The 144,179-nt window shown below is 39.9% G+C and overlaps 4 protein-coding genes and 2 pseudogenes across 12 annotated transcripts; 2 read left to right on the forward strand and 4 right to left on the reverse strand.

Annotated features, from left to right (window-relative positions):
• Positions 1-22,211: 22,211 nt before the first annotated feature.
• On the reverse strand, positions 22,212-24,429 carry LOC148852324 (ornithine decarboxylase pseudogene; annotated as a pseudogene). 4 transcript variants are annotated; one of them, XR_016098705.1, is made up of 2 exons: positions 24,281-24,429; positions 22,212-23,636 (listed from the first exon to the last, which is right to left on the reverse strand). The product of XR_016098705.1 is annotated as an ornithine decarboxylase pseudogene, transcript variant X2 (transcript). The 4 variants fall into 4 exon arrangements; XR_016098706.1 differs by having other exon boundaries at positions 24,239-24,427; XR_016098707.1 differs by lacking the exon at positions 24,281-24,429 and adding an exon at positions 24,144-24,201.
• A 19,451-nt stretch (positions 24,430-43,880) lies between these two features.
• LOC148852325 (putative acetyltransferase At3g50280) lies at positions 43,881-45,539 on the forward strand. Its single transcript, XM_088946317.1, has one exon. The coding sequence runs from the start codon at positions 43,936-43,938 to the stop codon at positions 45,346-45,348; it is 1,413 nt and encodes a 470-aa protein (XP_088802443.1). The 5' UTR covers positions 43,881-43,935; the 3' UTR covers positions 45,349-45,539.
• An 18,729-nt stretch (positions 45,540-64,268) lies between these two features.
• Positions 64,269-88,203, reverse strand: LOC148852326 (uncharacterized). Of its 2 annotated transcripts, XM_088947754.1 has the most exons (8): positions 88,053-88,203; positions 87,861-87,927; positions 80,547-80,938; positions 79,742-80,218; positions 79,267-79,401; positions 65,851-65,898; positions 65,161-65,600; positions 64,269-64,988 (listed from the first exon to the last, which is right to left on the reverse strand). In XM_088947754.1, the coding sequence occupies exons 3-8, from the start codon at positions 80,908-80,910 to the stop codon at positions 64,527-64,529; spliced, it is 1,926 nt and encodes a 641-aa protein (XP_088803880.1). In that variant the 5' UTR covers positions 80,911-80,938; positions 87,861-87,927; positions 88,053-88,203; the 3' UTR covers positions 64,269-64,526. The 2 variants fall into 2 exon arrangements, with proteins under 2 accessions (XP_088803880.1, XP_088803881.1); XM_088947755.1 differs by lacking the exon at positions 87,861-87,927.
• A 6,230-nt stretch (positions 88,204-94,433) lies between these two features.
• Positions 94,434-103,157, forward strand: LOC148852327 (uncharacterized). 4 transcript variants are annotated; one of them, XM_088947428.1, is made up of 9 exons: positions 94,434-94,496; positions 94,813-94,908; positions 95,982-96,352; positions 98,362-98,868; positions 99,662-99,808; positions 101,465-101,503; positions 101,590-101,625; positions 101,937-102,373; positions 102,538-103,157. In XM_088947428.1, exons 3-9 carry the CDS (start codon positions 96,007-96,009, stop codon positions 103,123-103,125), a joined length of 2,100 nt encoding a protein of 699 aa, XP_088803554.1. In that variant the 5' UTR covers positions 94,434-94,496; positions 94,813-94,908; positions 95,982-96,006; the 3' UTR covers positions 103,126-103,157. The 4 variants fall into 4 exon arrangements, with proteins under 4 accessions (XP_088803554.1, XP_088803555.1, XP_088803557.1 ...); XM_088947429.1 differs by having other exon boundaries at positions 98,371-98,868; XM_088947431.1 differs by lacking the exon at positions 98,362-98,868.
• A 4,009-nt stretch (positions 103,158-107,166) lies between these two features.
• On the reverse strand, positions 107,167-109,776 carry LOC148852328 (wall-associated receptor kinase 4 pseudogene; annotated as a pseudogene).
• A 10,220-nt stretch (positions 109,777-119,996) lies between these two features.
• Positions 119,997-121,080, reverse strand: LOC148852329 (wall-associated receptor kinase 2-like). Its single transcript, XM_088945781.1, has 2 exons — positions 120,495-121,080; positions 119,997-120,208 (listed from the first exon to the last, which is right to left on the reverse strand). The coding sequence occupies exons 1-2, from the start codon at positions 121,078-121,080 to the stop codon at positions 119,997-119,999; spliced, it is 798 nt and encodes a 265-aa protein (XP_088801907.1).
• Positions 121,081-144,179: the final 23,099 nt, after the last annotated feature.

Raw genomic sequence — 144,179 nt, forward strand, 5'->3', positions numbered from 1 at the left:
AGAATAGGGAACTGATGTTTTGGGGCAACTTGTTGTAAGAGAATAATAAGTGTAGGGTGAGGAATTGCCTCATTGGAGTTCTAGACAACTTATATCTTGGGGATTCTCAGCATTTTGTAAGTATTCATTCTTTCACTTAATCATTAAAATTTTCACAATTACGTACAAATTAGAAAAAAGGCACAGTTTAGACTAGAAGAGGGTGTTCAATGTTCTATGTGTTCAATGTTCAATGATCTAAAAAATGTCAGAGTTGATGCATGACCTATGGTTTTGTCATAGAGTCATTGGCATGGTTTTGTGATAGATTAGCATATGAAACCAAAAATTTTAAGGACGTCGGAGATCCTTTGGGATGGCTGTGTTAGACAGTTTTCGTATGCCCTTAACTTCAATCAAAATGATGTACTTTATGAGTTTATTGTAAATGAATAAAAGTGCATATTCGATTCATGTTCCCTTGGTATGTTTTTGTGTAATACCCTTAAACTGGACACTTAATGAGACTCATGTTAGTTTGGAATTTTCATAGCCAGTGGGTCGGTCTGGGGAGACCTATCGTGACAAATCTGACAATGTGGTGCCACCAAGTCGGTTGGGGTGGCTTCTCTCAGCTACCAAGGTGAGACTCTAGGCACATACAGTGTGGGATTAATTCAATCTTTGAACTGGACCAGGTTTTCAGTATTGCCCTAGACCTTGGAGATTGATAGGCAAAACTGAAAAGTTACACCCGACCCCTAGACTCGATTATGATACTGGACTAGGTGTCGGATTGGGCTGTCTTTGATGTACCAATTAGTGAGATCCTTAGCAGGGGTCAAAACCAGGGTATGTTGGGACAGTCTGAGAATTCATCTGAGTGGGTGATCATAGTGACAGGATCAGCCCCTTTGTCAGACAAAGGTAATGATCGGGGATGCACTCTCACTGATGGAAACCAAGACTGCCGGTAGCCGATTTCAATCGTTGAAATTTGTTTTGCAAAATATATTTTATATGAGATATAAAAGTATATAAATTATGGTTTCAAAATGATTTGCAAAAGGTTTTAATTCCCGGGATCCATACATGAGAGAGTGCAACACTGTTCCTTGCAGCCGAGGGAGAGGTCCTCTCTTGTGGGGCAGTGTATGATCATTATGGATTGAGAGGTTAAGTGTAAAGCCATTAAGGATAATACCTGATGGGCTAATCTTGCATCTGCCCACAGTCCCTGGGTGTTACAAGGTGGTTTGGCCCAAGGACCACTTAGGGTAAGTGTTGGGCCCATAGAGCCCATATGATGGGTTTCAGGAGTGCACTGTCCATAACAGTGTATTCGGCCAGGCCTTGTAACAAAGGCTAGGCTGGACCCATGTGGCTGATGTGTAGATCAATGTTTGGGTCCGACACCATACAAGAAAGCCCAACTAGGTAGTAGTTTGGCAGGCTTAATGAATACATAACCCTAAATGGGCCTTAAGCCCATTTTGAACTGGGCTAATTTGATTAGTCTTTAAGGGGCGAATTCTGAGATAAGATCAGCTAATAGGATTGGGCCCACACCCTATCCACTCAGATAGTCCAAGATCTAATTTGATTAGTCTTAAAGGGACTTCTAATCCAGATATGATTTGGGTTAGCAACTCCTAATGGGATTAGGAGCTGATCCCTTCAAGTCTATAAAAGGAAGAGGGGGCAGCAACCTTTAGACATCCAACAATCACTGGCAACAGTCTTGTCTTCAGAGCTGAGATCACAAAAGAGAGAATTCTGCACCCTGCAAATACTCTCTAGTCGCCTCCTTCCTGCAGCCGCCACCTACATCAGTTCGATCTCCATTCTTGGGAGAAATCAAGATTGGATCTTGATTCCAATCTTTTTGAGAAAAGATTGGTAGGAGTTGTATTCACAAGCCGTACAGGTGATTCTTGGGAAGAATCAAGTTCTTAGGAAGAAGACTGCTGATTCTGCTCCACCCTGCACTGCGCCATCTTCAGTGGGAGCAGTTTGGTTTCTAACTTGGGCGTGAACACCTCTATTGAGAGATATTATTTCTCTGTATCAGGTATTATCACTCTCTCCTCCTTTTGGTTTAGATCTGGTTCAGTTTATGGTTCAAGAAGGATCATTGAAAATATGATTTTCTAAATAGTGAATTCGATTCCCAATTGAAGGGAAAGAAAATTTTTTGAAATTCGCCCCCTTTATTCCGCAATATTGGGCGTCCATATCATGGATTTCCTATCCCTTCAGGGGTATCAGAGCCATGGTTCAAATCTTAAACCATTCTATTTCAGATCTGAACCTGTGCAAATAGGGAGAAGGTGTTCTACCCAATTTGCGCAGATATGGGTTTTGGGAAATTTTTCCCAAAACAAATGGGCAAATAATCTAAAATTAATTTTAAATAAATCTTATTATTATTTAGAATAGTTCTTTATAATTTTCTTGATTTATGGGTTGTTCGTACAAGAGGAGATCGAAATCTTGGTTTGCGTAGGGAGAACTACAAGATTTGCAATTTATTGAATTTATTTATTACATTTGGTCTGTAAATAATTTTTTTGTATTTTTAGACTCAATGTATAGGCATTTGATCTGATGTAATAATTAATGGAAATAGGATTTCTATTTATTTTAATTTTGGATCGAAGATGGCGGCGCAGAGAAGGCGATTTCGCAGATGGGAGATTCGATATCAGTGATTTGTAGTTTGAGAAACTGCAATCTGTGATCTAACCTCTGTTTTGCAGGATGGAGTGTGCGAGCAGCCTTGATTAACTAATTATTGATTTTCTTTTATCAGTTATTTAATTTCAGATTATTTTCTTGAATTAAGGATTTAATTAAAAATCAAACCCTAGAACCATTCGAACCAAGATTGGTTCAAACTGTTTGGACCATATCTAGGGTTTAATCAAGGCTAAAAGTCAGCTCTAATTTTCCCACTAATGGGCCTGAGGATTGATATTTAATTAAATGGTTAATTCGGCCCAGCTTGTAAAGGCCCAGTTTTAAATAGTTAAAACTACAAAAGCCCATTTTAAAGGATAAAGCTATATGGGTCGAACTGGGTAACCCTAATTCAGCCCATATACCTAGATAATATTAATGGTTAATATTATGGAATTTTAACGGGCTTCCAACGGGCCTTACAGATATTTAATTGATTGTATCAATTTATCCCTGCATGAGATGTATGGATGTGTGATGTGCTGCGTACATGGGCCATAAGTGCTTGGCCCATGCTCATTTGACAGTGGCTCTTGCGCACACCATGACTGAATGCACATCATTGCCATGGTGTCCCTTTAGGTCATTGGATGACCTCACTCAGTGGTGGGCCCCACACTTCATCAAGAGGTTACGTGTGGAACCCTAGCCGATTTAAGGCCCATCGAAATCTGGCTTTATGAAAGTCAGTGGGAGCCACATTGGTTTGACATAAATCAAACTAGGGCGTAATTATTTGTTCCCTCTAGCTAATATGAGTGCAAGTGATAGGGAGATTCATATGATGAACTCTCTAAAGGCTTTCCATCATTAGTATGAGGATGGATCCTTCAGTAATGAGGAAACGCACCAGAAAATGGGCTTTCCATTTGCTGTTGGGCTTGTTTGAGTGTTTCATAAGATGATAGGGGCGTCATAGACCGATGTGGGAGGGGCTTCACCAGAAAATGGGAACTCTCACAGTACCTTGGCGTTCACGAATATGATGGGTAAGCACTCACTAGACAGAAAGGTTTACCTGAAAATGGTTCTGAACCTTGTCTGACAGAGGCCAAAGGGAAAATTCATTATGCAGCTGAAATAGTTGGCTCCATGCACCCTATGTGATTTCCCACATTTCTAGAGACAACCCATAGTCTCCGTCACTGAGAAAGGAGGAAAATCTCAGAGATGAATAAATGGAAATGGATCATAGATTAAAAGCCATATCTATGAAATGAACATGAATCAAATTAGGTTGTGGACTGATGTTTGCTCTTTTATCAGAAAATGGCAATCGGATCATTTGCAAAGCTTCTTGACGACAACAAGCTTAAGGGCCCAAACTATGCCGACTGGTACCAGGAACCTTATGCTGGTCCTAGCTTCAGAAAAGTTGGACAAAGTGGCAAAGAATCCTGCCACGGAGCGTCCGGAAGACAGGGCTTCCGAGGCCCGAAGGAGAGACTATCAGGAATGGGAGGAGAAAAACTCCCTAGCCCAGTGTTACATCATTGCCTCCTTGGACAACCCAATACAGAGGTAGTTCGATTAGATCGAACTTGCCAAGGATATATTGGACAGCCTAAGGACGATGGATTAAGAGCAGAATCATTCTACTCGGCAAAAGGTTGTGAAGCAGTTCATGACCACTCAAATGTCCAAGGGCCAACAAGTTCACGACCATTGTCTTTGGATGATGGGTTACATCAATGAACTGGAGGCTCTTGGATTCAGGCTGGACCTCGCAACCCAGATAGACGGTATCCTTAATTCTTTGCCTCCTTCCTTTAATCTGTTCATCATGAACTATAACATGAACAAGCTGAATGTCAGCTTGCAAGAGCTCAGCAATATGTTGCAAAGAGCTGAAGAACTAATTAAAAAGGATGAGCCTGTAGCTATGCTTGTTGAAGCTAGCAAAATGGGCAAGAGAAAGAGGAAGGCAAAGAAGCCTCAGAAGAAAGCCACCAAGGGCAAAAGGCATAAGAAAGACAAAGCATCGGATGCCTATCACTTCTGCAAGAAGACCGGTCACTTCTCATGCACTCAAAGTGACCCACATCCTTTTGGGGTTACACAATAGAGACTGCGATTTACGTGCTAAATCGGGTTCCAATGAAATTGGTTTCGATCACTCCATATGAACTTTGGACCAGAAAGAAACCAAGTGTCAGACACTTAAAGATTTGGGGTTATCCAGCACACGTTAAAAGAACGAGTGCAGACAAGTTGGAATCCAAGACCAGTCGTTGCCTATTTGTAGGCTACCCGAAAGGCTCTATAGGTTACCTTTTCTATGACCTAAGTGAGCAGAAAGTGTTCTGCAATCGAAATGTCCAGGTAGTGACCAACCTAGAAGATCCACTCGGGTATCCAGGCCACCAGTCCTTTATGGTTATGACCAGGATAGTTACCTGGTGGAAACCTTGACTAGTGAGGGGGATCCCGTGATTTACGCGGAAGCTATGTTGGACATAGATTCCTAGAAGTGGGTGGAGGCCATGAGAGCAGAGATGGACTCGATGGAGACCAATGGAGTCTGGACTCCAGTAAATCCGCCCTCCAGGGTAAAAGCAATTAGTTCCGAATGGATTTACAGGAGGAAGAAGGGCCCCGATGGTTGGATTGAGACCTTCAAAGCTCGTCTGGTGGCGAAGGGATACACTCAGAAAGAGGGCATCGATTATTAGGAAATTTTTTCGCCTATGGCAATGCTTAAATCCATTAGGATCCTACTAGATGTAGCAGAATACCATGATTATGAGATTTGGCAAATGGATGTCAAAACTGCATTCTTGAATGGAGATCTTACTGAAGATATCTATATGCAGCAATTGCAAAGCTTCATAGCTATGGGTCAGGAAAACATGGTATGTAAACTTAATAGATCCATTTATGGACTTAAGCAAGCTTCTAGAAGTTGGAACATCTGTTTTGACTCTACTGTCAAATCGTTTGACTTCAAGCAGAATTCGGATGAACCCTGTGTTTACAGGAAGTACAGTGAAGATAAGGTTACCTTCTTGGTTCTGTATGTAGATGACATTCTACTCATTGGGAATGATGTAGGAATGTTGATTATGGTGAAAGAATGGTTTTCACAGCAATTCTCCATGAAAGATCTTGGACAAGCCTCCTATATACTGGGTCTTCAACTCTATAGAGATAGATCGAAGCGGATAATAAGATTATCCCAATCTGCCTACATTGACAAAATAGTCAAAAGATATAGCATGAAAAACTCCAAGAAAGGAAATGTTCCTTTCTGGCACGGAGTCACTCTCTCCAAGAAGATGTCTCCCAAGACTTCTAAGGAGATTGATGGCATGAAGGACGTTCCCTATGCCTCTGCCGTAGGGAGCATCATGTATGCCATACTGTGCACTCACCCTGACATTGCTCAGGCAATGAGTGTAGTAAGTAGATTTCAGGCCAACCCAGGGCAGGAGCACTGGACTGCTGTGAAAAACATACATAAGTACCTTCGAAGTACAAAAGAATTTTGTCTAGTATTCGGTGGTAGCTCATTACAGATCCAAGGGTATACAGATGCCGATTTCCAGCTGGATCCAGATGATAGAAAATCTACATCTAGATATGTTTTCATGATAGGATCGTGTGTTGTTTCCTAAATTCAGCAAACAGGGGTCCTGAGTAGCAAATTAATAGTCCACAACCCAAGCCGAGCGCATTGCCGTAAGTGAGGCTGCCTTTTGAATGAAGGTGTTCATTCCTAAATTTGGAATTCAGTACATCACCCATTCCATTGTTATATGACAACACTAGACCTACGGAAGGATGATATTAAGAGGTAATATCAGCGGAGAATGTGGTAGACCCATTGACTAAGCCACTTTCATAGAAAGTGTTTGAGAAACACGTGGAAAGCATGGGACTTTGGCTAGTACCTGATTGGACCTAAGTGCAAGTGGGAGCTGTTAGACAGTTTTTGTTTGCCCTTAGCTTCAATCAAAATGATGTACTTTATGAGTTTATTGTAAATGAATAAAAGTGCATATTTGATTCATGTTCCCTTAATATGTTTCTGTGTAATACCCTTAAACTGGACACTTAATGAGACTCGTGTTAGTTTAGAATATTCACAGCCAGTGGGTCGGTCTGGGGAGACCTATCCTAACAAGGCTAACACTGTGGTGCCACCAAATCGGTTGGGGTGGCTTGTCTCAGCTACCAAGGTGAGACCCTAGGCACATACAGTGTGGGATTAATTGAATCTTTGAACTGGACCAGATTTTCAGTATTGCCTTGGACCTTGGAGATTGATAGGAAAAACTGGAAAATTACACCCGACCCCTAGACTCGATTATGATACTAAACTAGGTATCGGATTGGGCTGTCTTTGATGTACCAATCAGTGAGATCCTTAGCGGGGGCCAAAACCTAGGTATGTTGGGATAGTCTGGGAATTCATCTGAGTGGGTAATCATAGTGATAGGATCAGCCCCTTTGTCGGACAAAGGTAATGATCGGGGATGCACTCTCACTGATGGAAACCAAGCTGCCGGCAGCCGATTTCAATTGTTGAAATTTGTTTTGCAAAATATATTTTATTTGAGATATAAAAGTATATAAATTATGGTTTCGAAATGATTTGCAAAAGGTTTTAATTCCTAGGATCTATATATGAGAGAGTGCAACACTGATCCTTGCAGCCGAGGGAGAGGTCCTCTCTTGTCGGGTAGTGTATGATCATTATGGGTTGAGAGGTTAAGTGTAAGGTCATTGAGGATAATGCCTGATGAGCTAATCTTGCGTCTGCCCACAGTCCCTGGGTGTTACAAGGTGGCTTGGCCCAGGGACCACTTAGGGTAAGTGTTGGGCTCATAGAGCCCATCTGATGGGTTTTAGGGGTGCACTGTCCATAACAGTGTATTCGGCCAGGCCTTGTAACAAAGGCTGTGCTGGACCCATGTGGCTGATGTGTAGATCAATGTTTGAGTCCCACACCATACAAAGAAGCCCAACTGGGCAGCAGTTTGGAAGGCTTAATGAATATATAACCCCTAAATGGGCCTTAAGCTCATTTCGAACTGGGCTAATTTGATTAGTCTTTAAGGGGTGAATTCTGAGATAAGATCAGCTGATAGGATTGTGCCCACACCTTATCCACTCGGAGAGTCCAAGATCTAAATGAGATTTAGATTTGGAAACTTCCTAATTAGATTAGGAGTTGGCTAATCTAATCTGTAAATAAGATAAGGATTATCCCTTATCTTAATGGGACTTCTAATCCATATATGATTTGGGTTAGCAACTCTTAATGGGATTAGGAGTTAGTCCCTTTAAGTCTATAAAAGTAAGAGGGGGCGGCAACCTTTAGACATCCAACAATCATTGGCAACAGTCTTGTCTTCAGAGCTGAGATCACAAAAGAGAGAATTCTGCACCCTGCAAATACTCTCTAGCCGCCTCCTTTCTGCAGCCGCCACCTACATCAGTTCGATCTCCATTCTTGGGAGAAATCAAGATTGGATCTTGATTCCAATCTTTTGGAGAAAAGATTGGTAGGAGTTGTAATCACAAGCCGTCCAGGTGATTCATGGGAAGAATCAAGTTCTTAGGAAGAACACTACTGATTCTGCTTCACCCTACACTACGCCATCTTCAGTGGGAGTAGTTTTTGGTTTCTACCTTGGGCGTGAACACCTCCATTGAGAGATATTGTTTCTCTATATCAGGTATTATCTCTCTCTCCTCCTTTTGGTTTAGATCTGGTTCAGTTTATGGTTCAAGAGTGATCATTGAAAATATGATTTTCTAAATAGGGAATTCGATTCCCAGTTGAAGGGAAAGAATAATTTTTGAAATTTGCCCCCTTTATTCCACAATCTTGGGCGTCCATATGATGGATTTCCTATCCCTTTAGGCTGTATAGATGCAAGCAGCTCTTCCGCCACCAACGGACAGTGGACAGCGACAAGTTAAGATTGGCCGCATTCCACATGAAGGAGGAGGCGCAACTCTGATTTATAAATTGGAGCAGGAGGAACCCGTGCTCAATTGAACCGAATACCAGTGCCAATTCCAGATCCTCCTTGCCAGAGCAGCTTCGGTACGACCGGACCAGTAGGTAGACATGTTCACTACAGGGTTAGCAGAACCCTTGAGGGTGGATGGGGAGATGCAACACCCCCCCAACCTGGTTACAGCCATGAATCTAGCTCGCGCCTTTGAACGAAAGATGCAGCTCAGCCGCGGAACCTTTAGTATGGGGCGACCTCCATCTGCGTGGGCACCCCCGGAACCACTCAGAATGGATCCATCTTCAATAGCCAGCCAAGAAAGGAAACCATAGATGAGCCAAAATTCCATATCAGCATCCAGTGAGGGGAGCAGTATTGTTGCACCCCCTATAAGCACTTGTCCAGGACTAAGATGGCAGAGCACAGGGCGAGGGGACAGTGTTTTAATTGTGACGAACCCTACTCAGCAGGGCACAAGTGCAAGAGACTTTTCTGCCTCCTGGTGGAGCAAGAGGATGATGAAGATGAACCCCCTTCATTGGAACCCGATCCAAGAGGGCTAAATCATTCCACCTATCCTGGATTCCCTTGACTGAACTCCAAGACACATATCCAAATTTCGAGCTTGAGGACAAGCTCGTAGTCCAGGAGGAGAGTAATGATGTGGACGCGTATTGGGAGCAGCAACAGCAATGACCCGATGTTTGAATCCTATCCAATTCGGCAGTAACAATCTTATCCATTCAGCAGATAAGATTAGACTATCTTGTTATTCTTATCTTATTAAGTTAGAAGATTAGATTATCTTATCTCATTAGATTAGGATTAAGAGAGACTTATCTTATTAGATTAGGATTAAGAGAGATTAACTTATCTTATTAGATTAGGATCAAGAGAGACTTATCTTATCTTATCAGTCTTATCTTATCAAGATAGAGTTGGAGGTCTCCCTATTCAGCAAGGAGTCTCCCTAAGAGCAAGACTCTTGTAATCTCCTATTTAAGGAGCTGAAATTATTGAATAAAGATATCAAATTTCCACACAAGAAAGAGAGTAAAAGGAGAGTTCGGTGATCTCTTGGAGAAATCACCTCTAGGACGCCAAGATAGGTTCAACTAGGAAGGGGAGGAAGAAGGGAAAACAGGAGCTTTTCCCCATGGACCGACCCATTACGAGATCCTACGCCCGAGCCCATAACAGCTCCGCCTTCCTCTGCATCTCTTGATTGTTCAAGTATTAAACCACTTCAATGTAACCATAGACCAACTCCACCCAAACTCCATTCAGAATGTGGTCGGGACAATCTCCCTCTATTCTGACTATGCCTTTCCACTTGACCTCGATATTTTTTCTTCAAACCTGTTGATAAAGAAGAAAGTGTCTAGCGTTCTCCCCGAGCACAGGCGGACTTATTACCTATCCCCCCACCCGAGCTTCAACCTGCTACACAACCTCCCTAACAAAATCCCAGCTTGGAAATGCGATTACTTCATAGTTCGAAACCCACAGGGGTGGCCATTCCCTACACATTGGAGGGTGGCCATTCAAGACTCCGGCATTACGCTGGACAAGGACACAAGGGAGACACTCCAGTCATGGGTGGAGCTCAGCTTCGACTACAAGGACTTCATTGCCTAGAAGAAACATATTGAGGCCGGCCTGAGTCCCGTTTGTTAGACAGTTTTTGTATGCCCATAGCTTCAATCAAAATGATGTACTTTATGAGCTTATTGTAAATGAATAAAAGTGCATATTTGATTCATGTTCCCTAGGTATGTTTCTGTGTTATACCCTTAAACTGGACACTTAATGAGACTCGTGTTAGTTTAGAATCTTCATAGCCAGTTGTCGGTCTGGGGAGGCCTATCCTAACAAGGCTGACACTGTGGTGCCACCAAGTCGGTTGGGGTGGCTTGTCTCAGCTACCAGGGTGAGACCTTAGGCACACACAATGTGGGATTAATTGAATCTTTGAACTAGACCAGATTTCCAGCATTGCCTTGGACCTTGGAGATTGATGGGCAAAACTGGAAAATTACACCCGACCCCTAGACTCGATTATGATACTGCACTAGGTGTCAGATTGGGTTGTCTTTGATGTACCAATCAGTGAGATCCTTAACGAGGTTCAGAACCTGGGTATGTTGGGACAGTCTGAGAATTCATCTGAGTGGGTGATCATAGTGACTGGATCAGCCCCTTTGTTAGACAAAGGTAATGATTGGGGATGCACTCTCACTGATGGAAACCAAGACTGCCGGCAACCGATTTCAATCGTTGAAATTTGTTTTGCAAAATATATTTTATATGAGATATAAAAGTATATAAATTATGGTTTTGAAATTATTTGCAAAAGGTTTTAATTCCTGGGATCCATACTTGAGAGAGTGCAACACTGTTCCTTGCAGCCGAGGGAGAGGTCCTCTCTTGTCGGGCAGTGCATGATCATTATGGGCTGAGAGGTTAAGTGTAAGGCCATTGAGAATAATACCTGATGGGCTAATCTTGCATCTGCCCATAGTCCCTGGGTGTTAAAAGGTGGCTTGGCCCAGGAACCACTTAGGGTAAGTGTTGGGCCCATAGAGCCCATCTGATGGTTTTCAGGGGGTGCACTGTCCATAACAGTGTATTCGGCTAGGCCTTGTAACATAGGCTGGGTTGAACCCATGTGGCTGATGTGTAGATCAATGTTTGGGTCCCACGCCATACAAGGAAGCCCAACTGGGCAGCAGTTTGGAAGGCTTAATTTATACATAACCCTAAATGGGCCTTAAGCCCATTTGGAACTGGGCTAATTTGATTAGTCTTTAAGGGGCAAATTCTGAGATAAGATCAGCTGATAGGATTGGGCCCACACCCTATCCACTTAGAGAGTCCAAGATCTAAATGAGATTTAGATTTGGAAACTTCCTAATTAGATTAGAAACTAGCTTATCTAATATGTAGATAAGATAAGGATTATCCCTTATCTTAAAGGGACTTCTAATCCAGATATGATTTGGGATAGCAACTCTTAATGAGATTAGGAGTTGATCCCTTTAAGTCTATAAAAGGAAGAGGGGACGGCAGCCTTTAGACACAACATTCAACAGATTCAAATCTTGTCTTCAGAGCTAAGATCACAGAAGAGAGAATTCAGCACCCTGCAAATTCTCTTTAGCCGCCTCCTTCCTGCAGCCACCACCTATAGCAGTTCGATCTCCATTCCTTGGGAGAAATCAAGATTGGATCTTGATTCCAATCTTTTGGAGAAAAGATTGGTAGGAGTTGTATTCACAAGCCGTCCAGGTGATTCATGGGAAGAATCAGGTTCTTAGGAAAGACACTGTTGATTCTGCTCCACCTTGCACTGCGCCATCTTCAATGGAAGCAGATTTTGGTTTCTACCTTAGGCGTGAACACCTCCATTGAGAGATATTATTTCTCTGTATCAGGTATTATCTCTCTCTCCTCCTTTTGGTTCAGATCTGGTTCAGTTTATGCTTCAAGAATGATCCTTGAAAATATGATTTTCTAAATAGGGAATTCGATTCCCAGTTGAAGGGAAAGAAAAAAAATTTGAAATTTGCCCCCTTTATTCTACAATCTTGGGAGTCCATTTGATGGATTTCTTATCCCTTCAGTGGTATCAGAGCCATGGTTCAAATCTTGAACCATTCTGTTTCAGATCTGAACCTGCGCAAATAGGGAGAAGGCGTTCTACCCAATTTGCGCAGATATGGGTTTTGGGAAATTTGTTCCCAAAACAGATGGTCAAATAATCTGAAATTAATTTTAAATAAATTTGATTATTATTTAGAATAGTTCTTTATAATTTTCTTGAAAATGGGATGTTCGTACAAGAGGAGATCGAAATCTTGGTTTGTGCAGGGAGAATTGCAAGATTTGCAATTTATTGAATTTATTCATTACATTTGGTCTATAAATAATTTTTTTTTTTATTTTTAGACTCAATGTATAGGCATTCAATCTGTTGTAATGATTAATAGAAATAGAATTTCTATTTATTTTAATTTTTTGGATCGAAGATGGCGGCGTAGAGAAGGAGATTTCACAGATGGGAGATTCACTATCTGCGATTTGTAGTTTAAGAAACTGCAATCTGTGATCTAACCTATGTTTTGCAGGATGGAGTGTCCGAACAACCCTGATTAACTGATTTTTGTTTTTCTTTTATCAATTATTTAATTTTAGATTATTTTCTTGAATTAAGGATTTAATTAAAAATCAAACCCTATACCCATTTGAACCAAGATTGGTTCAAACTATTTGGACCAATTCAAGGGTTTAATCAAGGCTGAAAGTCAGCCCTAATTTTCCCACTAATGGGCCTGAGGATTGATATTTAATTAAATGGTTAATTTGGCCCAGCCTGTAAAGCCCCAGTTTTAAATAGTTAAAACTTCAAAAAGCCCACTTTAAAGGATAAAGGTATAAGGGCCGAGTTGGGTAACCCTAATTCAGCCCATATACCTAGATAATAATAATGGTTAATATTATGGAATTTTAACGGGCTTCCAACGGGCCTTACAGATATTTAATTGATTGGATCAATTTATCCCTGCATGAGATGTATGGATGTGTGATGTGCTGCGTACATGGGCCATAAGTGTTTGGCCCATGCCCATTCGACAGTGGCTCTTGCGCACACCATGGCTGAATGCACATCATTGCCATGGTGTCCTTTTTGGTCTTTGGATGACTTCCCTCAGTGGTGGGCCCCACACCTCATCAAGAGGTTACATGTAGAACCCTAGCCGATTTAAGGCCCACCAAAATCTGACTTTATGAAAGTCAGTGGGAGCCACTTTGGTTTGACCTAAATCAAACTAGGGCGTAATTATTTGTTCCCTCCAGCTAATATTAGTGCAAGTGATAGGGAGATTCATATGATGAACTCTCTAAAGGCCTTCCATCATTAGCATGAGGATGGGCCCTTCAGTAAAGAGGAAACACACTAGAAAATGGGCTATCCATTTGCTGTTGGGCTTGTTTGAGTGTTTCATAAGATGATAGGGGCGTCATAGACCGATGTTGGAGGGGCTTCACTAGAAAATGGGAACTCTCTCACGGTACCTTGGCATTCATGAATATGATGGGTAAGCACTCACTGAACAGAAAAGTTTACCTGAAAACGGCTCTAAAACTTGTCTGATAGAGGCCAAAGGGAAAACTCATATGAAGAGTGGATATGATCCTTCATAGAAATGTGGTGGGGTTATGCAGATGAAACTGTTGGCCCCATGCACCCTATGTGATTTCCCACATTTCCAGAGACAACCCGTAGTCTCCGTCACTGAGAAAGGAGTGAAATCTCAGAGATGAACAAATGAAAATGGATCATAGATTAAAAGCCATATCTATGAAATGAACATGAATCAAATTAGGTTGTGGACTGATGTTTGCTCTTTTATCAGAAAATGGCAAATGGATCTTTTGCAAAGCTTCTTGATGACAACAAGCTTAAGGGCACAAACTGTGCCGACTGGTACAGGAACCTTATGCTGGTCCTAGCTTCAGAAAAGCTGGACAAAGTGGCAAAGAATCCTGTCCCAGAGTGTCCGGGAGACAGGGATTCTAAGGCCCGAAGGAGAGATAATCTGGAATGGGAGGAGAAAAACTCCCTAGCCCGGTGTTACATCATCGCCTCTCTGGACAACCTAATACATAGGCAGTTCGATCAGATCGGACTTGCCAAGGACATATTGGACAGCCTAAGGACGATGTATGAAGAGCAGAATCGTTCTACTCAGCAAAAGGTCTTGAAGCAGTTCATGAGCACTCAAATGTCCAAGGGCCAACAAGTTCACGACCATTGTCTTCGGATGATGGGTTACATCAACGAACTGGTAGCTCTTGGATCCGGGCTGGACTTTGCAACCCAGATAGACGGTATCCTTAATTCTTTGCCTCCTTCCTTTAATCCGTTTATCATGAACTATAACATGAACAAGCTGAATGTCAGATTGCAAGAGCTCAGCAATATGTTGCAAAGAGCTGAAGAACTGATTAAAAAGGATGAGCCTGTAGCTATGCTTGTTGAAGCTAGCAAAACGAGCAAGAGAAAGAGGAAGGCAAAGAAGCCTCAGAAGAAAGTCACTAAGAGCAAAAGGCAGAAGAAAGACTAAGCATCGGATGCTTGTCACTTCTACAAGAAGACCGGCCACTAGAAAAGGAATTGTCCTACCTACCTGAAATCCAAGAAAGGTAATTTCAAAACTTGTGTTATAGAAACCAATTTATTGGTCGCTTTTGCGTCCTGGTGTATTGACTCTGGGGCTTCAACTCATGCGTGTAACTCACTGTAGGGGTTCAAGGTAAGCAGAAGGCTGAGTGAAGGAGAAGTCAATCTCTACTTGGGGACTACTGCAACTGTTGCAGCCGCAACAATAGGAATTGTGGAGTTGATTTTTAGAGAAGGAAAAGTTGCACTAAAAGATTGTCTTTAGTAATACGATTACTATTAAAAGAAATAACAGATTCATCGCATACGGAGAACTGGAGAACGGTCTCTATGTTCTACATCCTTCTCTAGAAACTAACATAATCGAAACTACGTCGGCTGAAATCCCCAAGAAGAGAGCCCGTGATACAGTTAATCCCAGGTGTCTGTGGCATTACCGACTTGGCCACATCGGTGTTGACCGAATCACAAGGTTGGTAAATGATGGTCCTTTGGATTTTCTAACTGTAGAAGATCTTCCCACTTGTGAGCCTTGCCTACAAGGCAAGATGACGAAACGGCCATTTAACGGTAAGCCCGAAAGATGTACAGGCACACTTGACTTAATACATACTGATGTATGTGGTCCCCTGAGTGTTAGGACACGGAATCAACACGTGTATTTCATCACCTTCATAGATGATTTCTCATGATATGGTTACGTGTACCTAATGAGACACAAGTCTGAATCCTTTGAAAATTTCAAAGAGTTTAGACAAGAGGTCGAGAAATAGTTAGGGAGAGAAATTAAAGCCCTTTGATCTGATCGAGGTGGCGAGTATCTCTCTGATGAATTCAGGGACTACTTAAAAGAACAATGGGATAGTATCAAAATTAGCTCCTCCTGCTACACCACAACTTAATGGTGTTACAGAGAGGAGGAATAGGACCTTATTGGATATGGTCCGGTCACTTCTCATACACTCAGAGTTACCCACATCCTTTTGGGGTTACGCATTAGAGACTGTGATCTACGTGCTGAATTGGGTTCCAACCAAATCGGTTCCGAACACTCCATACGAACTTTGGACCAAAAAGAAACCAAGTGTCAGACACTTGAAGATTTGGGATTGTCCAGCACGCGTTAAAAGAATGAGTGCAGACAAGTTGGAATCCAAGACCAGTTGTTGCCTATTTGTAGGCTACCCAAAAAGCTCTGTAGGTTACCTTTTCTATGACCCAAATGAGCAGAAAGTGTTCTGCAGTCGAAATGCCCAGTTCTGGGAGACCGATTTTATCCTGGACACCCATCGTCAGGAAATTGTTCTTGATGAGGAGAGCTCAAGAGCAGTGGGAGATGTCCCACAAGTTCCAGGTAGTGACCAACCTAGAAAATCCACTCGGGTATCCAGGCCACCAGTTCGTTATGGTTATGACCAGGATAGTTACTTGGTGGAAACCTTAACTAGTGAGGAGGATCTCATGACTAACGCGGAAGCTATATTGGACAAAGATTCCTAGAAGTTGGTGGAGGCCATGAGAGCAAAGATGGACTCAATGGATACCAATGGAGTCTGGACTCTCGTATATCCGCCCTCTGGGGTAAAAGCAATCAGTTGCAAATGGATTTACAAGAGGAAGAAGGGCACCGATGGTAGGGTTGAAACCTTCAAAGCTCGTTTGGTGGTGAAAGGGTACACTCAGAAAGAGGGCATCGATTATGAGGAAACCTTTTCGCTTGTGGCCATGCTTAAAACTATTAGGATCCTGCTAGCTGTAGCAGCATACCATGATTATGAGATTTGGCAAATGGATGTCAAAACTGCATTCTTGAATGGAGATCTTACTGAAGATATCTATATGCAGCAGCCGCAAGGCTTCATAGCTACGGGTCTGAAAAACATGGTATGTAAACTTAATAGATCCATTTATGGACTTAAGCAAGCTTCTAGAAGTTGGAACAGCCGTTTTGACTCTGCCATCAAATCATTTGACTTCGAGCAGAATCCGGATGAACCCTATGTTTACAGGAAGTACAGTGGAGATAAGGTTACCTTCTTGGTTCTGTAAGTAGATGACATTCTACTCATTGGGAATGATGTAGGAATGCTGACTACGGTGAAAGTATGGTTTTCACAGTAATTCTCCATGAAAGATCTTGGACAAGCCTCCTATATACTGGGTCTTCGACTCTATAGAGATAGATCGAAGCAGATAATAGGATTATCCCAATCTGCCTACATTGACAAAATAGTCAAAAGATACAGCATGGAAAACTCCAAGAAAGGAAATGTTCCTTTCTGGCACGGAGTCACTCTCTCCAAGAAGATGTCTCCCAAGACTTCTGAGGAGATTGATGGCATGAAGGATGTTCCCTATGCCTCTGCCGTATGGAGCATCATGTATGCCATGCTGTGCACTCACCCTGACATTGCTCAGGCAATGAGTGTAGTAATTAGATTTTAGGCCAACCCAGGGCAGGAGCATTGGACTACTGTGAAAAACATACTTAAGTACCTTCGAAGGACAAAAGAGTTTTGTCTAATATTCAATGGTAGCTCACTACAGATCCAAGGGTATACAGATGCCAATTTCCAGTCAGATCCAGATGATAGAAAGTCTACATCTGGATATGTTTTCACAATAGGATCGTGTGCTGTTTGCTGGAAAAGCAGTAAACAGGGGTCCACTACAAACTCCACGACCGAGGCCGAGTACATTGCTGCAAGTGAGGCTACCAAAGAAGCCGTGTGGATGAAGAAGTTCATTCACGAGTTAGGAGTAGTTCCATCTAGCACATCACCCATCCCATTGTTGTGTGACAACAATGGAGCCATTGCTCAGGCTAAGGAGCCACGAGCTCACTCGAAGTTGAAACACATCGAGAGAAAGTACCATGTACTGAGGAGATTGTTGGTAGAGGGGACGTCCTGATTCAAAAGGTAGCGTCAGCAGAAAATGTAGCAGACCCATTGGCAAAGCCACTATCATAGAAAGTGTTTGAGAAACATGTGGAAAGCATGGGACTCCAGCTAGCACCTGATTGGACCTAAGTGCAAGTGCAAGTGCAACCTAAGTGCAAGTGGGACTCTAGCTAGTACCTGATTGGTAGGAGTTGTATTCACAAGCCATCCAGGTGATTCTTGGGAAGAATCAGGTTCTTAGGAAGGACACTGCTGATTTTGCTCCACCTTGCATTGCGCCATCTTCAGTGGGAGTAGATTTTGGTTTCTACCTTGGGCGTGAACACCTCCATTGAGAGATATTAATTCTCTGTATCAGGTATTATCTCTCTCTCCTCCTGTTGGTTCAGATCTGGTTCAGTTTATGGTTCAAGAATGATCCTTGAAAATATGATTTTTTAAATAGGGAATTCGATTCACAGTTGAAGAGAAAGAAAAAAATTTTGAAATTCAACCTCTTTATTCCGCAATCTTGGGCATCCATATGATGGATTTCCTATCCCTTCACCATTAGGTTGCCTTGTCTTAGAGTTAGTATTTTTCTTTGGTAGTCGGTACTTCTTTCTTAGTAGCATCACTGATGTCAAACTCTATTGTAGGTCCTATGGAGCGTCTTAGTGCCGAGAAGCTGTTTGGAAAAATGAAGAGGAGATAGAAGCAAGCTTCTAAGAGAGCTCGTATTGAGTCCCCGCGAGCTCCTACTCCCGAGCCCACATAGCCCACTCAAGCTCCTCCGATGATTAACTTGGAAGAGTCGGAGATCCCCCCTCGAGAGATGAAACCACTATGGAGCCTACAACTACAGAACCTGCTTACTATGGAGCCCATTCCCGAGATGGCCGTTACCACGTCGGGGAGCGGAGAGGCAACCCGAAGCATCCTGAACCCCAAGTACAGCCTCCGAAAGAGCAAGGGGGCAGTTTGTGCCGAGGAGGTATCTGACTGGGCCGAGCTAATGCCTACTCAACTCGGAGTTCAGGCAGCTACTCATTCCATGGTGGTAAGTCCCATTGCACTTATAATTCTTTGCAATTTGTTACCATACTAGTTCTAACTAGCACTTTCTTGGCAGGTGAACTCCGCCGTGCATGCCCTTACTCTCCAATCCGAGAGGCATTTGAAGCGAGCTTTGGCTGCCAAGGACTCAGCCCGCGAGGCTCACAATGACCTGAAGTTAGCTCGTAGTCAGATTCATCGATTGGAGAGCGACGCCATTTCTCAAAAGAATTACATTCAAGTATTGATGTCGGAGAAAGAGGAGTTACAGCATGAGAAGGAGTAGTTCTTGCACGAGACGGAGGAGTTGCTGCTCCGGGTGAAAAACCTTGAGTCGGACAACGTGACCCTGAAGCGTCAAGTAGAGAGCGTGGAGGCCGATGTCAAGGAGTGGATTGAAATCCTTATTGGTGCCATGGACGAGGCTAAGACTAAGGCCATTTAGGATTATGTCCAATCAGAGGAGTTTGATGCGATGATGGTGGAGGCCTACTGTAAAGGCTTCAAGCTTAGTAGGTGATTGATAAAGCACAAGTTCCCACAACTTGATGTGTGCACGATCACCACCTTGCAGATCACAGGAGAGGTAGCCAATCTAGCCGCCGAAGACCCGAACTCCGAACCAGGGGTGATGATGACGAGGATACCACCACCGACCAGGCTTTGTACAAGAAGGATGAACCCCTCGAGTAGTCTTTGTACTTTGGGCTTGCCAGCTCAATTTTTCTTCTCTTTCTTTTGTAATGAACTCCACATTTTGTAATGAAGTCAATGTAGGGAAGTATGTTTTGCAATGAAAAATACTTTTGCTAAGTGTTTTTGTAATTTACCTTTGCCAAAATGATTGTCTTACCCTGAGCTGTTAAGCTATCGAGTTAAATTCCCGAAGTGGGTGTTCCTTAAATACTATTAGGCCTGTTCATGGGCCGGGTAGCCTGACGGGTCGGCCCGGCCTGGCCCGGCCCTGCCACCGGATGGGCTTGGACATGTTTATAGGCCCGCGGGCTTAAACTCGGGCCAAAAAGCCCGGCTCACAATAAATTCGAGCCGGGCTCGGGTTTTGTCAAAATAGCCCGTCCCGAGCCTGACCCGGCCCGACCTAAAATTAGACTTAAAATGGGTTATGTGATTATGTCCATTTGAATAAATTTTTTGATTTAAGAATGTAAAACTGTGTTTTAAAACGTAAAAGAAAGGGAAAAAAACCATCTTGTAGGCCCATTGTTCATTTAAATAGGAAAAAAAATCATCTGAATTTTTAATTCTAATTTGAATAGGGAAAATTGTAATTTTTTTTATTAAGTTAGGCTTCGGGCTCGGGCTCAGGCTTTGGGCTTTTTATCAGGGCCAGGCTTGGGCCCAAGTTATAGGCCCGTTGATCGGGCTTCCATTAATGATGAGTAAAAGCCTGGCCCGAGCGTCATTGATTGCTGCAGACATTAGGTGGTGGTCCTAATAGTGACTCAAAACCAGCAAGAAGTTGGAAGCATCTTCATTGATTGATTGAAATGAAATTGTGGGGAGATTATAGTCTTTTATAATAATCACATACAAACAAGCACATGCAACTGCAAACAAACAAATGAACCCCTAGTGGTTCAAAGTTAATATATTTCAATATAATTAATTAGGTCATGTTTGATATCATTCCCTTCGATGATGTCTTAGAATTATATAAAGTAATTTAATGGTTTTATACATATTTTATATTTTTATTTGATGTCAATTAAATGCTATTAGACAAAAACGAGTTAGTTTCGTTTCTATTGCATAAAACATCAAAATGACATTTTTATTTTTTGGGCTAGGCTCTATCCCTAGGTCGCTCGAACCCGGTTAGACCCAACCTGATTATATACATACATATATATTTACATATATACATACATATTTGCATACATATTTACATATACATACATATATGCATACATATTTGCATAAAATGTATATAAACATGTATAATTTTAGAATGGGTTCATCGACTAAACTGAATTCAACCTAAGTGTTGGGAAGATCAGGCTTGGTCAGGGCTTTGGTCTTCAGCCCAAATCTTAGGGTTAGGCGTAGGCAGCCACTTCTCATGTTGCAAGGTATTCTCCACACAGAAAGGTGTGAAACCATGTTCAGTGAAAAACCCAAAAATTCAAAAATACATTTATATGAGTCACAAAACTAACTTTCAAGTGGTTCCCTAAATGCAATTGAATCAATGCTAAGATCCTACCAAACAAGCTCTAAGATAACATGCAAAAGAATGGCAAAGTGTTTTTAGTGGAGAAGGAAAGGGAAGCAAGGTATAATTGATAGCGTAGAGCGTCAGGTAAAAGAAGGTCAATAGTAGAGGGCCCTGATTCAGGCCAGATCCCTGGGAGTCAAAGAGCGAGGAGTGGACCCAAAGCGGCTACCGACGTCGAATCAACGCCACCCTTTGACATCTCGGGAAGATGAAATGACACCTCCACTCTTCACACGTGTGTAGCCTCGGGGAAACAAAACGATGCACCTACCAACTTGTCTTAGAAATGGCATGAGCGTTGAACCGGCTGGTTCACCTAGCAGACCGGTTTCACCCCGGGTTGCTCAACTTGGAAAAGCAAAATCAAGTGAAGTCAAAGTTCCTCAACTGAGGACCTTAGATCTCTTCCACACCAAATCGCGAACGAACACTTCACTCATTGACTTCGGAATTGGGAGAGTGGTGTTTGGGTTATGGTTGAACTGGCCACGAACACTACGTGGCAGCCTCCGTGGCCATCTTATCTTTAAATCCACGCTGACACTACACGGAATAGATAAGCGCAACCAAGAAGGAGAGTCCCGTATGGCCAAAGAAGACAACTCCACCGGGGAAGAGGACTCATCTCGAAGACCTCGATGGATAACCTCATTCCGACAACCCCAGAAGCTTCATTCGAATTGGACACAGATCTTCGGCTATAAATAGATAACCTCCACTCAAGGTAAGGGACTTTTGGATCCTCAGACTTTTATCTTGCTTCTTCTGCTCAGAACCAACGTTATTCTCATCCGCTCGACCCGACCATTCACCCTTTGTTTTATTGACTTGAGCCTAAATCTTGGTGTACAACTCCTCGGGCCTCTGAACTTTTTCTTGATTCTAAATCTTGGTGTACAACTTCATCCTTCTACCTCGATTTCACTAGTTGGTAGAATTATCTAACTGCGGTATTGATTCGAAACACATTGGATCTGACAACATCAAAGAGAAATCAAGAATAGTAAAGAAATAAATAAACTAGAAATGCACAAGATTTATGGGGTTTTTGGCGTATTGGGTCATTTATGTCTATAGAGAATCCCTGCAAAAACCTGTTCTATTTTTCAGTCATGTCTTACAATCCTAACGAAAACATTAGCATTCATACCATAGAACAGAACGCAACATCATCATAATCACAATTTTTATTTCTCAAAGCGAGTATTACAAGATGCAGTAACATTCAGAATAGAAGACATGCATGGTCCTTCCATTGGTCCAGGAACTTCTTTCATACGCTGGATTACATAGATAGAGAAGAGAGAGGTAGGGCGGGGGGGTTGAAGATGTAATGCTTAGATCTGATCTGAGAAGGCAAGGAAGGTGGAGATGGATGATATTTTAAAGCCATTGAAGTTGGATCCAGAGCTGGTTGTGTAAGCACCCATATTAGGAAAAACAAGCCAATCGTTCAGTTGTAGCTCTGGTAGAAGATGGCATTTAAAGATTGTGTCACCTGAGTCACACGTTGGCCCAAACACGGTCGATGGGTATGTGTCCTCTCGACATGCTGCTAATTTGCCAGTGCCCCAATTCGAAGTGACCACAATTGGTGCACTCAGAATTGCATTACCAGTGCGCAAGCAATTCATAGACCCATATATTCCATCATTGATCCAGTATTCCTTCAGATTACCTCTCACACGCTTCCCTATGATGCGGGTTGCTAGGGTGATCGGCTTCTCAGCAAAGAATCGCCCTGGTTCAGCAATCACAGTCAAGCTTGGTTCATTGGAGAAGTAAGTCTTAAGGGCTTCTTCTATAATAACAGCAATTTCTTCAAATTTTGGCCCAACTGTAAAGCCACCACCAAGATCGAGAATGCTCATTCTAGGCATGTCAAGCTTCACGGCAGTATCAAACACCTCCTTAGCAGCTGCTACTGCATCATTGTAGATTCGTGGATTAGCAACCTTGCTGCCTACATGGAATGAGACTCCGACAACATCTAGCCGAGCTTTATGTGCAGCTTGAAGAAGAGGCGTCACCTCTTCGGGCAATGCCCCATACTTAGCTCCCAAAGTACGCAGCGCACCACTGTCCTCTGGGACCTTAAGTCGAATCAACAACGAGCATTTTGGGTGACACCTTTGTATCTTTTCTATTTCATCCAGGGAGTCAAAGGTGGTAAGATTAACTCCGACTTGAGCAGCATACTTGATATGGGACTCCGCCTTGCACGGGTTAGCATAGACAATGCGCTCCGCCGAGACCCCAAGCTCTAGGATAGCCTCAATCTCCTCCTGGCTTGCGCAGTCAAAGTTTGCTCCCAGTGCTGCGAGGGCACCAAGCAATGCTGGATGGGGATTACATTTAACAGCATAGAAAGGATGGGCAATGGGGAGGCATTGTCTCCACTTGTCCATGAGACTGACCACCAACCCAAGGTCCAGGACGTAGAACGGATCCTTCATATCTTGGTTGTTTGATAATATAGATTGGATCAAATCCATTAGAGCATCGGTTGCAATGTTGCTCACATGCTTACCTTTGATCCCAGGAGCAATTAGCATCGATTGTAGCATCCTACGATTCGATGCAGTAGCAAGGATCTGCAAGTGGCCCATGAAATTAAAACACAGAGACTAAGAGTGAAAACGGAATATGTGAGAGAAGAATAAGAAAAAAAACGCCTTAAGAAATTAAGAACTTGTTTTGTATCTCTTTTACTTGAGACTCCACAGATATATAGGTAGTGAATGCTAACAACACGTTTTATTAATGACGCAGAAGCCTTTTTATTTGAAAAAAATAAAATAAAAACCCACATGATGTACGAGTGTGCAAATAAAAACCCACAAGAAAAAACTTTTGAATTTGTTTTGTATCCCTTTTGCTTCAGATTTCATATATTCAGGGAATGCTTCAAGATTCCATATGTTCAACACGTACGCGAAATTAAAAGAATATATATCTATATTACTTATAAATTACAGTGTGAATAGGGTGTCTTGGCTTATGGAATTTTCATTAAGCAGCTTTAACCCTATATCTCAAGGTGCATACATGTAATTATAACTTGATAAAAAGCTTCACATTAAATCACACAAAGGTGTTACCTAACAACAGATTGGCTCACCTACTCCCCAATCCTGATAAAATGACACAAGGCGTTACCTAACAACAGATTGATTAAATGACACAAAGGCGTTACCTAATAAAATCTCAAAGTATCTACATGGTCACATTGGCTAACCTATTCCCCAGTCCTGACGATGACAGCCAATCATTCCGAAGCATTATCTAACAACAGATAGCCGCTGCAGAGATTTGGGATCAGCCCCTCCAAACCTGCCAGAATGTTAGTACATAAAGATTGCAAACCACCAGGGGCCAAGGTATCGCATATTCACCACTCTCTAGCTTCCTCATCTTCTTGCAAACTTATTCTCTTTCAGCTCACAACCGAGTACTATTTAAGCATCGGAGTGTTCCTGCCAGGTCAGCAACCCCGGGTCCCTTCATCTCTTCATGCAGGTATCTCTATCCCGATGCCAGCTAGGAGCACAGTCACTTCCAGCTAGGAGTGACAGGATTGCGCATCATCAATTGGCGCCGTTTGTGGGAAACGTTTTGAAAAGCTTTCTATACCAAACTTTCACCAGCATCAATGGCATCTTCTAGCAATGCCAGGCAGAACACTCCCGAGGGGCACCTTCAGGCTCCCACTGTGCATATCAGTCAGTATAGTGTACCTCTTAGCACCTTCGGGATCCCCACGCTCGACCTACCCCAGGTTGCCGAGGCGGTGAACACCCCATTCCCTCCTATGGCGAACACCACCTTCACTGAACCCTCCACGGTCCCTCCTGCTGTGGGGAAAAACCAGTTGGGTGACCTAGTGCAGTGCGTGCGGACCATTCAAGCCCAGATGCAGCAAGTCCAACAGCTCCAGCACTACCAACAACAAGTCCTGTGTCACTTCTACTAGCAGCAATTCCCGACGCTGTAGCAAAGCCGACAGCTGGCCACGCCGCGGTGCCCGATAACGCCATAGAACCAGTAGCCGCTCAACCACCACCGAAGTAGCCGCCCTCCCCGCATAGAAGGAACCTCCCAAGCCTCATCCCGCAGCATGAGAGAGCCGGTAGCTCCCACCGCCTTGCGGCAACAAGGCGGATCGGAAGACACTCGCCCCTCCAAGGCCGGTCCGTCCCAGCGTGCACGACTAGAAGCCTCACTGATGGGCAACTGGTTCGAAGTCCTAGCGGCAAACTCAGAATGAGAATCTTCGGTTCACGAAAGCCAGTATCAGCCAGATTCTCACCGGGCCAAGACCTGGCCTGACATCACCGAAGCGCCCAGCACCAACACGGATTCCGCCAAGAAGCAGCAGAGGCAGCGTCCCAGGGCACGCCGTGCCATAATCCCTGAATAGCTCACGGAGCCCAGCCAACGTGAGCAACCCAAGGGTAAGACGGGAGTGAGCTCGGGAGTCACAAAGACCGCGGCTCTCCTCTTGGTACCATCTCCTCTCTCTCCCAACCTCCTACCAGCTCCTATGACAAAAGACTTTAAAGTACATCCTCTGGACAAGTATGACGGGTCGTTCGACCCAAATGACCATGTGGACTCCTTCCACTCTCAGATGCACCTTGCTGGGGTGAGTGAAGCCTGCATGTGTGTCTCCTTCTCCACAACCTTCAGAGGGGTAGCACGCACGTGGTATAGAAATCTCCCATCTGGAGTCATCCAGGGCTAGGCGCAGTTCGTGCAAGCATTCACCTCGCAATTCGTCACTAGCAATAAGTGTCTGAGGTCGCAGGAAAGCCTTCTTGGCATAGTCCAGAAAGAAGGAGAGTCTATCCAGAGTTACATTAAGTTTTTCAACACCTGCCTCTTGATCCCGAACTTGGACCCCATAGTGAGACTCGCTGCAGCCAAGAGAGGAGTCATTCACCAGGAGTTCAAGTGGCACGTAGTGGTGAACAAGCCCAAGGACATCACCACTTTCCTCAAGCTCGTTGACCAATTCATTGAGACTGAAGAGGAAATGAACCAAAAGGCCGGGGCTCCAGTAGAAATGAGGAGAGATGATGACAAGATGCACCATGGAAGCGGTAAGAGGAAGAAGAGCAAGTCCCCGACTAGGGGAGACAGCAAGTCAGGTTGGCACCCCCGAACTCCTCTAGTTGAAAGGACGAATTACACCCCTCTCAATGCGAGGCAAGGGGAAATTTTAGTGACGACTGACGATTAAAGACGCTCCGTTTGTAAGGTGGCCACCCCGGATGAAGGGAGACCTCGCCACCAGGAATAAGAATGTATATTGTCATTTCCATAAAGATAATGGTCACAGTACTGAGAATTGTAAAAGCCGCCGCGACGAGATTGAGGAACTCATCCGTCGTGGATACTTGAAAAATTTTGTACAAAAAAGTAATAAAAATCAGGCAGGTCAACAGGGGTAGCAGAGGAGAGATGCTCCCGAATCCAGTAACAGACAAGCTGAGTAGGGAACAGCACCCGGGGAAAGACCAGTCTGCGGGGTGATCAACACGATTACCGGTGGGTCCATCGTCGCAGGCTGCACCTCGACAGCAGAGAGGACCTCGGTCCACGAACTGGAGCATGAAGGACAGAACCTGCCAAAGCGCCCACAGTTTGCGGACCCCATATCTTTTATCGAGGATGATACACGAGGAGTCCAGTAACCCCACAATGACGCGCTAGTCATAAGGATGAAGATCAACGACTTTGAAGTCAGGCGCATCTTGGTGGTTTCGGGAAGTTCCACTAACATCCTATTCAGGAGCACCTTCGACAAGCTACAGCTTCGAGAGAGTGACCTCCAGCCTGCAACTAACCCTCTAGTGGGATTCAGTGGAGAAGAAGTTAGGCCCCTTGGTCGGATCTTGTTGCCTGTAGAGGTTGAAACGTGGCCTAGTATAGGAAAGCTTGAGCACGCCTTCCTAGTGGATGCAACGCCTTTCCCATACAATGCCATAATAGGGCAGCCCATCACCCACGCGCTTCATGCGGTAGTGTCCACCTAATACCTGATGATGAAGTTCCCTACGGACTTCGGGATAGGAGTAGCCCGGGGTGATTAGCTCAAGTCCCAGAACTGTTACGTTGCAGCCCTCAAGGGGAAAGCCAAGCTAGCAGAGAGCGTTGAACTCGAACGGCCCATAGAATACCCAGAAGAGTGAGCTACACCGACCAAGGGAACGACCCTCATCCCGACTTTGGAAGAAGACCCAACCAGGACCCTCCAGATCGGGGTAACAGTCGGAGAACCTCTTCAAATCCAACTGGTAAGTTTCTTACTAAAAAATTTAGATATATTTGCATGGTCCGCGGCAGAAATGCCCGGCATAAACTCAAAAATAATAACTCACAGATAAACACTGATCCCATAGTCATGCCTGTTAGACAAAAGAAATGCAACCTCACCCCGGAACGTTGGAGGATAGTCGACAAGGATGTCGGGAAACTTCTCACGGCCAATTTCATCAAGGAGGTCCACTACCCGAGCTGGGTAGCCAACCCCGTTCTGGTAAAGAAGGCCAACGGTAAATGGCGCGTGTGCGTCAACTATACTGACCTGAATCGAGCTTGCCCGAAGGACTATTTCTCGCTCCCCAAAATTGACCGTCTGGTGGACGCGACTTCGGGCCACGAGTTGCTAAGCTTCCTGGATGCGTATTCGGGCTACAACCAAATCAGTATGGATCCCGCCGATGAAGAAAAAATGACCTTCATTACCGAACTGGGCCTGTAATGTTATAAGGTCATGCTTTTTGGGCTAAAAAATGCCAGGGCAACTTACTAAAGACTTGTGAATCGAATTTTTGAGCTGCTGATTGGCGACAAAGTTGAATGTTATGTAGATGACATGGTCGTCAAGACCCGACTTTCGGGCTGTCTGATAAATGATTTGCAATGTGTATTCAAAGTCCTACGCAAGCATAATACGAAACTAAACCCTAACAAGTGCGTCTTTGGTGCCACCTCGGGAAAATTTTTGGGTTACATAGTTAGCCGATGTGGCATCGAAGCTAACCCCAAAAAAATAAAGGCTATCTTGGACATTAAGCCCCCTCGCAAGTTGAAAGAGGTTCAGAGTTTGAATGGTCGTATGGCTGCCCTGAGCCGCTTCATGTTCAGGTTAGTAGACCGTTGCCTACCCTTTTTCAAGGCAATTAAGAAGAGAAAAGACTTTGAATGGACTGAAGAATGTTAGTTCGCCTTTGACGAACTAAAAAGGTATCTAACTAGCATCCCAGTTTTGACCCGACCCGAGGAGGGTGATGTTTTGAAGTTGTACCTCTCCTCGAGTGACGAGGTAGTCAGCTCAGTACTAATAAAAGAAGTAGATCGGGTCCAACGACCTATCTACTACGTGAGCAAAGTTTTGTAGGGAGCCGAAACTAGGTACCCAGAGATCGAGAAGTTGACGTATGCGCTGATCACAGTAGCTTGAGGCAAGTTCTGCTCAAGACTGAAGTATCCGGAAGACTGACGAAGTGGGCTATAGAGCTCAAACTGAACGAAGTCGACCTGGAACGAGGTGCCCTAGATCCTTCACATAGATGGATCATCGAACCAACAAGGAAGCAGAGCCGGAGTCATCCTATATGGCCCAAGCGGAGCGAAACTGGAGTACGCACTTCGGTTTGAGTTCGCAGCATCCAACAACGAGGCAGAATATGAAGCGCTGGTAGATGGGCTCATGTTAGCAAATGAAGTACAAGTGAAGCACCTCGTCATCTGCAACGACTCACAGCTCGTGGTCAACCAGGTAACCGGCGATTACGAAGCTCGCGACCCCACCATGGCCATCTATCTAGCCAAGGCCAGGGAAGCCCTATGCGGCTTCCAATCGTACTTCATCAAGCAAATTTCAAGATCTGAGAACGCTGAGGCCGACACATTATCCAGGTTATCTAGCACAAGTAGAAACTCCATGAGGACCGTGTTTATAGAGAACTTGCCTCGGCCTAGCATTCTCAGGGGGGTAGAGGAGGTAGCTCCCGTTGCACGAGCAGAGCCGAGCTAGTTTGACCCACCCTCGAGCTACCTGCTACATGGGACCCTCCCCACAGATCGCAACGCAAATAGAAGGATAGAGCGACAGGTAGCCAAGTACGTCATTATAGACGGATGGCTATACCAAAGATCCTACACGCTCCCTTACTTGTGCTGCTTACAACCCTTAGCGGCTGAGCTCATTCTCTGCAACACTCAAGAAGGGCTGTGCGGCAGACACTTCGGGGGCAGGGCTCTCGCACAAAAAGCATTACGGCAAGGATATTACTAGCCCACGTTGAAAGCAGACGCACTCAAGCTCGTCAAGAAATGTGATAAATGCTAGAGGCCCGCCAATATACATCATCAACCCACTGCCGACCTGAAGTACCTCACCAGCCCATGGCCCTTTTCACAATGGGGAATCGACATTCTTGGACCATTCCCACCAGCGACAAGACAGAGGAAATTCCTAGTAGTAGCAGTGGATTACTTCACAAAATGGGTCGAGGCGGAACCCCTAGCGACAATCACAGCTCAAATGGTACAGAACTTTTTCTGAAAGAACGTAGTATGCCGCTTCGGACTACCTCGAGTGCTCATCTCCGATAATGGCAAGCAATTCGAAGATATCAAGTTTCAAGACTGGTGCGCCGAGATGGGGATATAGTAGAACTTTACCTCGGTGGCACACCCTCAAGCAAACGGGCAAGCAGAAATCACGAACAGAGCTATACTCCGTGGACTGAAGACCCACTTAGCCCGAGCTAAAGAGTTATGGGTGGACGAACTGCCCAGCGTACTTTGGGCCTACCGAACTACTACCAAGATTGCCACGGGTGAAACCCCCTTTAACCTCACCTACGGCATGGAGGCAGTAATCCCAGCTGAAATTGAAGTACCTACATTACGCTTAGAAGCATACGACAAAGAGGCCAACGATGATGAGCTCTGCACCAACCTCGACCTAATAGAAGAGGTAAGGGACCTCGCTTATATCCGGACCGTAGCATACCAACAAAAGGTGGCTCGGTACTATAACAACTGGGTCAGGAAGCGGCACTTCTATGTCGGCGACCTAGTCCTATGAAAAGTTATGGTGCCTGCACCCAGTGTGGGTAAGCTCGGACCGAACTTGGAAGGCCCCTATAGAGTAAAATGAATACTCGGGGAAGGTACTACGAGCTCCAAACATCGAAAGGTAGGCAAGTACCTCAAGCTTAGAACATCAGCAATCTAAGGCAATACTACCTGTGACCATCAACAAAGCTTTGGAGTGGACTCTGAGTCGCTCCTAGAGCCTAAAGGCCAAGATGCCGAACTGATAAGGACCTCGCCACCAAATAAGTCCCAGTCGCCTCTATAGAATGGGCATAGCTTAGGAGTGGACTCTGAGTCGCTCCCAGAGCCTTAGGGCCAAGATGCCGAACTGATAAGGACCTCGGCACGGAATAAGTCCCAGTTGCCTCTACAGCATGGGCAAAGCTTAGTTGTGGACTCTGAGTCACTCCTAGAGCCTAAGGTCCAAGATAAAGAACTGATAAGGACCTTGGCACCGAATAAGTCCCAGTCGTCTCTACAGCATGGGAAAAATTTAGGAGTGGACTCAGAGTCGCTCCCCGAGCCTAAGGGCTACAAAACCAAACTAACGGAGACTCCGAACATTGCATAAGACCTTGTTGCCTCACCTAGTAGAATCGAAAGAGTAGACAACTCGGGCACGAACCCTACGATGCCTACACCACCTCAGCAAAAATAATAGTTCGGGCCCATTAGGGGACCAACGTTCAAATGGCTTCTATGCGGATAGCTCAAGGTAAGAAACTTAGAAAAATTTTACTAAGGTTACCCTTACTCATTACCAAGCTCGATAGCCTGATAGTTCAGGGTAACTCGTGTAATTCGGAACAACGAACCCCTCAGTTACCCTCGCTTGTTGCCAGCTCGGAAGCTCGACAGCTCGGGTAACCTATATACGTGTAACATAGATCGGAAAAGAATCATTCTGAGCAAAAACAATATTTCATTAAGTACCGAGATTTTCTACAAAAAACCAAGCCCAACAGCCTAGGAAAGTGCATCAAAAGTTTAAGAGAAAAAAAAAAGAACACATCACACAGAGGGATCCACCACTTCTATCTCGCCGTCACTCTCCTCTTCCGACGAGTTAGACTCCTCATTTTCTACATCCGCCACCTCAAGAGCCAGGCCCTTCATTGTAATAGCCCTGAGGTCGAGATTAGGGAACTCTTTCCGATCCAGGTGTCTGTAGAGTTTAAACCCAGAGCGGTAGGAGCTCGCACCGTATTCGACCTGGAGGTCATAAAATTCCGAGGACTCCTTGAAGCTATCTACAGCCTTAGTCCTCTCCTCCTCGACAACAGCATCAAAGGCCCGAGCCCGCTCCTGGATCATGGCCTCGAGGCTTCAAATCCTTTGTTGAAGTTGTGTCCTCTCTTCGACCTGCTCCTCCTCCTTCGTAGCCATAGCAGAAACCTGCTCCCTAAGCCTGGCATTCTCCTCGGTCAGCAAGGAGATTCGCCCCTCCTAGTCTTGGACCAGCAATTCCCGGGCTTTGCTCTCCTTCGCCCGAAGAGCCTCCTCCCGAGCCGAATCTAACTCACGGTAGAGCTTTCGTGCCTCCACCTTGGCGTCAAGGGCCCGACTGGACTGGATCGCGGACTGACACGCCAGCGCGTGAAGAGCAGAGTTCACCTGTCAAAAGAAAATTGAGGTTAAAAAAAAGGAAAATAGAAAAGGAGAGAGAAAAGGAAAGAAAGGAGAGGGAAGGAAGAAAAGAACGAAGTACTTACGATCATACAGTGGGTGGTGGCCAATCCCTGAAGCCGCCTTGGGTTTATATCAGCCCACCGAGCAACCTCATCTTCAACCTTTCTTATTTGGCTTGGTTTTAATCCAAGTTTGTTCATAATTTCTGTTCCTTTGATACTTTTATTTTATTCCTGTTCCTTTGAGTGGGTTTTAACAAAACCAACGGTCTTTGACAAAATAGTAGGTTTTAGGAAACCTTGAGGCTTTGTTTTGTTTGAAGGAAAAGGTAGGGAAAGGAAAGGAAAGGTAGGAAAACTTTTGCAAACCTTGTATGAGTTTTCCTTCCTTTCCCTAACCTTTCCTTCAAACCAAACATAGTCTAAAGGTTAAGATGATTTAATCATATGCATAAAAAACCATTAACAACATAAGTAAAAAGAAATGATGAATCATCACAGATTGAAGGTGATAAAAAAGATTAGGGACAGACTAAAAAGAAAATAAGTTGAAGTAATAAAAAATAATTTAAGCATAATTAATTTAACAACGATATGGCACCATATATAATAGAATGGCACTAAAAGACATAAGTCCATGTAGACTACCCCATATTAGAGTTGGGATAAGGTTTATTTGAAATATGATAATGATATATCATCATTTTAACCCACTTAATACCAAGCTATAAGATTAAATAGATTGTTGAGTTATGATTAATAATTACAGTTAAGCCTGTAAGGCTATAACAATGGTGAGGTGAGAGGAAATTTGAATAAGGCTTCTGGAATGACATTGATAGCTCACGAAAGGTGGAATTAAATGAACAATGATATTAAATGTGTAGAGAGCTTGGATCATGGGCTGCCGTGGAGTCAATTATTTTGTTTTCAAATAGGACCAAGAATTGATGAGTTGGAAAAATTAGATCCACAAACAGCTTAAGGACGAGTCAATAAAAATAATAAATTCCAGCTAGCTGCCGAATACAATGAACCATGTGTTATAATTATTTTTGTACTTTTGTTAAATTTCTTAAAGTTACTATATAATTTTGGTATTTAATCTATTTATTTGTTTTTAAATAATATTTAAAATATGATTTAGTTATTAAATTTTTTATATTTAATTGAGATTTATTGCAAAGAGTCCTATTCAAATGCAATTATAGAGCTCTGGACCATGGACTGTGGGTGAAATGGGTGTAAAACCATATGAATTGGCAATGGCATCACTGAATTATTTCAATTCTATTAATAACACCCATATTCATTGCACATATTGTCATTTGGTCCCACCAAATGCTGAACTTTCAGCTCAAGCAGATTAGACTTATTCACAGGCTGGGTTCAGACATGTTCACATGTCTGACCAAATTCTTTTGAATCATGTTCAATTTGAATGAATGTTTCATTGATGATTAGACCTTTTCACAAGATGGGTTTAGACCGGGTTTGGGATGGACATTACCACTTAGTAACAGAAAATGTCTAGGCCCAAGCTCAAGAAACCCAGTATATATGATGCAATATCATAGTTTTATCTTAATTCAAGTTTCAATATGCATGGTAGCTTTTACACATGACAAAATAATAATTCAAGTTATTTTGAATATAACATTTTCAGTGATCTATTGAACCACAACACTGAAAACACTCTTTTGGTTATAGTTTTTGGCATTAAGAAACAAATATGATAGGAGAAAACTAAAGCCCCTAAAGGACTGTCTAAAAACAGATGAAGTGCCTGAACTTTTAGAAGGAATCTCTATTGTTGGATTGGTCAATTACATGAGAGATTGCACCTGCACACTTGATTGAAAAATTAGCTTTTCTCTTACAAAACCCAATTTTGAACTTGTCTCACATTGGAAAATTATAAGCTTTGTTTTTAGTATTTTAATAAGAGCTGATTTACACTCCTTAGAAATAGTAGAGGAGAGTATGGGGGTTTGATACCACGCAACGCACGCCCACGCGTGTGCGGCATAATGACGCGCTTTAAAGGCACACTTTGCTCGCACCCGCGTGGCTCCCGAAGGGTGGCTTTGGATTTGGTGCGATGCTGACTTTTGATCACCATTGATGAGATCAAAGGTCACGATTCAATCGGGTGTGATCAAGAGACACAATTCAAAGTTAACAGTCATTAACTGTTAACTACATTTTAAACTGTCACAATGTTTGAAATTGTGATTATTCAAGGTGCCTTCTCTGAACCAGCACCTACCTTTTCTTCGTACCTCTTCATAAACTATTTAAGGAGCATGAATCAGACTTCAAAAAACACACTTTTTTCGAAATCCACTTTCTCTTTCTCTCTTAGTTCGGTCTGCTATAGTCTCACAAAAGGTTTCTCTGGAGATTCTTCAACTTTGCTGGTTGTAGATTCTCACCCAAGGCTCTGTTGTATCCCGGGAATGGATTTGCCTGTAACCCAACAACAAACTTAGTGAAACTGAGTGGGGGCAAATAACGTTCTAAAGATAGTGTCTTCAGACGCGCCTCAGAGTTTCTCCTCCAAATTTACAGTGACCCCATTTTCCAACAATCTTAGAACGTTCTTCTGCAATGGAGGTGGAAGCAAGCATGACTTTGATCAAGATGATGAACCAAGATCTTGTTCGATTAGACCAGTTCGATGGAGCAAATTTCAGTCGATGGCAAGACAAGATGATCTTCTTTCTGACCACACTGAAACTATACTATCTGCTAGACCCGAATCTATAATCACTACCTGAACCCACTGACAAAGACTTAGAAAAACTAAAGAAGGAAAGAGCAAAATGAGAAGAGGACTCACTTCTGTGCCTAGGACACATACCGAATGCCTTATCAAACTGACTCTACAACTTCTACAATGAACTTACATCTCCAAAAGAAATCTGGAGGCCCTTGAATTCAAATACAAGGTGCAAGAAGCAAACTTTTTACTTGAGACTCCACATATATATAGGCAGTGAATGCTAACAACACGTTTTATTAATGACGCAGCAGCCTTTTTATTTGAAAAAAATAAAATAAAAACCCACATGATGTACGAGTGTGCAAATAAAAACCCACAAGAAAAAACTTTTGAATTTGTTTTGTATCCCTTTTGCTTCAGATTTCATATATTCAGGGAATGCTTCAAGATTCCATATGTTCAACACCTACGCGAAATTAAAAGAATATATATCTATATTACTTATAAATTACAGTGTGAATAGGGTGTCTTGGCTTATGGAATTTTCATTAAGCAGCTTTAACCCTATATCTCAAGGTATCTACAAGGCATACATGTAATTATAACTTGATAAAATGCTTCACATTAAATGACACAAGGCGTTACCTAACAACAGATTGATTAAATGATACAGAGGGGTTACCTGATAAAATCTCAACGTATCTACATGGTCACATTGGCTCACCTACTCCCTAGTCCTGACGATAACAGCCAATCATTCCGAAGTGTTACCTAACAATAGATAGCCGCTGCAGAGATTTGGGATCAGCCCCTCCAAACCTGCCAGAATGTTAGTACATAAAGATTGCAACCCCCCAGGGGCCAAGGGATCGCATATTCACCACTCTCTAGTTTCCCCATCTTCTTGCAAATTTATTCTCTTTCAGCTCACAACCGAGTACTAACTTAAGCATCGAAGTGTTCCTGCCAGGTGAGCAACCCCGGGTTCCTTCATCTCTTCACGCAGGTATCTCTATCCTGACACTAGCTAGGAGCACAGTCACTTCCAGCTAAGAGTGATAGGATTGCACATCATCAATTGGCGCCATCTATGGAAAACGTTTTGAAAAGCTTTCTATACCAAACTCTAACCAGCATCAATGGTGTCTTCTAGCAACGCCAGGCAGGACAACGGAACAAACACTCCCGGGGGGCATCTTTAGGCTCCCACCGTATGTATTAGTCAGTTTGTTGTACCTCTTAGCACCTTCGGGGTCCCCACGCTAGACCTACCCCAGGTCGCCGAGGCGGTGAACCCCCGATTCCCTCCTATGGCGAACACCACCATCGCTGAACCCTCCACGGTCCCTCCTGCCGTGGGGTAAAACCAGTTGGGTGACCTAGTGCAGTGCGTGCGGACCATTCAAGCCCAGATGCAGCAAGTCCAACAACTCCAGCACTACCAACAGCAAGTCCTGTGTCACTTCTATTAGCTGCAATTCCCGACGTTGTAGCAAAGCCGACAGCTGGCCCCGCCATGGTGCCCGATAACGCTGTAGAACCAGCAGCCGATCAACCACCACCGAAGTAGCCGCCCTCCCCGCATAGAAGGAACCTCCCAAGCGTCATCCCGTAGCATGAGAGAGCCGGTAGCTCCCACCGCCTTGCGGCAACAAGGCGGATCGGAAGACACTCACCCCTCCAAGGCCGGTCTGTCCCAGCGCGCACGACCAGAAGCCTCACTGACGAGCAACTGGTTCGAAGTCCTGGCAGCAAATTCAGAATGAGACTCTTCGGTTCGCGAAAGCCAGTATTAGCCAGATTCTCACTGGGCCAAGACGTGGCCTGACAGCACCGAAGCAACCAGCACCAACATGGATTCTGCCAAGAAGCAATGGAGGCAGCGTCCTAGGGCATGTCGTGCCATAATCCCTGAATAGCTCACGGAGCCCAACCAACCTGAGAGGGTAAGACGGAAGCGAGCTTGGGAGTCACAAAGACCGCGCCTCTCCTCTTGGTACCATCTCCTCTCTCTCCCGACCTCCTAGCAGCACCTATGCCAGAAGACATTAAAGTACATCCTTTGGACAAGTATGACATGTCGTTCGACCCAAATGACCATGTGGGCTCCTTCCACTCTCAGATGCACTTGTTGGGGCGAGTGAAGCCTGCATGTGTGTCTCCTTCTCCATGACCTTCAGAGGGGTAGCGTGCTGTGGTATAGAAATCTCCCATCCGGAGTCATCTAGGGCTACGCGAAGTTCGTGCAAGCATTCACCTCGCACTTCGTCACCAGCAATAAGTGTCCGAGGTCGCAGGAAAGCCTTCTTGGCATAGTCCAGAAAGAAGGAGAGTCTATCCAGAGCTACATCAAGCTTTTCAACGACACCTGCCTCTTGATCCCGAAATTGGACCCCATAGTGAGACTCACCGCAGCCAAGAGAGGAGTCATTCACCGGGAGTTCAAGTGGCACGTAGTGGTGAACAAGCCCAAGGACATCACCGCTTTCCTCAAGCTCGCTGACCAATTCATCGAGACTGAAGAGGAAATGAACCAAAAGGCCAGGGCTCCAGCAGAAATGAGGAGAGATGATGACAAGATGCACCATGGAAGCGGTAAGAGGAAGAAGAGCAAGTCCCCGATTAGGGGAGATAGCAAGTCAGGTTGGCACCCCCGAACTCCTCTAGTTGAAAGGATGAATTACACCCCTCTCAATGTGAGGCAAGGGGAAATTTTAGTGACGACTGACGATTAAAGACGCTCCGTTTTTAGGGTGGCCACCCCGGAGGAAAGGAGACCTCGCCACCAGGAATAAGAATGTATATTGTCATTTCCATAAAGATCACGGTCACAGTATCGAGAATTGTAAAAGCCTCCACGACGAGATTGAGGAACTCATCTGTCGCGGATACTTGAAAAATTTTATACAAAAAAGTAATAAAAATCAGATAGGCCAACAAGGGGAGAAGAGGAGAGATGCTCCCGAATCCAGTAACAGACAAGCTGAGCAGGAAAGAGCACCCGAGGAAAGTCCACTCTGCGGGCTGATCAACACGATTACCGGCGGGTCCATCGTCGCAGGCTGCACCTCGGCAGCAGAGAGGACCTCGGTCCACAAACTGGAGCATGAAGGACAGAACCCGCCAAAGCGCCCACAGTTTGCGGACCCCATATCTTTTATCGAGGACGATGCACGAGGAGTCCAATACCCCCACAATGACATGCTAGTCATAAGGATGAAGATCAACGACTTTGAAGTCAGGCGCATCTTGGTGGATTCGGGAAGTTTGGCTAATATCCTATTCAGGAGCACCTTCGACAAGCTACAGCTCTGGGAGAGTGACCTCCAGCCCGCAACTACCCCTCTAGTGGGCTTCAGTGAAGAAGAAGTTAGGCCCCTTGGCCGGATCTTGTTGCCTGTAGAGGTTGAGACGTGGCCTAGTATAGCAAAGCTTGAGTACACCTTCCTAGTGGATGCAACGCCTTCCCAATACAATGCCATCATAGGGCGGCCCATCACCCACGCGCTTCGTGCGGTGGTGTCCACTTAATACCTAACGATGAAGTTCTCTACGGACTTCGGGATAGGAGTAGCCCGGGGTGATTAGCTCAAGTCCCAGAAGTGTTACGTTGTGGCCCTCAAGGGGAAAGCCAAGCTAGCAGAGAGCGTTGAACTCGAACGGCCCGTAGAATACCCAGAAGAGCGAGCTACACTGACCAAGGGAATGGCCCTCATCCCGATTTTGGAAGAAGACCCGACCAGGACCCTCCAGATCAGGGTAACAGTTGGGGAACCTCTTCAAACCCAACTGGTAAGCTTCTTACTCAAAAATTTAGATATATTTGCATGGTCCACGGCAGAAATGCCCGGCATAAACTCAAAAATAATAACTCACGGTTAAACACTGATCCCATAGTCAGGCCCGTTAGACAAAAGAAACGCAACCTCGCCCCAGAACGTTGGAGGATAGTCGACGAGGAGGTCGGGAAACTACTCACGGCCAATTTCATCAGGGAGGTCCACTACCCGAGCTGGGTAGCCAACCCCATTCTGGTAAAGAAGGCCAACGGTAAATGGTGCATGTGCATCAACTATATTGACTTGAATCGAGCTTGCCCGAAGGACTGTTTCTCGCTCCCCAAAATTGACCGTCTGGTGGATGCGACTTCGGGGCATGAGTTGCTAAGCTTCCTGGATGTGTATTCGGGCTACAACCAAATCAAGATGGATCCCGTCGTTGAATAAAAAATGACCTTCACTACCGAACTGGGCCTGTAATGTTATAAGGTCATGCTTTTTGGGCTAAAAAACGCCAGGGCAACTTACTAAAGACTTTTGAATCGAATTTTTGAGCTGCTGATTGGCGACAAAATTGAATGTTATGTAGATGGCATGGTCGTCAAGACCCGACTTTCGGGCTGTCTGATAAATGATTTGCAATGTGTATTCAAAGTCCTACACAAGCGTAATACAAAACTAAACCCTAACAAGTGCGTCTTTGGTGCCACCTCGGGAAAATTTTTGGGTTACATAGTTAGCCGATGTGGCATCGAAGCTAACCCCGAAGAAATAAAGGCTATCTTGGACATGAAGCCCCCTCGCAAGTTGAAAGAGGTTCAGAGTTTGAATGGCCGTATGGCTGCCCTGAGCCGCTTCATGTCCAAGTCAGTAGACCGTTGCCCACCCTTTTTCAAGGCAATTAAGAAGAGAAAAGACTTCGAATGGACTGAAGAATGCTAGTTTGCCTTTGACGAACTAATAAAGTATCTAACTAGCATCCCGGCTTTGACCCGACCCGAGGAGGGTGATGTTTTGAAGTTGTACCTCTCTGCGAGCGACGAGGTAGTCAGCTCGGTACTAATAAAGGAAGTAGATCGGGTCCAAAAAGCTATCTACTACGTGAGCAAAGTTTTGTAGGGAGCCGAAACTAGGTACCCAAAGATCGAGAAGTTGGCGTATGCGCTGATCACAGTAGCTCAGAAACTTCGACCATACTTTCAAGCCCACACAGTCATTGTTCTTACCAACCAACCATTGAGGCAAGTTCTGCTCAAGCCTGAGGTATCCGGAAGACTAGCGAAGTGGGCTATAGAGCATAGACTGAACGAAGTCGACCTGGAATAGGGGCAAGGAAGCGGAGCCGGAGTCATCCTATACGGCCCAGGCGGAGCGAAACTGGAGTACGCACTTTGGTTTGAGTTCGCAGCATCCAACAACGAGGCCGAATACAAAGCATTGGTAGCTAGGCTCATGTTAGCAAATGAAGTACAAGTGAAGCACCTCATCATCTACAACGACTCACAACTCGTGGTCATCCAGGTAACCGGTGATTACGAAGCTCGTGACCCCACCATGGCCGCCTATCTATTCAAGGCCAGGGAAGCCCTACGCGGCTTCCAATCGTACTTCATCAAGCAAATTTCAAGATCTGAGAATGCTGAGGCCAACGCATTATCCAGGTTTTCCAGCATCAGTAGCAACTCCATGAGGACCGTGTTTATAGGGAACCTGCCTCGGCCTAGCATTCTCGGGGGGGTAGAGGAGGTAGCTCCCGTTGCGAGAGTAGAGCCGAGCTGGATTGACCCACTTGCGAGCTACCCGCTGCACGGAACCCTCCTCGCAGATCGCCACACAGATAGAAGGGTAGAGCAACAGTCAGCCATGTACGTCATTATAGATGAACGGCTATACCGAAGATCCTGCACGCTCCCCTACTTACGGCAAGGATATTACTAGCCCACGATGAAAGCAGACGCACTCAAGCTCGTCAAGAAATGTGATAAATGCTAGAGGCATGCCAATATCCATCATCAACCCGCTGCCGACCTGAAGTACCTCACCAGCCCATGGCCCTTTGCACAGTGGGGAATCGACATTCTTGGACCATTCCCACCAGCTACAAGACAGAGGAAATTCCTAATGGTGGCAGTGGATTACTTCACAAAATGGGTAGAGGCGGAACCCCTAGCGACAATCACAGCTCGAATGGTACAGAACATTTTCTAGAAGAACGTACTATGCCGCTTCAGACTACCTCGAGTGCTCATCTCCGATAATGGCAAGCAATTCGAAGATATCAAGTTTCAAGACTAGTGCGCCATAATGAGGATATAGCAGAACTTCACCTCGGTGGCACACCCTCAATCAAACGGGCAAGCATAAGTCACGAACAGAGCTATACTCCATGGATTGAAGACCCGCTTTGCCCGAACTAAAGGGTTATGGGTGGATGAACTGCCCAGTGTAGTATGGGCCTACCGAACTACTACCAAGACTGCCACGGGTGAAACCCCCTTTAACCTCACCTACGGCATGGAGGCATTAATCCCAGCTGAAATTGAAGTACCTACATTACGCTTAGAAGAATACAACAAAGAGGCCAATGATGACGAGCTCTGCACCAACCTCGACCTAATAGAAGAGGTTCGGGACCTCGCTTATATCCGGACCGCAGCATACCAACAAAAGGTGGCTCGGTACTATAACAACCGGGTCAGGAAGCGACACTTTTGTGTCGGCGACCTAGTCCTATGAAAAGTTATGGTGCCTGAGCCCGGTGTGGGTAAGCTCGGACCAAACTAGGAAGGTCCCTATCGAGTAAAACGAATACTCGGGGAAGGTACGATGAGCTCCAAACATCGAAAGGTAGGCAAGTACCTCAAGCTTTGAACATCAGCAATCTAAGGCAGTAGTACCTGTGACCATCAGCAAAGCTTTGGAGTGGACTCTGAGTCGCTCCTAGAGCCTAAGGGCCAAGATGCCGAATTGATAAGGACATCGGCACCGAATAAGTCCCAGTCGCCTCTATAGAATGGGCATAGCTTAGGAGTGGACTCTGAGCCGCTCCTAGAGCATTAGGGCCAAGATGCCAAACTGATAAGGACCTCGGCACCGAATAAGTCCCAGTCGCCTCTACAGCATGGGCAAAGCTTAGGAGTGGACTCTGAGTCGCTCCTAGAGCCTAAGGGCCAAGATAACGAATTGATAAGGACCTCGGCACCAAATAATTCCCAGTAGTCTCTACGGCATGGGCAAAACTTAGGAGTGGACTCCGAGTCGCTCCCCGAGCCTAAGGGCTACAAAATTGAACTAACGGAGACTCCGAACAATGCATAAGACCTCGCTACCTCGCCTAGTTGAATCGAAAGTGTAGACAGCTCGAGCACGAACCCTACGATGCCTACACCACCTCAGCAACAATAATAGTTCGGGCCCATTAGGGGACCAACGTTGAAACGGCTTCTATGCGGACAGCTCAAGGTAAGAAACTTAGAAAAATTTTACTAAGGTTACCCTAGCTCGTTACCAAGCTCGGTAGCCTGATAGTTCAGGGTAACTCGTGTAATTCGGAACAACGATCCCCTCGGTTACCCTCGCTTGTTGCCAGCTCGGAAGCTCGACAGCTCGGGCAACCTATATACGTGTAACATAGATCGAAAAAGAATCATTCTGAGCAAAAACAATATTTCATTAAGTACTGAAATTTTCTACAAAAAACCAGGCCCAATAGCCCAAGAAAGTGCATCAAAAGTTTAAGAGAAAAAAAAGGAACACATCACACAGAGGGATCCACCACTTCTATCTCGTCGTCACTCTCCTCTTCCGACGAGTTAGACTCCTCATTTTCTACATCCGCCACCTCAGGAGCCAGGCCCTTCATTGTAATAGCATGAGGTCGAGATCAGGGAACTCTTGCCGATCCAGGTGTCTGTAGAGTTTAAACCCAGAGCGGTAGGAGCTCGCGCTGTATTTGACCTGGAGGTCATGAAATTCCGAGGACTCCTTGAAGCTATCTACAACCTTAGTCCTCTCCTCCTCGACAGCAGCATCAAAGGCCCAAGCCTGCTCCTGGATCATGGCCTCGAGGCTTCGAATCCTTTGTTGAAGTTGCGTCCTCTCTTCGACCTGCTCCTCCTCCCTCGCAGCCATAGCAGAAACCTGCTCCCTGAGCCTGGCATTCTCCTCGGTCAGCAGGGAGATTCGCCCCTCCTGGTCCTGGACCAATAGTTCCCGGGCTTCGCTCTCTTTCGCCCGAAGAGCCTCCTCCCGAGCCGAATCTAGCTCGCGATAGAGCTTTCGTGCCTCCACCTTGGCGTCAAGGGCCCGACTGGACTGGATCGCGGACTGACACGCCAGCGCGTGAAGAGCAGAGTTCACCTGTCAAAAGAAAATTGAGGTTCAAAAAAAGAAAAAAAAAAGAGAGAGAGAGAAAAGGAAAGAAAGGAGAGAGGAAGAAAAGAACGAAATACTTACCATCATACGGTGGATGGTGGCCAATCCCTAAAGCCGCCTCGGGTTTATATCAGCCCACCGAGCAACCTCATCCGGGAACAGCGCATCCCGGCAATAGGGTTTATATCAGCCCACGAGATGTTGTAGATGAACCTAAATGTTCTAATATAGAGTAGAATTGAACATTGAAGAGATTAGTTGACAACAGTCAAAAGATGGGCGCCTAAATCCAATACAATAGGGGTCTATCAGTGCAGGTCAGCTGAACACCGTGATTGATGAGTGGGTACTGGGTATGTGGGTTAGGTGCCCCCACCCCCCCACCTGATTGAAGTAGTGGGGCCACCTCCCCGCGTATGCGCCTTTATTTAGATTTTTTCTATTTTTGAATTATTTATCCAATGGAGAATCTTTTTTAAAAAATCTCGCGGTTCTGTCGTACCACCACTTTAGAGTTAATTGAACCATTTCGGACCGGCCTTCAAGGGCAGCGGTTTTGACCTAACTCGGCAGAGATTTAGGGGGCAGATTAAAGACCGCTGCCTTAGATCAAAGACGGCAGTCTTAAGGCCGATCGTTGGCTTAGACCGATTTTCTTGTAGTATAGTATCTATTAGAACAAATAAGAGGGATTCAATGTTATAATCAAAATCTAATCAAATCATAAATCAGTCAAAGAAATAAGAAAAAGGTACTTTGAAGGGAACATTTATACCAAATGAAAGTTCAAGGGGCATTTTTCACTAACCCATGCATACAAGGGAGTGTTTGTAATTTACGAAAAGAACATGAACCTAGTTACCATTCACCATGTCTTTTAATAGGAATTCTAATTAATTGAATGCCATGGTTATTTGTGGAACCAGTGATCATGCCCGCTACTATGATATATATATAGTGCAGTCTATTTATCCGAGAATGACTAATCAGCTCAAGGTCAATTCACGCGGGCACTGGTGTATACAGTGGAATTTTGTCCTTTTGAATGTTTATAACTCTAGTCAGAAATCAGAAATCTACGTTGGACCTGTCGGTATTTTCTCCTCCCCCTATTTAGTTATATCAAAATAAAATTCGGGATTTCCAGCATCGGAAAATTGCATCTAATTAATTGCAAGGACACCTCTATATCTATAAATCTTGCAAGAGATTAAGCGGGATTAGTTCATTCCTCCACAAATTGGTCTCTGCCTGTTTTATCAAAAACTCATCCATGGCAACCCTTGCGACTATACGTCACATATCTAGATGTATCATCAAAACTCAATCCTTTCAACACGAATCAAAAAAGCAGATTTACCACTTAAACCCATGGGATCTCTCTCTGCTCTCTCTGCATTACATTCAAACTGGTCTTCTCTTCCCTAAACCTCGATTTTCTATCAACCAGGAAGACCGCTTCAGCATTCCCACTATCATTGGCCAGCTCAAGGAATCCCTTTCTTGCACCCTTGTTCACTTCATTCCCCTTACCGGCCGCTTCATCACACAGAAAAGCAACAATCCACATTCTTACTCAATTTCTGTGGACTGCAGAGACGCTCCAGGTGTTGAATTCATCCATTCTGTAGCAGACCTGAAGATAGCTGATGTCCTCTCTCCAATTGACGTGCCCCCTATCGTCCATTCCTTCTTTTCCCTCAATCGAGCTGTCAACCATGACGGCCACACCATGCCTTTACTAGCTGTTCAAGTCACAGAGTTACTAGATGGCATCTTTCTGGGTTGCTCCTTCAACCACGTCATTGGTGATGGCACTTCATTCTGGCATTTCATCAATACTTGGTCCGAAGTGTGTAGAAAAGAAATAAAAGATAAAGGTATCTCACACCCACCAATACTTGAGCGTTGGTTTCCCAATGGCCATGGTCCGATAGTAAACCTACCCTTTTCTGATCACCACAACGAGTTCATTGAGAGAAACAATCCACCCATGCTCAGAGAGAGGTTCTTCCATTTCTCAGCACACACCATGGCAAGACTCAAAGCAAAGGCCAATGCAGAGTGCAAGACGACCACCATCTCCTCATTGCAAGCGTTGTCTGCCTTGCTCTGGAGGGGCACGACACAGGCGCGACAGTTAAATGTCAGCCAGAAAACGAGTTGCATGTTGATCATCAACAACAGGCCAAGATTGAATCCACCATTATCTCCAAACTACTTTGGAAGTGCTATTCAGGCAGTGAGTGCGACAACAACAGTGGGAGAATTACTAAGCCATGGCCTTGGGTGGGCAGCACTGATGTTGCATCAAGCTGTGGCCGACCACACAGACGGTGTGGTGCGCAAGTATATAGAAGAAAAGATGATGGCACCCTCCGTTTACCAGCCAAGTGAGTTCTTCGATCCGAGTGGTGTGATGATTGCGGGCTCGCCAAGATTTGACATATATGGGAATGATTTTGGGTGGGGAGAACCCATGGCTGTTCGTAATGGCTTTGGTAACAAGTTTGGTGGGGTGGTGTTTGCACACCCAGGGAAAGAGGGGGGTGGGAGCGTGGATTTGGAAGTGTGCCTTGTGCCTGAGGAAATGGGTGCCCTTGAGTCCAATGAAGAGTTTATGGAGGCAGTCTCTCCATTCCACTACCACAAGGTTCATCCTTCAGTCCTTGACCTGGATGTATGAAGTCTCTTCCTCTTCAAAGATGCACTTATTTGCCTTGTGTTGATAAAATAAAAGAATAGAACATCACTATGTTCTTGTGTTGATGATTTTTTTTTTTTTTTTTGTGTGAAAGCAATTATTTGATGATAATCTTACGAATACTTGAATGAGGGGAGCTCTCCATTTTGGTAAATGTTTCAGTAAGGAACAAATTCCTCTCGTACCAAGAGCTAGCCGTATTTTGTAAATTAAAAAATATAGAGTTTATACAAAAGGAAGCTTACTAGTAGGACATGTATAAAACAATGGCAGAAGTACATCTCGTTCACTAGTTCCTTGAAAGTTGAAACAAATTAATGATCATTGGGGCACATTTAAATTTTATTATGTCCTAAACCAATTAAATCAAGGGTTTATCTTACAAAACTCTCCTTCACTTTTCCAGCTCTCTTAAAATTGTGAAAGCATGACCAAATAATTAACCTCAAAAAAGTATTGGTACAAGATATTATATGCATATATAAAAAATTACTAATTCACTTTCCTGCAGAAAATGACGAAATGCCTGTTGAGCTTTTCTTGAACTAACCCGGTTTGCAATGACAAAGAGACCTAGACCAAGTCATGGAATTCTGAAAATTAATATAGATGGTGGTTTTGTGACTGCCAAACAGTCTTCTTTTAGCTTTAATTTGCGTGATCATGAAGGTTTTTGTTGGGGAGCAGGCTTTTGGCCTACCCAAGCTTATGGTGAAACGAAAAGCTATCAAGCAAGTTGATTCCTTTGCTGATGTTTTGAACTATTCAGAAGTTTGTTTTGAGTAATAAGATGATAGTAATCATTCAAAGATTTCTTTCTGTTGGGACATTAAAGTAATTAAAAAGAGAAGAGGTTACAGCTTCTCGTACTGTCCAGGAAAAGCTAACAGGGCAGCTTATGAAGCATCGAAGGCTGGTTTAGTTTCTTCTTTCATGTCAAGTTTTTGTATTCCTTTGTGTCTGTCAAATGTTGTGAAGATGGACTTTCATTCTGTTTCAAAGTGTAGTTTATTTAAGGTTTCTTAGTGTTTCTTGTAGTGCTTAAGTTTCTTTTAGTTTGTAGTGTGTTAGCCTCTTTGTTGTGTTTTCTTGGTGGATATGAAATTATGTTTTCTTACAAAAAAAAGGGATAATTTTCACGGGTATCCTATATTTTGGCTCGAATGACAATTTGGTACCCGAACTTTAAAATGTGACAATTTAGTATCCGAACTTTCAAAATATGACAATTCAATAATCAAACTTTCAAAATATGACAATCTAGTACCTGTCGTTAACTAGTCCATTAATCAGCCGTTAAGTGACATTTGAAAAGTCAAAATTGCCTTTCAAATGCCATCTGATTCTCTTTAACAATCATCCAATCATTAACAAAAAAGTGCACAATCCTAAATCCTAGCCTATTCTATTAAAAAAAAAGTTGATGACTGTTTAGAAGAATCTAGAATTTGAATTGTTACATTTTAAAGTTGGGAGACCAAATTATCACTCGAGCCAAAGTACAAGTACTGGTCAGCTAAAAATTATAATATATAATATAATATATTATATAAATTATAATTATAATAGTATATAGTACATAATATATTAATAAAATAAATAATTATTTTCAATTTTATTATACTAATTTATTTAATTATTGTATATATAAGCAATTGCATACATCAAAATTGATACAAAATTAAAGTTTTAAGTTTTTTTTTCATTTTTTTAAATAAATAGGCAAAAATATGTTTGGCCCAATCCATGGCCCGAGTTGGGCCAAGGCTTGGCCCACGGGCCAGCCCGACCCACGACACAGCATAGGCCGCACGGGCTTGGGCCATGGGCCATGCTGGGCCAACCCCCAAACTTTTCACTTTGGAGAGCGGCATGGCCCACTTTACACCTCTAATTAAAATACATAAACACATGCAATTTGTAAGTAAGGGTGTCAATCGACCGGTTTTGATTTGGATCCAATCTAATCCAAGCCTTATCAAATCGGATTTGGATGGTCTATTATAATTATTAGATTGGGTCAATCCAAAATAAATTGGTCTATATTCTTATTGGTTTGAATTAAACCTAAACCAAATTTCCAATAACCCAATCATTAGGCCAAACCCTTGTCCAATTTGAAATCAATCAACACTGAAAACAGCATAAAATCACTTTTATGAAAGTACTTTTACGAAAGCACTTTTACGAAAACATTTTTATAAAAGCACTTTTGTAAAAGTACTTTTATGAAAAGTATTTTTATGAAAGCACTTTTATAAAAATACATTTACAAAAGCATTTTTACAGAAGTACTTTTATGAAAGCACTTTTACATAAGTAGTTTTATAAAAGCACTTTTAAAAAGTACTTTTACGAAAGCACTTTTACGAAAGCACTTTTATAAAAATCTATGGAAGAACTTTTTGAAAAGTGTTTTTACAAAAGTACTTTTATAAAAGTACTTTTGTGAAAATATTTTTATCAAAACTCTTACAAAAGTACTTTTTCAATGCTAAAAATGCTTTTATATAATTTTCGATATTTCAATCGGTTTTAATGGATTGGATTGGATTTGTTTTGTATTGGATTTGGACTGGATTGGGCCCAACCTATTTATAAGTGAACCCACATTGGACTAGATCGGATTGGACCAAATCCGTCCAATTGACACCTCTAAATTCATGAGTAGGGGTAATCATTTTAGCCCAACTTAGAAATTCCATGCTTGATCCTAAATTTTGTGTTCAAGCCCTTCTCAACTAGGTCCTACTTTAGGCTCATGAATGGGATTCTGTGCAAGGAAAAACTCTTCTCGCATTTAGAAAGAATGGGAATTCAGCCCCAAACCCAACTTGGGCTATAACTCTTATCATAGGTAGACCTGTTCATGGGCCGGGTGGCCCGACAGGCCGGCCCGGCCCCCTGATGGGCTTAAACATGTTTATAGGCCTGCGGGCTTAAACTTGGGCCAAAAAGCTCAGCTCGCAATAAATTTGAGCCAGGCTCAGGTTTTGTCAAAATAACCTGACCCGACTTAAAATTAGACTTAAAATGGGTTATGTGATTAATATCCATTTGAATAAATTTTTTGATTTAAGAATGTAAAACTGTGTTTTAAAACGTAAAAGAAAGGGAAAAAACCCATCTTGTAGGCCCATTGTTCATTTAAATAGGAAAAAAAACTATCTGAATTTTTAATTCTAATTTAAATAGAAAAATTTGTAATTTTTTTATTAGGTCGGGCTTCGGGCTTTTTATCAGAGTCGGGCTCGGGCCCAAATTATAGGCCCGTTGGTCGGGCCGGGCTTAGGCTCGGGCTCGGGCCTAACATATTTCCATTAATGATGAGTGAAATCCCGACCCGAACCCGACCCGGCCCAGTCCATAAACATGTCTAATCATAGGTGCTAAGCCCGATCTAACCTAGCCATAGCCATGATCACCCCGGAAGTGATGTGATCTAGATGCTAGAGAACCCTTTTGCTATTTTAGCATTTAATATCAATGGAATAGATAGAGGAATGTTGTTTTTGGATGGAGAAATTACAAAGACCACAAAGAATATTAAAGAATAGAAGAAGAAAACTTTGTAATTAAAATGGTAAATAGATAAAGGTAGTCACGGGTTTTAAAAATGTTAACCCTACTAGGGATGGAAATGAGTAGGATACTAGTGAATACTGCCCTTCTCATTTCCGAACATATCTAGTTATCCTTGATGTCAAACCCGTTTAATTTTTTCTCCCAAACCCCGTAAAACCATACCAAACCCGTTAAACCCATCTTGTCTCACCCAATTATCATTTGACATATCATTCAAATTCAGTTACTTTAATTAATGCCCATTAAGCTCACCATAATTGACTCTAATTAATAAACTATTTATCACAACTGACTCCATAACAAACCATATTTAACACACCATTATAACATTAGTTTCTTCCATTAATTATCTACATCTCGTAATTAATTCAATTAATTTCATTTAAGTATATTTAAAACTAGTTTTGTATAAATCAAAAATGTTAATTAAAAGGATTTAAAACTAGGTTGCTTACTTGAATCATAAGTATTTTAACTAGTAGACAATCTCATGCTATCTTCCTAAACTAGCATGGTTAATCAAACCAACTCTGAATGTGTTTGCTTCTATAATTTCAATTATCCATTTAAACGATTTTTTTTCTAGATGATTAATTTCATAAGAGAAGAGAATTTTTCTACTATGGCATATCACCATTATTTATTAAATTTTTGTTTACTTTAAATTTTGTAACTTTTTAATGATCCTTAATGAGACTTATAGTATTAGTTTGTTAAGCTATGCATATGTGTGTGTATGTATGTGTCATCATTTCCTTAGGATACCCAGTTTGGTCTCTTGTGAAGGCAAAAAATGTTATTTTAACTACTATATTTCTCTTCATTCAGTTCCCTCTCATTAAGTCTTATATTTATGGTATTAATTCTCATTCTTTTATTGAAAGTTATATTAATTAAACATATTAAAGAAGAATAAGTGTGACAAGGAATAATTATATTTATTGATGATAGAAATAAAATACAATCTTTTTGCTTGATTGACCTACACCCTAACACAACATGGGCATGTTGCATCTCGGCCCATACCTTAGGCTGTTTTGAGCTTGGGTTTTGAGGCCTGTGGGTCAGCATGACACGACATGATAAAGTGAGTCATTCTGACACAATCTTTAGTCTAGCACAAATAGCTTGACACAACCCATATATGTATGTATGTATGTATGTATATATATATTTATGTATATATATTTTTTTCAATTTTGTTATATTTTTTATTTTAATTTTATTGTAACATTTTTCATTTCCATTTTTATTATTTCATATATAAACAATTATATACACCAAAATTCATATAAAATAAAATTTTAAGACTTTTTTAATCTTTTATCTATCTTATTAATTTATTTTAACTTTTTTATTTTTCTAAAAGATTGTTCTACTCATGGCTGGACCCAGCATAGACTGGGCTCATGTTATTGGACGTGTCGTGCTTCCTTTTTAATGGTTCTGGGCCAAGTAGGAACAACCTGCTTAGGCCATCATGTTAGCATGACATGACCCACTACTTCATTGTGGTCCACCTTCAAAAGTGGGTTGTGCTAGTCTACCCATTACCCCAACCCTAGTGGTCATAGGAACTGATCTCAATTCTCAAATGGAATCAAATATGCTACTCATTAGTTGGTATAGAAGTTTAACACCATCATATTAAACAAAAATAAGTATGAATATAAGAATGAGTAGGAGAGAGAGGGACAGAATGCAACCTCGTTTCCTAGCCAATCATGGAAAACCAAACAACGAAAAAATGCAGGTGCAAAAGACCAGGTACAAAAGGACGAGACATTAATGCTTTCTAGCCAAGATATGTGCCACTTGGTTTCCTAATCATTTGATAAACCACATTTAATTGTGAGGGATACTATTCAAAAGAGCCCTGCAATCAGCAATGTGCTGTTTGATGTGCCACGGAATATCTTTTGAGACTTCCAACAAGGAGTTTATGACCATTAGAGCATCCCCTTCGAAAATAACATGATGGAAATGGATAGTTAGAATTAGTTTGATACCTTCCTTTAAAGCCAAAAAGCTCCAACCTCTATAGGTGAACAGAGAGGAAAGGCAATGGAACGGATCACGATAAGAGCACCACAATGATCCCTGGCAACCATAGTAATCCCAACTTTAATGGTAGAGGTAGTTATATCAAAATTGCTCTTAGGGAAACTTGCATATTAGTATCGTGTAATTTGGGCCTGGTCTCACTTTGGTCCCTAAACTTCAAAACATGCTAACAATCTAATACCTAAACTTCCAAAACATGCCAATTTAATACAAAACCATTAACCACCGTTAATTGTCAGTGAAAGGATGCAAATGCCCTTCAGGTGTGTCATCTAATTTTCTTTACCAACCATCCAAATGGCCAAATCTCTTAGAAACAAATAGAGAAATAATTTGTCAAAAACCAATATGTTGCTTTGGTTCAACTTTGATTCTTGAGGAAGAAGATAATGAACGGTGTCCAAAAGTAATTTTGACATTTTTAAAATTTTTAAATTGCACATGCCATCACGTGATAAATATAACTGATGGATCGCTAACAATAGGGACTAAACTGCCATGTTTTGGAAGTTTTGGTACTAGATTGGCACGTTTTGAAGTTCTCACAAGTTCTTTTAAACCCGAATAACCCACCAAACCTGACTAAGCCTAACTTGCTCTCTGACCTGAACCCAAACCAAGACGAAGTTATGTTGGGCTAAACTCAGATTGGGCTTGGATTGACAAACTCAGGCTTAATCTCAGGCTGGGCCAAGCCCAAGCCCAAGGTTTGCACATTTAGAATTGGGCTTGGGTTGATGTGGTCGGCTTCAGTCACTGCAAGGCTGGTTTGAATACTCTTCGAACAGCCTTTACAGCCTTGCATTGGGAACATCTCTGCATTTCTATGCAAGGCTATGATGATTGTTCGAACGGGCCTTGCATCAGTGAATCCCAATCAGATTACCGCATAAATATCTTAGGTGCCCCATTGTCTCATTATTATTAAAAACTTATAAAGTTAAAACCCCATACGGTTTGTTTATAACACTCTCACGGTGGTCTCGAGATAAGATGATATATGTAAGAGTAAGAATTTAATACTAACAACTAATCAAGATAGAAATTAGATGCAGGGTTCGGGCTTGGCTTATGCCAAAATTCTAATCGGCCTTAATCAAAGTTCAAGCTAGAGACAAAAGTGCAAGGTTGACCCCAAAACCCAGCCCATGAAGAGGTTTAGATAGTGGTTAGTAACTGTTGAAATCACTTGCTTTAATTAATGGTAGCTAAGCTAACTGGTTCTAAATCATGGACATTGTGCAAAGTCCTTGTAGCAGTGTTCAATTCCTTCAGGTCCATCAAACCATCTTGGTTCGCTTGCACTCCCGGTCACCCCTCAATCAAATGAAATCTGTTTGTCCGAACTCGATCAGATTAAATACGAACTGCCGGGTGGCGAACTGCCTAGTGGCGAATTGCCTGGTGGTGCTCCCTGGTGGCGAATTGCTTGGGGGCGAACTGCCTGGTGGCGAACTCCCTGGTGGCGAACTCCCTGGTGGCGAACTGCCTGGGGGCGAACGGCTTGGTGGCAAACTACCTGGTGGCGAACTGCCTGGGGACGAACTTCCTGGTGGCGAACTGCCTGGGGGCGAACTGCCTGGTGGCAAACTGCCTGGGGGCGAACTGCCTGATGGTGAACTGCCTGGTGGCGAACTGCCTGGTGGACTCGTCACTTGACTTGCTCCTAGGCGGCTTGCAACTCAGACGATGGTGGAGCTCCCTAGTGCAGCGCAACCCAACTACCCTCCGCGTGAGGTGATTTTCTCTCCTTTGTAGGCGGCGGGAGCTGAGGGACCTGCGAGAACTGAATCAGAGGACCCGGGGGTATTTTCCCGACGGGGACTCTCCGATGCCTAAGTTAGCATTCTGATTACAGAGGGCTTGGAGAAAAATGAGAGAGCTAGAGAGCGGAGGTTACCATCCTTTTTCCTCCCCTTTGGCTTTGGGGGTCGAAGTCCTTATATAGTGGTGCCCTCGCGGGTTAGGTGGGTGAAAAGCCTTCAAACGGTAAGACGTCATATCCCGTCAGAACCGGGGTACGGTGATGAACTCCTCGAGGTTGTCAGGCTGGCACTTGTGTCAGGCGGCCAGGTTGGCGCCTGTGGCAGGCTGATCCGGCCAGGCCGTGCCAAGTTGCGCGCAGACCGCGTGGGCCGCACCAGGCCGTGTGCAGGCCGCCTGTAGGCCACGTGCAGGTCGCACCAGGCCAGCCAAACTGGTGCCCGGGGGGGGGACACCAACTTGGTAAGTTGTTGCCTGGGTGTTTGCCTAGTTGTCACGAGGTGCCACGTGTCGCAATTTCACTAGAGGGCCAAATCTGCCCTCATCAATAATGCATGTGACATGTTATTAATTTCAATCTATCCTCTAAGAGGGAAACTTGCTTCTCAAAACATTCCATATAGTGATACTTGTTCTTTCAACTACTCCAAAACTTTGCTTTTTGCATCCAACCATCTTCCAAGCAGTAAATTTGTCTATCCACTTGATGCATATGCTAATTCAGACATGTCTTGAAAATTGTATTGGATGCACCAATCAAAAATTACATCTTCTACTGCTGATACAAAAGGCAAAAAAACATAATAATTAGGTATGAGATAGAATGCAATTAGCACGAAAATGAAAAGCATATTGAGGAGATTTTTTACTAGCCTTGTGTTGCATGTTCTTGTAATTTGTTCCTATAAGAGTTAAATAAATTCAAGAAAAAACTGCAAGGACAAATTCTCAACATCTTAATGTTATTGGTAGCAAAACAAGTTGATTCCAAAAAAAAAACAAGTTGCAAAAACCATATTCTAGGCTAATCATTCTCACTAGTCATCCCAATCAACTGTTTAAATTGTTTTGTTCAATCTATGGACATGTTTTAAAGTTGTTTGTAATTGAGCATTTAACCGGAAAGTGCTAGCTCTTGGAAATGGAAATGGATTCCAAGAGCTACTAGTTCTGCACCAACAACTAAGAAACAAACATAGCCCTTTTTAATGATTAACCAAGTGATATCCCAACTCAATTCTAATCCAAGTACACCTATATCCTACAATACAATTGAAGTTGCAAGGAAAAAATGCTGTACATAGAAAAAAGTTACAAAGAACAAAGATTTGTAACAATTATACAATGAATCATCACATCCAATAACTTGTATATTTTTCTGCTCTTTTCTAGTAATCATTTCTGTTTTCTTCAAAATGATGTAGTCGAGTATCTCTACTCCCAAACTGCAGTAGAAGCTGGCCTGGATTCATATTATTACTCAAATGCACTTCTTACTTGTTTGGTTAAGGTTATTGGCATGTATGGTATGATATCTGAACTAAATTCTTTAACTTTTATTGATTCCCTGAGGCTATGCTTAATTTCTATCTTTTTGTTTTATAGGAAAAGTTGTCAACAATAACACTTGTAAAATTCATTGAGAGCTTCCATTTTTATTTAAGAATTGGGAAAAGAAGAGGCTAGCCACGCCTAGCAAAAGGACAACCCCAGAAATCTGCCATTCCCTTAATTACCTGTCCACATGCTGAGCTCGAACCAGCATCTTGCAGAGCTCGAATCTCCTTCTACAGTGATTGAATGAACTGGATAATAAACAGCAAGTTTGTGGGCCTTGCCGCTTTGATCAAATTTCCCTTTTTACTGTTAATATTAGTTCTATTATATTTTTATTAGACTCTTAATAATCATTTAGCTGAACAGCTGCTCTTGGAATTATCTCAAAGGGACCAGAGCTTCTATTATTAAAAGATTATCATTTCTGATGATGAGCAAACAACATGCACCATGAGACTTGCGCCTAAATGTATTTTAGTCAATTTTTCTGTGTTTTATACAGATAAGGCTTCGCCAAACACCCATCGCCTCTGCCCAACTCTGCGTTTTATATACGTTTCCATATAAAAGATTATATGTTGAATTTAAAACAGTAATTAATACTCTTTTTCTAACAGCTTTAGCTCTGCATCTAATTGGTCGCTCCACCAATTTACATTTTTATTCCTATATATAGCTGCCTTCCGTGAATTAGCTAGAAGGCCTCGTGAATTTGAAAACGGAGCTACTTTTACAGGTCTTGAAAGATTAATCTTCCCATGTGCGTATTTCCTATCTTTTATGCATTTCTTTCTTTTATGTAAATCATTTATCTCATTATTTATGTTTTTAGGATTCAATTTTGTTTCTTTACTTACTTTTATTATTGGGAAAACCGAAGGATTTTAATACTAATAATGGAGTGAGATTTGCATCCTGAAACACAAAATCCGACCTCAACCTGGTGTCAAACGCAAGTTAAATCCAATCCCAGTTTTCTTGCTAATTCATTGTAGATGTATATTTCATTTAGAACATTGTAAGGTTCAATTAGAGAAAGAAAATGAATAAATAAATAAATAAGACAAATAAAATTTTCATTACGTACATAGTTTGTGTCTACATGCACAAGAGTGGACCGAGACCCAACCCAAACGCAATCTGCAGGTATACTAACTTAGCTTTTTAGGCCTAGCCCCAGCCCTCTACTATTTCAATAGCTGATGCTAGGGTGAGATTGACATACCCCATTTCGATTTGTTTGGTTGGGCGGAATCGGAATCCCATTTCTATTTCATTCTTGCTGGAATGATATTCCTTCATTTGAGGGAATGTTCATCCCCTGTCCTTCCCTTGGAATAAAAATCTCATTCCTGTTGATTCTAATTTCTATTTCCATTCTTGTCTGAACCAAATAGATTATGAGAATAAAACATTCCAATTCTGATTCCAACTGCAAATTAAATGGACCCTAAATGTTTTATTTGATAATTAGGTCTGACGATAATCACCGTAATTGTATGTCTTTTTGTATACGGGGAACTCCTGTTTTCTTCTTGTCCTTGTATTATTTTTAAAGTTTTGTACATTTGAAGGGAAATATATTAGGGCCTTTGATTGTAATCAGGGGATTTGAGCACAATATATAAAGTAAATGTAGCACCATCTCACGAAAATAAAAAAGGTGCTGTTCCCTCCTATGACTGCCCTTTAGGCTCAGTAAAGGAATATAAATACAAATATTGTAGATTGCAAAACTTGTGTTTTGTATGTACTTGCACTGTATATATTTGTTTTTGTACTCTTTTTCAAATTGAGCCTTAGGCTGTGTTTGATTGCAATGCAAACAAATTTGTACTGATGCAATGCAATGGTAGTGCAAATGATATGGGTGTAAATTCTGATTTATTTTTGTTTTAAATTTTCCTTATTTTCTTTGATTGCAGTATAAATAAGATAAAATAAGACCTGAATCAGAGAAAAAAGTAAAACCCGAAACAAAACGAAACCAAAATTTGCATCATTTTCATTTGTACTCCCATGCATGTGTACTAGTGCAAATAAAATTGTAATGCTACCAATCACAACCTTAGGTTCCATTTGTTTGCACCCCTAGTAAACTACGGGTGGGAGATGGGGAGTGGTCAGCATGCTAGTTAGTTCCACATTATAGTAGAATAAGGGAGTCATTTCATTTCAGCTAAGGGAGAATGGAATTCAAATCCAGCTCCAACACTATAGATTATACTATAATTTAAGGGTAAATAACAGATTACTATCCTATACTCGGGGCATAGAGACACATATATTCCCCTAAACTTTCATACTTTAACATTTTTCCCTCTCCATTAGTATCAGTTAACTTTAAAAAGGATTCTCATTTGATTTTTATGTTTTTGTTAAACATTTCTAAATCCCCAAACTATTCTATCCTTCATTTATGGGGCCCTTTTTTCCTTTCTTTTACATATTTATGTAAATCCTTTAGTTATGTTTTTTCTTTCCTTCTTTTTCATCCAAAGTGGGCAAAAAAGAGAATGTGATTTGCCATATCCTTTTTTATCATTCTGATGAAGTGTTGCCCTTCCACTCATACAAATTTTAAAAGGGCATTTTAGTAATATTATTCCATCAAACCAATTAATGGATAGGGGGCAAAGTGTTGGAATCTGAAAATTCTACGGGCTAAGTGTCACTACCCAAAAGTATAGGGTGGTAATGATTTAAAGCTGTGTTAAATTTGATAGAAAAAAAGAAAGACAAAAAAAAGTTGAGGGAAAATTCTTAAGAAATTTCACAAAAATTGTTAAGAACTTTTCTTCAATTTTCTATTTCCCACTTATTTTTCATCAAAAAAAGCAGCCTAAGCGCCACCACTAAAGCCCTCTTCCCACCGTGATTTATCTTTCTGCTTTGTTGTATGCCTAGTGCTGGCCTTTTCCTTTAATAAAAGCACTCTTTCGGTTTTACCATAAAACAACTTCTAAAACCTTGCAAAGCATAGAAGTAGAAGGTTATTTTAGTTGTTTAGAACCTTGGATAGTTGCCCAATGAGGTGTAATTTGGAGGGGTACGTAGCTATATTTGTTATTTATTGGTAGCCTTTTGAATTAGTAGAGAGCTAGAGAGAAGGGAAGGCTAGGGTATCCTTTCCCACAAACTTGTTGAAGGAGAGAGAGAGAGAGCTTTTAAATTTAAACTTTTGAAACTTATAATTGGTTTTTTAAAAGCAATATCACTCTCATTGGAGCTTGAAGAAATACAAATTTTAATTAATAATTAATTATTTAAATATTTATTTTCTTTTTCATTAATTAATTTTTTATAAATCTCATTTATACTAAAAGATAGTAAATTTTGTGATCAGATAATTATTTTTTCAAACTTTTTGGTTGATATAATACTAACAGGAGAATTTATAAAGGAAGAATTAAAAAGTTAATATATAAAACCATTTTTATTTTGAAATATTTTTGTAATATGGTGTCTTGAGTGGCAAGTATTCCTAATCATAAATTTTAACTAGCGGGGACCCATGCGTTTGCATGGGATTTGTTAAATTAAAGATAAACAATAGAAACATGTAAGAGCATACAATTGTTTTATATAATAAATAATAATCATTTATATTTTATATACTACTTTTAATAAGTTTATACGATACAAAAATAACAATAATTAATTTTATAGAGGGTTGTTTATGAAACTTAGGGATGGCAATTTTTCCCATTTCCCCAATCCCTATGGGGATCTTCCCCAAATGAGGCAGGGATGGAGATGGTTTTCCCCCTACGGAGATAGAGATGGAGAAATTTTCATCTCCACTGGCGGGGACAGTGCGGGTATGGGGAGAGCACTCCCTGCCTCCTGTGGACCCCGATCCCTGCCCATGGGATCCTAGCTAATATATATGTATATATATACATATATATGTACATATACGTCTATATGTTGATATTTTTTAAAATATGGTTGGATATGTTTGAACCTTTTCTAATAGTATTGTAAATTTTAATTATTTTTTTTAAAATAAAATAAAAAACAAAAATATAATGGTTGACATTATAAAGAATCATGGGGAGTGGGGATCCTCGTGGACAAAGGGATAGGGATAACTTTGTACCCATTAGCAAGGATGGGGACAGGGACATGGATGGGGATTGTAACGAGGATGGGGATGGGGAGAGGCTCCTCGTCCCTGCCCCACCCTATTTCCATTCCGAATCAAACTAATCAAACTGATCAACCTAATTTCTAGTATTTCCAATTGGCTTTAGATGGGGATTTTAATAATGCCATTTGTAATTTTTTCTAAATTTAAACTTAATTTTTATATTTAATTTTTTTAAGTTTAAATATTTTGAACCGACCAACCAAACAAAAAATTGACCCAAAATGATATAACTTGAGTGACCAACCCCCCAACCTGACCAGGTGATTTGGTTGGCCAAACAACCAACAATTGAACCGAACCAATCCATAAACAATAGTTTCATCTCCAATCATTATTAAAAATTTATAGCAAAAATACACAATAAATTAAATTTAAAAAGCTAAATAACAGTAGTTTAAACTCCAATAATTATTGAATATTCTCTATTAAATAACAAAACAAAAATAAATTTATACAAAATTTATAATAAATAAAGATTAAGTTTTGAAAATTATTATTAATAGACAATATTTTTTCGAAAGTTATTTTCTAGAATTATTAATTGGTATAAATGAAATTAGTTATTTGCAATATTTTTTATTTATTGAGATAATATAATTATTTAAATTTTAAAATATTAATTACTTGTTGAATTTAATAATTCATAAAATTATAGTAATATTAATACACAATTTTATTATTTTAACTATTTAAAATCTAGTTATGTTAAATATTTTGTTATTTAAAATATTTATTTATTTAACTAAATATTTAAAATCTTAATCTGTTTATTATAATTCAAAGTTATTTTGGTAACTATTTAAATTAAATTATTAATTTATTTAAAATATTAATTTTAACAATTTTTATTTAAGATATTTAGTTATTGAAATATTTGAATAATATTTCATTTTAATGTTAGTTTTTGATTATTTGAATAACATTTAGATTGAATAATCTAAAATATCATAATTTATATTGTTTGTACATAATTTCGTGATGAATTTTGTAAAAATATATTATTATTATTATTATTATTATTATTATTATGAATATTATTATATCAATTATAATTATTTATTGTATTTTAATAAATATTTTAAAGTTATTATATAATTTTTTAGAATATGTAAATAATTCTTAAATTTTTTAATTTTTTAATTTAAATTTTCTTTATATAGATGTATATGAAAGGTGGTGAAGAAGATAAATAAGAATTAGAGATAACTTAGGAAATAAATTTTCTACTAAATTAGAGATAACTTAGGAGAATGATGGGGAAAATGTGGAAGGTTGTTTAGGAGAAATTTTAGGATATTAGATGATTTAAGTTACTAGAACTTGTGGGAGAGAGAGAGAGAGAGAGAGAGAGAGAGAGAGAGATTTTAGGAAGATTCTTTGGGGAAACAAGAGTTTCTAATTGGTAGTTTTGAAAATGACATGGATTAAAAAATTAAAAAATGAGAAAAATGAGAAAATTTCTAAACTTCCTTGTTTTAATATGTATTAGTAAAAGTGCACGCATGTTGCACATGGAAATATCATATGATGATGATGGCAATAGTCATCAACCAAATGACCTTATTGGTTGAATCATTAACCTATTTAACTAGGAAAATGGGTTATGATTAAGACATTAATTCATTTTTTCTTTGTATTTTAGCAATTTCTTTCTTTACTAACAATAATTCTTATTTTTCAAACATATTCTTGTTTAATATGAAGAATATATAATATTAATGCATGTTCAAAATTTTCTATAAAATTTATAAAAAAAATTCAATATTTTTAATTTGTATTATTTAATTTATGAGATAATAAAAATTACTTATTTGCCAAGAGGAAATGCAATTCCAATACATTGTTTGAATATTGATTTTTAATATTATGGTCAAATCAATTAATTATATATATATATATTTACTTATATATAATATATGTTATTTATTATTTATTTATAAATATGTTATTAATATTGCATTTTTGTAAACTTATTATATGATGAAAATAACTAGTTGAAAAAATACTTATACTTTTTTGTTTTTCTTTATCTCAACTACTATATTTTCTTTTCCTTTTAATAATTTGTGATTTTAAAATTTTTAAATTAAATCGGATCGTATCAAATTCGAATATCCAACATCTTGATCAGATTCAAATTCAAATCAATATTTATGAGATCCGATATGATCTTCGAATCTAATTGAATTCAAATATACCCTAATTCAAATTTGACATGATCTGTTGGCATCCCTACCAAACCACTTGCCTACAATGACCTAGCTAATTAAATAATTGAACCATTTAACATGGTTAGTGGGGTCATGTGTTAGATATTAATGCTCTTTACATTTTATCCTAATTTTTATCCTATTTGTATCATTAGTGAAAATATTTCTCATTAATCACACATTTTTTATATGATGAATATATAATATTATAGAATGTACCCAAAATTATCTACAAATTTTTATATTTTCTATAATTTTATGTATTTTATTATTTAATAATAACATCATGTGTTGATCCATTTGGCATGGATAGTTGAACCACTAACCCACCACTTGGATGGAAAAACCATTTTTTTTCTTTTTCGGTTGATTTTAAATCATTCACTACTTTTTCATCATCAAAAGTAATTCTTATTTTCACATTTATTTTTGCACATGGCAGTATCAAATGATGATGATAATAATAGTCAACGACCAAATGACCTTACTATTTGAACCGTTAACCTATTTAACTAAGAAATTGGACTATGATCAAGATATTAATTCATTTTTTATTTGTATTTTACCCATTTCTATCTTTACTAACAATAATTCTTATTTTTTTTAAACAATTCTTTATTTAATATGAAGAATAATATTAATGTATGTTCAATTTTTTTTTTGTTATTTAATTTGTGAGATATTAAAAATTACTTATTTACCAAGAGGAAATGAAATTCCAATATATTGTTTGAACACTGGATTTTAATATTGTGGTCAAATCAATTATTTATATATAAAGTATTTATATATAATATATATGTTATTTATTATCTATTTATAAATATGCTAGTTATATTGCATTTTTGTAAACCTTTTATATGATGGAAACAGTTGAATAATATTTATATTTTTTTTGTTTTTTATTTCAACCGTTATATTTTCTTTTTCTTATAATAATTTATTATTTAAAAAAAATTAACTCAAATCTATCAAATTCATATATCTGACATCTTGACCGGATTTGGATTCGAATCAATATTTATGAGATCTGATCAAATCTTTAGATCAGATCAGATTTGAATATACCCATTTTCAAATATCATTTGATCTCTTTGCATCCCAACCAAACCACTTGCCTAGATGACCTAGCTAATTAAATTATTGAACCATTTGACATGGTTAGTCGGGTCATGTGTTAGACAGTAATGTTCTTTATTTTTTATCCTAATTTTTATCCCATTTTTATCATTAATGAAAATAATTCTCATTAATCACACTTTTTTATATGATGAATATATAATATCATAGAATGTACCCAAAATTATCGATAAATTTTTATATTTTCTAGAATTTTATGTATTTTATTATTTAATAATAACATCATGTGTTGATCCATTTGACATGGATAACCACTAACCCATCACTTGGATGGAAAAACCATTTTGCTTTTTTGGTTAATTTTAAATCATGTGTTCCATTTTCATCATCGAAAAAAGTAATTCTTATTTTTATATTTATTTTGTTTAATATGGTGAATATATAACAATAAAACTGTATAAAAATGCTTTATACAAATGGAGTATCTAGGGTTGTCAACAGGTCAAGTCTAAGTCAGGACCAACTAGAACCACAACTGACCCAACATGAAATATTGAGGACCCGGAACTAAACCGAACCCGATAATATATAATTTTAAGATACAAAATCGAGTCAATCCATTCTTAGAACAGTAAGGTTTAATGCAGTAAACCCGATTATGAATCAAACCAATAGATTCTTAAGATAATTGAATCAGGTTTGAATCGGTTCGGGACTAGATGGAACTGATTCTGATTATATCAGAATCCAGAACTGGCCCAATCCATTCGGATCCATCAAGTCAGACAGAACCCATTGACTGAATGACAACCCTATAAGTATCTTGTAGCCAAAAAACGCACTAATGGTTTTGGTTAATAAAAGCATTGGATCATCACTCCGCTTCTAATTCATTGGGTCATGTATATATAATCCAACAACATGATTTTAGACCGTATCTTTTAGCGATAAATTGAAAATTTTAAGTGTTGTCATTTGCCAATGGTAACAAAGATCGCTTAACTCAATATAAAGCAATTTTCTTGGCACCTTTTGAATAGGTTAAAACCAAGGTTCGAAACTTTGATACATATTGGATCGTATTGGTTGATATGTATCAGATCGAGGGCTTTCCAATACGCCCTTATCAAGAGTGTTTCAGGGTTTAATCTGTTTTAAGGGTATACATGCCTTAAACCAATCCCTCTGAACCATGTTTAAAATGAAAAAATAAAAAAGGGGAAATCAACTTTGATACAAGTTGATACAGCGTATCGACCATATCAATATTTTGAACCTTGGTTAAAACTTGTGCATGAAGTATTCTATAGAGAGAATATATATGGCACTAGCAAAAAGGAGCAAGGGGGAAAACTGTAAGATTGAAAATAAGGAATATAAAGCACAATAATGGTCAAAATCATAGATTTGTGGATTTAGTACTCACAAAACCGTATTCACACTGTACTCATAGCTACTTCGTATTAGAAATATCTCCCTCCTAGAGATATTCCCAATGCACAGCTGCAAGTTGCTGTGCAGATGGTGAGTGTAATCATCTGAGGACTGAATCCTAGTTCTCAATACCATCAAAACACATAACACATAGGGAAGAAGAAACATATTATTCATTTTTCAAAAGGACAAATGTCAATAGAAGAGAGCCTATGTTTATCTAGGCCGGCAAGGAGCAATAACTTGATTTCTAATGTCTGCAGCTACGGTAATCAGATCCTCTATTGTCTTCAACATTCTATCTTCTCTTTACCTGTGTATTTGTATTTATCTATGTTCTATTATTTCTCAAGTAAACAAAACAATGATCATTTTTGTCATAAAAATACATTATTAAAATTGACATTTTTATCCCATTCAAGTGTTAACTATTTTCTCTCTAAGTGGATAAATTATTTATCCATGGTGTCAAATTTTCCATAAATCTAAAAAAAAGGTAGGTACTTAAAAATTAAATATCTCATTGACCAAAACACAAGGGCCCTACAGCTACACCAATCAAATCTTCTACTGTCCTCTACATTCTATCTTAAAACTCTTTTGTTTCTCTAGAGACTTCCACGTGGTGTTTGCACACTCGACGATGCAATCAAAAAGAGAAGAGGCATGTTGCAGCATCCTTTTCTTGGCCAATATGAATCGATCGCTAAAACTTCACGAAGTATTACATCCACGGATTTGCCGTCATTTGTTGCCGGTCATAGATGGATTCAACCTTCTCTCAAGTACTTCCATTCTATTAAACATCCTAATAGCCCCGTCTCTCACATCAGCAATATATTGGTGTTGATTGCATGAAATAGTCCTATGGATCAGATGGATGTACCAGCGGTTAGAGGTGTCAATTGGATTGGATTTGATCTAACCTGTTTCAGTCCAATGTGGATTCATTTACAAATGAAATGGATTTAATTCAGTCTAAATCTAATACAAACCAAATCTAATCCAATTCATTAAAATATAAATAGATTGAAATGGATCCAATCCAAATCAAATGAAATATAAAAATAATATTTTATTGAAATCCAAACCTTATCAAATTGGATTTAAACGGTCCATGTAATTATTACATTCGATCAATCCAAAATAAATTAATCTATATATGCTTATTGGAATCATATTTGTCCTATTTATAAGAAACCTTATAATTATTTAAATGGATGTAACACCGAAATCCATTGATGATGCCGTGAAAACAGCGTTGCCTCCGGGACAGAAACAAGCGAGGCCAGTACAATGGACACCAAAGGAAATCAATCATGGAACATTATAACAATGGCAGCAATGAAGGCCAACATCATGGCAAACACAGAGATGAGGAGCGTAGTGAGCCGGGATATCATAGTGTCAGGCAGTAGCAAGAGAGCATCTTCTGTGCTGTTCAAAGTGAAAAATCTAAGGAATGATAGCAGTGAAGCCGTTGCACCAAAGAAGGCTACTGTATCAGATACCACAAATAACATGAAGGTATGATCAGATAGGAAAACAGGAATGCCTACATTGTCCTTGTTACCACCTGGTACAGTAAAAGCTGCAGCAAAAGATACCGTGATGATGAGGGCAGCAATGAATGAACACGACGATGCCATCTCCTTGGTCCATTTCTCTCCTTCAACAATCAGCTGTTTGTGCTCTTTATTAAATAAAGCTCTCGCTGTCTCACCCTCTAAGTTTGTTTGATTTCTATAGGAGGGGGAAACAAATTTTTCGACTCCCTATCACGATAACAAAAAGAGATAAACAAGTAATTAATAAAAGCTATGCCTGTGGCAATGACGGTGGAGGAATCTAACTTCTATGTACCAGTACTCAAATTCTTAGATCTCGAATCTAGCCAAAATCCATTAAGTTGTCATTACACGGCATTGAATGTAACAGAAATCTCACCTTAAACCATTGGAGTTCAGCTTGCAACCGGAAAATTGCTCCAGGAACAGTTGTTTTGATTTGATGAGAAGTTGGTACCCTTGCAGCCCAATGCAGAATTGTGTTTCTAGAATCATCCAAAAAGCCTCCTACCAAAGGTCTTCCAATAATTTTCTTACTTAACAGATCTAAAATCCTTAACCGTCGATTTATGACCACAATTTTAATCAAAGGAAGCCAACGAGGGCCAAAGTATCCTAAGATGCGACCAGATTTTTGAAAAGCCATGTCAAAGAACTCCACCACTCCAAACTCTGCAGCAAGGGTCAGTGATGTTGCAAGTATCTCCACCACCTCATCATCTATGTCAGCAATTCGAAGCTTATAAAAGAGTTCATTGAGCAAGTCTCTTGCATCACTGCTCATCAATTTCTCCTCGTACCGAGTCTTCAGACCTGGTACTGTAGTTAAAAAAGAGATTAAGACATCATATGAAAGTTAAAATTTAATAAATAAATATATAAACAGTGCTGGTTATGATGGATTTGCTGGAATATGTTATTATAAATATTATTGTTTATTTTTGGTTCAACCCAATTCAACCATGAGTTAAGTGAGGCTTTCCTTGCTTATCAAATGGAAGAGTAGTATTAGCTGTTTGGCATTTTTTTAGTAATAACTAAAAAAGAAAATTATGCTAATTGGCATTACGTAGTCGTAGGAGAAAATTCTGGCCTCGTCTGTTCATCCTTTGGCAGGCTGCAATTCAGAAGAAAGAAGTAGTAAGTAATATAAAGAGATAAATGCTTTTGATAGATGGTTGTGTCATAAATAAAAATAAAGCATACCCACTTGAGCAGCTTGAATGCACGGGCGTGCCAAAAGCAGTGGACAAGGAACTTACATTGCATCTGTGCCTGGTCTAGATGGCCGATCTCTATTTGGCATGATAAAAAGATCTAGGAAACCTTTAATTGGAACTTTTCCATTTAGCTTTTAAAAGACAAATAGAAAAACCTTAGCTTTGACTTTTTAATTTAAGACTTTCGGTTCAAAATCAAGTTTAGCCATTATTACCTTGAAGGTAGTAAACTTCTTACCATATTTTGATTTATAGATATGACTTTTCATAGAATTTCACCTTTTCAATCATATTTTTATTATTTATTCACCCTTTTTGGGGTGCACACCCCATGATATTTTAGCTCAATCCACAACCTGATGGGCTTCAGCTGCAATTCTCATCTCTTGGCTTTGGTACAAAGCCAAGTTTAGCACAAGCCCATGCGTGTATAGACATAAACTATGTACAAATATGCATCTGCAAAACATAAGCAAAACAGCCTTCAAACTGATCAAACTGGAAACTGCCGAGATAAGAACTTTTTTAGGATTTAATTTGGGTTTGCAACCAGGTTGATCTTGGATTTTGGCTCAAGGGCTAATTCTCAGGATTGGGTCTGGCTAGAAACTTAGCACTATAGAAAGAAAAGTGTTTGCTTCCCATTTTTTATTGGGATTAAATATGATATTTTGGTTTTCCAAATAAAATATTTATAAATAAAGATAAACCTTAGAACACTTTAATAATCACATACCATAAGAGAGAAAAGTACAGAAAAACTTCCTCTTGGTGAAAAACAAAAAAGTTCCTCGGTAGAGATTAAGCTGATTCAAAGCTGGTGTGTCAGAATGTCTGGAGAAGGTGAGTTCTCACCGGCAGGGAAAAGGAGGAGACTCATATAGGTGGAGTCCAAAGAACTGTTGTTGGAGGAGATGGTTCATCAAAAGGAAATCACGTTGAAGATCAGGGAAGGTAGGAAAGGGACAATATTCCTGGTAGGGGAGGCGATATGCTGGTTTCAGTGCTTTCTCGATGCAGTGAATGTTAGCTGGCGCTCGGAGTGGAAAGACAACTTAAAATCATTCAGCAAAGATTATCTGGCCAATAGAAGAAGGAACTCGAGAGGCTGGTTTTTGACTCTGGAGGAGAGATTTGACAAGGGAAGGAAACAGATGATTGTTATACCAGAAGGCAGGAATTTGGGTGGTTGGATTGGGTTAGCTAATGAGCTGCATCGACTTGTTATTAGGATTTGAAGGTCAGAAATTCAAGGGCAGTTGGAGAAGCAAAAGCAAGCAGAAGATAAAACGTTGGAGAATAAGTTGGGATCGAAAGAGGAGATGAAGGAGAGAAGGAAAAGACTGGAGAAGTTGGGTTTAGAAATTGATACAGAGGAAAAGGACAATACAGTGGTTGCCCTCTCCACCCGAGTTCCTAAGGTAATGTTAGAAGGAATAAGTGAAGACTGGAAGAGGAAATTAGTACTATCTGCGAAGAACAAAGTGAGAGACTGGAAACATGTGCTGGAACAAACTTATGCCGTTCGAAGAAAACAAGGCGATACTAGATGTGGGTCTGGAAGAGGTCAACTTCACCACATTTGAAACCAAGGAGGGCATCATAATGGTAGAGAATTGGTGCCCCTCCTGTAACTCTAAGACCTTTGATAATGGAGATTTTCGATTGAAATTGGTAGGTTTACCATTCAATCTTTGGCGCAAGTGCTTACTAGAGAAAATCGCTAATGCGATGGGTGGAGTGCTCATTTCTTAGAAGAAAACGGATTTGAAGGCTGTTGGACTGAGGATTGCTGGAGTAAAGCCCGATGCCGTTCCACGGTCATTCGAACTGCTAGCTGAAGGCAGGTGGAGCAAGGTTTGTGTTGCGTCGGAACTGGAAGCAACACTGTGGAGTGGGAGTCCGAAGGTTGAAGAAGATGGTGACGTGGTAGGCTGGGTGACATTCAAGAATACAAAGCGTAAAAAATCTGGAAGGTTTCGGACTCCAGGGAAAGATTCTTGTTTAAAATCTGGGGAAAGGAAGGCGGGAGATTTCTCCTTTAAGGAGATATTAATGAAGGGTACTGGTGAAGCGGGCCCACAAGGGAGTAAAACAAATGAATGCCCGAACTTAAATGAACCGGTGGGTCGAACCGGGTCTAACACAGTTATCCCGGCCCACCGATTGGCTAGTGAAGCGGCGCATGACTTGTTGAGTCATCACGTGAGGCCTCCTAGTCGATCTCTGAACTCTGATAGACAAGTTCCAGGGTCTATCATCGTCTTCAACCTCTCAGGACTCGGACAGCTTACGGAATGGGTGCAGACTGAGTTGGAATCCGCAGCAATCGAAGGTGGCTGAGCGCCCTAATCCTAGATTTTCTAGGATGAGAAACGAGTTACAGGAAGAAAGCGAATCAGACTGGTGTGACTCGGAGGATGACTCTGAGGTCTCTAGTTCGGATGAAAACTCCAGAGATGGAAGCGACCATGGTTTGGAGATGGGTGACATAAATCTGGGTACCCTCTTCAACCTCAATATTGATGCTCATGCTTTTTAGTCTTAGCCCATCTTGAAGCTGACGATAGACGTAAGGACATCAGGTACAGTAGAAGACATGCCTTCGAAGGAGAAGGAACTGGCCCAAAGCCATAGTCAGCGACAGGGGACGGGTACAGGGGTGAGTGATGCGAGCCAGAAGATAAACATTGACTCGCTAAGTCGGGTCAAGGTGCCAAACCCAGGCCAAGGCCACTTGATTCAGAAAGATAATGACCAACCAGCTACACTTGCTAACTCGGGGATGGGGGATGCCATCCTTGCGTCCACTCTGAGCCTTCCTTCTACCATCCCAGGATTACCAAGTATTCAAGGTAATGTCTGAATTCATTTTTGGCTACTAATGGTGATTGTGCTATCCCCTGCAGACACAACTTCCGAGAACCAAGCTCACAGGGAGTTTCGGAATTTTGAAGGTGCCCAGAATGAAGGGGTAGCAAGTGATGTGGTGGGGGGAGGAGTAGTAGCAATAGAAGCAGTAGGGGAAAGTAGGGAAGATCCTGTGAGGAAAACAAGAGTAGTGGAAGGTAGTGTGGGAAGGGAGCTGAGGTCCTCGGGGAGGGTAACTCTGATGAGGAAATCTCGCTAAGGAAGTGGGTTGAGAAGATGGGGCTGAAGATCACAGATCACTAAGGTAGGTTCGGACAAGAGGGTGAAGGAAGATGGGGGAAATGTAGGTAAGAGGAAGGTAAGGGATCTGAAAAAACAAAGAGGAGGGGGGGACAAGAGGGTGAAGGAAGATGGGAAAGGTGGAAGGAAAGACTAAAAATAACGTAGGGCTTAGTGAAGTGATGGTAAAATGAAGATTATAAGTTGGAATGTGAGAGGTTTGGGGAGGGCAGCTAAGAGAAGGCTCGTAAAGGATGTGTTAAGGAGAGAAAAGCCAGATGTGGTGTTGTTCCAGGAGTCAAAGGCTCAAGAGATGGATAGGAGGTGGGTAAGGAGTGTTTGGGGAGGTAGAGACATTGGATGGGTCATGGCTTTGTCGTGTGGGGCCTCAGGAAGGATAGTCACTATGTGGAATGAGAATATAGTGGAATGTGTGGAGGAATTGATTGGCAGATTCTCAGTGTCAATTAAATTGCAGAATCTAGATGATAAGTTTAATTGGGTCTTAACAAATGTTTATGGGACTAATTCATCTAGGGACAGAAACGAGATGTGGGAAGAATTGGCAGATGTGAGAGGTTTATGGCAAGGCCTGTGGTGCTTAGGGGGGGATTTTAATGTGATTAGACATACTACTATATCGAATAATCCAAGACAAAGGGAAACCACCAGCATGAAAAGATTTAATAGTTTTATAGACACATTTGAGTTAAAGGAAATTGGGACTGGGCAACATGGATATACTTGGACTAATTGTTAGGAGAATCCGATGTGCTCAAAGTTGGATAGGTTTCTTGTTTCTTGGGATTGGGAGGAACATTGGAATAACATGGTGGGTAGGACACTTCCCAAGGTAACCTCAGATCATTGGCCGATATGTATAGGACAAGGGGTAGGTAGGGAAGGGCCAACGCCCTTTAGGTTTGAGAACATGTGGTTGACAGTCCCAGAATTTGTGTGTAAGATTGAGAAGTGGTGGAAAGAAGATGTCCCCCATGCTGATTGGGAAGGTGTTAGATTCCAAAGGAAGCTTCAGAACTTAAAAGGAAAAATCAAGGATTGGAATCGTAGTAAATTCGGGAGGATAGAAGAGAGGAAGGTGAATCTGATAAATAGAATTGAGGAAATTAAATAAGGAGGAGTCTAGTTCATTGGGTGCAAGGGAGATGAGAGGTTTAATTTAAGAAAAGAATTGGAAACCACACTCCATAGAGAAGAAATGACTTGGAGGCAGAAGTCAAGAGTGCGATGGATCAAAGAAGGGGATGGGAACACAAAATACTTTCACATGATGGCGAATGGGAGAAAAAGAAATAATATGTTTTCTATGTTAGAATTGGGGGATCGCACAATAACTAATCATGATGAGATTGTTGAGGCCTTGGTGGATCATTTTAAATCAATCTTTAGAAGGCCTCCTTCAGGAAGATGGGAGATGGAAGGCTTAGACTAGCCAGTTCTAGAAGATGCTGTGAGCAAAAGCTTGGAGAAAAAATTTGAGGTAGATGAGGTGAAGGCAGCAATCTTCTCTATGGATCGTTCTAAAGCTCCCTGGCCTGATAGATTCACTATGGCTTTTTACCAGGATTATTGGAAGTGGTTAAAGGATGATCTAATGCATGTCTTTGAGGAGTTTTATAACAGGAAGATTGTTAGTAGAGGGGTAAATGCCACTTTTATTGTGTTGGTCCCCAAGAAATCCGGTGCTTTCCAACCCAAGGACTTCAAGTCAATCAATCTAGTGACAAGTTAATACAAAATCCTTGCAAAAGTCCTCTCCCTTCGGTTAAAAAATGCCCTCCCATCAATCATATCTCATTTCTAAGGGGCCTTTATTCAAAATAGACAAATTTCAGATAAATACTCATTGCCAATGAATGTGTGGAGGATTTCAAGAAAGCTGTAAGGAGGGGCATTGTATGCAAACTGAATCTTGAGAAAGCTTATGACTTGGTGGACTGGGAGTTCCTAGTTGAGGCATTAAGGAAGTTTGGTTTTGGAGCAAGGTGTTGTAAATGGATCAAAGGGTTCCTACAATCTTCTCACTTCTTAGTTTTGGTAAATGGTGTAGTCAAGGATTTCTTTGGGGCCTTGAGAGGAGTGAGACAAGGGGACCCTTTATCCCCTTTCCTTTTCACTATACTAGCTGAGGTCTTTAGCAAATTGATCTCGAAGGCAGAGGAGAGTGGGTTGTTAAAGGGACGGGAAATAAGGAGGGAAAGGGTGGTGTTAACTCATCTACAATTTGTAGATGACATCATTATCTTTTCTGAGACTGGAGATGAGTTAGGAGAAAGAAACCTTAGGATGTTGGTTAAACTATTTGAAAAGTGACAAATCTAAGGGTGAATCTTAATAAGAGTCAGATGGCAGGGATCAATTTAGCACAAGAAGATGTTAATTTGTGGGTTGAGGAACTAGGATGTTTAAGAAGTGATTGGCCACTTAAGTATTTAGTCCTCCCCCTTGGTTTAAATCCTAGAAGATTAGATTTTTGGAATCCAGTTGTGGAAAGATTTGAAAAGAAACTCGTTGCGTGGAAGAGGAACTACATTTATCTGGGGGGAAAGATTACCCTCATTAAGTCTACACTAGCAAATCTTCCGGTTTACTATCTCTCAGTGTTCAACATGCCTCAAGCTGTGGGAAAGAGATTAGAGAAGATAATGAGGGATTTTTTGTGGGAACCGGGCGAGAAGAAGAAAGATCATTTAGTAAGGTGGGATCTAGTGTCTAGTAGGAGAGAGTTTGGTGGTTTGGGATTAGGAAGGTTGAAGGAAATGAATGAGGCTCTACTAGGAAAGTGGTTATGGAGGTACCCACAGGAAACAAATAGGTTGTGGCACAATATTGTGACTAGTATTCATGGGCTCTCTGTGAATGGTTGGGATGCCAGAGTGTCTAACAGGATTTCTAGTGCTTCACCTTGGAAAGCAATTCACAAAATCCTCCCTTTGCTCCTCAGTCATGTTAGGTTTGATCTCAATGCAGGTAACAAAGTTAGATTTTGGAAAGATGTATGGGTGGGTAACTATTCTTTAAAGACCTTGTTCCCATCAATTTATGCTTTGTCTTGCCACAAGGGTAAACCGATTGTTGATTTTTTGTCCCCTTCTCCTTCACTGTTTGGTTTTGCTTGGAATTTGGGTCTCCGTAGAAATGTGCGAGATTCTAAGTTGGATGTATTGTCTTCTATTATTTAGCTGCTCGATGGGGTTTTCATTGATCCTGCAAAGCAAGATACTATAATCTAGATTCGTAATCCCCTTGGAACATTCAGTTGTGCGACCTTTTTAAAAACCTTGACCTCTACTCACCTGTGGTCCAATTCCTAGTCCGAGAAGTCTGGTGTCGCCCTATTCCCCCTAAAGCGGGTGCTTTCTGTTGGGAGGTCTACCACGGTGCATGTAACACCTATGATCTGATGCAGAGGAAGAGGCCTAGCTGGTGCCTTTCTCCTAATTGGTGTTGTTTGTGTGAATCAAATGGTGAAATTTCTCATCATATATTTGTTTCCTATCCTGTAGCTAGCAACATTTAGGATTGGTTTTTTTCTCTCTTTGAATGCAGGTGGGATACCCTGATGTGCCTGGGGGGACTGTTTGATGCCTCCACATTTAGATGGCCAAAAAGAAGAGGAAGAGCTCTATGGAGATGCACACGGGTAACAGTACTATGGATGTTATGGGAGGAAAGAAATCAGAGAATTTTTAAAGGACTTGAAAGAAGAAGAAGAATAATTGTTTACTGTATTACAGGTTTGAAGTGAAGAAAAGAGAGAGAGGAGAAAAGAAAGAAGGGGTTCGGTGGTGAATAATCTGCCGCCCCATACACTCCTTTATTTATAGCTTTTAGGATCCTTACAAGTATAGGAAATAAACAAAAATTAGAAACAATAAGGCTAGTATGTCCAACTCAACAGAAATTAGAAACTTCTAATAACAAAAATTAGAAACTAAAGAAATTAGAAACTACTAAAAATAAATTAGAAACTACTAATAAAAGAAATTAGAAACAACTAGGTGTGGGTATGAAACCACACACACTAGAGCCAAAGTGTGGGTATGGAACCCCACACTCGTGGCTAACCAACTATTTCTTCACTCCCCCTCAAGTTGGGAGTAGATATTTTTCATGCCCAACTTGCATAGATCTGTCTCCAATTTGCCTTTTGTGACTGCTTAGGTGAAGAGATCAGCTAACTGCATGTCTGAGGTGATGTAAGGAAAGCATATTTCTTGAGATGCGACTCGCTTTCGGATAAAATGTTTGTCAACCTCAATATGCTTAGTCCTGTCATGCTAAATTGGGTTGTGGAAAATATTAATTGCAGCTTGATTTTCACAATACAACATCAGAGGCTTTTCATAATCAACCTCCAACTCATTAAGCAAGGATCTCAGCCATAACACTTCTACAACACCATTGGCCATGGATCTGTATTTCGGTTCTACACTGGAGCGAACAACAACATTTTGTTTCTTACTTCTCCAGGAAACAAGATTTCCCCCCACAAATGCACAATATCCAGAGGTGGACCTATCATCAACACATTCAGATCAATCTACATCCGTATACACTTCTATTTTCATATGACCTTTATTCTTGAAGAGTATATCTCTCCCTAGACATCTCTTTAAGTAGGCAAGGATCCTTTCTACTGCAAAGAGATGGGTGGTCCTAGGAAAATGCATGTATTGACTGGCAACACTGACGGCATAAGAAATATATAGTCGGGTTAAACAGAGATAAAGAAGTTTCCCAACCAACCTTTGGTACATAGCCCTGTCCTCAAGGAGTTCTCCACTTTCTGCACTTATCTTATGGCTAGGCTCAATGGGATTATGAGCAGGTTTCACTCCTAACTTATCAGTTTCTTCCAATAAGTCCAGAACATACTTCCTTTGGGAGATGAAAATGCCATGTTTAGATCGAGCTACCTCTATTCCTAAGAAATAGTGTAACTTTCCTAGGTCTTTCACTTCAAATTCCTTGTGAAAGTGCTGTTTAAGGGTTTCAATTTCACTAGTGTCACTTCATGTTATCACATTGTCATCTACATAGACTACAAGTAGAGTCAGGGAATGACCTATCTTCTTAAAGAAGAGAGTGTGATCTAATTGAGCCTATATGTATCCAAATTTGTCCAAAGCTAGTCTAAACCTATCAAACCAAGCTCCTGAGGATTGTTTCAGCCCGTACAAGGCCTTCTTCAAAAGGCAAATTTTCTTTCCTGCTTCTGTACTATAAAAACCAATGGGTAATTCCATGTATACTTCCTCTTGCAAGTCTCCATTAAAGAAGGCATTCTTAACATCCAACTGAAAATAGTGGCCATGAGAAGTTTGCAGCAATGGATAGAAGAACTCTGATAGTGTTTGTTTATAGTCTATGCCATAAGTTTGTGTGAATCCCTTCGCATCCAATCTAGCCTTATACCTCTGTACAGTACCATCAGCATTATATTTCACAGTAAACACCCATCTGCATCCAATAGGTTTCTTCCCTTCAGGCTAGTTAACTAGTTCCCATGTGTTGTTCTTAACAAGAGCATCCATCTTTATTTACATTGCTTCCTTCCATTCAGGTATCAAAAGAGCTTCTTGCATTTTTCTAGGTATAGGAATAGTACAAATAGATGCCAAGTAAGATCTATAGGATTCTGAGAGACAATTATAGGAAAGGAACTTGGAGATGCAATGGGTAGTGGATGAGGTGCAACGACACTTCCCTTTATGAATAGCAATTGGAAGATCAAGGTCATCTGTCAGTGAAGGCTGAACCTCTGTAACAGTGGGATCAATAGTGGGAGCAGTAGTAGTGTTTGGATCTTGAGTTGTAGAAGATGTTGGAACTGGCCTGGATTGTTGTTGAGTACGAGAATCAACCTGCCTCCACCACTTTCTGTGATACACTCTCAACTCCCTGCATTTTTAACAACCTTCTTCGCAACTCCCCCCTCGGTAACTGGGACAGGTAAAGGAACTCTTGGAGCTGAAATTGAAATCTCTTCCTCACTATTCTCCCCTTGAGTAGAAGCCTTATGATAGTAGGGCATATCCTCAAAGAAGGTGACATCCATGGACACAAAGCATTTTCCTGAAACTGGCTCATAACACCAATATCCCTTTTGATTTTGTGCATACCCAAGGAAAATACAATTAGTGGCTTTTGGATCAAACTTAGAGCGATGAGGTCCAAGAATTTGAACAAAACAAGTACACCAAAAAGTTTTGAGAGGAATAGTGAATAGGTCCTTATCTGGATATAGAAGACTGAACGGGGTTTGTATGTTTAGGACCCGTGAAGGAACCCTGTTAATGAGGTATATGGCTGTATGGATTGCAACTCCCCAGAAGCGTATGGGAACATTGGAGTTTTTTTCTCTCAACAACCCCGTTTTGCTGAGGTGTGTGTGGATAGGTGCTCTGATGAATGATCGCATGATCAAGGAGATAGGATGCCAAGGGTTTTGCAAAATATTCCTTAGCATTATCAGATCTAAGAATCTTGATCTTGGTTTCAAATTGAGTTAGGATCACCTGAAGGAAAGCTTGGGTCAGAGAGGGGACCTCATCTCGAGAATGCATAAGATAGACCCATGAAAAATGGGTATAGTCATCAACTAATAATAAGAAATATCTGTAACCCCCCGCCCCCATGGTGGGAGTATGGTAGGGCCCCCAAACATCGATATGCACAGTCTCAAAAGGAAGGTCGCTGTTTTTATTACTTAAAGGATAAGATGATCTACTATGTTTTGCAAGTTCACAACTTTCACATTTTAACCCAAACACTTCTACTAACTCAAACAAGTTTGGAAAAAGACTTTTTAAAGACCCAAAAGACAAATGACCTAAACGGTTGCGCCAAAGCATAATCTTACTACAAGGCTAAGAAACAAACTATTTTCCTGCTTCACTCTGTTCCCCTTGTGAATGTTCCAGCAAGTAGACTCCATTCATCTCACGACCAATCCCAATCACCTTCTTCATTTCCATATCCTAAAAAAATACACCGGTTAGGGAAAAAAGTTACTGAACAATTTTGATTTTCAGTAATACTACTAACTGAAACTAAGTTAGCACTAAGCTTGGGAACATGCAAAGCTGGGGATAGGGTGATGGTATCTGATAATTTGATGTCTCCCTTGCTAGAAATTGGTACAAGAGAGCAATCAGCAATAGAAACTTTGTCTCTCCCATAGGATAAACAATAGGTGCTAAATAGAGTACTAGTCATATGATCTGAAGCACCTGAACCTATTACCTAGGAAGGTCCAATATTATTTGGGACAGAAGCATGACAAGTAGTAGCTCTTGTACTTGTATGAGCAAGGGATGAAGTAAGCTATTGAGCTGATGTAGGCTTAGCTGAATTACTAAATTAATTTTCAAGCTGAGTCAGAGCAGCTCGAACTACAGCTAGGGTATCTAGAGTTGTGCGTCCTATGCTTGATGAAGTTGTACTATCAGTGTTGACAGCCATATTAGCATTCCCTTTCTTATTTCTAAGCTTTGTTGGAACTAGATGAGGGTGCAACTTCCAATAAGTGTCCTTAGTATGTTTAGGTTTCTTGTAGTGTTCACATACTAAATCCTTCTTAGCTTCTTTCTTCTCCTTATCTCCCCTGGATTTAGGTATAACTGCTACCAAGGCTGATTCGGAGGGTTGTTGCTGCAACATAACCTTTCTCCTAGTTTCTTCACTAAGCACTAGAGAATAGGCTTGTGATAAAGTGAAACTATCTCTTGTCAATAATTATTTTCTCACAATGTCATATTCAGAGTTTAGACTAGCTAAGAACTCAAAAACTTTGTTAGTTTCAACATGCTTTCTATATGTTTGTTCATCTTTCTGACTCTCCCACTCAATTGTTTCAAGGTGGTCAATTTCATGCCATAGGGATTTTAAGGTTGAAAAGTAAACAAAGACTTGCTTCTCTCCTTGCCTCAGATTTTTAACCTCACATTTTATCTCATAAGCCCTAGCAACATTAAGAGACTGAGCGTAGGTTTCCTTCATAACATCCCATATTTCCTTAGTTGTTTTGGCTCACAAGTAGTTTCGACTGATGTGTGGCTGCATAGAGTTGCATAGCCATATCATCACCAAAAAATTCTCTTGGACCCACCTAGCATAAGTAGGGTCCTCCTTGGAGGGTTCCTTCACAACCCCTAGCAAGAAGTTCAATTTTCCTCTACCCCCCAAAACTATCATGGCTAATTGGGCCCATTCCAAGTAGTTTAATCCATCAAACTTAACAGTTGTAATCTGAAAGGTGTTTTCAGTCATGTTACCTAAACCACCAGTCCCAAAAGCATCTTTCCCTTGGTTCTTGTACTCCGTTCTAAGTTAAGAACAGGCTTTAAACTACTGTGGCAAGAAAAAGTTGTATTTTAAGACTGATAACAACTGACCTAGGATAACGATTTTGCAGTTAGATAACAATCAACTACTGTCCTGGGATTGATATCAGTTCTAGATTGATTGATATCAATCCTGAGATTTTCTATCCGTACTTCTCTGAATGAATAACAAAGTCCTTTTGAGTATCAATCTCAAGAAAAGGTACTTACTTTATGAAGAAAAAAGCCCAAAAAACTAATTGCTACCTTTAGTCCTTAAACTTGATCAATCAATTACTGTTAGCACCTTGAATCTTGATCAAAGAACCAAAAAAAAAAAAACTGATCGACACCTCCAATCTTGATCAAAAATCGATCTTGATCACTCAATTCTTGCCTGATTCTTCCTTATTACAAGAAGCTCTCTCCAATCTTAGGACAGCTGCTAAAGCCTTCTTGCAACCTCCAAGAATCAACCGAAATAAGGATCTTTTTGAACTTTCATCCCTAAACAATTCTCATGTGGTCAACTGAATTAAATCCACATGAGAAACCCTAGATCTAAGGCACTGATATCAACTTGAAAGAAGAAGAAGAAGAACTGTTTACTGTATTACAGGTTTGAAGAGAAGAAAAGAGAGAGAGAGAGAGAGTGAGAGAGAGTGAGTGAAGAGAGGGGAAAAGAAAGAAGGGATTCGGTGGTGAATAATCTTCCGCCCCATACACTCCTTTATTTATAGCTTTAGGATCCTTACAAGAATAAGAAATAAATAAAAATTAGAAACAATAAGGCCAACAAGCCCAACTTAATAGAAGTTAGAAAGTTCTAATAACAGAAATTAGAAACTACTAAAAAGAAACTAGAAACTACTAATAAAATAAATTAGAAACAACTAGGTGTGGGTATGAAACCACACTCACTAGAACCTGAGTGTGGGTATGGAACCCCACACTCGTGGCTAACCAACTATTTCTTCAGAAGGGAAGAAACCCACACTCGTGGCTAACCAACTATTTTTTCAGAAAGGAAGAAAAGGTGTAAGGATCTACTGATAGAAGGGATTATGATTAAAGTAAGTTCATGGGTGAAATCTATGGACTTATTTTCTGACTTTACTATGGATGATATAATCAGGAATTGGAAGACTGTAGCATCCTTGTCATCTGCAAAAAAGAAGGAAGTAAGAAGTTGGGATCCTCCTGAATCTGGACTCCTTAAATTAAACTTTTGATGGGAGCAGCTTTGGCAACCCGGGTGTGGCTGGAATTGGTGGGATCATAAGAGATGACAGGGGGGCAGTAGTGGGGCTGTACTAGGGCCCTATTGGTTGGGGAGACTCCATTACAGCTGAACTAAAGGCAATGTCTTCGGAATACAAAAAGCCATGGAAAAAGGGATCAGGAAGTTCGTTGTAGAAGGCTACTCCAAAGTAGTTATAAGTTGGCTAAAGAAAAATGGGAAGACTCCTTGGGTATTCAGAAACGAGATCAAGAAACTTTACCATATTACAAAGGATATGCAGATATCATACCAGTGGACTCCAAGAGAAGCAAATGGATTTGCGAACCACTAGCAAAACAAGGGGATAATAGGGAGCACTGTTTCTGGGCTCAGTTGTAAGGATGTAAAGCAAATCTTAGATGGATTCTTAAAGGAAAATGGGGTAGCCGAGGCTACTCAATCTCTGTACTAATTTTCATGTCTCTTTATTAATAAAAGCACTTTTACTGATAAAAAAAAAGTACAGAAAAATTCAAAATACTCACATGAGAAAATTAACCTTGGGACAATATTAATTTGCCTTTCAAATGCCTGAGGTCTTTTGGCCAATTCTTGCAAGGCAATCTTCCATGAGTAAATGTCTAATTTGTTGGACCGCCTAACCAGATCCCCAGCTAAACCTATTATATGCACAAACCAAAAGAAAGTATATTAATGTCAAAGCTGAGATGACTTTTTAACCATGATATGGTAACTCTTTCTATAGCCGTTTCCTTACTATATGAACATCTCTCCAACATCCTAAATAAATTATAGTGAAATCAGAAAGCTACAGATGTTCTATACATGCTGAGCTCAGAACATGAAACAAGTGGCAATTCGTGGGGGCCCAAGACCCATATAAAGTCCTGTCTCCCCAGACCCAATACTGAAATTTTCTTTTTTATTCATTTTTCCATGACTGCTGAGGAACAGTAATCTAGGGATCACATAAAAGCAAGAGTTGAGTGAAGATCATACCATACATGTCAGCTGTAATCAAAGAGGTAAGAAGTGCACTGGAGGACTGTGATGTCAGGTCTTCTAATGCAGTTTCAGAGTAGAGATACATGATCAAATCCTTTTGGCCCGCATAAGCAGCCAATATGAGCGGAGTATTGATACCACCATTATCAGTGATCAATAGCAATTTACGATTTATACTCAATAAGCCCTTTGCAAACTCAATTCTTCCAAATAAAGCAGCATAATGAAGAGATGTAAGCCCATAGGAGTTTCGAATTTCCAACTCTTGTGCTGAAATGTGGCAGGACATATCATTGAGAAAATCTGTGTCTCCTTTCATGGCTGCAATATGGAGAGCAGTGTTCATTAATGACATATCAATTGGAACACTCATGCTTCTGAAGTCTGAGAAATTCGCTGCTTCAACATCTCTGTCCGGTTCTGTCTTATATAGTGTTCCATATATGCCAAAGCCTCCATACAAATTTCCTTCTGCAATCAGTTGTATATTGTGAGTCATTAAACATGAATTACATCCACAAACATCCAGAAAAAGAACAAAATAAAGAGTTGTTACTAGATGGGATTTAGAGTAGAATTGTTAGAAAAATGATGTATCCAACCACAAAACCAAGCAATCCTTCAAACATTTTAGCAATTAAGTTTCGTAATCTGATAAGGTATTGACTAAATCCTGCCTGAAATGTAGATTGCAATGAAAACAAGTGTGTGTGTGCCCAATTGAGTTGCCAATCTTATTGTCAAATGAAATTATGCTTGTACTTTGTCAAAGAAAGATTTCAATGGATGGATGCCTCACCCTGCTCCATGAAACTGCAGTATGAATCTCTTTCCATCTCTAACTCAATGTGTATGTAACCTCGCTTAACATCCAGAAAATTTGCCAGAAGTTCCCACACACCTTCAGCTGCCTTTAACTCTTTAATACGGGAGAACATCTCAGGACCACAAGAAATTTGAATTGCATGTAGAGCTCTCGCATTCTTCTCCCTCCAGACCACTTTGGCCTTGGGGTCGTTCTCTGATGGCTCACATTCAGTTCCATTGACAATGTCCCAGGTGCCTTGCCCCTTTAAGTAGCTTTCCATGTAAACTTTCCAGTCATCATAGTTATTCAAGGTAGGTGTAAGAAGCTCAGGGACAACCATATTTGATGTTGACATGATAACCTTTTCTACCAAGCAGATGAATCTGACAGTGATGATTGAGAATTCATCAAGAAACAGGGTAACAGGGAACAACATATAATTCATTAGTTATCTTTCTCTTCAAAAAAAAAAACATATAATTCATTGGACTTCAAATTATCTCATCTGTTAAATTTAATCTTGTCATGCTAAAATGGTCATAGGACATTGTTTAGTAAACTAAAGACATTTTTCTAACTCTGGACATGAAACTAATCAAACAAAGAGGACTATTAGATAGACACATCTCTCTCTGTCTGGACGAGCAAAGCACGGCCCTACAATTTATTTATCAATTTGAAACTAATCAAACAAAGAGGACTATTAGATAGACACATCTCTCTCTGTCTGGACGAGCAAAGCACGGCCCTACAATTTATTTATCAATTTGAAACCGCAACCAAGTAATCTCTTTACCATTTGGGAATTGGTTCTGAATAGTGGAGGTCATAATGGTTTTTATCACATACTAAACCAGTAAGCTTTGAAATAAAACTTGTGTAGTTATAGAGATCAATAGATTTTCCTTTGTTTTTGTTTGGTCAATATTATTAGAACTAATCATTCATAGCTCAACTCGAAAAGCTCCGGCTTGCAAATTCCAGGCCCAGACCTAGGATCTTATGTCCATGCCCAGCCTGCATTTGCAGCAGCCCAGAATTTATGGGTGAGCTAAGGCCCAATGCATCTAAAGCTTGTAAACAATGCAGCAAAAAAGAAAAAATGCTAGTCTACAGAGACAAGCTGCCCTCTACATTGATCTCAATGAGAATCAACTTAACAGTAAATAGGTACCACCCCAACTCACATTGGTAGACTTAACAGACTCACTTACCTTGATCTTTCTATGGATCAGCTTTCTGGTGTTTCTCCTTTACCGCTAGCCAGTTTCAGTGGCCTCTCCAAGCTCAACCTTTGTAATAACACCATAACTGTGTGAACCAAATCCTTATTTGTTCTCCGACTGGACAAATCTAACCATCCTTGATCTCCAGTACAATGATCTTTGTTAGAGACCAGAACATAGGAAGTAAGCCTATAATACAAAAAGTATACTTGAGGCAAAGAAAGAAGGCCGGGTCAGAAAAAGCCAACTGGAAAACCAACTGACAGCTACCAACTCATAAGAGATCAGTTAAAGCTGTTAAAGAACCATAGCAGTCTTGTAACAATCTTGTAACAGTCTTGATGTACTCTATAAAAGGGAGAATGAAGGAATAAGGGGGGACATCTCATACCTTCCAACAAATTCTCTCTCTCTCTCTCTCTCTCTCTCTCTCACTTGTTCCCCCCCCCCCCCCCCCCACTTTGAATTCAGGAGATTGCACACTCTTGAAGAGGTGTGCCCTGTGTTGGCAAGAGTCCAACAATTGGTATCAGAGATGCCAGAGAGGAAAATGCCGAGCACTCGTTTGGACACCATCGAAGACAGGATGGATCACATAGAAGTCAGTCTACACAAAGTTTCAGGCGACATCCAAAACTTGAAGGAGACACTCATATGGAGCACCTCACTCTTAAACTATCTACATTACGGCATCACCAACAATATGCCAAAGCTTCCAAGTATGATTTTGGCAAATCTCAAATTCAGTATCTAGGCCATATGGTCACCAAAAGACTAGTCATGGCCAATCCATCTAAGGTGGATTGCATTCAATACAACCACTTCGGTCAAGAGTTTAAGAGGCTTCCTAGGTTTAACTGGATATTACAGGAGATTTATCAAAGGACACGGGGCCATAGCACAACCACTGACCCAACTGCTCCGCAAGGACTCTTTTGCATGGTCAGAGACAGCCCAACAACCCTTTGAACAGCTGAAGGCAGCAGTATCTAGCCCACCTACATTAGCACTCTCTGATTTTCATAAGACTTCTGTCCTAGAATGCAATGCTTCAGGCAAAGCTTTAGGTACTGTTCTTATGCAAGAAGGTCAGCCTATAGCATATTTCAGAAAATCATTATCAGGCGCAGCCTTAGCCTAGTCCACATATGGAAGGGAACTCAAGGCAATAGTAATGGCAGTACAAAGATGGAGAGCCTACTTAGTGGGGCGTTCATGAAGATCAACAAAGCCTAAGTATCTATCAGTCTTAGGCTCAAATCTATCAGTCTTCCACTCACTGTCTCATTCTCCCTCGACCTCTCAATGTTCATGGATCCATTTCCGATCCAACTCAACTTATCTTTGACAAAAAAGCAACTCAAATCTATCAGTCTTCATTGAAGCTTTCATGGATGCCAACCTTTCCCTACTGCAAGTTCCATCTGTCCCAACAAAATCTTTTCAAGCCAAACTCCAAGCAAAAAGATTGAGACCCACCACAACCACCTCAACTTATCCTACCAGACAAAATGGTATCATGAATGTGCCTATTGCAGGGAGCTCTCGCTACTCTACCATTACTTGCTCCTCTTCAAATGGGAGGAAACTTGATTCAGGTGATGATGGAGTCAAGAGCGTTGAGCAGCTTCTCGAGGAGAAGAAGCGGGTAGAGTTGTATGCCTGAATTGCTTCTGGCAAATTCACAGTGCAAAAATCGGGGTATGCTTGATTAAGAACAGAACCTGCATATAGAACACCCGTGACTTTTCTTTCTGTAATTTCGATTTAGTAAGTATAACACCATTTGGGTATTCTTATTTATGTTGTTTTGTAGTTTAGCATTCACTTTCTCACACCTATTTTTTTTATATGGATGGAATTTTGTTTTTTCCTCTTTTATTTATTCCATTTCCATTTGATATTGGGAAAAGCTTTCTGTCCCTATTGAGGAACGGTTTTGCCTATAATCGTTTACCAAGGTTTATCATTTCCGAAGGGAGATTGAGAAGGCTGTTTCTTCTGCATTTCTTTAAAATGGTTCTTGTTCTGCGGACACAACTCTTGCTTCTGGAACAATTGCGCTGGGAGTTCTTGTTTTGGGGAGATCAATGTTAGTGGCAAAGGTAAATGCAGGAGACTGCTGGTAACTCTACCGTCAACTCATCAAGAGTCATCACCATCATCGATTTCCCTAATTCCAGGCAGCAGCAACAACACAAACATGGCCGTCATGTCTGACCGGATAAAAATCAACGATCAATGGTTAGACTGGAAGCCCCGCAACAAAAGGATTGATGGTTCTCCACCTCTCCTATTGGTTCTCTTCCGCCCTGCAGACACCCAGTTCCCCTTCAACCCATTCATGTCGTCCACCAAACCAGGGAGCGAGAAAAATTGAAAATCAATGGTGAAGCGACAGAGGCAACGAGGAAAAGTCCTCGTAGTAGAGAACCCAATTCCCTTTATCTGAGAAGATATGATTGGAATGTCGGCCAGAGTGATAAAGACAACAACTTCTACATGAAAGCTCTCTTACAATTTGTTTTCAAGCAGAATTTGACATTTCGTTGGGTTTCATCATATGGGTTTTATTTTAAGGGAGCTCTCTCTTGAAGACTTCAACCAATTCCCTCAGCTTCCTCAAAATTTTCAGAATAAATTTGATATTTTATTGTTTTTCATTAATACTTAAACGGTGATGTCAATTATCAGAAAATATACCTAAATAATAAGGGTAAAATTAATCGATTAGCTAAACCACAAGAATTTGCCCCTCTTTTTCATAACTAGGTCATTAGATACTGAAGTTGATCATTTCTTGGCTGCTTGCCCCTTAGTCCCATTCTCACAAATCTCCTTTAAATCTCACATAGTGGACTATTATCATTCAAACTGGTCAATGCTAGACTAGTTAACTTTTTGGACTGAGATGGGTGACCCTAGTAAGAAAGAAATTATTTCTGTGTTTCGTAAATGCTCACTAATCCTATAGAAATTTTGGAAAGTTCGATGTGGTTTGACTTTCAACAATAAGCTTTTTGATATTCTAGCCATAGCAAATAATCTAAATTTGGTCTTGATAGTGGCTTGTGCTTTGAAATTGGAGATCAAAATCATATTTCAAATGGCGGAATGTCCTCTTCTCTTCAACACTAATTATGCCCATTCCCAAGTCTACGGGTGAGCGTCAGTTTGATTCCGTTCCATGGAAGAACTTGGAGCCCACCTTGTAGCGGTCAGTTTCACGGTTTTTGGAATCAGAATCTATCTTGTGAAAATTTGATTTTCAATAATGATAATATATAGTTTAAAACTTACAATATTTTTATTGATTAAATTAAATAATTTAATGTGTAGATTAATATAATATATTAATATATGGTTTAAAATGTGTCATTATAATGAAAACAAATGATCAAATCAATTAAGTAACTCATGGTAAAATAAGACATGGTTTTTCTAACCATGAGTGCTTGGGTTCAAATCTTCACACCCTTAAGAATATTTTGTAGTTTTATTTCAAGGCAAGTCCGATTCCAATTCTGGTTCCACCAAGAATATTTCAATGCTCACCCCTAGACTTAGTTCAAATTTTCACATCCTTAGATCTTCGAACCAACGTGGGTGGGTCATTTCAAGGTTGGTTCCATTCAGTTTCAGGTAGAACCTACCCATTTGCTCACCCATAACCCCCCTCTTCATATTAAGGTTAAGGGAAAATTGTAGATTAGTACCTCCACAGGCTTCAAGGTCATTTACAAATGTACATATACATAATTTTATACATACACGTGTATATATGATTAGAAAATACATATAAATTATATTTTCATTTGTTTGACAGGTTCAGATTGGGCTTGAGGCCTGTGGAGGTCTCAACCCAAACCCATCCCAAGTTTAGATCAGACCATGTTTTCGGGCCCAAGCCTATCCCACAGCCTAAAAAATTAGGCCCAACCCATGCAAAGGATTGGGTTAGGTCAGGATTGAGTTGGGACTGTGAATTTTTATCCCTCAACCCTTCACCTGTTTGGTTCAATTTAGAATCGGAATCAAAATCAGAATTGGCTGGAATGGATTCTCATTCTCAGGGGAGGGGGCTATTGTGTTGATGAATCCACACTGTGCCCGTAGCAAAAGAGTTGTTTTGCATTGCAAGCAAGATAGGTTCAAACCATACTGGACCCCATAGATATCTTGCAAGATATAGTGTTCAGTCCACATTATGTGTTTTGATTCCATGCATCTTATATACAACATGTGAGATAAATCAATGTTATTGATCAAAGATGGAACTATTTTATATTTTTAAGCAATATAAATAATTAAAAAAAATACAATTTAATCATGAGTAATACAAAATAATATTAATTATATATAATATAAATAATTAATAAAAATATTAGAAGAGGAATTCATAAAATTTAATAATGATTATAAAACATTAAAATTCTTAATTTGAAACCTAATTAATAAAAATTAAAGTAACAGAAAGTTGTATAATTTCAATAAAAAATTAATAATAAGATAATAATATTAATTAATAATAAGACAAATAATTAGTAGAAATCAATGGTGAATTAATAAAAATATAAAATTACAAAATTATAATATTAATAAAAATTAAATATTAATAGCAGTGGCAGGCGCTCAACGCTCTCAACCACAGTACTCCCGAAGGGTAGAAAGTAGGGTAAAATGAGAAAGCATAGAATGACTTTTGTTATTTCCCACCACCATTGCAAAGACCATTCCGCGAGTTTTTACCGTGGATGATATAATGCGATATAGGGTGGATCGGCAATATATCATTGGTCCATGGTTTTCAAAACCGGACTGGACCAGATTGTCAGACCAAAAAAACTGATAACTGTTCAGTCCCTTGGGTCCAATTATACTGTAAACCGCTATTTCCTAAATAACCGTTGAAAATGTAAAAAACCGTTGACCCAAGTGATCAAACCGCTAAACCGTTCGACCCGGGTAGTGGTTCACAGGTTGTGAAATTTATTTTCATTGGATTTAAAAAAGAACAAAAAAACCCTTCCACCCTCCCTTCCTCTTAGACCTCATACCCTAATGGCGTGACCAACGACCTGCAGTAACCACGACTGACGTCGACCGATGGTGAATCACGACAACCGGTGACTACGGCGGATTTCCTTCCTCAGAAGGGCTTCATCTATAGCAACCGGTGGCTACAACCTTCCTTCCTCATAGAAGGGCTTCATCTCCTGCGATCAGCAATTATGGCCTTCATTTCTCACAGAAGGGCTTCATCTGTGGCGGATTTCTTCTTGTAATCAGTAGCAACAAGGAGCAGTAGCAGCTGGCGATGAGTTTTGAATTTTTCTGTATTTATTTGCAAATTTGTGTGTTTTCTTTTTTCTATTTTTTTTATAATTTTCTATGTTTTAGCCAGTTTTACAGATTAAGTGAGACATAGAAGCCTTATTATCTTATATCTAATATCATGAAAGAGGGTGAAAGAGATTTTCATCACTTCTATTTAAACAATTGGAGTTACTCCCCAATGCCACTAAATCAATGGCTTGAATTAAACCTTTCCATGGGCAATTACAAACCTTGAACAAATTTTAAACGCAATGGATGCCGAAAAGGAGCAAATAAGCTTTAATGCTTCATTAGTTCATTTTAATTGAATCAATATATCTTACTATCTTTTTTTTTATATAATATATATATTACTATTGATCTATGCTACAGCCTAACCAAACGCACTGAATTACCGAAATGATCTGTGCAACGGGATAATCACACTTCCAAACACCACCTAAACTTGTTGAAAAGAAGTTACACTTCCTCACCTATCCCCTCCCTTTCTTTCTAAGCGTCATCTTCAAGAACCTTTACTTCTTCATTTACCAAAAATTGCTGGACCGCTTAGGGCCAATAAGCCTAATATTATGATCCGGACCTTGGGCCGCCCAAACCTGATCCAGTGTAGGCAAAACCCCTTCTTGGCCAGACAAAACTAAACCTTACAACAATTCAGGTCAATATTGGGCCGGTGATGGCCAGTTAATGGATTGTGCAAATTTAGGAACAGAATAAAGGAAAATACACAAAATCTTACTGAGATAATGAAGAACCATAACGTTTGACATTGAAATGGGCCACAATTCTGATGATGTTGCCCGGGCCTGGTCGAAGTAACACAGCTGAATATCCGAACAGCAGCTATTTTGCAATTTTGTTGAACAATTATTTGTAAATCAACATTTTTCTTCAAATTTCGTATTAGTGAAAAGTCAGCATTTCTACTTACCGAATACCGACAGAACGGCTGTAGTTGGAGATAATTCGACGCGCGTTGATCTTGTTGTTTAATTCTTGCTCGAAACCTCTGCAAAATTCGACGGGCTGTGTTAGAGAGATGGTAGCTGAAATGGGTTTGGTTTAAGAAGAAATGCACCAGAAGGCTTGGAGATTGAAATAAGCAGCTCGAGCATTTGGGCCTTACTAAAATTAGTATATATAAGTTTCAAAAGGCGACCATATACATGTCTTTCGATTTCTTTTTGAGAAAATTTTCATTTAGTATCCTGTACTTTGAGTTTAGTGTGATTTTGGTCTTCAAATTTTAAAATCGTAATAATTCGGTATCTGTTATTAATCACTAGTTAATTTGTCGTTAAGTAACATTTGAAAAGGACATAAATGTCTTTCGAATGTTATTTAATTTTTTTTATCAATTATCTAAACGTTGATAAAAAATTAACAGTACCAAATCCTTTCTTCCATTCAAGAAAGTTGGGGTTACATTTGATTGGGCATTTTGGTAACATCAACTTTCTTGAATAAAAGAGAGAATAATTTGGGACTATTAATTTTTTTGTCATTGTTTGAATAAATAAAGAAAGTTAGATAATACTTGAAGGACATTTGTATCTTTTTAAAGTATTACTTAATGACTGATTAACAACTAATTAACAGCAAGTACTGGATTATCACATTCTGAACAAATACTGAATTATCACATTTTAAAATTCGATGATTAAAATGATACTAGACCCAAAGTACGAAAATTTTCCCTTTTTTCTTTTTTCTTTGAAATACAGATGATTAAACTAAGATAATTAATCTAAACATCTGACATAGTATAAAGATTGTTGTAATTAATTGACAACAAGGGCACGGAAAAATAGAAAGAATTATAATTGAAAAGAAGAAAACAAGCTTCTGTTAGGTGGATTGATAAAAAAAAATACAAATATGCTGGAATGTGGGCCCGGATGCAAAATAAAACCTTAAAAGAAGCTGGTAAGGACAAAGAATAATTAGGTATCCCAAGCTACAAATAAATTGATCAAAGGCGCAGGCTTGTAAGGGAATAATTGTATAGTCCCCGGCCCATGATGTAAACCAAATATAATTCCAAGTGCAAGGGTTCCTGAGGTTCTATTTGGTTCATGGTGAAGATTGGAATTAGAATTAGAATTGGAACTGAAATCCCCTTAAATGGGAATTAGAATTGCCCATTCCTGATGCATGTTTGGTTTAAATGGGAATCAGAGTTAGATTCCAATCGATGTTTGGTTCATCTGCAGGTAGATCAACCATTTTTTTTTTAGTTTTGTATCAGTTTATTAACATTTTATTTTATTTCTTTATTATTTATAATTATTTTATTATTTTTGTTAAATTATTTAATTAATATCTTAGTAATTTTTTATTTTGGCATTTGATGGATGATATTGAATTTGCTTTTTAATGATTTACTTGACTTTAACGATGTATTTAGTAATTCTGACTACTTAACCTGACGAATTTTAATGATTTTCATAGTTTTGACAATCCGGTTTTTGATATTCGATGAGTTGCACCAAGTTTGATTTGATTTGATGATTTGATGAACTTGATTTTGATGATGAATTTTGATAAACTTAGGTTGTGTTTGTTTGTGATAAAACCTCACCATTGGTTCAGTTTTGTTGGTATTTGTTTGTGGTGTAAATTAAGATCGATGTAAAATTCTACTCTAGTTCAGATTTGTCGGTGTTTGGATAGAATGGAGTTTTACATCGTAAATTGATGTAAAACATCACTTATGATGGGGTTTTACATTGATTATTGATGCAAAAACTACATTAAAATCAATGTAATACTACACTGATAAGCATGTTTTTTTATGCTCAATGATTCACATATTTTAAACGATTAGTGTGAAACGTCATGGTGGACTTTGATTTGATAAACTTGATGATCTTGTTGATAAATTTAATGAATTTGACAATTTTAATTTTTGATATTTGATCAGTTGATCTAAATTTGAGTTGACTTGTTGACATCATGAATTTGATAAGGTTGACAATTTAGATTCTTGATATTTGATTAGTTGTATTAAATTTGATTTGGTTTCATGATTTAATAAACTTGATTTTTATGAATTTGATAAACTTAACTATTTTGATTTTGGTATTTTGTGAGCTATACTGATTTTAATTTGATTTGATGACTTGTTCACATTGATTTTGATAATGAATTTGATAAATTTGACAACTTTTATTTTTTATATTTGATGAGATGATTTTACAAACTTGATTTAATGAATTTGACAATTTTAATGTTTGACGATTTGAATTGATTTAATTTAATTTGATAAACTTAATTTTGATTTTTTATGAATTTATCTGATTTGTTTTGATTATCTTGATTTGATGAATTTTGACAATTTTGATATGTGATAATTTCATTTGATTTGACTTGATAAACTTAATTTTGATTTTTGATATTTGATGAGCTGATTTGATTTAATTTAATAAACTTATTTTAATAAATTAGATTCTTGACAATTTTGATGATTTAATTTAATAAGTTGTATTAAATTGGTTCCTTAATTTTGATTGATGATTTTTTTCTTTGATACATTTTAGTCACTTGAAAAACACGATTCTGACAAGGATTTTGATAATTGATGATTTGATGATCATTGATAGTTGTTGTTGTTATTAAGGGTGTTTTTGCATGACGAAAGGTACTTAACCTTGCAAAGGGAGGTGCTTATGGAGAAGATACTAGAATCTTGGTTCACTTTCCCTAGTCATAACGTAAGCACTTAGATACCTTAGGTTCGAACTTTGTTTGATTGCATTTCTTGAAATTAGGGTGTGCATCAAACAGTGAAGGGAGGTTTCATATGGAATTAAAGAAGAAGAAGAAGATTTTCCTACCATTTAAAGATAGGAAAAGAAGACACTGGGATGACTCCCCATTAAGAGCCTCTTAATCAAGTGAACTCCTTTTATCATGACTTTTTTTACCCTTTTTTGCCCTCGGTACCCTGATTGGGGTTTTCACCAAGTTTAGGTGATGCCTAATTGTTGTTCATTGAAGCCATTACTAGTTTTCATCCGAGTTGGACAAATTTTATCTTGCTATGACCTAATGCTTTTACTTGGAGTGCCATTTTTGGTTTTACTTGCCTTTTCAAACGATGCAATTATTTACCTTATTTCTCTTTACTCACTCTTTCTTCCATCATTGCCATAAGGGGTGGGGGACCTTTTCATCAGATATTCTGATTCTATGTCCTGCTCTTGTCCTTGATCAGGGAGGTCTTAGAACTAGGACAAAACTTGGTTAAGGTTCAAGGGTAGGTTGGTTGTTGATATAGATTAGCTTATTTTGTTATGAGTTATTAGGATATTGGAATCCTTAAAATCTCTCTCTGTCTCTCTCTTCTTCTTCTTCTTCTTCTTCTTCTTTTTCATCACTGAAATTTTGCTTGGTCCCTTCAACCTACTTCCTTATGCCCACTTTTGAGACTCCAAAGCATAAAAACGTAAACACACCAACTTGAGATTTGTTGAAACCCAAAATCCCCTCTCACGTGTAAACCACACAAGTAAACTTAAAAATCAATAAGAACATCAAGATCAACATTTGATACTACATAGGCCTTAAAACCTCGATCAGACATGATCCCTAGACAGGAAACCTTAACATAGTTACACAAACTTCAATGATCCACCTCATCACACCAACTTTTCTCCAATGATCCCGATCTACGCAATGTTCACACCTTGACTCAGTGAAATAAAATCCAACATATCCATTGTCCAAAATAAACTAAGATAAGATTAACCCCTAAATCCCACATTAAATCTACGATGATTAACCTCAAAAATACTAAGATTCCATTTCAACAACCTTAGATGAATAGAACTATACAACCAAAATCAACAAATTTTTATTAGATCTAATACTTACATCTAATTCCTTATCTTAATCTATGCCTACACACCAAATTTTAACTAAAAAATTTCATATCTAATTGTGTGGTCAACAAAGATACCAATTTGATTATTATGATTAAAATGCACAAAAAGCCGTAGCCAAAGCAATCAAACACCACTCATTAAGTCCAAAATTCTCAAAATAACCCACCTATCCAATTTCAACCTTAATTTCCTACATTGACCATGCAATGTTCTACTTAAAGCCTTCTTATTAATTCATATGCCATAAGCTATAACCCTAGTCTAAATCAAAATTTTCAATCCACAAATTTGACCAATGATCCATCTCTTACATTCGATTCAAGATATTCAAAATTGTTTGTCCACCAAATTTCATCCCAAGATTATTTCATTTGACCCACTATCAAGCCAAGATTCCATTTCAACAAATTTTGTTAATTAACATATTAATGGCATTTGACCAATTAGACCTCACCACCGTATTCAGAGGTTCAAAAAACCCTAGTACATCGTAGATTTGACCATTTTTGTTTCAAGCCTTCGTATTGATTGATGAGATATAAGCTAAAACCTAATCTAAACAAAATCTTTCAATTCATACCTCTTATCAAAGATCTAACCTTTCCATCAGATTCAAGATGTTTAAAATGTCTATTCCCCAAATTTCATTACAAAATTCCCTCGATTGTCTCATTATCAAGCCAATATTCAGTTTCAGTAAACCTTATTGATTACAGAATGTCAACCATAAATTTTCACCATACGAATCTCAATTTACCAACCAAACCTTAGCACCATGCTCAGAGACCTATTATATGTCAAATTTCAATGACTAATTCACTCGTTTGATCATGAGACTAGAAATTTTTCATTTTTATGTACCAGATTAAATCACCCCTTCATCTATCCCAACTTGAGACCTTAAGAGGGTGAAGATGCTGTTAGTCCTATACTTAATCTATTAGAACACATGGATCAATAAAATTGAACCTAATAGACTTAAGAAACTCAAAAACTCAAAGATACTCACACTTAAAACTGAAAATAAAAGTGGGTAAGAGAGTTACCTATAACTCCTCACCCTTATTTATAGGTGAGGTCCACTTGATGACTATATTATGGGCTCTTTGTAACAGCTTTATAGGTCAGGGTGCAATGAAAGCCAAGACCATTAAGACAGTGATCACATGGTCGAGTGTTACTTTGACATTAATGAGTGAGAGGGCTCAACTAAGGTCATGACATTCATAATAATGGCTCATCATCCAAGTGGTCTGGGGTAAAATACCAGGGAGTAACAAGACTGCCCCCTGGTATGCACATGTTCGTAGAGGATTGGTTGGACAACTTTGGCTATATCACTAACCTAACCTATCAAGAGTGAAGACGCTAATATTCAATAAACATAAGGTGTGGATCCCAGGTGAACCCTATGTGTATATATCACTGATGTATCGATGCACTCTTGATAGGTTGCATAGACCTATTATAACTGTGTTGTGGTCAATTTGGTACCAAATATTTAGTGTGTTCATTGTTTGGTTCAAACCGTAAAATTGAATCAATGCAAACTGAATTTATTGTTTGGTCCAGTTTGCACATGAAAATGGTTTGGTTCAATTTAATATTTTGCTAAATTGCAGTTTGTGATTTTGGTTTGATTTTATGGAATTTGTAAATCAAACCAAATCATAAATTGTACATTGGAATATAAATCTATAAATGTACAATATAATTATATATATAAATAGATGATGAATAAATATTATATGTAAAATATAATGTAATAGAATATAATATATCTACCTCAAATGTATAAAACTATGAATATAATAAACTTATTTATTTTATCATAAAATAATAAAATAAAAGTTTTAATTATTTTTTAATTTTAGGAATATTATTTGGGCTTTCTAATTGGATTTAGCCCAATAAAATCAAAGAATGGTCCAAAATCCCCCAAGAAACCGTACCAATTTGAGTATTTTTCAAACCGTAATTTATTATTTTGTTCTGATATCTTTTCTAAACCACACCATACTCGATCAAACACCCCTATTCTAAACCACTTGGGGCACCTAACAGTTCTTTGTCCTTTACTCCTTTTTTAAGGTTTTATTTTGCATCGGTGCCCCAAATTCCAGATCTTTGTATTTTTTTTTTATCAATCCACCTAACAGAAGCTTGTTTTCTTCTTTATTAATTATACTTCTGTCATTTTTCCGTGCAGTTGTGGTAAATAATCAAAAGAATATTCTAATTATTTCAGCTTAATTAGTGTAATCATCTGTCTTGGATTTGAAGTAGTCCAAATATTTTACCAAAAATAAATAAATGAATAAAGAAAACGTCGTCGAAGGACATCTACATCGTTGTCTTATTTTGTTCTTTATTATTATTTTTGTTTTTGTTTTAATGCGTGCCTTCTCGAGCTTATATGTACGAATGTCCAAAGCCCAAATGCTATACCACAGTAACCGAGCTGCACTTCTAATTCTCCAAGCATTCAGGTGCGTTTCTTTATTCTTCTTCTAAAACCCCAAATGCATTTCAGCTACCAATCTCTCTCTCTCCCAACCTGGGGCAACTGGGTCCAACTCTGATTAATAGTTAAGTGGTGAAGGAGAGGTTGGGTCCAATTAGGCCAAAGATGAGCCCATCCTTACCAACCCACTAAAACAAACAAAGAAATAAAACAATCAGGACATGCACCAGGAAAGCCCGAACAACAGAACAGATGCTCGGCAGAATCCCATATCCAAACCCTTAATTATATAATCAAAGGGATTATGAATTCTCTAAAACAGTCCTCTCAATGTTGCACAGGTTTCAGTTCGCGAAAACGATATTGCAGACGTTTCGACAAAGAATCGAAAGAGTTGATTTGTAGAAGATCAACGTTGAATTATCTCCCTTCTGTCGGTAAGTAGTCCTCTGCCATCTTTTCTTATGTCATGTCCAGAATTATTTATATCAAACCTGAACAATGAAGGCACTGTAAGGGTGTCAATGTACCGGTTTTTGGATTGGACCTGTCCAGTCCAAAAACAATTTTGACGGATTGGATGAACCAAAAAACCAGTGGATTAGACCAATTTAATTCAAAATATTTATTAGATTGGACTGGACCTGATCCATTTGTAATAAATGTATATCAGATTTGATTGGATTAAGCTAAAATCTGATCTATTAATATAAGATAAGAATATAGGTATCAATGGATTGGATTTGGATTTAAACCAATCTAAATTAAAATGAATTTAAACAAATTAAACAATCCAAACATTAAATTGGACCATTCCAAAATGATCTAAATTATTCATTGAATTGGATTAGACCTGATCCATTTATAATAATGAACTCATATTGAACTGGATCGGATTGAACCAAATCCAATATAATCGACACCCCTAGAAGGCAGGAACCAACAAACTACCCGCAATCAATTCACATTAGAGGCTGGATCTGGGTATACATAGAAGATAGAACATCTCGAGTCCAATCAAATGTTGACCCCCCACTATGGTACGGAATTGGAACAATTTGGCCGATTCAATAAAAGCTAGGGGTGAAGGGTGATCAATGATCATGGTCTGGAATAGGCCAGGCCCAGGAGGCCAAGCTTAGCACTTATCATACAATTTAGAACCCGAACCAGCTGGGCCTGACCCAGCTCGGGATCTGGCCTGAAATATAAGCTTCTGGGCCTGGCTTCTAGGCCTATGTTTTCAATGTTATATATTAAATGTATGTATATGATATGAAATATTAAGCCCAAGTCTGAAAACTTCCAGGCGTAGATTCCTAGCTAGGCTGCGAATAGTGACCCTTAATAATAGCTTATTTTATTTGGTCGAACCAGTGGTCAGACAGGAGACCTAGAACCATACCCAAACAACTTGATCTCTGATTATTTTGTCAATATAATATGCTGATTAGTTTAGTAATAATTTATGATTCATCATCTTAAAATCTCATCAAATTGGGAAGGAAAGATCATCAACATTGTGGCCCATTTCAATGTCAAACGCTATGGTTCCTGAACTTCTTAAGCCCAACTTGAGTAACTACGACGATTGGAAAATTTGGATGGAGAACTACTTTAGAGGGCAAGGCCTTTGGAACATTGTGGAAGGAAAAGAAGGGCCATCGCTGGATGATTTCAGTAATGTTGCAGCAGCATGGGAGGAGAAGAACGCCAAAGCTCTACATGTAATTCAGATTTGTTGCGGATCAGAGATGTTCCCTCGCATTAAAGATTTGAAATCAGCCAAAGAAGCGTGGGATTGCTTGGGCAAAGAGCACAGCAAAATGTGGTACCATGTCAAGCGGCAACAGGAGATGTATTATAGTTTGCAGGAACTAGGTAAATCCTCTCTATTTCTAATCTCTCTTCAGGAGATTCTGTTATCTTATAGGACTCCAACTGAACAACTTGGTCCATAGCATCTGGAAAAGGTATACTAGTTGGTTATATCTTTAATTTGAATCAGAATTTCCCAAGCATAAAATTTAGTAGTTTTAATCGAAGATCACCTTGTATATAAATAAATAGGGTTCCCCTTTCTTAAGGTTGCATTTCGTATCATAGAAAAGACATGGGACAAGGCTTAATTCTTATCAGGATTCTTGTATCTGAACCCATATAGATGGAACAAGGCTTATATGATGCATGCAGAGGTGCTAGTAGCACTCGAAGGATGGGTAGAGTAGAGGTGGGGAGTCGGAATCTTTTCCAAGCAAAAACTCAGTGTGGGCCTAAGGCCCGGCCCAGCCCATATATAGTTTATTTTATTTTATATAAAAACTTTAAACTTTATTTTAACATATAAATAAATGTTTATGCATTGAAAAGTACCAATATTTGATTCAATATTTGGGGTTGACAGGTTTTTTCTGCAAGGCCTACCTTGTTTCATGATAAAATTCGCTGTGGCTGTGGTTGCAACATTTCCTTGAGACCCCCCAGTTAAATATAGACATGTCAGTCCTTTGGAATAACTCAAAACCAACATATGATCTATTTTTATGCTGTGTTTGGTTTGAAAGCCTTTTCTCTTAGGGAAATGCTTTGATTGTTTGGAAAGAAATACTGACATAGTTTGGGCTGGTTTGTAGCTTCATGTGCATGACACGTTAGCACAATGTGGGATAAAAAAAATAATTAGAATCAATATTATTTTAATTAAAATGACAAATAAAAAACTAAATGGCTAAGAGTCATCTGCAAGAAGCTTTAAAACAAGCTTAGACCGTCTTTTTCCAAACGGCTACAGCTTTTATCCTTTGATTATTTCCATCGCAGCTGCTGTGTTCATGTTTTAATTAGGGGTCATAAGTTTAGTATTGCAACGCTTGATTATTTCCATGGCAGCAATAGAGGTGATTATAGGTTGGTAAAGGCACTCGAGCCTATGATTTTAAATATAAAATATAAAATATATAATAATATTTTATTATATATAATATATATTATATGTGTTATATTATAATATGCATATAATATATAATATTATTCAAATAATATATATCATCATCTTCTAAGCCTTATATACCAACTACATGGATTCGTTACAGAAAAAAAATAGAAAAAATTATATGGAATCAGTTTCATGGATCCTTTATCGTAAATCTGCCAGAACAAAACTTATGTCTATGCCCAGAAATTTCTAAAATGGGTTAGGGTAGGCTAAAAATAATGATCGATTAATAAGCATGGTTTAAAGTATCAATACGATACTCGTATCAACAGTATCATATCGGTACATAGAAAGAGCCGAAACACTTTTTTTTTAGTTTTGTTTTTTAAATTTTAATTTTTAAGAAAACTAAAAATAAGATTTTTTATTAAAAAATAGGGTTCCAAAACACTTATAAAGAGCGTATCTTTTATAAAAGATACGATATATATCAATACTTTAAACCATACTAATAAGGATAAACTGAACGCAATAGCTGTTGAATGGGCTAGGTATGCATGGGATTGGGATAAGGTCAGGCCGAACTCAGATTGGGTTTAGGCTTTCTAAAGGCTAAGCCTGAGTCCAGCCTAAAAAAATTTAGAAACCAGAACTTTTGAGTCCAATCCTAACCCAAGAACTGAATATTTAAGGGCTGGGTCGGTATGGGCTCAGATTGGGCCTGCCTAAATTGTACCCAAATTGCACCCCTAATTCCATAATTCCATAACTGCTGAACAGCTATCACATTCAGAAATGATCCCCCTTACTCCCATTCATGTCCACGTAGACCCTCTAATCCAGTTGGCGTTTTACCCAGCTTCCATTAATCCTCGTGCCATGCCTCATATTCATAGCATCATAACAGCTCATTTATCTCTGCTGGACAAGTTGTATGTATATGGATGGGGCTCAGTATTTGCAGGGGAGAATGTAGGTGAAGGCCTGAGCAGATATCAGGAACTGTATAACGCTGCACTCAACGATGACGAAGAAATGCTCAGTACGTTGTTGACAACGAACAAAGAAGCCACAAGCGCCAAGGTTGACATGTTCTCCAACACTGCTCTTCACATCGCTGTCACAAAAGGAAATGAAAAATGTGTCAAGACTTTGTTGAAGCACAGCTCAGAACAAGACCTTCGAATACAGAACTGCTTCGGACAAACGGCTTTTCACCTTGCTTCTCTCTCCGGCAAAATTGAGATCGTAAATGAGTTGCTGAAAACGAATATTCCGGAGTTGCTGTTGATTACTGAATCCACCCGTTCCAATACCAGTGCCAATACACCGCTCATATTGGCTGCATTTGCGGGTAGAAAGGATGTGATTGTGACTCTCTACCAACACACTGAAATACAAGACTTGAAGTTAGATGCTGCGGAGGATCTTCTTGAGTTATTGATTAACGCTGACATCTACGGTAGGTAGGACTGCAACTTGGACAGGGTTGGGTTGGGTCAGGTTGACAATCGGGTCAGGATTAGGGGAGACGAGATCTGCTCCTCATTCAGGGTGCATCACACCGTTATCACACACACATTATATCTTGCATTGGGAATATCTCCCGTATTTATAAGTTATTATTCATGTTTTCAATGCACTGTGTATGTGCCGGTAAAGCGTCCATATGTGAGGAGCATATCCCATTCCGGATTAGGGTTAAGTTTTACCAACCCAACTTCACTTCAAGCTGTGCTAGGGTTGATCTCCTAAAGTTCCCAACAAGTGCATTATCTCTCTTGTTCTTACCATGAAATGTTTGAATAAGTTCGACTTTAATCAGGGTAAAACCCATTCGAACAGCTTTTACAGTCTTACAATAATAATATCCCTCTACAGTAGGAGAGATCTTGTAGGGGAGATATTCCGAATGCAAGATTGAAAAAAGTGGTTGGAACGATGTGGGTACGGGCTTGCCCAGACAGAAGACGATGTATGTTTAAATGTTTCCAATGTACGGTTGCCATGGCTGCTGGGACCCTGCGTTGGGACTAAATCGGGTCCCCTACGATTGCTATTATAGATTTGTATTATAGTATTGTGACATTCTACATTTCTACCATAATCCATGTCTCTTAACATTTTATTCCTACGTAACCCTAATGACAAATTATCATTAGTGGTTTTTAAATTTTATTTTATAATTTTATATTTTATTATATATAGAGAGAGAGATTAGTAACAATTTCTCTTTGATTTTGCATCTCTACTAGACGTTGCTCTGGATCTAATACACAAGTGCACCGAACTATCGAAATCCGTTGAATCATGGAAGAAGGCCTTGTATCATTTGGCTGAAAGGCCCCATGCATTTCAAAGCGGAAACCATCTTGGATTTTGGGATAGACAGATATACCAATGTAAGTAAAATTTTGATGGTTATTGTTGTAATTTAGATGAGTTTTATTTAACCATTAGCTCGAGTAATGAATTATCAAAGCAGGATTTGCGGATTTTTTGTAAATGTCAAGAAATTGATTCTTCTAACATGCATTTTTTCATAAAACAAAGAAGAGGGGAAAAAACAGGTAAAATTTTCTGTGGGAATTATCCCAAATATGCCCTTGAATATTGTTTCTTTTATTTACTCAAAATATAGAAGAATTTCTATTTTGCTAAAGTCAACCTGCAACTTTGAAAGGAGTATAAATACAAATACAAATATGTAGAGTGCAAAATATTGTATTTTGTATTATTTTGTATGTATTTATATTGTATATATTTGTATTTATAGTCTTTTCAAACTAATTCTATGATAGAGTATCTGATATGTAAGGAAAGAGGGTACTGAATGTATATATCAGTTTACAACAAAGTAATATAAAACACAAGGTTCTGCGTTCTAAATATTTTTATTCGTCCTCCTTCCCAGTGGAGCCTAACCTAAGGCTTAGATTAGGAAGAATAAGTTTTGCTAATATAAATGTTTTGTAGTTTGATAAAAAATAAGGGAAAGAGAAAAAAGAATCAAACCCAAGCATTTGCCTGGATTTGTCCCACCGTCATCGAATCCCAGATTTTTTCCACTTGAGTTGGGCTTTGATTGTGGCTGTGGAATTCTTGAGCCCTGATCTTGCCAGGGCCTGGCCCAACCTGACCTGAGGCTGCTAACATTCTATAATACCCATACCAATTACCCATGTATAAATGTATTAATGCTAAGTAGGATTTTCAATATATTGAGCCTGGATCGCTATCAAGGTGGACCTCTACCACACCTATGAGAAAGTATCCAAATCCTGTAGGGCCTTAAAAAAGAGTCCCAGAAGTGGCCCAATTATTAAACAATGTCTGACCCAATTAGCCAGATCGATTTTTATCATAGGCCTTGGGCTGGATATATAATTTAATAATAAATCTAGCCAGTAACTCTGTTGCTCTCTCTTCTGAAAATATCTTTTATATCCCCTATATGCGTGTATTCACATAATCGGTTGTTTCCTAATTTCATACAGCCCTATTAATTTTCCACAATATGTATATAATTAGCATGAGCCACACTCTTGGACATGTGAACATATCTGATAATTTTCTTTCGTGTATATTTTTTTTCTTTCATTCAATTTCTAAATTTGCATAACCAAACCATCCCAGGCCCAATACGGGCCTACTTTGTAATATGGTTTAGCCAGTGTTTTTGAACTGCCATTGACCCGGACAGTAAGACTGTTTGGCCTGGGAACCATTTAGGTTATTGGTTCCATTTTATTCTAAACCAGGTGCTTGGCCAAAAACCCTTGAATTGGTCAATGACCCATTGATCTGGGTGGTTGAACCGTCAATCCATTCAACAGTTTTTCGTCATTTTTTGCTTTAATTATTTATTATTTATTGTCAGAACAGGCTGTTCGTTTGAACCATTGACCCAGAAACCAGTGTCCAGAATGGTTCTGGTTCTGGGTTGGATCAGATTTGGACCCAAGGTTCAGACGTTATTGTAAAGCCCGGTTCGCCTGAATGGGTCATGACTCATGAGACTCCAGTAGTCTTCTAACATTTTTATATTTGTTCCACAGGGATTCAAGTAGAACAGGAATGCAATGGTTACACTCAATGTGAGTTCCATCACCAGCCCCCAACCCCCTGTTTAGCAAGATAGATGTATCAACTAAAGGCTAACCTGGTTGGCTTTGTATTGCAGTGAATTGCTTCTTTTGGAAAAGTCTAGCTCAAATAGGTAAAGTGTACACAAGAAAATGACATCAATAAGATAATCCACTTGGAATATAACTGTAAATGTGTACATGTAATGCATACATACATACGTAGATACATCCCTTTTCTCTTGTTCTTTATACTTACTCTTCCCCTTGTGTGGTGATGAAGAAATATGAACTGTGACTGAAATCTTTTATGATCTACAATTCAAGACTTATCCCAATCTAAACTTGCTTGAATGAAGATGAAATTGCAGAAGTAACTCTATTTCTAGAACAAGATAGGAAAAACAATTTTCTAAACTAGATTCTCTGTCTCTTTGCATCACAGAACCGAGTCTCAAGAAAGTATGGGAGAAGAAGTTGATGCATATCCAAGCACATACTCTACTTGAGCACCTCGTTCATAAAGTTATAAAGTTAGATAACCAACTTGAAGTGGCGAAGTTACTTGCATCATCACTTTCTGTTGCAGCAAAATTTGGAGTAGTCGAGTTCTTTAACGTTGTTTTCCAATCTTATCCTCCTATGCTTGGATATTTTGGTTATACTATGTTGAGTATACTTCAAAATGCAATAGTAAACCGGCAAGCCAAGATTTTCCAGTTCTTAAAGAAGACATTTGGATCGGCAATAGCCATCGGAAATTACAGAGATACTTCAAAGGACACAATTTTGCATTCTGCTGCGAAATTGTCAACTTCCCCTCAACTCAACAGTATTCCTGGAGCAGCTTTACGGATGCAGAGTGAACTCCAATGGTTTAAGGTGAGATTTCTTGAGCACTCTTTGGTAAAGGAATTGTAATATTATAGTATCAAAGCATATACAAATGCATATATAAAATAGTTTGGAGTTTTTCCTGAATCTTTTCCTTAAAAAAATTATGAAATTTTACTTATTTTTCTTTATATTTTCTCTTGTTACTGTAGGAAGTGGAAAAGATAGTACCACCTCATTTTGGGAACCTGAAGAATTCAGAGGACATGACAGCCCAAGCTGTATTTACTAAAGAGCACAAACACCTGGTTGTTGAAGGAGAGAAATGGATGAAGGAGACAGCCACATCATGTTCACTTATTGCTGTGCTCATTGTCACAGTAGCTTTTGCTGCTGGCTTTACTGTACCAGGTGGATATAAAGACAATCAAGGGATCCCAGTTTTCCTGAGGAGTAACTCCTTCAAGGTGTTTGCGATATCAGATGCTCTAGCATTTTTCTCTTCCACAGCCTCATTGCTCATGTTCCTTTCCATCTTCACTACACGCTACACTGAAGAAACTTTTCTAAATGCATTGCCTCGCAAGCTGATATTCGGAATAATGATGCTATTCCTCTCTGTGGCTGCGACTATGGTAGCTTTTAGCGGTGGCTATATTATCATGTTGGACAATCAGTTTCCTTTGGTAGTCGTTCTATTGGCTTTGCTTGCTTTTGCTCCTGTTACTGTCCTTGCTCTACTGCACATTCCACTATTTGTAGAAGTGGTGCTTTCCACATACAGGCATCCATTTTATTGATTGTAATACATAAGTCTTGAAAGTAGTTGGGCGAATTTGGAATCCCTTTCCCCTGGTCATTCCCTCCCCCTCCCATGGAATGAAATCCCATTCCACCTGATTCCTATTTCCATTCTGATTCCTATCTGAACTAAACAAATTATGGGAATAGACCATTCCGGTTTTGATTGTGAGAGATTTCAATTCTAATTCCAATTCCAAAATTGACTGTAAACTAAACGGACCCTTATTAAAAGAATTCAAGATTATTGAAAGAATTAAAGACTCATGACTAAATTTGATCGTGAGTTAACTTTTGTATTTATACTAGAATGGAAATGGATGGGGTTAAATAAAAATTTGGTTAGATTTGGGTTGGAAAATTTAAGTTTAGACATCATCAGATTGATTTCGGTCCAAGGTTCATATATATTTTCTCACCCAACCCATCTAATTTACACACCCTTGTTTGATTGGAGAGGTTCAAAAGATTTCCAAAGATATTTAATAAGAAATAAAGGATTTACTGGGGGAGGGGAGATGTTATAAACCTTGACTTTAAGACATAAGAAGGTTTTTGTGAGGAGACATGTTTGTAAATTGAGATTTATCAGACTTTATGATAGGAGATTAAGAAAGTTAATTTAAGGGCCCATTTGGTTTACTGGAATAGGGTCTGTTATCAAATTGGAATTAGCATTTCCACATTTTGAGGGACTGGCCATGCCCTCCCCTCCCTTTGGGAATGTGGTCCTATTCTAGTTGTTTCCAATTCTGATTCTGATTTCCATTTGAATCAAATAGGCCATGGGAATAAATCATTCTGCTTCCAATTCCGAAGGGATTTCAGTTCCAATTCAGACAACAAACCAAAAGGATTAGAATTTTTTTTGCAAAATTCTATGTGGTGAAAGACCCTTGTCCTTCACACACTCTTTGAATGTATAGATTATCGATGTACAATTTGAATTTGCTTTTTTTCTTTTATTGGATAACTAATTAAGTATCCTGAATGGGCTTGTCCAATGCCAAAAGATTTTTAATACTGTCACAGGTCATAGCCCAAACAGTAGATTCATGAGCATATAAAGCCAATTGATAGCCACATGATTTGGGGGTATTTTAATTTAAAAATAGGATTATGGAAATTTATGGGTATTTTAAAATTTACATTATGGATCCTTAAGGTCTTAAGAATTTTGGGAAACATAGGGTTTTTTGAAATCTAGTTGTTCCACAACCCCCTCAAACCATCATCCAGTCAATATTCTAGGTCTGATGAGAGTAAAACCCGGAGAGAGATGAAAAGCTATTGACTTAGTAAAAAATCGATTGACCTTGATGATTGGACCATTGACCCATTTGACCCAGTGACTTGGTCACGGGTTGCATATTAAATGTGTATGCAAACTTCGGAAGGCCGTAACTTTGTAAACTTTGGAAGGCCATACACTAAATGTGTATGCAAACTTTGGACACACACTAAATGCATCCCAAGGAGCCTTGCCCCACTATTTTCGCCAAAAAAATCCTTTTCTAGCCTCAAATTTCAATTTTAATATTTTTTTACAAATTAAAAATTAACAACTGAATTAAAAAACATAAATCAAATGTAAAATAATACATATATTTCATATAAAACATAATTATATATGATTTATTGTTAAAATACATGTTTATATATACCTATACACACAAATATATGTATGTATATATGTATGTATGTATGCATATGTATGTACGTATTACTGATATGGCATGATCTGATTAATTCGATTCGGATGATCGAACTAGTGACTCACAATTCAGAGGCAAAAACGATTCAACCTCCGGATTAACTTTTCAAAACACTGTATTCATTTTTTTCCATATTATTTTAAAAATCAAATGGAAATTGTTGCAAAGGCCAAATACTTGCAATGAAGTCTGTACCTGAGTGGTGGCTTGAAGGCAGGAAGAAAATACCCTATATATTAATTGGTTGTGCTAGCAAATGCCATTGAACCTATATCCTTATAATTGTTTCATGTACTTATCTCATTACTAAAAATTGACATGCATATGTATTTGTGTTAGGGTTTAGCTAACATGGGAGTTGTGCTAACATACTTAGGCATTACTACGAGAAGGCCCAGCGGCCTAAGCAGCATTCTGGGCCTAAAGTCTTCGGATTGGGCTTGGGAGACCCTAAACAAAAGCCTGTCCCACCTGTTGCCTCGCACCTTGAACTGTCCATTGCCTTATATTTCCTATTTATTTTGAGGAAACTAAAATCGAGATGACTTGAAGCCATTGATTTTCAGTAAATAATATATTTATCTTATTAACGTGTCAAACATGCTATTTATCTTATTAAATTGTTTAGTAATTCCAAAAGAGATTTTATTTTAAGCCCATTGTAATACATAAGATGCATCAGTGCATGCAAAATCAAGGGTCATCTCTTGCTCGGCCGAAGTTCGTATTCCAATAATATCACATAAACTGTTTGAAACTAGCAGTACAGGAATATATAAGCACAAAAAGTGAAAAAAAAATATAACATAACGGTGACTGTCATAGAATAATACAACTGAAATACATGGAGCCATAGGGAATTTAAAATAAATATTTTTTTTCACAACCAACAATAAACAAATAGTACCTTCCATTTCCTTTATTCTTCATCCAAGACTGAATATTCTTCTGCACAGTAATAGCCGAGGTGTTTTGAGAAAAAAAAAAGTAAGAGAACAAAAATTAATTAGCAAACTATGTGTTAATCATTGCCAGGTCTTATTGGGTCAGATCCCATAAGCCCAAGCTCTGGATCAGATTTTGCGTTTTCTTATATAATTGTGATGATCATGGGCTGGGCCAAGCAGGATTTTTACACGGCTGTAACATAATTTTGAGTGTCCGGGCCCAGCCTGGCTCACATACACCCCGACCTTATGGGCTGGGTATTGCGGACCCAGGCAGATATAATCAACCCTACTCGGGACTTGGGCCTGGGTATACCCCTCATTCTGTCGAGACCTAACACGTTGACAATCCTACACCAAGCATACCTTTTGGGGGTAATGGGGGATTTATTTACAACCATCAACCTATCTTAATGAATTATTTAATCATTAAAAGATATCCGAAGTTTAACAGCTTTTATTGTCCCGTTTGATTCGTGGGAATAAGGGTCTGGAATTGGAATCCAAATAGGCTATTTCGATTTTATCTATTTGGTTGGATGGAAATGAAATCTTATTTCTATTTCTGATGGAATGACATTTCCTCATTTGAGGGAATGCCCTTGCCCTTGAGAATGAAATCTCGTTTCTGCTGTTTTTAATTTTCATTCTCATTCCTGTTTTAATCAAACGGACTATGGAAATAGACCATTCTGATTCTAACTTCAAAGGATTTTGATTTAGTTTCTCATTCTGGTTCCGAGTGCGAAACAAGCGGTCCCTAAGGTTAGACAATTTCTCTGATACCGGAAGGATGTGATACAAAGTCATTGTATAAGAGGTTTCAACTGGTTATGTAGGTTTATAATTCATGGGTAGATGCGGTTGCCATTAGAGTTTAAGCAGTGAGAAATGATTAGAGTTTAACGGGATTCATGAAGCTTTACCCCATATAGCTAGGACGATTTATTCTGGGCATCTCAAATGGTCTAATTTCAGAACTTTACAATGAAAAAATATGTTTTCTTGAATACATATTTGAAGTTTTGATCTGATACCAACGTTAGAAAACTGGAAAAATCAACTATACAAGCAAATTACTAATGACAGTAACAATTGTACTATAAAACCATGGACTAAATCCAGTCTTTTACCCCTGAATAAAGTTCCTTGGTGTCTAAGGCTGGCATGGTCCAATTCAAACCATTTGGCAAGCATTCAGAAACATAAATAATAAGAACTACTTCATATTTTCTTCTTTAGTTTCATATTTATCTATCTTTAAATAATCATCAATCATCTATTGCTACATTGATATAGTACCCATCTTAAGTTTAAAACCCATCCAATCAACTACACAGTACCAAAATATATAAGTAAAAATTAACCACCATACGTTCTACGTACTCCAAGAATCCATACTTGTGGAAGGCAAGAAAGGGCATGAATCGTCATGGTTAGTACTAGTTATCGAACTAATACTGCCAAAGTCGATATGTTTCTCTGTTTCATTATTATTGTATTGGAATAAATGTTGATCTGCTAACCACCTCTCCTCGTGCAATGTAGATTGGGCTTGTGGATGATCTTCAAACCTTCTCAATCCTTCAAGGCTAGCGGCAACTTCTTTCATGGTTGGCCTCTTCTTCCCATTTAACTTGAGGCATTGTTTTGCAATCTTAGCAACTGTGAGAAGTTCTTCTTTCTCTCCTTCATTCACCACTCGAGTCTCTAATATATCAAAAAGGTTATTACCCTTAGTCGATGATATGAAATGCATAACTATGCTTTTCTCTTCTTCAGGTCTAGTAGAAGACATAACCCTTTTTCCTGTTAATAGCTCCACGAGAATTACTCCAAAACTATAGACGTCACTCTTATCTGTAAATTGGCCGGAATGAAAGTATTCTGGATCCAAATAGCCGAAAGTCCCCTGCACAACAGTTGTCAGATGAGTTTTGTCAACAGGTATTGACCTTGAAATACCAAAATCTGCAACCTTGGCATTGTAGTTTTCATCCAACAGAATGTTGCTTGGTTTGATGTCTCTATGAAATATTGGGATAGAAGCAGCAAAGTGCAAATAGGCAAGGGCTTCTGCAACTTGAATGGCGATCCTCAGGCGAGTTTTCCAAGAAAGTGATGAAACATATCCATCATCATGGAGATGGTGAGATAGGGTTCCATTTGAAACAAATTCATAAACCAGGAGGGGAACTTGAGTTTCCAGACAACAGCCAAACAAGCTTACAATGTTTCTATGGTTGATCTGTGCAAGAATGATAACTTCATTAATGAATTGATCAACTTGGTTTTCATCGACTATTTTGGACTTCTTAACGGCCACTATTTTTCCATCTGATAACATTCCTTTGTAAACTGTACCAAATCCACCCTTACCGAGAATTCGGCTCTCACTGAAGTTATCTGTTGCCCTTTCTAGTTCTTCTATAACAAAGATTTTAGTTCTATCAAGATTGCCTTCATGCGTTGAAATTTTCTGCTGTAGTAATAGGCCACCGTTTTGCTTGAAGAACTTCTGCCTTAGTTTAGTTTGCTTTCTTTTCTGAATAAGGGAATGCCCCTGAAAACCGATAGGAATCAAAGCTGCTAGAGCTATTGCTGTTGCAATTCCTGCATGCATTAATTGCAAAAGAAAAAAAAAAGTTTAAATAAATTATTCAAGTATCATTTTGTATGCAATTAAAAAATATTTGATAATCCACACCTATCATATTTAGCAATCAAAATTTATTCAAGCAAACAACGGATATAGCAAGAAAATTCATTTGGGATCTTTCCTGTAACACCCCCCCAAATGAAACACGAGCATGATAGTGATGGAAATTAGAAAAACAGGTGAGAAAGGCTTGAATATATAGCTTGGGAGAAGATTGAGTACCTGAAGCTATTTCCACAACCGGAAATTTTTTATGTGATGAGGATACGCAATGCATCTCTTCATTTTCATCTATGCCATGAGTACCAGGTGGGCAAGTACAATTGAAACTCCCAATGGTATTAACGCAAATCTGAATCTCTCGGCAAGGATTCTGAACCTCGCACTCGTCAATATCTACAGTGGTCGATATTCCAAAGAAAATACACTTAACATAACCTAATCAGTTTGAACTTTGAAGACAAAAGAGAATGGCTGAAGTAAATTTGTACCTTGGCATCCATTGGGGAGATAAGGATTCCCTTGGTAACCTTTCTTACAGTGGCAAAGATATCCAGGGCCATTGCTGGAATTGGAGCAATAGGCGTTCTTCCCGCAGGCATAATTATTCTTCTCTCTCTGTGCTTCGTTGCAAGTCTTATCCCGAATTGCCCAATCCAGTACTACTGGAGTTCTGAACCCAACGTCTACAAGGTCTTCTACTTCGCTTCTTGAATTCCATAGAGAGGACGCATTTGAAGAGAACCAATCTTCGTCAGACAGAAAGCCAAAGTTACATCTGCTGATATTCCAAGTGTAGGCTGAGCCGTTATCTTTGATATAGTTTTCAAGTGTCAAATTGAGTGTACCAAGATCCTTTGGTATCTTGCTCTGGCAACAACCAATGCCATCGCAAGACGAATCCGTCACGTTCATACGATAAGGGCAAAATGAAATGCAACCGATGTGGAATTCCTGGGCAGTGTGGTCAGAAATGATGCCAACCGTGTTACACCCAATGGCGGTGAATTTGTTTCTGGTGTGGGAGAATCTGTATGCACTTGGCAAATTGGTAAAAGTTTTTGACTCTGGGCTTTTATTCTCCACAGTGTAACACATTACAGCAGCCAACATGGAGAACGTTAGTTGTCCTTGTAGTGATATGTTCAAAACGATCTGATCGCGAACCGTCCAATAATCACGATCATACAACAACAGTTGAGGAGGATCAACGGCGGTGTTGCAAAATAACTTAAATTCATCTCTGTAACAAGATGGCGCATCTCCAACTAGGCCAAATGGGTATGGGATACTAACATTCCCGCATTTGTCTTGGCAGCGAGGCATCATCGCTGTTAATTAATGTTGTTTGTTACCGGCCGGCGTCATCGTTTGCCAGATAGCATATATATATATATAAGATGAAGCAACAAATCAAAAGCATGTTTTAGTTTCAGTATATTAAGTTCTAGTGTACCGATAGGTTCTCTGACTCGTCGGAGTAGAGACCTGGGATCAAATCCCGCTGCCACCAGGGGTTGGGGGGTTAAGGGAAAGGGGATGGGCTACCCCACTAGGACCTCAGAAGGTGTACAATGTTTGGTTTCAGGTCTAATAGATAGCTGTAAATTGCTTACTTTATCAAGGGCCCGGCTCAGGTCATGCTTTCACTCTGTATTAATAGATTTTTTTAAGGCCCGATCTCGGGAATGCTATTGAAACGGCTGAATAGAGAGTGAAAGAGAAATTATAAAGAAAAATAAATTATATATATTAAATTATAAATATATATTTCAATCATTATTATATTACTTATATATATTTTATATAATATATAAAATACATAATAAATATAATGCTGAGCCGGTCTGGGCTTTTTGACAAATCTTGATCCTGGCCCATAATACAGTCAGACTTACTGTGCTAGGCCCACGGAACTAATTATATGACCAAGACCAACCAGGGTGCAGGCTGGACCATCGGGCTACCCGACCCATGAACATGTCTACTGACCATCTCAGTAGGCCAAGTCAGCTTGGGCATGCTTATGGTGACCCGACCAGCCAAGGTGCCACATAGGCCACTGCTAGAAGCCAACCAACTCTCTCCGACCTTTTCAGGATCACACCGCACATCAACGAACCTTATCCTTATCTTGCCTATATCAGACATACTCGATAAGCCTTATTAGTTTTCACGAAGTCCATCTTTGGGTGTGAAATAGACTCCGGGTAGCGTGGGTCAGAGATCTCGGACATGTTTCATGAGGCCTACACCAATTTGCCTATGTAAGAGCATCGCCTCCAACCTTAGAAGGTATGCACGATTTTAGCTCTCTAGCTCTCTTACTCACAAAGCTTTCAAGCTTGCAACCATACACTTCGGAAACTTAAGCATTGGAGTGCCCACAACGGGTGAAGCACCTCGGGTCCTCTAGTTGTGTTCTTTTGTAGTTCAATCGACCACATTGGCAGACCAATATCCGAGCTGCCATCAGGCTAGGAGCGACCAGATCGTGCACCATCAATTTGTACCATCTATGGGAACCAACAATAAAAAGCCAAGTTCTCACTCTCTTTCTTTTCATCTCATTTAATGGCATCTTCAAGCAACATAAAGGTCAACAACAACAACAAGGTACCAGTCACACGGGGGCAAGAGCAGCCCGCAATGAACCCTGAGGTCCCCTCTGTGACAATCAGGCAGTTTATAGTGCCCTTGACTCTTCTAGGACTCGCAGCCTTACTGAACCCAGCCTTTCCCGCTACCCTAGCTGAATGCATCTCTATCTCAGGTGAACACCCGTCTCCCTGAGGTAGAGCCATCCTCAGTTCCCATAGGGTTGATGTGTGGCATTTCTATGAAATCGTGCAATATATCCACACGAACCTACAAATGCAGGCATGGGAGGAAAGGTTCATCACCTTCATGTAGCCACAACAACAACAACATCCATAGCAACCGCATCCGTCATTGCCACTACCACCCTGACTAAATCTGAACCATCATCAATAGAACAAACTTCAAAACAACTAGTAGAACAACTGTCAGCAGAATGACCAACAACTGATGTGAGAAACCGAGACCGGGCTTTGGACCCGTCTTACCATCTTGATAATTGGAACCAAGCCCAATAGAAGAAAACACCGAAGCCACAACACTGGCACACACAAAAGCGAACATCACAACGGAGGTGTCGAAGAAGAGATGCTGCAGACGCACATGTTGCAAAACAGGAAAAAGTAGCATCACCCCTGTCAACATTGTAGAGATCGAGAAGGAGAAGAAAGGTGAGGTTAGATCGGTCATAGCGTAACAGCCCACACTGTCCATGACTTGGCCCTCACCCTTAGCACCCGAGATTCTAAAGGCCCCATGGTTTAAGAATTTCAAGGCCCCGAACCTAGAGACGTATGACGAGACTACCAATTTGATCAACCACAGCAATAGTTACTAGTCCTTGATACAACACAATTGTGGTACCAGGGACTACCCCCCTGTTCAATAAAAATCTGGAACTAGTTCGCAAAGCTATTCACTACACACTTTGCCATAGGCAAGAGGTGCCTAAAGTCTGCGACCAGCTTCCTGAATGTTGTCCAGCAAGCAGATGAGCTTCTCTGGGATTATATTAAAACATTCAACCTTGAGCAGCCCCAAGTTCCAAACTTCAGCTCGGCCGTGCAACTCATTGTGATAGTGAAGAGAGTCTGCCACCCTGACTTGTACTAGTAGCTAGAGTTGAACCCTTTGACTTCCATGGAGGCATTCCTCATGGATTCCGACAAGTTTACCAAGGCAAAGGAGGCTCTCAGATCCTGGTTAGAGCCATAGCAAGTTGAAAGACAAAAATACCAAAAGAAGAAGCAAGAAGCAACGATGAAGAAGTAAGTCACTGACGAAGAAGTAAGTCACCGACGAAGAAGCAAGCAAGAAGCAATGACAAAGAAGCAAGAGCTACAGCAAGTTGGTCACCTCGAAGTAGGCAAAGCAAATCGCCTAGAAAAAGTAGATCACCATGTCAAGTTCTAGGTCTGGCCGACGATCTAAAATCCCACCAGCCCAAACCCATACTTATACCACCCTGGATGCAAAATGGGACGAGATCTTGATGTAGATCAAGATGGTAGAGTACATCAAGTGGTTACCTAGGATGAAAGGAGACTTGCCACCTACAACCTGAATAGATACTGTCACTTCCATCATGACATCAGTAATGACACAGATAGTTGCTGAAATCTGAAGGTTGAGATCGAGGAGCTGATTTGTCATGGCTACCTTAGACAATTCATCAAGCGTGATGAAAAAGACACAACTTGCTGAACAACATAGAGAAGCACTAGAATCAAGCAGGTAGCAAGATTGTGACCAACCACCTTGGGATATCCACCAGCACTAGAGAGACCAATTCGCGGGGTGATTAACATGATCACCAAAGGTTTGATAGTTGTAGGGTGTAGCACAATGGTAGGAAAGAATGCAATTTGGGAGCTTGAGCATGAAGATGAGAACTTGCCGAAGTGCCCTCTAGTGGAGGATGTCATTTACTTCACTAGGGACGATGCAAGCAAGTTCCAGTATCTACACGATGACGCCCTCATTGTCAAAATGGTAATAAATGGCTTCGAGGTAAAGCAGATTCTGGTCTATTGTGGGAGTTCAACGGACATTCTATTTGATTATTCCTGGTGTCCTTTGAGAAGATGGAATTGGACTTGAAGGATTTGTAGTCAATAGATGTGCTTCTCATTGGTTTTAATGGAGATGTAGTGAAGCCCCTCGATAGGATCAAGGTGCTAGTTGCAGTAGGAATGGGCCCAACATCATCTGGTTTAAACATACCTTCCTGGTGGTTGCCACCTCATCCCCTATAATGCAATTTTAGATTGGCCCATCTTGCATGCACTTCATGTGGTGTTGTTGACTTACTACCTATTTATGAAGTTTTTGATGAGGTACAAAGCAGTGGTTGTACAGGGAAACCGGCTAGATTCTTGAAAGTGCTATGTTGTAGTGATAAAGGGAAAAGTGGAGCTGGTAGACGATGTTGAATTGGAGCCATCCCTAGAGCACAACGATGAATGAGTTGCATCAATTGAAGATACAATCCTAGTCCTAGTCTCCGATACCGATCCCGCGAAGACTATTCAAATTGGAGCTCACCTGAATGAAGCACTTCAGTCTACATTAGTATTTTTTTTACTTAGTAATTTAGTTATTTTTGCATGGTCAATAGAAGAAATGCCCAACATAGACCCAACTGTGATTACTCACAAGATAAATGTGGAAACTTTAGTTAGGCTAGTCACGTAGAGAAAGAGAAACCTTGCCCCAAAGAGGTGGAATAGTAGATGAGGAGGTTGAGAAGATCATTGTAATAGGTTTTGTTAAAGAGGTCCAATACCTAAGCTAGGCCGCCAATCATGTACCTATGAAAAAGGACAACGGCAAATGGTGCATGTGCGTTGACTACACCGACCTCAATAGAGCCTCCCAAAGGACAACTTTCCACTTCCTAGAATAGACCGCCTAGTAGACCTGACCTTGGGGTACAAGTTGTTAAGCTTCTTGGATTCCTACTCTGGTTACAACCAAATCCGGATGGAATTAGCCAACCAGGATATGGCTTCTTTTGTAACTGAACATAGACTATATTGTTATAAAGTTATGCCCTTTAGACTAAAAAACACTAAAGCAATTTCCAGCAACTTGCAAATAAAGTTTTTGAACCTCTTATTTGTAATAAAATGGAATGTTATGTTGATTACATTTCCATGAAGGCCCAATTTGCAAGTTCTCTCATTGATGATTTAAACTGTGTTTTTTAAATTTTAAGAAAGTACAACATGAAGCTCAACCCATGCAATCTTAGATATGAGACCACCTAGGTCAATAAAAGAGGTACAAAGGTTAAATGGTCGAATTGCAGCCTTAAACTGATTTATGTCTAAGTCGGTTGATCAGTGTTTACCCTTCTTTAAGGCTATTAAAAAGAATGAGGACTTCGAATGGTCTGAGGGGTGTTAGCTCATGTTCGATGAGCTCAAGAAATACCTAAGATCATCACCTTTGCTAACCTAACCTAAACTAGGAGATGAGCTATATCTTTCTACAAGTGACAAGGTGGTAAACTCGATACTAATAAGAGAAGTAGACCAGGTCCATAGACCCCATCTATTATGTAAGTAAACTTTTGTAGGCAGTTGAGACCAGGTACCCCGACATCGAAAAGTTGGCCTTCACTCTATTTTTAGCAACTCAAAAGCTATATCCCCACTTCTAGGCTCACACCATTGTTGTCTTAACTGATAAACCTATGAGGCATGTTCTTTAGAAGCCCAAGGTCCCAGGGTGGCTGACTTCACCATCGAGTGTATGTTCAGCATGCCAACCCCTATGATGACTAAGCCTACCAACACATCAGAGGCATCAACAAGCATGGCACCTGTTTTGGCCAAGGAGAACCTGGCTTGGGATGAAGAGCCCTAGGTCCTCCACGTCGGTGGCTTGCCTAATCAGTGAGGAAGTAGAGCCAAATTTATACTCTACAGACCTAGTGAAGTGAAGCTGGAGTATGCTCTTTGGTTTGCATTCGAGGCATCAAACAACGAAGTAGAGTTATGAGGCACTCATAGTCATGCTAACCTAGGAGGAGGTTTGCGATATGCATGTCATGGTGTGTAGTGACTCTCAACTCATCATGAACTAGGTGAATGGAGAATATGTGGCTCGGGAGCCTGCCATAATGGTTTATCTCCAAAATGAGGGAGTTCCAACCTGACTTTCACTCTTGGTTCATCTAGTAAGTACCAAGGATAGAGAATGCAAAGGCCAATGCACTTTCGAAAGTGGCCAGTATAAACAATGTGATAAAGAGGACAGTATATGTTGAAGACATGCCATGACCTAGCATTGTAAGGGTGACATAAGAGGTCGCTTCCATTTTGACAGCATAATCAAGCTAGATCGATCTGCTTGTTGATTATCTGCTCCATGGGACCCTACCAATAGATCGTAATGTAGCTCAGAGGGTAGAGCATCAGTGTGCTCGCTATCTTCTTATTGATGAACAATTGTATAGGAGGTCCTTCACACTCCCCTACTTACATTGCTTGCGACCATTAGAGGCAAGTTAGGTGTTATACAGGATCCATGAAAGTCTTTGTGGAGGACACCTATGGGGAAGGGCGCTCACCCAAAAGGCACTGAGGCAAGGCTACTATTAGCCTATGGTGAGGGCGGATGCACTCGAGTTCATACAAAAGTGTGATAATTGCTAGAGGCACGTGAACATACTTCACTATCCCATTGTTAATCTCAAGTATCTAACTAGCCCATGGCCCTTCACTTAGTGGAGGATAGACATCATTGGTCTGTTCCCACCGGTGACTGGGCAGAGAAGGTTCTTGGTCGTGGTGGTTAACTATTTTATGAAGTGGGTGGAAGCCAAGCCACTAATGACCATCACAACCTAGAATGTATAAAACTTCGTTAGGAAAAACATAATATGTAGATTCGAGCATCCAAAACTGTTGATATCTAACAACAGGAAGTAGCTCGAAGACATAAAATTTTATAATTTATGTGTTGAGATTGTGATCCAATAAAACTTCACTTTGGTGGCACATCCACAAGCGAATGGTTAAGCCGAGGTGATGAACAAGGCGATCCTTTACTGATGGTCAAATCTCCCCTGAGCTAAGGATTTGTGGGTTGAAGAGTTGCGTAGCGTCCTTTAGGCCTACCTGGCTACCATCAAGACAACAACCAGAGAGACCCTATTCAATCTAACATATGGTATGGAGGCTGTCATCCATGTCGAGATTGAAGCACCGACTTTGCAGTTAGAAGCATACAATGAGGAGGCCAATGAGGACAAACTATAGGCTAACCTTGACCTAATCAAAGAAATTCGCAACTTGGCCTATATTCGGACTATGACTTACTAGGAATGAGTAGATTGGTACTATAAATTTGTGACTTGGCCTAGAACATTGACAACCTAAGAAAGTACTATTTATAAGCTCAGGAATCAAGAATCCACTACATCAATAAAATATTCAAAGTATGGAGGATCACTCGCTTTGGCAACCTGATCAAGCCATACATCAGCTAAATTATGTACTAAGGAGTGGATATCGAGTCACTCTAAGGCTAGGGACCCCTATCCTAAGTTGGTAATGACCTCGGCACCACAACAAAGCCTAGTCGCTTTGGAATATGGGCAGTTTGGGTAAATCTTTTATTAAGCATTGTTGGCACATACGTAGTTCAGGTTATATCCCATACTATGCCTAGTGGCCTCGACATAAACTCACCTTGGGTTACTCCTATACTATGCCTAGCCATTCTAGAAGTTAGGCACCTCAAGTGAATCTACACTTAGAAAATATTTTAAAGAAGAGTGTTTAGAGAGCAACTTTATGTGATGAGAGCAAAAAGAATTTGTATGACTCCATTACTTCAATTTTTGTACACAAAAAAAAAAGAAAAAGAGATGTCAATCATCCTGGGGCTTCTTGCCCCCATCCTTCTAAATAGTGACGGTGTTATCCTTAATAGCTTTAACTTTCATGGCATCCTCGACAACGGTGTCTAGGTCGGCTTCCTCCATGACTCCCTCATCGACCTAGTCGCTTTCCTCCTTCTTGGAGTTAGGGTCCTTGTCGACCTTGTCAATCATCTCTAGGGTGCAGGCCTAAGTAGTGGAAGGTCCTAGGTCGAGCCTAGATCTTGTAGAATGCCGCGATACCGAGGTCCTGCCTTTCCTGGTGATACTCTAGTGAGACCTTGTACTCCTTGATAACATGGATCTTGGCGTCGTTAATCGCATCAAGAAGAATAGGTTCACATTCGGTAAAATCTGCCTTTTGCTCCTTGACTTCCTTCTTTAGCCTCTCGATCTCCTTTAGCAGCCTCTTTATCTCAAGCTCTTGCTCTTTGATGCGCTTACGATTTGCTAACACCTCCTCCTTTAGCGTATCGATGATGTTGATGGCCTTCTCCACCCTGGACCTATATCTAGTTGTCACCATCTTGGCTCCTTTAGCCCATGCATGTTGCTATTCAGATTGCCTCATAAAGGCATGAATCATTGAGTTGGCTTGGAGAAAGAAGCAAATTCTACTAAGTACTAAAATAAGCACCTTGGAGACAACACGACAAATGGTTTGAGAACTTACCACCATGAGACACCGTATTATCTTTGCACCCACCATAGCAGGCTTCATCCCGACGAACTTGGAGATGTCTTCAGGAAAAGTTGCCTCCTTGCTCTTGGTGAGGCTAGTTTGAACATCCATTATACTCCGACCTACTCGGGGCCTTCATTGGAGAAGCCATCCTCGGGACGTTTGCACTGGACCTTGGGAGATTGAACCACCTCGTGTTGGTGTGGGGCAACCTCTTATCTTGGTCCTCTTTGACCAAGTTAATGACTGGGACCTCCTCGGCCAAAATAAGGGCGATGGGCTCAACATCTAGTGCTTGAGAAGAATCACTGTGAGACATCATCTTCCTCTTCTTCTGCTTCATGTTAAAAAAAGCCCTTTTGTTGAAATATCCCCCATAATGCCTACAAATGACAAGTTGAAAGTTAGACGAGACAACATAATATGAAAGTAAAGTACTCGCATCCAAAGTGATGACCTACTCAAAGGACTCAACCCAGCTTGAACTAGCTTTTCCTTAGTCAAGTAATCCTCCAGCTTCAGGCCGAAATCCGCCAAGTTGCGCATCCTGGCCTGCATTTTCTCATCCATTTGGTCCCCGATGTCCTTGATACCTTTCCTCCAGTGTGTTGGGAAAGGCCACTTGCCGTCTTGTGCAAGAAAGAAATATCTATTTTTTCCAAGCCAAGACCTCCGAAAGGAACTTACGCAGCACTTTGTACCCTAACCAGTAGGACAGGTAATAGCTAAACATTTTCGGGGCACTTGTAGGGTTTTGTTTTATTTGATAGACCGAGCCGAAGGTCTTTGTGGAAAGAGGAAGGATGAAGTCAAAGAATAGATATCGTACTGACCAAGGTACGAATAGAGTTCAGGTGCAACTGGTCTATGGTGACGTCATCGAATTTCGAGACCTCGAGGATGAAGGGTTCAAGTGGAAAGCAGAGGCTAACTTTTAGGTGCTCCATGAATACAACGATCTACTCCTTATCTTGTTCCCAAGGAAAGCTACCCAGTGGAAGAAAGTAACTGTAACAATCGGGGAATTTGTACTGAGCAACCAAGGCATCGATTTCCTCCTTGGACATCTGGGAGGGACCAAAGTGGTCTCGTTCTCTAGGTCAAGTAGGTCAATGGGAAGATGAGGCCCTCTTATGGGAACCTCATCGGTCTTGAACCATGGTATCCTCCTTGACCTAATCGGACTCCACCCTCTCAGGCATGTTTCATGAGGCCTATGGTAGCTTGCTTATACAAGGCATCACCTCCAACCTTAGAAGGTACACGCAATTTTTGCTCTCTAGCTCTCTTACTCACAAAGCTTTCAAGCTCGCAACCATACTCTTCGCTAAGTTAAGCATCAGAGTGCACAAATTGGGTAAAGCACCCTAGGTCCTCTAATCGTATTCTTTTGCAGTTTGATTGGACACATAAGCAAACCAACATCCAAGCTGCCATCTACCTAGGAGTGACTAGATCGTGCACTATCAGGTCCCATGTTATATAGAATTCCTTACTAACTTTTCCCCTTGGACAATTAGAAAGAGGTTAGAACTGGTTAACACTTAAATACCGAAAGTGTTCTACTTTGACTAATTTGACTAGTTAGCTGAATTGAAAACTCTCCTATGATTTAGATTATTACTAATTGGATTAGGAAATCAATTGGGCTACCATTCTAGGACATTAAGATTTACAAGACCATGCCAGCAAAGAACCGATCTTTTGCCTTTGATTCTGAGGTTGAAGAACACCAAAAGGGTTGTTTTTCAAAGTAAAAGTTTCTGCAAACTAAAGGGGGTTGTTGGTCGATTAGTGGCTGCACCATCTTTAGTGGCTAGGATGATTTTGTGAGAGATCAATGGACACTTGAGAGTGAACTAATGTAGTAACTTTCTATACTTGTGAAACATTCACATCAGATATGGTGTTTTTCTAATAATGTTTTCAGTCTACGACATTTGGTCAAACCTAGCCAAAGGGTGACCTGGTGGGAAGAAAGAGAAGCTCCTCCCCTCATCTTCGGTTGGCAGACGCTCAGACTTACGACTGTCAATTGGACTGAATTTGATCCAATCCAATATTGATCCATTTATAAATGGACTATACCAAATTCAGTCTAAATCCATATATAAGTCCAATCCAGTCCAAATAAAATGCAAATGGACTGGATATCTCCAGTATCCACCAACATACACGCTTTGGTGCACAAAATTCATAGGGGCAGTTTTGATTGTTCAAAATCTCAAATGTGAAATGGATAGGTTCTTAGATTGTTGATGAATTGAGATTTGTTAGTGCACGTACAACTGAGCATAAGCCATAAGTGTAAGAGACTTGGAGTTGTAAATGGATGATACAATTATGGTAGAAGATGTTAAATTCACCGGAAGTATCTATCTACTTAATAGAAGGATCAAAGACAAAAATCCTTAGAAGTGAACTCATACCTTGGCATCCATCTGGTCTATAAGGATTCCCAACAAAACCTTCCAAACAGTGGCAAACATATCCAGCGCCGTTGTTGGAGTTAGAGCAGTAGGTGTTGTTCCCGCATGCATAATTTTTGGCTCCTTTCTCACAGGTCTTATTGGCAATTGACGAGTCGAGTACTGGATGTTCAAAATATAGCTCTTTTAAGTTTTTTTTTTTTTTTTTTTTTTTTTCTTTCAGTTAAAAGGGAAGCATCGTTTAGACGATTAAAACCATGCAGACGATGCTCATATACAATGTGAAGTACAGGGATCAATCAATCTTACGTAGCATAACCGTATAGGGATCGATCGATCAATCTACAGGTCTGTCCAATATATAGATTACAAAACTAATTGACCCGAATAGGCTATTAATTCCATTTAAATTTTTAAGAAAAAGAGAATTTAAAGTGAATTTTCATACCTCGGCATCCATCGAGGAGATAAGGATTCCCTTGGTAACCTTGCATACAGTGGCAGAGATATCCAGGGCCATTTGTGGAGTTGATGCAGAAAGTGTTCCTCCCGCAGGCATAACCAGTCAATCCTCGTGCTTCCTCGCATGCCTGGTTTCCAATTGCCCAGTCTAGTACTATGGAAGTCTGGATCCCAACGTTTATGAGGTATTCCACGCTGTTTCTTATGTCCCAGAAATGTGAAATTTCTGTAGCAAACGAGTGTTGGTCGGACATAAGCATAGCAAACCCACATCTACTAATATTCCAAGTGTATTGGAAATCGTTTCGGCTTTCTACTAATACAGTAAAGTCATTAAAACCACTTCGTATCATATTCTGGCAGCAACCAATGCCAGCACAAGATAAGCCCGTCACTTTTGTATCGTTGAAGCATGATGACCGACAGTCGACATAGAACTCTTCAAGGCCATAAAAAGATCCATATGTATCGCAACCGACTGTAATCAATCTGTTTCTGGTGTCTGAGAGCCTGTATGTGTATGGAAAAAAATAATAAGTATTACTGCCCACCAAGTCTTCTTTTTCACCCATGTAACATTGAACAGCTCCCCAAATGGAGGTTATCATTTGTCCTTCAAGTGATATATTCAGAATGCTGCTGTACCGAGAACCATAGCCATAAATCGTCAATTTTGGAGGATCAGTAGCAGTGTTACAAAATAACTTGAAGTCATCATTTTTGTAACAGGTTGGATCATCTCCGACTAGGCCAAAGGGGTATGGGATGCTAACATTCCCACACTTGTTTTGGCAGCCAGGCCTTCTATCTGATCATGCCAAAAATTCTGTTATCAACATCATCATCTTCATCATCATCAGCTCGTTATAATTAATAAGACGAAGGGAAGGAAACAACAAACACATTTTCCTGATTTTTCTTATCCTTTCATTCTTGTTTAACAAATTATAAACAAAGAAGCAACAAACACCAAAATACATTAAATGCCATAAATTCATTACAGTGTAAGTCACTGAGCAAATGTGGTCGGTGATTCTTCTGCCTTTATCTAATCAGACGCCAATGAACAATACTTCTGGATTGAAAATTAATAATAAAATAAAGGTAAAAAACACTTTAAAACATACCCTGAGATTTCATCAATTAACCTAGAAGTATCGTGACTTTTTTAGTATACTTATTAAATATGTCAAAGCTGACTTAAATATACCTTTTGATTCTTATACCCTTTGTTTTCTTTCAACTTTTTTAATACTAGCAGAAAGGCACGTGCTACACGCATGTATCTAATGTAAATAAATGAATAAATATATATATATAGTAAAAGTTATTTAATATGAAAAATAATTGCTTAAAATAGAATCAACAAGAAAATCACATTATGAAAAATTAGATTTTTTTATAACCATAATGTACAAAAATTATTACAACTTTGAAGAATAATTGATTACATGATAATTATTCTAATCAATAATGTATTATCACTAATATACAAAAAAGAAGAGAATCTAGAGAGTGGACAATCACTTTTGTTAGTTGGGTAAGTATTATTTGTCTTTTACCTTTTTACTTTCTCTTAGAGGTTTCCCTTGGCAACTACAAAGGTACAAAGGGGGTCATTTGAAAATATATAAGAATAACAATATATACAATGAAGAAATAAAAAATAAAAAACAAAATGATAGACACGTTATCCTAAACCAAATGCTTGATAGCCCTAAATATTGGCCTAATAATAATTTGTTAATAAATTATTTCTGAATAAACAAATAGTTTAGTAAATTAAGTAAATAAAATTCTGTAGACAATAATTTATTTAATTTAAATAAATGAATAAATAAATTTTATTGGGATGGTACTGGTACAGGCTATCCCAAACTAGGCCTCACCCATTGACAATCCTAAATATTGGGAGATGAGAGAGAGAGAGAGAATTTAGGGGAAAAAAATAAGGGGAGAGATAAGAAAGAGATAACTTTCATTGGGAGAGAACTAGTACAAGTTATTCCAAACCATAAATTTTACATCGTTTAGACAATTAAAACCATTAATTTAGTAAATTTAACAAATAAAATTTTATAAATAATAATAGTTAATTTAATAAAATAAATAAATGAATAAATAAAAGTTTATAGGGAGAGAACTGGTACTAGTTATTCCAAACCATGAATTTATCATCGTTTTGATGATTAAAACCAATAATTTAGTAAATTTAACAAATAAAATTTTATAAATAATAATAGTTAATTTAATAAAATAAATAAATGAATAAATAAAAGTTTATTGGGAGAGAACTGGTACAAGTTTATTAGGAGAGAACTGGTATAGGTTATTCCAAACCATAAATTTAACATCATTTAGATGATTAAAACCATTAATTTAGTAAATTTAACAAATAAAATTTTATAAATAATAATATTTATTTTAATAACATAAATAAATGAATAAATAAAAGTTTATTAGGACAAAACTTGTACAAGTTATTCCAAACCAAACCCAACCCAATGATTAGGGTTGTCAATGGGTCAGATTGGACCCAATGGACCTAACAAACCCAAACCGATTGGGTAGTTTATCGATCTAGGAGCTGGAACTAGTGGGTCTGTTTTGGGTCTTGATATATTATCTCGATTCAAATTAGGTTAGAACTGGTCCCACCCCATCTCGAACTGATTTCATCTCCAAACTGATTAGTTATATATATATATATATATATATATATATATATATATATATAATTCTAAAATTACAGACCCTATCGGGTCTAATTCGGTTCCAGGTCCTTGATAATTCTTGTCGAGTCAGTTTTAGTTCTACTTGGATCAAACCCATTGACAACCCTACCAATGGTAGCCCCAAATATTGGGCTACTAATAACTTGTTAGTAAATTATCTCTAAATAAATAAATAATTAGTAAGTTAAATAAATAAAATTTTATTAATAATAATTTATTTAATTTAATAAAATAAATAAATAAATTTTATTGGGATGAGACTGGTAAAAACTATCCTAAACCAGACCCGACCAATTGACAGCCCCAAATATTGGATTAATAATAAATTGTTAGTAAGTTATTTCTAAATAAATAAATAGTAAATTAAATAAATAAAATTTCATAGATAATAATTTATTTAACTTAGTAAGATAAGTGAATGAATAAATAAAACTTATTGGGATGAGACTGGTATAGACTATCTTGAACTAGACCTAACCCATTGACAATTGTAAAATTAGAAGAGAGAGAGAGAGAAAGAGAGAGAGAGAGGGGAAAAGAATAAGGGACAGGAGGGGAAAGAAAGAGATGGAATTCATTATTTTTCTTCTAAATGGCGATATGGCAATAAATAATTAAAAATTGAATAACAAATATAAAAGGGGAAAAGTATAATGATTACTTTTATCTTATGTGATAGGATTTTAAAAATTTTTAAGGATTAAATTGGAAAAGAAAATTTTCAAACTCATATTGGCTGTGGATCTATCAGGTTCTTTTACTCTTTCAGGGAACACTTGAGTCAATTTATGAAAAATCAAAACCATTTGGATTGGAACGACCGGACGAGCTAAATTATTGGGTCGTCCGTCTCACAAACAACTCATGAAGAGCCACATTCTTTGGTTTATTTTGTGTTAGGTGTCAGCGAGGCTGTTTGGCATTGATGCCGTTTCTGTCAAGAAACGGTGTCAGCTAGCCTATTAATGAAAAAGAAATGAGAATATAATAAAGGAAGGGAAAATAAATTAGAAAGCTGGAAATCAAAAAATTGCAATGCCAACCAAAAACCATTATTTTTAAAAGAAAAATGCGATTGGGATATGAGAAGCCTATAAACAACAAATATGACAAAAATCTAGAAACAAACATGCTGGCTTCAGCTTACTCTTTGTCTTGCCATTAAAAGCTTTTCAACTAGATATAAAACATCATCCCTGCTTGTTTCTCTGAAACCAAGTTGAATTGTTTTTTGGTTTTCATTGTAACAATATAAATAATATGCCACAAACAAAGACCAATTGCTGTGATAGAAGGAAAATCATAAAACGAGAAAGATTCTACCGTGTTTCAATCACCAATCATATTTGAATCTTTGGCTCAGTTTGGAAGGAGTACAGATACAAATATGTAGAGTGCTCATGCTGTTCGATCTGAGGTGATGCATGAACTGAGGAAGACAGTCAAATAATTCTTGTCAATACGGCAGAGCCGAGGAGAAGGATGAGGTTGCATTTCAAGACCTGTGATCAAGAAAGGGAAGTCAGAGGCCCGAGGAGTTATCCTTGGCTAGGCACTCCGACGCTCAAGTCAGTAGAAGGTGGTGGTTGGTTGGGCCGAGCAATGAGAGTGCTGGTTCGAGTAGAGTGACAGTATGAGTGCTAGAAGTTGGCCTTCCCTACCTTAAGCAGGATATACCTTTTTATAGCCAAAGGTCTGTGTCCTAATCGGATTAGGCTTCCGGGGATACCGAGATGAGGTTAACTACCAAGGTCTTCGGAATAGAGTCCTAATCCCTGGCGGAGTTGTCCCCATCCTCTCCTGTTCTTGGTTGTGCTTATCCATGTGACGTGTAGTTGACGTGGCTAAGTATATAAGATGGGGGCTACCGTAATAGCGTAGCACAGCTAGGGCCGCGGAGTAGGCCAGGTCGTGCTGACGTGGCTGGGGTGACTAGGTGATGACTGGGTGGCAATGTGTTTCCTAAGGCCAGCTCAGCCATTACTCGAACACCACTCCCCCAGTTTTGAAGTCGAGGAATGAAGTGCTCGGCCAAGCTGCGCAGCAGGGTTCTTTATTCCTCGACTGAGGAACTCCTATTTGAAGTCTGGTTGAGCGTCTGGTCCACTTAGTGTTCCTCAGTGCTTGTCAAAATTCGGGATCCGCACAATGTGGGTTGTGGCTAAGTAGTTCTTTGATCATCGGTTACGGAAGTTCGAGAATCCTAGCTTCGGAATCCAAACACCACTCCCCTAGTTTCAAAGTCGAGGAGAGGAAGTGCTTGGCCGAGGTATTGTGCGGTCATTAAGTTTGGTCAAGCGTCAAGGAGTTGAGTTGGACTCTAAAGTTGAGGAGAGATAGTGCTCGACCGAGATATTGCATGGCCATTTAGTCTGGCCATGTGCCAAGGTGTTGAGTTGGGCTCCAGAGCTTGGGCATCTCTAATGTTCGGCGGTGCTACACTGCGGAAGGGCTCTTCGTTGTTCGGCTGAGGAACTTGTGCTTAAAATTTTGGAGTCCGAACACCACTCCCCTAGTTCTGAAGTTGAAGAGTGGAGTGCCTGGTTGGGGTGTAGCATTAGCTCCTTTGGTCAGGGTCTGCTGTTGGGCATCTTAAGGAGACCCGAAGGGCTAGCTAAACTGGTGGGGATTATAAGAAGGGGTGGAAGGGCATTTCTCCTTCTCCATTTGCGAGAGGAACTGCTTAGATAGCTTAGCAAGGGGTTATTAGCGTTGCTCGGCTTTTGTTCTTATTCTACAGCTTCAAGTTCGGTAAGATGTCTTTCCCATCTTCCCGTTCCTCTTCTTCTAGTTCATCTTCCAGTTCTAGTGGCTCCGAGTATGGATCTGAGGTTGGAGACTTTGAGGCTATCAAGGTCAAGGATGCCAAGGTTGGCCCTTTTAGAGTAGAGGTAGAGCTTCCTACGCAGGCTGGTCATCGATTCGGGACCACCCCTTGTATTTTGGTTCCTGGGGACATGGTTCGGATTCGGGCCATGTATGATATCCTCGAGGAGTTTGGGATGAGGTGTCCACAAGTCAGTGAGAGGCCAATGGATGCTCGGTCAGGCGAGGTGTGCGTATACGAGCACAACTTAGATCCAGGCTAAGGTTCCCTCTGAACGAAGGGGTAGCTAGGGTGTTTGAATAGTATTGAGCGTTGTTGGTGCAGCTGATGTCGAATTCTTTTAGATTTTTGTTCAGCCTTGTGTCTTATTGCACGGTCTGTGACATTGAGTTGACCCTGGGCATGGTGAGATATCTCATCCAACTGAAGCATCACCAATAGGGCTACTATTACTTCTCAGCCAGGAAGAGCAATTAAGGTGTTGGTCGGGGCCCCATCCTCCGTGAAGCATTGGAAGGAGGAGTTCTTCTTTGTGCACTATCCCGAGGGCTTGCCTTTCCCGACCGTGCTATAGATTCCAAGGACGAAGGTGTTGCACCCCAAGTGGCCTATGTTTACCTTAGAGGAGAGGTCGGCTCTAAGCGTGATCGGTGAGATAGATGTGGTGGCGTACACATTCTCTGAGATGTTGATGCTCGTCAGGCTGATGCACAGGGTGGCTGGTCTGTTTTGTTGCTTAGGTTTACTTGTTGAATCTTTTCTTTTTCCGATCTTGTGCTTACTGTTACAATTCCGTGGTGCAAGTGTGGAAATGGCAGGTGAGGAGATTCTCCGCAGAATGAGAGATAACCGGAAAAGGTAGAATCGGGTTGGCATGCAGCCACAAGCTCACCTGGAGGTAGTCCCCCCATCAAGGTCTTCTAAGAGGGTGTCCCAGCATCAGGAAAGGGCTCGGTAGTGGAGGGATGATGAGGATGTGGTGGTGGTGGATCCGTAGGACGTTCACCGGGCCACTGTTCCTTTGCAAATGGAAGTCAGGGGTAACAGCTCGGCCATCCACGTGCTGCAGTGGTTGGTCCATTGTGATGGCGGCTTTAAGATGCCTGGGGTACCCGAGCAACGTCTCCGCGGGCTCTTGACCACGGCTATCAATTCTGAAGCCGAGGAATCTTGAAGTAGGGCCTTAAAGTGCTTCCTCGTCGGTGACGTGGCTCAAGTAAATTCATACTTGTCTCCGTCATTTTAACGAAGTTTCTTTGAGCTGAAACCGTTTCTTGTTCGCAGAACGCATGCTCGGCAATTGCTATGGTGGACCACCTCCAGCAACTGCGTGGTATGTACGAGAAGGAGCATAGCAAGTATCTAAATTTGAAGGCTCAGCTGGCCAAGCTTCAAGCAGCTGGCAAACACACTACTATGCTAGAGATGGAGGTGGCGGAGCTAAAGAGGAAAATAGCCTAGTAGGCTGACGTCGTTCGAGGCTTGAAGCAACAGATTACAGAGTTAAGGGCAGAGAAAGAATGGGCAAAGTTAGAGGCCATGTCTCAGTTCAGGGGCTCAGTTGATTATAAGCAAGAGATGGAGAGTACGCCTCAAGTTCCTTTGAGATGGGGTTCAACCTCTTTCGAAGGAGGGCATTGTGTCACTATCCGAAGTTGGCCATGGTTGCGATGGATTGGAATGCATACATTAACGAGACCCCACCTACCGAGGACAACCTTGTTGCTGATGAGGGTGATGGGGGCAAGTACAGTGAGGAAGGAGAAGAGGCTATTGATCCTCTCGCCAAGGATTGAGTTGTCATGTGGTTTCTTTTGTTTCTCTTGTTCTTTATGTAATGGCTCATGGCTCAGTATGTCGAGCTTTGAATCATGTACTAACGATGTTAACTTAATGAAAATGTACTCTTTTTGTTCTGAACTTTCCTACCACTTCTCTCTCCCCTTTTTTGGTCTTGTCATGACTGAGGTCTAGGGTTGGCCGAGATCTTTAGTCTCCGGTTAGTGGGGTTGGAGTATGTTCCAAGCTCTCATCTTCAGAACGCTTAGTTACTAATCTTGGGAGCTTTTTGGCTCTTGAAGGGCTGGTCATTTCTTAGTTAGATCTGGTCTGACTATTAGTCAGTGGATGTGTGGAGTTCAATGACCACATGCCTTGATGGGCAGGGGCATTATTCTCCCCTTTAGGCTCGGGCCATAGATAGCCAAGGCAGTTTACTTGGTCGGCGATATGCTGCGGAGCTACACATCAGTGTTGTGTGTCGAGCTACGCATGTGTTGTGTGGCATACGTTGCCCAACATGTGTGTGCAATTTGTTGCGCGTGGTGCATGTGTGGTGTGCCAAGCAATCAACATATAGCTTGAATAAACTCTTTATTGATAACGAACTAGTGGTAGTACATTCGGAGATTCCCGATATTCCAACTTTTTTCTATTGGTCAGCCATCGAGGTCTTTAAGTCGGTAGGTGCCAGGTCCAAGGATCTAGTGATCCTGTATGGTCCTTCCCAGTTTGGTCCAAGCTTGCCCTCTCCTGGCATGGGCACAATGACTTTCCGGAGGACGAGGTCACCTATTTTGATTTCACGTCTTCAGACTTTGGAATCGTAGTACTTCGCCATCCTTTGTTGTTGTGCTACCACCCTGACATGTGATCAGTTTTGTGCTTCTTCCACCAGGTCTATCTCTATGCGGAGGTCATCGTCGTTCTGACCCTCATCGTAAAGCTTGGTCCAGAGAGTTGGGGAGCCTATTTCCATGGGTACCATGGCTTCGTCTCCATAGGTCAGGCTGAAGGGTCTCTCCGGTTGTTGTCCGTAGAGTAGTCTTGTATGCCCAAAGTATGCTTGGCAGCTCCTCGACCCACCTTCCCTTGGCTTGGTCTAGTCGGTTTTTCAAGACGTGCAATTGAGGAGGACCCAGCTCAATCTACCCATTACTCTGGGGTCAATGTACGGTGGTGATTCGATGATCAATCTTTAAGTCAGTGCAAAGAGCTTTGAATTTTCAATCGATGAACTATGTCCCATTGTCTATGGTGAGGACCCACAGAATACCGAACTAGTAGACAATACCTTGCCAGAAAAAGTTTCAGGCATTGTGCATGGTAATGCGAGCCAGTGCTTCGACTTCCACCCATTATGTGAAGTAGTCCACTACCACTAAGAGGATCTTCTTCTATGCAACCATGATGGGGAAGGGGCCAAGGATGTCTATGCCCCATTAACGTATGGCCATGGGCTGGTGATGGGCTTCAAGGGGACCGCTGGCTGATGCTGAAGGTTGGAGTGTTGCTGGCAACTGTCGCACTTCCGCACAAGCTGCGCTACATCTTGCTTCATGGTCGGCCAATAATATCCTTGCTAGAGGGCCTTGTGTGCCAAGGTGCGCACTCCAGGGTGGTCTCCACAGATTCCTTTGTGGATCTCCCTAAGGACGTAGTTTGCCACGAATGGAGGGAGATACTTCAGGTAGGGGAGAGTGTGCGAGCGGCAATAGAGCTGACCCTGGATAAGTACCAGGCTGGTCTATGTTGGAGCCTCTTTGCTTCTATCTGATCTTTCAGGAGCTTGCCATCTTGGAGGTACAATGTGATGGGGTCCATCCAAGATGGATCATGTTGTACTGGGAGGGTGAGGATGGCCGTCGGAGCGATGCTCAGTTGGGCCAAGGTGTCCAGTCGCACTGTTGTGTCGAGGTCGATTTTTGGAGAGCTAGCCAACTTTGATAGTGCATTGGCTCGTATGTTTCCGATTTGAGGAATCCACTAGATGTTGAATTGCTCAAGCCCTTGGATGAGCTCCTGCACCTTCTATATAAAGCTCACCATTGTGGGCGTCTGCGTCTCAAACTGGCCAAGGATCTAATTGACTACCAGTTGAGAGTCAATAAAGGCTTCAATTCTCCAAGCTCTCAGGTCTAGGGCAAGGCATAGTTTGGCGATTAGGGCATCATACTTAGCTTCATTATTGGATGCTTTGAACTCGAACCTGAGGATGTTGATCGCGGGTCCTCGGTGGTGAAGGTGCATTCGTCAATGAAGTTTGCCAGGGACTGGTCCTTGATTGCGGGCTGGGGTGCATAATCAATGTCAAACTCACTCAACTCCATGCTCCATTTGATTAGGCGGCCAGATGCTTCTGGCCTTTGGAGTACCTGCTTAAGGAGTTGGTCAGTGAGCACCCAAATGCTGTGGGCCAGAAAATATGGTCTGAGCTTTCTCATCAAGGTGACCAATGCCAAGGCCATCTTTTCCAGGTTAGAGTATCGGGTTTCTGCGCCACCAAGGGCTTTGCTAGTGTGGTAGATCGGTCTTTGTACCGAGTCTTCCTCTTTGATCAGTACCGAGCTAACGTCCTCATCATTGGCTGAGTGGTAGAGCAATAGCTTATCCCGTGGGCTCGGTTTGGTGAGGAGAGGCGATAAGCTCAAATACTACTTTAGTTCTTGAAAGAACTATTCATATTTCTAGGTCCATTGGAAGCTTTTTGGACGTTTAAGGGCTTTGAAGAAGGATAGGCACCGGTTTGCGGATTTGAACATGAATCTGCTAAGGGCGGATATTCTTCCGGTGAGGCGTTGCACTTCCTTGTGAGTCCAAGGTGACTACATGTCAAGGATGCCCTGTATTTTCTTTGGATTGGCCTCAACTCCCCTCTGTGTCACCACAAACATTAGGAATTTATCGGAGCTGACCCCGAAGGCACATTTTGTCGGGTTCAGCTTCATCTTGTACTTCTTGAAGGTGTTGAAGACCTCTTTTAGGTATGCAAGGTGATGCTCGGCCTTCTTTCTCTTCACGAGCATGTCATTGAATTAAGCCTCTACGTTTTGGTTGAGCTTATCCCTAAAGACCTCTTTCACCAGCCGCTGATAGGTAGCGCCAAGGTTCTTGAGGCCAAAAGGAATCACCTTGTAGTAGTATAGTCCGTGGTCAGTAATGAAGGCCATTTTCTCCTGATCGTCTAGGTGCATCCGAATATGGTTGTACCCACTAAGAAGGCATCCATGAAACTCAGGAGTTCATGCCCTGTCATTGCATTAGCGAGCTGGTCAATCCTCAATAGGGAATGTTGTCCTTGGAGCAGGCATTTTTTAGGTCAGTGAAGTCAATACATATCCTCCAATTCCCATTGACCTTCTTCACCATCACTACGTTGGTCAGCCAGTCAGGGTATTTTACTTCCCGAATGAAGTTGGCATTGAACAATTTATTCACCTTGTCAGCAATCACTTGCCACCATTCTGTAGCGAAACTCCTTCTCTTCTGCTTGATAGGTCGATAGCATGGATAGATATTCAGGTGGTGTGTGATCACTTCGGGGTCAATCCCCAGCATATCTGCTGCTAACCAAGCTAACATGTTAGCGAGATCCCTTAGCAACTCTACAAGCTCATCCTGGAGACAGTCATCTAGGAAAGAGCTGATCTGGACTGTCCTATCGGGATCTTCCTCATTGAGCGGCACCTAGATGAGGTCTTCAACGGGTTGGCCGCATTGCGTCTTCACTCTGCGGAAGAACGTTGTCCTCGGTAGGAGGTCAGGTAAAACTGTCATGTGGTCCTCTAATCTCTACGTGCTTTTCCCATGCCATACTGGGTTAGGAACTTTACCACAAGGAGGAAGGTGGAGATAGAGGCCTGTAGAGTGTTGAGGGTCGGCCTACCAAGGATTACATTGTAAGAGGATGGGCAGTGGACCACGATGAAATCTACCATGGCTGTTGTAGTGATGTTTCCATCTTTGATTAGAAGGGGGAGGGCTATCCTCCCGGTTGGCATGAGGGACTCCCCGGAGAAGCCCATCAAGGGAGTGTTGATGGGCTAAGGCAATTTTTGTCGATGCTGAGCTTGTCGAATGCTTCTTCGAAGAGGACGTCCACTGAGCTACCTGTATCAACTAGAATGTGGCGCACCTCAAAGTTGGCTATTTCTGCCATAATCACTAGGGCGTCCTTGTGTGGGGTCTGCACCCCTCGGAGGTCATCTTCTGTGAAGGTGATCGGATTGTTTCACCTCTTCTTTTGTCCACAGTTGTTGATCTCGCACAACCGTGCATATGTCTTGTGCCCTAAGCTGCTTTCCCCTCCTGCAACGATCTCTCCGAATATCACATGAATTACACTGGCAGGAGGAGCTCAGTGCGGTGGCCAAGCATTTTCTATGTGTGATTCCTCTTGTGTTGGCTTCTCATTCTTGTTGACTAATCCATTAAGGTACCCATGCCTGATCAGGTCCTCGATGTGGTTATGGAGGTCAAAGCAATTGACGCATCATGTTTGTGGTTCCCATGGAACTCGCAATATTTGTTGTGGTTCCTCTTGTTGCCTTGTGTTTTCATATTTTCGGGCCACCAGATGTAGTTGCGGTCACAGATTTGCATCAGAACTTTAGACTGCAGTATGTTCAGTGGTGTGAAGTTCTGATCTCTCCGACTTCTGATCCTCTGTGTCTCTCCTCTTCTTGTCTGGCTTTTCCTCTTCGTCCTATAGCTGTGTTTGGGCCTCTTCTGCGTTGATATATTTCTGTGCATGGCTCATTAGCGCAACTAGGGTCTAGGGAGGATTTTTGGAGATGGAGAAGTTGAACAGTGAGGGGTGGAGCCCGTGCTTATGGCGGTGACGGTCACAGACAGGTTCAAGTTCTTGACCTATAGCACTTCCTTGTTGAACCTTGCCAGATAGCCCTTGAGAGGTTATGCCTTCCTTTGCTACACTTGCATAAGGCTGGTCAAAGTTTTCCAGTACTTCTGGCTTGATGTGAACTGCGCTAGGAATTGGGTCTCTAGCTGCTCCTGTGACGCTATGGAGCATGGAGGCAGAGAGGAATACCAAGCTAGGGCAGGGCCCTCAAGGGTGGCCACGAAGGCTTTAAACATAAGGCCCTCAGACGATACATGCAACATCATCTAAGCTTTCAGTACTATGACGTGGTTGGATGGGTCGGTATACCCATTGTACTTGTCGAACTGTAGTGCCCGCCACCCCGTTGGGGGTACCTTGTCTATTATCTCCTGAACGAAGGGCAGCTCCTTGCTGGGCTGGTCGGTTGGCTGTGCAGGCTGATCTACGGGTGGTGTCGTGCTCTTTTGGACTTAGTTGTGCCTTAACTCCTCTAAGCATTGTCGAAGCTCACGGAGTCCCTATTGTCTAGGACCGTAGTATGTGTGGCCCTTTCTTTCTTAGGGTGCGCAGAATGGTCTTTTACCGAACTAGACTCGGCAACGGAGACTACGTGGGGTGGCGTCCGCTTGCCAAGTCTTTCCTTGGTGGGGATCCACATAGATTGATGTGTCTTGTTATGGTTGCCCGATTCATGGGAGTGGGCAAAGAAGGCAGATCTTCTTGCCATTTCTTGCCTTTCGTGATGGGACCACGCTCCCCTCTTGTTTGGTCAGTGCATTTTGGGGTCCTTGGGACGAGGATCATCCTTTGTATGCGTCAGGGTAGGAGGAGGGACGACTTGATTGGGTGGTGCCACGACACCCAAATTCTGCATCATTTTGAAGATCTTGTCAACCTTTTCTTGCATTTCCTGGAATTGTATGGGGTCAACTGTGATTGGAGGCTGTGGGGTTTCTTGATAGAGGGTGCGGCGGCGACAATATTCCTAAGATGGGGTTTGGCCTGTTGATCGCTTGGACTAATTCTTGGGCATCTTGATCGCTTTCTTGATTGCGCGACAAGAGAGAAGTTTCAGGAAAGGCTTTTTGTGTGCTTCCCATAGACGATGCCAATCTGATGCTACTTGATCCGAGGTGGTGCACGAACCGAGGAAGGAAGTCAGATAATCCTTTCCAACAAGGTGGAGCTGAGGTAGAAGGACGAGGCCACGCTTCAAGACCTATGATCAAGAAAGGGAAGTCAGAGGCCCGAGGAGTTATCCCTGGGTAGGCACTCCGACCCTCAAGTCAGTAGAAGGTGATGGTTGGTCAGGCTGAGCAATGAGAGTGCTGGTCCGAGCAGAGTGTGAGTATGAGTGCTAGAAGTTGGCCTTCCATACCTTGAGCGGGAGATACATTTTTTTAGCCAAAGGTCTGTGTCCTGATTGGATTAGGCTTCTGGGGATACCAGGATGAGGTCTTTGGGATAGTCCTAATTCTCGGCGAAGTTGTCCCCATTCTCTCCTGTTCTTGGTTGTGCTTATCCTTGTGATGTGTAGCTGACGTGGCTGAGTAGATAAGATGGGGGGTACCCTAATAGCATAGAGCGGCCGAGGCCGCGGAGTCGGTGTATGCCGCGGAGTAAGCCGGGCCATGCTGACGTGGCTAGGGTGACCAGGCAATGACTAGGTGGCCACGTGTCTCCTAAGGTCAGCTCAACCATGACGTGAACAAGTGCAAAATTATAGTGTATTACTTTGTATATATTTGTATTATATATATTTGTATTTGTATTCTTTTCAAACTGAGCCTTAAAAATTTTAAATGAGTTCACATATAACATTTCACTGTCGAAGGCATGGTTTTTAAAACCAACCCGGATACTGAACCGGTCAGGGTCTGGTTACCTGGTCAAACGGTTGGCTCGTTATGACAAAAAAAAAAATGGTCAAAAAGGTTCAAACGGTTAACCACCTAAATCAGCGATTTACTGACCAAAATCAACAATTATTGGAGAAAATCCGGTTTTGGGGAAAAACGAAACCAGTCACCTGACCGGTTCCTATTTTTTCAAATCCAACCATCTGATCCGGTCTGATTTTGAAAACCACGGCCGAAGAGCAGTTTAAGTCGAGTAGGATCAAAGTATATTTAAGTTAATTTATGAAAACTAAGGATATGCTTAAGTATATTACCCTAAAAATAAATTACAACCCATAACCATACGCCAAAGTGAGCCACATCTAAACTAATATCCTGTTAACACTCAAGATTTGTTCCTCATCACAGGACGCTCCTCACACCATAGGGAGATGTTCCCCATCTACAGCTGCAATGTGATGTGATGTAAGGTGGGTGTGACTTGTGAGAAACAAATCGTCTCATCCTTTGAAGCTTACTAAACCGAGGAAAAAAAATGTAAAAACGAAGCCCATCAGACGCGGAAGAGGAAAGGATTTTTCAAAACTTGCAGGAACATGCAAAGATGCCTTCCTTTATTAATTCCTATTTGAATTGTGAAATATGAAGCGAAACTCAAAAAGAGTGAATCCATACCTTGGCATCCATGGGGGAGATAAGGATTCCCATGATAGCCTTGCATGCATTGGCAAATATATCCAGGGCTGTTGTTGGAGATAGAGCAGTTGGTGTTATCCCCGCATGCATAATTCCTACTTCCTTTCTCACATGTCTTTTTTGCTTTTGACCGGTCCACTACTGTGCATATAAGTTAAAACGTGCAATTATTAATTAAGTGCAACCAATCAAGCAGCATCAGGTAATCAATCAGGTGATTATTAATCAAATTCAAAGGGACTTGATTGATAAAAGCCCTTTCGATCGGTATCACCTTTTTTGGCGGCCTAGTTTTTCCCCTACTTTTATTATAAGATAGAGAAACTTAAGACTCGTTTTGCAAAGAATAGTGCAAAACCTTGTTTATTGTTTATTGTATGTATTTATACTCCTTCCTAAAATTCAAATGGCTTATTAATCTGACTAGAATACAAACATCTGAGCAAATGGCCTGGGCGATCTAGCTAGAGAAATCCCCTTTACCGACCGATCAATGATTCAGATTGGTGACATCGTTTGAATCCTCCGGCTTACAAAAGTGATAATAAGACCTGATTAGCTTGCTAGCTTTAATTAAATGAAAGACGTACAAAAGAAATATATTCATACCTTGGCATCCATTTTGGAGGTAAGGATTCCCATCGTAACCTTCCAAACAATGGCAACGATATCCAGGGCCATTTATGGAGTTGTAGCAGTATGTATTTTCCCCGCATGCATAATTCTTCATTCTTTGTGCTTCCTCGCAAGTCTCGTTTCGAATTGCCCAATCCAGTACTAATGGACTTCTGATGCCAATATTTACCAGGTCTTTCACGTTGTTTCTGATATTCCATAGGTGTGACACTTGCGATTCTAACGCGTCCTGATCCGACAGAACGACAATCCCGCATCTACTGATTTGCCAAGTGTAGTTGAAGTGGCGATCGCTGCTAATATATATATCAATATCAGTGATACCCTTGGGTATGGTGGTCTGGCAGCATCCGATGCCATTGCATGGTAAGCCCATCACTTTGGTATCGTTCAAGCATTTTGATGTGCACCCCACGTAGAATTCCTCTTCACTGTAGTGATACAAAGCACCATTCGTGTCGCAACCGACGATCGTCAATCTGTTTCTGGTATCGGAGACCCTGTATGCATTCGAAACTTTTACAAAAGAGACGTTATTTCCTTGCAAATTTTTGTCGGCGTCCATTTAACATTTGGTAGCTCCAAGAATAGAGGTCGTCAGTTGGCCGTGCAGCGATATGTTCAAAATGGGTAAATTGTCGAGGAACAGCAATTGATTTTCACCGGTGGTGGTGGTGGTGCATGTCAACTGAAAATTTTTATTGCGGAAACAATTAGGATCATTGCCGATGCCAAACGGGTACGGGATGCTGAGGTTCCCACATTTGTCTTTGCACTGGGGCTTTGTCAGAGACGATGTCGACGACGCTGCTGCTGCTGCTTTCTTCGTCATCGGCAGCAGTAGTAGGATGAAATGAAACAACACGGACCAAAGCATGCTGGGATGATAACTGGGGCTTAAATTCGTCGTAGATGAAGGAAAAGTAACAGAACTGGAGAGAAACCGACGATCGGGCTGGAAAGAAACAAATGAAAGAATTTAGAATTTAACGTGTAAAAATTTGGAGTTTCGATGAGCCCATGGGCCTACACTGAGAAGTTGAGTGGTTATAGGATTTATGTATTTTATTGACTGGTGTGTGCATGGAATTGATCAATTTGGTCGGGGAGGGCGGATTATACAATTAAACAATTCAATCATTTCGGTAAAATGGGATAATCAACAATGCCATATAAATCAAAATAGTCGGAGACCCTGTATGCATTCGAAAACTTTACAAAAGAGTCGTTATATAATATATTCTACATTATATATATCAAAATATATTTAAAATATTATTTTCATTTTATTTATTTTTTATTTTAAATAAATACCATTCTAAAAACAAATTTTTAATTAAAATTCAAGAATTCAGACCAGGAATGCATGCCAAAAATTTTATAGGGATTAATTTAAAACTTGAGGTCGAGATAGGGTGTATGGTCCCCACCCTGAACCCCTCCCTCATTGCCATTCCTATCTGGGGGTTATCCCCTAAACTTACAACACCCCCCAAACCCATAAATATAAGAGACCGAATGTCCTACCCACAAAAATTCTGCCCACGTCTATCCTCATAATATCTCAACCACATTTTTGGCAACAGGCACAACAACAAGCTTTAATTCGTTCTTTTTTCAATTACGGGTTACGGCACCAAGTTTCGTTTGATTCTTTCTTCTCTGGCACCAAGGAAACAATAGGTTATTTCTTCTTCGACAATGACATAATAGAGGGGAAAGAATTTTCTCATAACAAATAGCTTCTTTGTCGGTGAGACGGTGAAAGTATTTCTCAATAACAAGTGATGAAGGCATAGGCATCATTTTGGTAATGCTGAAGGATACTTTTCCCAAAGTGAAAATTCACAAGAGCCGGTTTTTACGGCAAATGAAACTTCAGGGGTATAATTGTCACTGACACCATATTACAGGGATCCCTCTAATTTACCATTTTTGGGCAAAATAAACTTGTTGACATTATGAATGAGGGTAACATGTCCTACCTACTATGTATTTTTCAATCTACAAGCATGATGTTGACAAAACATGATGGAAGGAGTCCTGGAGGGGATAGGAACAGAATACTGCTGTATCATCAGATATACATATATTCAAGTGATGATCCAAGCGGTCATGGTTTAATTAGCAAGAGTGAATCAAGTTAATGATTAATGACTTCTTCAACATTACCACCATTTCAGAAGTGAATGAAATATCCATGTCTTTCCATGCCACAAATGTCAAGCTCATATTAATAATTGCAACCTCTCCCCAAGTTTTTTATTGTTGTTTAAATTTTTTATAAAGTTTAATAATTGCAATCAATTCTTATGAACTTTTGACATAGTTGCAAATAGGTCGTTTGTGGTAAAATCTTTTAAAAAAGCATGAAAATGTCTAAAATATCTATGTAGTTACTTTTAATAAAAATGTTTATTTTTTAAATCTTTTAATCATATGAATTATTATTCTAAATCCTTTCAGTCTCTTTTCTGAAATTGATTTTCTTTTTAAAATTTTCCTTCCTATCAATTTCTCCTTGCTTTTATTATTCATAAGGTTTGTACTGTTTTACCCACATAAACCAGCCTCAATAGTACTTACATGGGTATTTTAGACATTTTTATGCCTTTTTGAAACATTTTACCTGAGGGGGCCTACTTGCAACTATATCAAAAAGTTTATAGGAATTGACTACAATTACTAAACTTCAGACGGGTTTCAGCAACAGTGAGAAACTCTAAAGGAGGTTTCAACTTTCAACAATTTATCTTAATCAAAATGGTAAGACATCATCCCCACTAATACACATTTGGCAGGATATTAATTGTCTGTCCCATCCTAGTGCATTCAACTTTTAAGGAAGGATTCCTTTGAAAATTCCACGTCTCTCTCATTCGACCATATTTTCAATTCACTTTCACTAGTTTCCAAACTTGTAGAATGGGATAGAAGACTTTCGCTATACTCCAAACTTGTAGAGTGGGATAGAACATCTTACAATGTCAAGGTATATATATCCATGTCAATATATATATATATATATATATATAACACCACAATCCTTGATTCCTAAAATCTATCCCCTAATCTATATCCACTCCCTCTCATTTAAAATATCCATATTAATTAATAAATAGTTAAATATTATTAATAATTAATCCAACTCATATTCAATGCATATCAAATAGTGTTATTACCAAAGGTTAATAGATACAATTGATAAATTACCAAAAATTAATAAATATTATTATTAATTAACTCATCATGACATTTTAAACTATTTTGGGTAAATACTGTTATACTCATGTTAATTAACAACATTTTATAGAAATTGAAAACTCTTTAACTAATTCCTATAAAATTGATAATTATATTTAACAATTATCAAAAAGTATACAAGTTTAATTATTTCTTTTATTATAATTAATAACCGAATGCAGCCGGGGGAATATTATTAATTAATTTGTATTGGGGAAAAAGATAAATTAGTGTAACTTTGTTAGTAAATTACCTAATGTGCACTTAAAGATAGGACGAGGTGGTACTATGATGATCAATTTTATCTTTGTAGATGCTTTATTATTTCCTTCCTAAGGTTCTTCTCTTAACAGTTTATTTTCTTTTTGCATTTCACTCATTTGTGCACTTAAAGAGTCCACCTCCAGTTGTAGATTATTGATCTTTGCTTTTAAGTCCACTACATGATTTTAATTATTTGTTAGAAAATAGAAATTAATACACATTGTCACGCCATCATATTGCTCAATGCATAATTTGTGGTTGATATTCAATCCTTGTACTTCTAATTTGTTTAAACATTAGGTTTGGAATGAAGTAGGTAAATTTATATTGCATAGTTAATAATTAGATTTTCATACATGATTTTATATCTTTAAAATTATGATTTCTAACTTATTTTCTATTATTTTTTATAGGTTAAACATTGATGTATTAAAACACCTTGAGATGAAATTCATTTTTCCATTATAAAATCCTTTATTGGAATTTTGCATTCAAGCTTCATCTTTTATTATGAATGGAATACGTTGTGTTTGTATTTGATATAGGAAAACAATGTCATCAACCATATATCACTAATTTTAGCTATGAATAGTTAAAAGCCATAGCTATGATTCATGTTTCTTTTTGCTGCATACTATTTTGACCATATCTATAGGTTCTTATTTTAGCTACAGACAAACTAAGTCCGTAGTTATAGTTTTTCAAGTTTAGCTATAGATCTAAATGTTATAACTTCGGCACTTTGAAATCGTACCTATAGAGCAACATTTAGCTATGATTGTAAAAGAAATCATAGCTATAGGTCTACTTTCTTGTAATGCAATATCACTCAGACCATCATGCTCCAAACAAATTAAGCTACAACACTGGATCAACTATTGGTGTAGAGACAATGTGGCCAATCCAAAGTGACTAATTCTTAGTTTCTTACCCCAATTTATCTTAGTTACCTTTTTCTTTCAAGTTTCGAGTGAGGGTAGGATTACATTGGGTGACTCTGAAAATAACTAGCTAGTTAGAAAGGAAAGTCTTGTCAAATTCCTTTAGCTGCTTTCAGTTCCTTGTAAGTGACATGAGTTAGGGGAAAGTATTGCTTTAAAATTGTTTTTGATTTTTTTCTGAAGGTAAAAAACTATTTTTGTATATTCCTTATAGAATAAGCTTGAAAGCAAAAGTTATTTAAGTATTTTCCTAAAGCCATTTGGATATTTTCCGACAATGATGGCAGAAGTTGCTAGTGTATCTTTGAAGCTGCCTAGATGATCAAAAGATTATTATTAAGAGAGCGGTGGTGGAAGGCGATTGTTTGCACCAGGTCAACTTTTAAAGAACCTGTGACCAAGAAATCTTGTTTTGGCAGAAGGATATTAAAGATTTATACTTTGGTCAATGGACTAAACTCATCGCACCAGGATAAGTCTTTAGGATAATCACTCTATCTAGAGTCCTATCTTATCCTGATAATTACTCTTGCTTTCATTATATTGTACTATCATAATTGTAATCCTATCTTATCCTATCTCTCTAATTATTCTTGTCTCTATTCTTCTTTCTATATCTCAACTTGGTATCAGAGCCAATGGTCACCGATCAAGAAGCAAGTAATGTCACCTCCAATATTGGAAGCATTGGAGTCATATTACACGGAAGCTCTTTAGTCCCTTCAATTCAGAATGTTTTGCATTATCTCTCAATCAAATTAGGGAGTGATAACTACATACTCTGAGCGCAGTTTCTTCCCATTCTCAAACATCATCATCTAATGGAGATGGTACAAGGTAAGAAGAAACCTCCTCCCCTAGAGATCGAAAAGCCAAATGGTACCAAAACCATATCAAATCCAGAATTCAAACAATGGTATGATCTTGATCAGCTTGTGCTAAGCTGGTTAATTTAGTCTCTTACTGAAGTTGTGATGGCACAAGTAGTTGGTCTTTCCGCTTTAGTAGAAGTTTGGAGAACACTTGCAAAGAGCTATTCAACCTACTCTGGGTCAAGGATTTTACAATTAAGAAGACAACTTCAAAATTAAAAGAAGGGATCTCTATCTATCTCCACCTACATTCAGTGTGCAAAATCAAACGCAGATAGTCTTTCTACTATTTTAAAGCTGGTAACCAAATTTGATGTAGTTCTTTTTATTCTTGCAGGTCTTGGTAGTGAATTTGAATCTATTGTTATTGCTCTTACAAATCGTCTTGATGCTGATAGTCTTGGTATTCAAGACATTATGGGATCATTACTCAACAATAAAAATTGGCTTGAGGAACAATCTCGTTCTTTGAATGATGGATCTGTTAATGCTAATTTTGCCAATACAAAAGATAAAAATTCTTCACAACAAGGAAAACCTAATCAATAGTTTCAAAACTTCTCTAATTCCAATAATGGCCATAATAAGGGTAGGGGTCGAGGACCCTTCCCATCCAATCTTTAGTAGTTTTATCAGAACAATCAACAACAATAGTTCTTTCCTTAGTTTTCCAATGGAGGTCACAGTAATAAAAATTTTGGTATTGTATGTCAAATATGCAACAAAGTTGGTCATAGTGCACTACAATGCTGCAAAGCCAAGTATGCATTTGGTTTTCAAAATGATAATTCAGCTAGTGATCCTTTTGCATTCTATGGAGGGTTACAAACTCCTCTCCATCAATCCAATGAAAATTCAATGTCCAACCCAACTTGGTATCCAAATTCAGGTGCTACTCATCATATGACTCCCAAATCTTGACAATTTATAGAACCGATCAGAGTACATGGGTTCTGATCAAGCTAAAGTTGGTAATAGGCAAGGTTCGCACATTCTTCATACTGGGGATTCTTTTCTCCAATTCAATCAGTTTTCTTTCAGATTAAGTGATATTTATCATGTTCCTGCTATTGGAAAAAATCTATTATATGTTAGTAGTTTCACCAGAGATAATGATGTGTCTTTTGAGTTTCACCTTGATGTTGTTCTGTAAATGATTATATGTGGACAATTCTTCTTCAAGGGATCAAAAGAGATAATCTATATTGTTTTCTGTCATCTACTATCATTCTGTCATCTGGACCATAGGCTTTCATTGGAGATCGAACATAAATTCAAGGTTGGCACCTACGATTGGAACATGCAACTCTTCAAATCGTACGATAGGTTATCTCTCTCAATTTGGTCTTCCTTACTGTCTGGACAAGTCTTTTAGTTCAGTATGTGAGTCATGTCAGATGGGTAAAAATCTTAGGTTACCATTAAAGTCTTTTCTTTTTAGTCTAAGAATCCTTTAAAGTTGAGTTTTTTCAGATCTATGGGGACCAGCCCCAATTAAATCAACTAATGTGCATTATTATTATGTTTTATCTTTTTATAATTACTCAAAATTTTCTTTATTTCTCACATGAGTCGAAAGTCAGAAGTATTTGACGTTTTTCTAAAATTTAAGAGACATGTGGAAGTATTGTTTAATGCACTGATTTGATCTTTTCAATCTAACTGGGTGGAAAGTATCGAAAATTACCTAAGTACTTGGACTTGCATGGTATATCAACTATTGTGTCACTTGTCCTCACACTCATGAACAAAATGGAATGGTTGTCCTCTCTCTATTGGCCTCTTCAAAGCTCCCATTCTCCTTCTAGATAGATGTAGCCAAAACTATAGTTTATTTCATTAACAAGCTTCCCTTTATACCTCTTCGTGGATGATCTCCTTATGAGGTACATTTTCAATGACCACCAGATTATTCTATGCTTAGAAGTTTTGGATGTGCTTGCTACTCCTTTCTCTAACCATATAACAATCACAAATTTATGTTTTGATCACATCAATGCATTTTTCTTGGTTACAGTCATACTCACAAAGGGTACCGTTGCCTTCAACTACCTCTAGTAAATAATTTATTGCAAGGCATGTTGTTTTTGATGAGTCTTTATTTCTAGGTTTTTCACCATCACCATCAGCTCTAGAGGTTCTCTCCAATGGGTTGATTATTTTAGATCCTTTAAAAATGTCTCATTCTATAGAGATTTCTTCTCCTTCAACAGATGTCGATCTCCCAAGTCTTAAACCCATTACATCTTCTACTTCACCCACAGTTCAGCAATCTGCAACATTTGCTTCTCCTCCAGTTCTCTATCGCAATATTTAAGAGATTTTGGATACTATGCCAATTGTTCCCACTCCAGCTTGCACACATACTATGGTTACATGTGCTATGGATGGTACATTACTAGTGCATTCTAACCAAGTATCGAGATACCCTCTCTCCAACTCCATTATTTCTCTTCTCACCTCTCAAGAGAGAGAACCTCGATCTCATACTAAAGCCATGTAGTCACCACATTGGCATGATGCCATGCAAAAAGAGTACAATGCTCTCATTAATATTGGGGTGTGGGAAATTGGTCTCGTACACTTCAAGCATGAATGTTATAGGCACTAAGTGGGTGTTTAAAACGAAACAAAATTCAGATAGCACTTTCAACTGCTATAAAGCTCGGCTTGTAGCATAAGGATTCAATCAAATCCTAGGTCTTGACTATTTTGATACATTTAGTCTAGTCATCAAACCTATGGCTATTCGCACCATACTAGCTGTTGTTGTGTCTCACAAATGGCCTGTTCATCAACTATACATCAATAGTGCCTTCCTACATGAACTTTTGGATGAAAACATCTATGTTCGATGGCCTAAAGTGTTTGAAGACCCTTCTCACCCAACTCATGTCTGCAAACTTCACAAGGCTTTATGGTCTCAAACAGGCTCCAAGGGCATGGTATTCATGACTGAGTCACACTCTTTTGCAT

Source organism: Nelumbo lutea, chromosome 5, assembly GCF_056320005.1.
Source record: "Nelumbo lutea isolate HS-2025 chromosome 5, American lotus-T2T, whole genome shotgun sequence".
Taxonomy (NCBI): Eukaryota; Viridiplantae; Streptophyta; class Magnoliopsida; order Proteales; family Nelumbonaceae; genus Nelumbo; species Nelumbo lutea.

What these genes read in the sequence shown, in the direction of transcription:
- LOC148852325 (XM_088946317.1), top strand. Translation starts at nt 43,936, where the DNA reads ATGGCAACCCTTGCGACTATACGTCACATATCTAGATGTATCATCAAA.
- LOC148852327 (XM_088947428.1), top strand. Translation starts at nt 96,007, where the DNA reads ATGTCAAACGCTATGGTTCCTGAACTTCTTAAGCCCAACTTGAGTAAC. An exon ending in TTATAGTTTGCAGGAACTAG is followed by an intron (nt 96,353 to 98,361) that starts GTAAATCCTCTC and finishes GATGGGGCTCAG; the next exon opens with TATTTGCAGGGGAGAATGTA. An exon ending in GGATAGACAGATATACCAAT is followed by an intron (nt 99,809 to 101,464) that starts GTAAGTAAAATT and finishes TTTGTTCCACAG; the next exon opens with GGATTCAAGTAGAACAGGAA.
- LOC148852329 (XM_088945781.1), bottom strand. Translation starts at nt 121,080, where the DNA reads ATGGGTGAAAAAGAAGACTTGGTGGGCAGTAATACTTATTATTTTTTT. An exon ending in TCTCCTCGATGGATGCCGAG is followed by an intron (nt 120,209 to 120,494) that starts GTATGAAAATTC and finishes TTGAACATCCAG; the next exon opens with TACTCGACTCGTCAATTGCC.
- LOC148852326 (XM_088947755.1), bottom strand. Translation starts at nt 80,910, where the DNA reads ATGTCAACATCAAATATGGTTGTCCCTGAGCTTCTTACACCTACCTTG. An exon ending in CTGCAGTTTCATGGAGCAGG is followed by an intron (nt 80,219 to 80,546) that starts GTGAGGCATCCA and finishes AACTGATTGCAG; the next exon opens with AAGGAAATTTGTATGGAGGC. An exon ending in CCCAAGGTTAATTTTCTCAT is followed by an intron (nt 65,899 to 79,266) that starts GTGAGTATTTTG and finishes TCTGAATTGCAG; the next exon opens with CCTGCCAAAGGATGAACAGA.